The following is a 108,173-nucleotide window of genomic DNA, read 5'->3' on the forward strand; positions in this document are numbered from 1 at the left end:
AGGAGTTGCATCAGCAGCTGAAATTCCATGTGAATTTCAAGTAGCTCCTTCAGGTCTTGCCTTTTGTGATAAACTTGTTGGAACTGGTCCTCAGGCTGTTAAGGGACAGCTTATTAAGGTGCCCATTTTCTTATTTTTCACATACATGATATAAGTCACACTCTCTTCTTAATATCATTCATGTTGCCATGGTTTTGGGCTTGGTCATTTTGTGTCACTATTATGCCTTTCGGTAAAGTCCTATGTGATACCTTTTCAGGCTCATTATGTGGGGAGATTGGAGAATGGGAAAGTTTTCGACAGCAGCTACAATCGTGGCAAGCCACTTACGTTTCGCGTCGGTGTTGGAGAGGTATCATAATTGAAACAATGACAAACTGTATGTGTTTTTCTCTAATTTGTGCATTTTGGACATTATTATTTGAAAAAAGTTACGGTATGCCGTGTACAAAATTGGCTTACCCTGGATTAAAGAGTGACATTACAAACACTCGTTTATTTTGAAAAATAAAGTTAAAAAAGCTCTTTTGGGATTATAATTGGTGAAATCAGAAAAGCGTTGCTTTTTAAGAATGAATGAAAACCATAGAGTAAAATACCATGTTTGTTAAAAATTATAGAGAACCCTTCATAAGTAGCCATATTATAGAGTACCCTCCCTGCACTGCCAAGTTCAGGAATTAAAAACTATTCATGAATCAAATAGGTGATCAAAGGATGGGATGAAGGCATTTTAGGAGGTGATGGAGTTCCCCCCATGCTTGCAGGTACTTCTTTTATCATTGTAAATTCATTGTATAATGACATGCCAATAAAATTTTGTTTACTATTTTTCTGACACAGGAGGGAAACGTACACTGAAGCTTCCTCCAGAACTTGGATATGGCTCAAGAGGGGCTGGTTGTAGAGGAGGCAAGTACTCCCTTCTTTTTTGTTTTTGTGCTGCTAAGCAATACTTTTTCTCTGACATTATATAAATTTCCTGTATAATTTGTATGGAAAATAAAGACGAAATCTTGTTTGCTCTTGGTTGTTTTGCACTATGTGGAACTAGCTCTATTGAAGATTATGTTGACGTTTTATCTTTAATTGCTATTAATAGTTAAAGTACTGGTTATTATCCTAGAATCTGCTTAATTTTCAATACATAAAAGCCTAGTATAATGGTTGTGGTACTAATCAAATTTGCAGCAAGTGCATAACATTGCAGAAGTAAAAAAGATAATGGACTCAATAGGAGCTGAATTTCTGTGTATTTTTGGCCTGTTCACTTAGCAGTGTAGGAGAATAAACAAAAAAATGCAATTCATTATGAGGAAAAAGATAATTTGATAGGACTTAAGAGGCACTTAAAACTTAAAAGTTTTCCTTCTAATAATGAGCACTTTTTACATTTTTTTTTTTGCATGAATTTCTTCTTAGCCAGCAAAAATTAAGATCTAGTCATCTTTGATGCAGGTTCATGTGTCATTCCTCCTGACTCAGTACTCTTGTTCGATGTAGAGTTCGTTAGCAAAGCATGATTTACAAAGCCCTGGGGTTTTGAAGATTGGAGCTTAGATATACAGTTTTTCACTTTTGATTTACATTTTTGATGGCTATGATATTACATTTCATGCAAAGTGGAAATAATTTAAGTATTCTATCGCATCACTTGGGTTCTCATAGAGTAGAAATTTTAAAGTAAAACTTGCTTGAAAAATTAATGAGTGAGTAATTAACATGTGTGTATGTTTATCCACTTTTGATTTCACAAGCTACCTGAACTTGTAACTGATAGTTATGAGCTGCAGTTCAGCAGTATAAAACCACTCCTCCTAAGTTCAAACAAAGAAAAGGAATAATCATTAAGAAAACGGAAATAACCAAATACAGAGAACAGCAGGTAAAAGAAAAGGTGTCAAAGCATTTGCTTTTGGTAATAAGACTACCTGATAAAGATAGCTTGAATTTGTAGGTTATTAATTTAATCAATAAACTATAAATCTGTAGAACTATTTGATAAATACAGAATAAAAGAAGTTTCTGAGAGCTTGTTTGATCTAGTTTTAATTTTCATTTTTTAAAAAGTATATTTTAAAACTATTTTATAAAACTATTTTTAGAAAAAAATAAAAATAAAATCTGATTGGTAATTTAATTTTTAAAACTCTTTTTAATTAAATTTTTGTTAGTTTTAAAAGAGAATAGAGGAATAAAAACAAAACACCTACCAACCCTCTTCATCTTCCTTGCTATAAATGTTGGTAAGCATATAAAACATAGTTAACTGAATAACACTCAATGTTAGTATCATGCATATCTATAACTATGTTTTATTATATATTTATTTGTGACAATAAAAGTATGAAAGATTTAATATCATTAAATAAATAAAACAAGACAAAACAAAAATGAAAAAAAATTTATCGTTAGATCTATATTTATTGTTTTAGTCATCAAACATGCATTTATTAAACTTACCATTTCAAAATATATAATTTAATAAAAAGTAAATATAAAATAATTTGAATTGATAGTCACTCGCTGTGTCATTATTTGATATGTCAAAGCTATATATTTTGGTGTATACTTTAGATAACGTTCAACCAGAAATCATGTATTAGTCCTTTTAACTTATAAAGATCATTAAAAAATGTTTTATCGCTTTTAATAAAATATTTTTAACACACACGTTAAAGTTCTAACCCCTAATTTTTGTTAACGTATTCCAAATAGATAGATATGTATCCACTACATATCAGACTTTATTGAAATATCAAATCCACATGCAATATTACAATTCATCCAATAATATTTTTAGGAAAAAAGCCTTTCATATATTTAACATGAAACAAAATAAAATGAGTCAAAAACATAATTTTATCCACTAATATTTTAACCCATCTTGTATTTATTTTTCAGTTTGTAATAGTCCGAGTAAATTAAAATTATAATATTTTGGTAAATCATCTTGTTAATTAAATTTAAGAATTTAAAAGTAATAAGTTTTTCTTATTTTTTATTTTATCAAAGATACAGAAATTTAATGCATATTTATTATTATTGTTGTTAATTACTTGATTTAAGCATTAAAATTTAAAATTAATATTATTCTTTTTCGAAAGTAACTTCCATATTATTAATAAATTTTTATACTATTTTTTTAAATATTGCAACATAAATATTAATAAATTAGACTTTTGAATTGTCATTTTTACATTCTATCTTGGATGGATGTCCGAACTCCTCTACATATGCTTTGGGATGTAGTAATTGGGTTTACACATTTTAATTTATTATATTTTTCTTATATTCCTGGATGGAAGTAGCTCTAGGAAAATTTGATCTCTCATGGTACAGTTGAATACGTTTATGTCTATTGAATTGGTGAGTACAATATAGATGTGTTTTACCAATTAATCCAATGTCTAATTGCATTCATGAGCAGGTAGACCTATTGGTGTTCACTTGCATGGTGAGTGTCATGTCAAAATTGATTCAGCCATTCAAATGGTAATAAGTAGCGTTTTCTATAATTGTATGGATAGATGGAATAAACTAATGAAGAGATCACCATAGGTGAAAAGTTTTATGTATGAATTGTGTTGTCTACCTGGAGGACCAAGTTTGGTCATAATTTGGATTTCCATCCGTTTGAATTGCATGTTGGGAATAAGTTGAATTTGATGTTTATAATTCTTGGTGATATCTAAAGAATATTCATTCATATAGGAAATTGACTCCTTTAAGTTCAAGAACACGTTGAAATTGCCAAATTCAAACATTTATTATGAATTTTCGTTTTGTCTTTCTTTGCAAGACAATGTGAGTATGAATTTTATGAACTTTTATTATCAGAACAAAAGGCTCCCATATTCTCATTGGGGCACAAAACTGACATAAAATACTGGTTGTGGCATTTGTTTGTGTTTTGAGGTTACCAAGTAAGTTAAGAATGGGAAAAAAAAAAAGAAAAAAAGAAGCAGCAGCATACATGCAGCATGTTGTGTACAAGTTAAATTTGATGTTTTCAATTTTGAGTGAAACTTGCTATCCAAAGAATATCTGCCTGTAGTATTGACGCTTGTAGAGTAATAATGTGTTAAAATTACTAAATTCAAACGTTTGGTATAATTTTCATTCCTCTTTGTTAGCAGGACACGCACACATTAATATTTTGAAACTTATATGATAAGAACGAAAGACTCTTAGATTCTTACGAAGGCACGAGAATTGACATTAAAAGTTGGTGGTGACATTTGTTTTGAGATGTGAGGCTTTCAAGTTGATCAAAAATGAAAAAAATCCATGCATATAACGTGATAGACATAAGTTAAATTTGACGTTTTCAGTTTTAGTTGAAACTTGATATGCAAAAAATATCCATCCATTCAGACAATTTGACATCTTTGAGGTCAAGAATACTTTAAAATTGCAAAAATTCAAATGACTCATATGAGTTTTCTTTTCATTTTTGGTTGCGGGGCACACGAGCATAAAGTTTAATGACTAGAATGAATGACTTATATTTTCACTAGAGTTCGTTTTGTGTTTTAATGGACACATGCATACGTTGTAAACTTGTAATGGACATGTTAAATTTGAACGTTTTTAGTTTTGGGTAAAATTTGGTGTCCAAAGAATATCCACTCATTCGGGCAATTTTGACCTAGCCGAGGTTAAAAATGTGTTACAATTGCCAAATTCAAATGCCTGGTGTCAGTTTTCCTTTTGTCTTTGTTTGCGGGGGCATACACACATAGATTTTACAAACTTCTATGATTGAAACTGAAAATGTTAAATTTAACCTATGCCTAGCACGGTGGTGCACAATTTTTTCCATTTTTTTAACAAACTTGTAATCTTGAAAATATAAAGCAAACGTCACCACCAATTTTTTATGCCAATTCTCATGCCTAGTAAGAATAAGAGTGTTTGAGGTAAGAAAAATTTTCTAAGTTAAAAATCATGTTAAAAAAAGTTACATTTCGACAAAATTTTGAGGGTCAAGAAAGAGTCAAAAAATAGGCCTGAACATAAGAGAATAGTGAAAGATTATTCAATACCTTTAGTTTTTATTAAAAGGGAAACATTTCGTGCTATTTTAGGAGATTTTTGTCTTTTTGACTTTTCTTTTAACTCATTTCATTTTGTAGTAGGTTCCATTCTTTGAATATTTACAACAAGAAGAAAAAGGTATCAGATCACTCTAAACTAGGGTTCCACAATTTTTTTCTCTACATATTTTATTTAAGAGGAAAGGTCTATCCTTATAATTAAGCCAAGAAAGAGCCTTTATTGTGTTTAATACAAGAATAATTAATCCAATTTTTATTAAAAGGGAAACATTTCGAGCTATTTTAGGAGATTTTTGTCACATTATGGATTTTTCTCTAAACTGCTTGAAAGACAAGAAAATATTCTAAGTCCACAAAATTGAAGGTTTTTTCGAAGAGTTTTGAGGAATTTCTAAGTCACTGACATCAAAAACTGCTCGAAAAACAAGACTGACAAGAAAATATTCTAAGTCCACAAAACTGATGACTTTTCGAGGAGTTTTGAGGAGTTTTCAAGTCCTTGACACCTAAAACTGCTCAAAAAACAGGAAGTGATCAGAAAATATTTCAAGTCCACAAACCTGGTTGAGTTCCAAATTCTTTCCAGAAACGCTCGAAAAACAGGAAGTGGTCAAAAAATATTTTAAGTCCACAAACCTGGTTGAGCTCTAGAGTCCCTCCAGAATTGCTCGAAAAACAGAAATGAGTAAAGAAAATATTCTAAGTTCACAAGATCAAGACAAGTTCTCAAAATTTCAGAATTAGTCGAAAAGAGAAGTCAAAGAGAAATTATTCTAAGGCCATAACACTAAATGAGCCTCTTAGAATTCTACCAGAAATACTCGAAAGATAAAAAAATAAAAGTCTTGATAGGTCAAGTCATTGCAAAATCCAAAAGTGGTTACTAGCAGTCATCAACATTCACCACTACGCAAAGGAGATCGTGAGCGATAGCAGTTATGAAAGAAGCCTCAACCAACAGCACGATCACAAACAATCGTGGATAATGAGCATCAACAATTAAAAATAGTTACTAAGAAGTGCCTGCAAAAGAAGGAGAATGGTGGTGATTTTCCTATCTATAAATACTCCAAAGCGCCATTTTACAAATAACGACTTTTTGCATCCAGACACCGCACTTAATTTATTCTAAAACGCTGAAACCCTGCACCGCACTAGACACCAGCTACAAGGAGACCCACGGTGGCCACTGTTCACCGTTGTGAGGAGTCGTACTTAGCACTTTCCAACATATTTATATTCTTGCACATTTACCCTTCCGCATTTTAATTCCAGTTTGTTGTTTATTTCCTTTCTGTAATTTAGTTTCTTACTTAGCACTTTCCGCAAAGAACCTCTACATTGTGATTCAGTTTACACTTTTTATATTCACTATTCTGGCTAAACGACATCTGTTTTACTGTTAAACAACATACTTAAAAGAACTCAAAGAGGACCTAATCTAATCCCCAGATTGCTCTTGAATTATTTGTTTACAAATTGTCATTTTTCACCGTAAAGAAAGAGACCCTTTCATTTTGATCATAAAAGTTCATAAACTTCACACAAGCACTCTGACCTACAAATAAAGACAGAAAGAAAACTCATACCAAACGTTTGAATTTGGCAATTTCAAAGCATTTATGACTTCAAAGGGGTTGAAAGTGTCCCAATGGTTGGATATTCTTTGAATACCAAGTTTCACCCAATTCTATAAACATCAAATTTAACTTGTGTCTAACTAGCTGTATGCATGATTTTTCTTTTTTTCACTTTTAACCAGCCTCAAAACACAATGAATGCTACTACCAACGTTTTATGCTAGTTCTTATGCTCTAGTGAGAATATTATATCTTTTCGTCTTGATCATAAAAATTCATAAAATTCATGCACTTGTGCGACTTGATAATCATGATAGAAGGAAAATTTATGCTACATGATTCAATTTGGCAATTTTAACGCATTACTGACCTAAATGTATCAAAACTGTCCGAATAGAAAGATATTTTATGGATACCAAATTTCACCAAAAATTTAAAAACGTCAAATTTAACTTGTGCCCGTGTACATATTTTTTAATAAAGCTTGAAAGCATCAAAATACAAGACGAGATGAAACTATTATACTTGAATATTATTCTTTTGATAATTTTATCATAATTTCTAATATTTTGATTCATTCATCAATATTTTATTTAATTAATTATATTTTATTTTATATTTTAATATGAATAATGTTAATAATAATTTGTTTACTTATATTTAAAATAATTTGATAATAAATTGTTAAAAAATCAATTTTATTTAGTATTTTTTAAATAAAAAACATTCATTTATTACACGTAATTTAAATCATTCCATTATATGAAATTTTCCCAAACCTAAACTAATTAATATACATTATGCTAAGTAAATAAATCACTTATATATAAAGGCAAAATTTTACACCAATAGTCAAGCTTTGAGTCTTCTTAACTGTTAGATTTGATAATATTTGTGTGTGGGCGCTGTTGAATGAGATATCCATGTATGTGCCTTTGCTTTAGCATCCCCTGTTGCCCTTGCTTTTGTTATAGTCTCGGTGTTGGGTTTTCAATTGACTCCTCGCGTGGAGCTTCCCCAACTCAAAAACAGCACATTGGCCATTCAGGAAAGTGAGGGAAAAATAAATAATAATAGTAATAAAGAAAGAAAGAGAAACACATGCCCAACACAACTAGCTATAATGATTATATATGTATATATATATTAGGGACAACACACAACTCAAGCATACAGAAGCCCATAACCAAAGAGAGAGAGAGAGCGGGGCACCCACGCAGGGAACACAACTGAAGAAAAGAAGCAGGGGGTAAACAAAGAGAAACGAAACCCAGAATCTAGAGGAAAAGAGAGCAAAAAACTGTTATAGCATATGAATAGCATACCATAACAACAACATAGAAACACAGAAAGAGAAAGTACTTCCCCAAAACCATATATTATATATACATATACATAGTTTTGTGTATATCTAAGATTGTTGTTCTCTCTTTTTTGTATTATATTCATCTGAGAGAGATCTTGTCCTTCTACAATGTCTACCTTGTAGCGGACTAGGTAAACTCTTGCAATAATTTTCACTTGGACTCACTTTCACCAATCGAAATTTCACTCTTTTTTTTTTTTTTTTTCTCGTTAACGCTTCGAATCAGAGTTTCTTTTCCCCTTTTGATCGATACCCATTATTGCTTAGGTAACAAAAAGTGTTTGATTATCTTTATTCCATTCAATTTTGCTGCATTGTGCACTTTTTTTATGTTTATTCAATAAAAGTTTTCAGAACTGGGATTAGGGTTTTCTGTCCTTGTGGGTATTTTACGGATATGTGGACTCAGCTTGTTTATGTTGTGTTTTTTCCCTCTAGGGTTTCATTGGATCATAATTGGGACACTTGCTGAATTTGGAAAATTCACGATTGATTAGGGTTTCAATCAGAGGGTGTCACTGAAGGGAAGACCGTGATTGTTCCTTCTCTGTGTGGGTATGCATGCAATGGACATCGGTTCTGACCTCTTAAGTGATTCAAATTGTGGATTTAGAACTGCTACAATGGTGGAGCATTTGCTCTTGGAGATTTCTTAGAATGGTGTTCAACATTGCTTCTTTGAGCATGGAAGAAGATTGTTTATATTGTCAGTAGAGATCAAGATTTGGAGAACCCTTTTTGGACACCGTACAAAACCCTTTTGGGTCTTCATTTTTGGTGTTTTCTTCTGTGTTTTTCGTCTTTGCCTGGGGATGATTTTGGTTTTGGGCTTGGACACAACGAGAAAGCTAATGATTCTTTGTTGGCTCTCAAGAAAACAAAGAGTATCTGATTTTAGTGGTCCATTTTCGTTTCTGAAGCAGCCCTTTGAATTGACATAGTTACTCTGAGCTTAATACTGTATCATAGTGCTCGTAAACATATACTGATTGGGATTATTGTTGAATCATTTTTTGACTATAAGTAGTTAGACTGAGAGGTTGCTGTCCTGTGCATTAATTTTGAATCAATTTTCCAGTGATATCGTTTGAATATTTTAGTGAAGAGTTGTAAACACCGGTGGTTTCCACTTTCCACAATTTGTGTTTGTTATTGGAAGAGGCTTATGGAGAAATATTAAAATTGGAAATGAATGAGGTGACATGGTGCATGGACAAGAGCATAGTTGTTGGTTTGTTCCCTTTTTGGAACAGTGCTACTGGAAACTGATTGAAGCACTCTCAATTTTAGAAGGATTTTACACTAGGCATATCTGGATTTTGTGCAATGTCGCGCTGTTTTCCATTTCTACCACCAGCATATGAAAAGAAGGCTAGAGTGGATGAAGTGAACTTGTTAAAAAAGGTTAATATACTCTGTCTATATTCTGTTTGTACATATGACATAATGTTACTTGTGATGAGTTTCTAATGAATTGTACAATGTTTAATGTCCATCAATAAATTTCATTTTCTAAGTGGAATGCTAGAATGTTTCTCTAGAGTAAGTGCTTAATGCATTCTTATTCAATTTAATTGTGTATTTAGTTTTTCATCTGTTTCTTCTGAATAATGACACATTTAATTTGTTTGGAGTTCATTGTAAATTGCAAACTACAAACATTTTACATGGCCACTTTTGAAGTTCACATAATCAATAAAAGTACGAAAGATCTTGTTTGGTCAGCGTATAGGTGCAGTGGAAAATGATTAGAGGTTTATATGACTTTATCTTTTATGGCCTACATTGATCTGTAGGGCTTGTACAGTCTTCATTGATGGTTGGTTCATGTGATTTACAACTTTGCATAGGTGCACATCATATCAAATTTTGCCTTATCTGTCTTCTTATATGTTTACTAGAATCATGTTAGATTTTTCTTTTGTTGTGTCCAAAATTTTGATTTTTATACTATTGTGGTATGTAGTGCTGAAATATATAATTTTCAAGAGTATTGAACAGAGAATGTGTCATTGCTGGTGCAGATTGAAGGACATAATGATGATTTAAAGTTTATATGCTCTGCTTGTTATCACCAACTTATTGTCCTTCTACTACCTATACCTGATAATTTTATTTATTGTGTTGATCGTAAGCCATGAGAGTTCAGTTTTTAAGTGAATTTGATTTGTATTTTCATGTTAAGAGCATGAGTGTGCCATTTGCTTCAAAGCAATTTATAAAATTTTGCATGCCTGTCAAAGCAATCTATAATGTGTGATTTTGTTATAGATTTCTTCGCTTGTTTTGTAGGGGTGTGGATGTGGTTCTTCATAACATAGTCTGATTAGTATTGAATAAATAATCATCAGTAATCAATTTATTAATCCTCTTATTATATAATGAAGTTTGGACTTGATGATGTGCCTTCCATGTGGCAGCTTAGGTATTGAAGCAAAATTTATTATTGGTATTGCTCATATACATTTGGGTTATGAGCAGTATTACTGATATACGTTTGGGTTACTAGGACCTTAAGTACAGATAGCCTGGTATAAGCAGTCTTACTGATATAACTATTTGTTCTTTTATGAGCACAAAAATTAACTTTTAAGTGTTAAACATTCAGCATACAGGAGGTCGTGACTGCATTTGGTTGCAACCTGTTCCTTATTTAAATGAATAAATTGTGATAGTTTCATTTAGTTTCTCCTTTTAATCTGCTTTATAATGTATTTATTTTTAAACATTAACAGTAATTGCTAACATTCAGTTTGTCAAATCCACCATGAAGGAACTTGTAGAGCATAATAGTGTCAATGTTTTGAAAATAGAATTAGAGATTGAACCGGTGACACCTGATGTAGATCAATAAGCTTAGAGTAGTCCTTGTCCTTGTGATCAGAATACTCCTTTGAGTAGAACAACAAAGTTGGATTTAATTCCTCTGATGTGAGGTGTATAAAGTGAGAATGTAAGGGTGTATCAACCCTTATTTGAATTAAAGAATCTCATAAACTTAATCCATTTCATATCAAGGGTGGACGCACTCTTACTTTTTCACTATAGCTTCTTACTTTAGATGATTTAAATCCCATGAACTTAGAGTAGAGCAAGCTACTCTTCTAACTAGAATTTTAAATGTTCTATGAGGAAAAGGAAATTCCAATATTACAAATATGCTAAAGGTATAAATAACATAAGGCACCTAAAGGGTATTTATAACCCTAAGATATTAAAAATCGTAGATAAATTATAATTTATAACAAAATAAAAAATTATAAATAAATTTGAATCAAATATAAAATCCTAATGATATGCTTCTCCATTTTGCATCACCTCCACGTTGTGGTTTGATTAGTTAAACTGATTAAATTTGTGGTTCAATCTTGATTGAATAAGATAATGTTTGAACCAGAGACATAGCCGGTTCACTGTCAAACTGGTTCAACTGACCAGTCCATTTTATTTTTGAAGCATTTCATCCCATCACTTTGTCATGAGTGTTCAAAAACTAAATGGGGAGATTTAGTTTCACACAAGATGAAGATCCTAAAGTTTCATCTGTTTTGCATATAGGATACTTCTCTACAGGAAGGAGAATATCCTATGGGAGCTAAGTACAATAATATCTTTGGCATGGTAGTCAATATTGCGTACTGAACTCATCGAATCATGCGATTCTATGATCCTGAACCACCGTGCTGTGCTGGCTCACTAGCAATATTGGCGATTTGTAAGATCGTGTGGAATCACTTTGCAAGATCATAGAATCGGTAGGCATGCATGATTCTGCCATATCCGTTTAAACCTGTTTTTGTGTTTTGACTTCTAACCTGTTTTTTTGACCCAATTGCTTAATTGTATTCAATAGCGCGCAATAGTAGCAGTGTGTGGCAGAGCGGCCTTCGGCTGCCACAGATCTGCCATAGCAGAGTGTTTTGCCGTTGCGACTATCACAGCGGTATTCGCAGCCTTTCACAACGCAATGGCGCTGCTAGAGTAAAAATGCCAACTTTCCCTACCTACCCTCAAAACCAAGCAATTTTTTAGGGTTTCTAAGGGTATAAAAGACTTTTTACCGTTAAAAATAAGCTGAATTTTCCTTTTTGCCCTTAAATGATCCTGTTTTATGTTTTTTTAAGGGTAAAATAGTCTTACCAAATTTCAGAATACATCACATAACCCATTTTCTTTCTCCCCTTCTCTATTCTTCGCCCCCTTCTCTCATCTCAGTCTCTATTTTGAGGGTGGCTCCCTTCCCTCACCTATGTCTCTATTTTGCTTCACTCGTCTTCATATTTATACTGTTTTATATGCATACATACAATTTTGTAGGATCTTATGATCCTACGAATTACGATCTTTGACCCCTTTTTCGATCCCATTAGGCATCCTATTGTATTGGCATTGCTTCTTGTGACTGAGAAGATGAATGGGCTGTGGCTTTGTTGTTTGTCTTTGCCTTAACTTTTTGAGGCATAAAATGATCTAGGTTTCTTCTGTTCTGCATTTATCTTTAGTCAAGTATTAGAACATAGGAATGTGTTTTCCTTGGTATCTTTGAAAGCCTCCTGGTTGTTCCATCTATGGTTTATTATAACTGGGCATGTTTATCTTATTGCCGGAGTTTTGTATTGGAAATCTTTAATAAAGCATGTCAGTTGCATGTCTCCAAATACAGGTTGCATGTGAAAGATGACAATCTTGACATTATTTATGGCTGTTAACATCTAATGTCAGATGGCCAAAGCATGATACTTTTCTTTTCATTTTCAATACCAGACATAGAACTTGTTTTTAAAAATGTCAGCATATTTTAATCGTAATATGTACCAAAAGCCAAAAAGAAAGTCATGGATTGGAAAGTCCAGCTATAGCATCTAAGAATGAATCTGTTTCTGTTGGGCTTAAAGAATCTAATCATTGGAACTGCATACTTAATGAGGCTTCAAAGTAAGATATTGCAAAACTTATATTCTGACTTCAATGGAACTGTGTTCCCCCTTAGTTTGGTTTTAGTTTACTACAACATGCTTTCTGAAAATCTAGAATATTCCGTGTTGGACAATGAGAATTGAATGGAGTTTGATTTATTGTTATTGTGTGGTTTCTTCCCGTTAGGTATATGATCTGTGATGCGACAAGGACCATGTTTTTTTGCATGTTTTACCGCTGATATTACTCTCTCTCTCTGGTTGCAAAGCCATTGGTTGTTTCCTTATTTGATTATTGTTTGATATCTCTTCTCATTGTATGGTTTGCAGGAAAAGCAGAAAGGAAAAAAACATAAGAAAGATAAGAGGGAAAGCAAGGAAAAGAAAGAGAAAGAAGGAAGGGATGGAAAGAATAAGGAAAAGAAGGACAAAAGGGACAAAAAGGAAAAACACAGAGAAAAGAAAAAAGACAAGGACAAGAGCAGAGGTAGAGATAAAAGTAAAATTGGTACAGCGGATGACAAAGGATTTCCAGTACAAGCTGAGGGTCCCAATGCAGGCAAACTTCATCAAAAGGAAATTAAGCAAAGCGATAAGGGTATCTTGTTTGAGAACAAACCTGCCAAACAGTATACCAGTAACAATGGAGAGAAGGCAAGAGAGAATAATCATCTGGCAGAGGAGAACAAGGATAGGAAATTCCTGCTGGAGTTGGACAGGAGGATTAGGGATGTTAATGGAGGAGCTGGCAACCAATTGGTTCAGAAGTTTACAAATACAGACTGTAGAAAGGATGAGGGGACTGTTAGGGTGGTGGCTAAAGGTTGTGGCACCTGGCCTGACAGAAATGAAAAACTCATGGATAAGGGTCTTCATGGTAAGAAGATTAATGGTAGAGGAATGTGGGCTGAAGTCCCTCCTCTTGGAAATGCAACGGTTCAGAATCATGCTGGAAAGTTTCATCCTAGCATTGATGGAATGCCAAAACTTTTGGGGAAGTATTTTAACAAAAACTTGGAAGCAACAATTGAAGGGGAAGAAAAGGCTAAGGGAAAGACGGAAGAAGGAAAAGAAATGGCTAAGGAAAAGAAAGATGAAGGAGAAGGACAGGTTAAGGAAAAAAAAGGTGAACGAAAGGAAAAGAAGGAAGACAAACGGGGAGACAAAAGGAAAGATAAAGAGAAGGAGAAGAAAGGGCATGGGAAGGACAAAGACGGGGATAAAGAGAAGAAGGAAAACAAAGCTAAGGAGCAGCATGAACTTGAGCCCACAGAGCATAATAAATTATACGGAAGTGACATAATTGGACCTATAGATTCAAATTCTTTCACACAGGTTTCCAGGAACAACCATGAGATTGCTATTAATGGGAAAATTATCAAGAAACGGAAGGACATTGAGTCAAATGGAGTTCCATATGGTGAGTGTTATTTGTGAGTAGTCTTGTTCTCGTTGCTACTTGGTGATCCTGTTAAGTTGTATCTTTAAATACAAATAAGATGTTTCTGTTATTGGGTTTGGACTTTGGAGTAGTATATTGCTGACCTAATAAGCTAAATACTGGATACTTCATCCGGTGAGATAATGGTGGGTTTCCCATGTCACAGGCTTATATTGATATTTTATTTGTTAGTAACTTCTCAGTTGCATTGATCAGTTTTCTCTAGTTTGTGCACATTATTTTGCTGTTGGCTGACAAGTTATATTAAGTAATTTTCAAATTTTCTTACAGCTGATGACATGCGGCCCAGTAAGTTTCCAAGATTGTTTTCATCACTTCCACTCACTGAAAATGGAAGGGTATTGGAACCTTGCCAAATTTCCATTACAAATGCTTCAGATACGTCAGGAGTAGCCACCAGTGTTAAGATAGAAAATGAGGAATGCAAGATAAATGGCATCATTGAAGCTCAACCTTCTGCATTTTCTTCAAACAAGACTCACAGTGCTACTGTGCCTGCTGATCCGATAACTGAAACATCCGCAAAGCCACCCCATCCAGATAACAAGTACCTAAGCCAGGTATATTCAGTACCAAAGGTGGAGCAGTGGTCTGTTTTGGATGATCAAGAATGGTTATTTGGCAGAAGTGTTTCACAAGATAGAAAACTTGCGGAATCTTCAGAGCATGGGGAGACACTGCAGGTATGGGCAGAAGCTCTGCACATAGAGCCAGCAGATGTTTTTGCCCTGCCATATGTGATTCCATACTGATTGATTATTTAATCATCACACGATACTTCAATTATATCTGCACAAGGAACCCTCCTTTGTCACCTTGCTCACATCAGGAACTGCAACACTTGGGGGCTAGAGAATGATTCCAAATTTCTTGATGCATTCTTTTGTTACTTTCACTCTTGGAACGAGTAATGAGTGACTGATAGCCTCGATCGTCAACTGTTTGTATGGGTGGTGACTGGTGTTGGACTTATTTTTTGCTGCAGGCCAGGTTGGGGGTGCCACTTCACATCTAGTGCTTCATTTCATTGTAATTCATTTAGACAGAAAATACTTTTGTACACAGGTTGTGGAGAAGGGTAGAGGCAGAGACTTGTGCAACTTGTTTATTCTATTTTTGCTGGGAGCTCAGCAAGCAGCTCCTTCTAATTGAGAATGATAAAATGTAAGTGAAACTATATGTGGTCTTTGCAACTCCACCACAATTTTGATTTGTAACATAGGACCCTTGTTTACAAGAATATGTATAATAGAGAAGAAAAAAAAAAGTTTATCGGATTCTTTTTTTCTGGTTTCCTTTGGTTATTTTATCATTTTGCACTCTTGTAATGATGAAGGTCGAATTGATTCAAGGGATACTGCAATTAATTTTAAACATAAAAAATATTTTTATTGAAAATTTATTATATAATAAATATTCTTTAAGTAAATCATATTATTACTTTTGTTTAATATTAATGTTAAAGGTTGATACTAATACTGAAAAATATGGGCAAGTTACAGTGCATATAGGTAATATTATTGTTCCTGTGAGTCTGTCTAAAGAGAAGAAGAATTTTTTTTTTAATTTTTTTTTATATAAAAGTTTAAAGATACAAGTTTATTAATTTTTAGAGTTGATTTTCAACATAAAATTATGCGAGTTTATATTAATATTTTTTTTAGAAAAATATGGGCAAGTTAGATTGCATATATTATTATTGATCTTGTGTTTCTATCTAGAGAAAGAAGAAGAAAATATTTATTTATCTATATAAAAGTTCAAAATAATATAATTTTTTATTAATATAATTTTTTTTATTGATTTTGTTTTTATATTAACAATGTTAATACTCTTCATTAATGCTAATAATGAAATTAATTAGTTAATCATATTTCTCAACCCAGTTTTCATAACCGCACGACATCAACTCCAAGGTAGTTCCTCACTCAAATTCATTGATATCATTATCACAGTTTATCCTATTTATTAGTATAGTATTTACTCACAAGCATCTGATACAAGCAATGACAATAATTAATAAGCCAATGTTGTCGACTATATTGTCAAAGTTATCTTCATTATTGACATTGTCACTGCAATTATCTTAATTATTTGTCATATATGAATTAAATTATTTTAATTTTGTGAATTTGAATGCATTCAGTACAAATTACACGAATAACAAATCATTTTTTGTATTTTGATATATATAAAAATGTGATGTATATAACAATGTCTTACCAAATTATATATTTACATAAATAATCTTATATATATATATATATATAACATGTAACATAATAACTTAAAATACTTTGTATAATGCATAAACTCCTAACTAATTTATTACATACAAAATTTGAACTCAACCGATTCTCTCTTTAGACTAAACTAGGCAGGAATGTTATGCGCACAAAGATATTGATTTTATCTTGAGCGCACTATACAAAATTAAGAGTAGATGTCAACTATTAATCAACAGAAAAATACCAAATTTAAGACTTTTATTGTGGCATACAAATTTAATTTGATTAACACAGATTTACCAACATAGCTTGGAATGTACCATCTTCAATCCAACTACTTTGCTTGACATTATTCACTTCTATCAATGGGTTGTTGACATCTATTTAAGATGAAGGTAGATGATGATGATGATGATGAAAGCGAAGCCTGTTCAGTTTGATACTTGTATCAATGGGGACCAATGGAAATATCTCTGGCCTCAAAGAGCTTTGATATTTTGTTGGATGAAGAAGATAGTATTAATTTGTAAGAATGAGGACGTTCAAATTCTTGAATTAGCAAGGTTTTCATTATAAGCAATACTTCATTATTTACATTAGAATAATTCCTCCAAATTTCACATAGCTAATGTGTTTTGCTGAACACACAATAAAATATTAATAAATAATATTTTTACATATTAATATATTTCAATTAGTTTCTTTAACTTTGTAATATTTATAAATTAGTTAAACTTGTTCCTATATTTTTGTGAATCTATTACGAAAGTAATGAAAAAATTGTCCTTAATAATATGAAATTTATATCCATGATATAAATCTTTCATTAAATGATATAGTTATGGAATTGTATTTTCACTTAAGCAATTTTTTTTGTTTAAACAAATCAATTTTATCCAAACTGTTTTTTATAATCCATTTTTGCCTAAGCGGACTTCAACTTCGTTTAAGCAAATTTAAGGTTTTCAAAATTTTCTCTTTTCATAGTAAGTTATGTGGTAAAATGAAGTGTGTAGACATAACTCTCCAATTTATGCTCAAACTGCATGGGATTTTAGTTTACACTAATCACAAGTTAATTTAAAAGAATGATAATTTAATGTAAACAACTTTAATAACACATCAAATTCTTATTGAGGGAAAAGGACAGGAACATAAAATAGATAGAAGCTTTATCCATTTAATTTAATTTTAAAAAACATTTTTTTATAACTATTTAAGAAATTTTTTAAAATAAATGATTTTTTATTAAAAAAACTTTTTTCTAAACTTGTATTAAATTTTCATCATATATCTTATATCAATTTTAACCGATACTCACGTACAATTATAGATCTGTTAACAATAATTTATTATTTCTTATGGTAGCACAACAATACCATAACATTACACTATAATCTTTTAGAAAAGATCACAACTTTTTATGAAGAAATAGACATTACCAATATCTAACTTACCCTTGTATAATATTGATTGTATCAATTTATTCTTGACTTGAACTTGCCATAAGCTAAAATTGATTCTTTTATTAAATTTTTCTACATCACACTTCTCAACTTTTGAAAAAATTGACATTGTATTTTTTATGCATCATGTAAACCATGTATCAAAATTATATTCTTATGTGAAAGACCAAATAATATTGCAACAACCATTCTTACTAAACCAAAGGCTTTGATATTTGGAGAAAATAAACATGATTCTTAGGACATAATTTTTTAGAACAAAAAAACTAATTAAATGCCCCTTAATCATAAAAAAATTATTATTTTTGAATACTTAAACTCAATCTTAAAAATTAAGATTAATATTTTTTTTATACTTTAAAAAAAGCGAAGCAATAATAAAAGCTTCTCATCTTAAAAAAAAAATTCATAAATACCATATTCATTTACATAAGAAAAAAAATATAATTTTTAAAAAAGCACATGAAAGGATAGTTATTAAAATACTTCTTTAAAAAATTTACTCAAAATTTATTTTATTATAAAAATTATTATTTAGTAATAATTTAAATATAAATTAATTTTATTATTGAAATTTTTAAACAAAAATTAAAATGTTAATATTAATACTTTAATTTTATACTAATAATATAATGCATATTAAGTGATGAAGATATTTTTTAAGTAAAAGTGAAAGAAATAAGTATTAAGAGAATGTTTGGTTTCTATTTTTTAATTTTAATTATTTATGTATAATTATATGATTTATTTTTTTTTTTACTTTCTTGCTTTTCCTACAGTATTTTACTAAATCCTAATATATTATTTTATGAATATAATAATGTTAGTATATTTCAAATTCTTTAGTAATAATTTAATTTATGTTAGACAAAATCTATATTAACAAATGTCATCTTACACTTGATAAATTATGTGTATTAAGGAATAATAATTTTTTAATGGTTAAACACTTAATATATGTATATTGTTTTACATATGAGTAAAATTTATATGCTTATTTTAATAATGTTATTTATCAATTATAATTTTATTTTAATAAAAAATGTATTCCATATTATCTTATATTATCATAATAATTTTTTTTTTTAATAAATAGCACCAGCGACAACTAAAATACTTTTACTAATACTAGTATTTTTTTTTTCTTTATATATCTACTCACTTTAAAACACTCAGACTTAGGTAGATGATTTCAGTTTTTCTTTCCTCTATAAATTGGTCAATGTCACAACTCACCAAAAAGGCAGCTAGTATATTAATTGCCATGTGATGATGTGTGGACAATTACTTACTTAGCTGTACTGTGCCATTTCATCACATTATTGGCAAATGTGCCACAATTTAAAGGGGAATGATCGTAAAAGAGATTTTCAGGTACAACGTTATCTGCATAATATCCAACCTACTCTTTATAATATATCTTTTATTATTAGATTAATGTTTCTTTTACGTATATTTTAAATTTTTAATAAATTTTAACTAGTAATATTTTCTTTCTATATTCTGTATTCTGTCTTCAAGAGTATTAGCAGTCTAACAGGAAAATACTTTTCTTATTTATGAAAATTGACAAATTCTAATGTCTCATTAAGCACCCTAATTGAATTATTGGTGGTGAAGTATGTTGCAGAAAGGTTGGCAAGAGTTGGTTTACTGAGCAAGGAACATTCCATGTAAGGCACCTTTCCTGGTAAAAAAGATTTGGTCGTAGTTGTTTTTTAATGGAAAATATGTTGTTTGATACTTTAAATACGAAATGAGAGTCTCTAACCGTTTATTTTGTACGAACCAATGGCAATGAAACGCACAATAAGTTTCCATTAAATCTCCAACCAGGCATGCAGGGTCCCTTCATTTCACACCACTCCATCGCTCTCTCTATATATGCTTCAAGGCAAACTCCATCTTTGGTACACCCACCAAAGCCTCTTTCCCATTACCATCTTGCTTTGAATTTGCAGGGTCAAACCAACATGGTTTTGGCAAAAGAGGATGAGAGTTTGGTGTATGATGTGAGGCTATCCTCAGTTGGCCCTGGACGCTCCACCGGCTCGGATGTTTTCCACAACCCGGGTGGCATCGACTTGGCCATGAAACTTCACTACCTCAGAGTCGTTTACTTTTTCGATAGTGAGGCTGCTCAAGGCCTTACCATCATGAAAATAAAAGAGCAAATGTTCCCTTGGTTCAACCATTACTTCATCACTTGTGGCCGATTCCGGCGATCGGAACCTGGCCGGCCCTTCATCAAGTGCAATGATTGTGGATCCAGGTTCATTGAGGCTAAGTGCGACAAAACCATCCTTGAGTGGCTTGCAATCAAAGATTGGCCTTCCTACAAGTTGCTCGTTTCTCACCAAGTCATTGGCCCTGAACTATCTTTTTCTCCTCCTGTTTTGTTGCAGGTGCTTAGTTCCTCATCATCAACTGCATGCTTTCAAAAATATTCATATTATATTCATTTTTAAGTATCTAATAGTATACAGATTTTACAAAAACTGTTATCTGAATCACAGCCATAATCATAAATCATAAAAGGATTTTAATTTGTTTAATTATACTATTTAATTTTATATTTATTTTTCATTCTCTTCTTTATACCTCTATCTTAGCCTTTTTAATTTTTTTATTATATTTTTTGCATAATTTGATTTAAAAGTTGATTTAAAGTTAAATAATTCTTTCTCAAGTATCTCACTTATTAACATGTTTGGATTTCGGTTTACAGAACAGACTTTGGATGAGTTGAAGTTTTCCAATTCTTACCAAACAGACTTTGATATTAAAATTCCGTTTATAGCTAGATACCTAAAAAATTAGTGATTTGATCAAACATATTAAAAAAAATTAATTAAAATATAAAACACTCTTGATTTATAATAGTGGATAATTATATAATTAATTAAGAGATTATAATATAACAGTTTTCGTAAGATCATATTCATAAAATATACTAAATTGAAAATATTGTAAGAATAAGAAAATTTAAACTAAAAAAAGAAAATAAAAATAAAAATTCAAAAAATACTACAAGAGCAAAAAAAAAAAAAGTATGCTGTATTACTTTAATATGTTATGACTTAGAAGATTATCTACTTCCTTTGCCATGAAGATATCACTGACAGAATGGTAATCAATGCATCAATACAATGACTAGCTGGGAATTAGCCCTACTACACTGGAGAGTAAAGTTGAAAAACGTTTGACTGATTCTTAATGAACTAGCTTGACTAGATGTTATTTTATTAAAAAAGTAATATATTGATACTTAATTTTTAGATGTTAAATGAATGAAAGATGAAAAGAAAGAGAGAAAAATATATGATGGATGAAGTGATAAAAAAAAATATATAAAAATGAATACAAAAATATAAGAAATAATTTTATATTAAAGTGAGAATTAATATGTAATTCCTTTTTAACATAAAAAAAAATTAAGTATTTATATTTTTAATAAAGGTGTACGAAAATATATATAATTTAAAATTATTCTCCATTTTTTATGAACGATTTAAAATTTAAAGTGGCGACCTCTGCAGGATGTAGAATAGTACAAAAAAGAGTGCAAAAGGACCCCTACCCATCTTTTTCTTGTCCCGGTTGAAATAGTCTGAGTAGTTAATACACACCCTATCTTCATTCATTATCCTTAATTCACTTACAAAGTGGTATGGTAAGGTGGACCATTTTTCTCACAAGAGATAGGGTAGATCCTCACATGATCCCTTTTAGTGTTACTTTCGCTGCCATTAATGCTTGTCAGAGAGATAACTCCAGTTTTTCATTCAACTTTTACACCGTTGAATATATTTTAAACTTATCATAGACACTTTTACTACTCTATAAATTTCATTTCTATGAATGTGCAGGTGACACAATTTAAGTGCGGTGGAATTTCATTGGGTCTTAGCTGGGCTCATGTTTTGGGGGACCCACTTTCAGCGTCAGAATTCATCAACTTGTGGGGCCATGCAATGAATAATTTAAGCCTGAAAAAGCCGTTTAACATCCCAAGATCCGTTCCAGAACCCCGACAACCCGGACCCGATAAGGATCCAGTTTCAGCAAAACGGATAGACCCGGTGGGTGATCATTGGATCCCACCCAACAACAAAAAAATGGAGACATTTTCCTTCCACATAACCAGCTCCCAGATGAACTACTTGCAAGTACAGATTTGGGGTCCAACTGTTGACCAACAGCCTCCTTTTGAATCCCTGTGTGCGATTATTTGGCGTTGCCTGGCCCGGGTTCGGGTAGGATCCGAATCCAAAAGCGTAACCGTTTGTAGAACGGACCCGTATAATAGGGGTAATGATATCATTGGCAATAACCAAGCGATATGCAAGGTTGAGGCTGGAAGTGAATGTTCTATTGTTGACACTGATCTGAGAGTTTTGGCAACCATGCTCGCGGATCAAGGTGTGGATGAGACGAAGCAAATTGAGGAAGCAGTTGAAAAAGATCAAGGGGTGACTGATTTCTTTGTCTATGGTGCCAATTTGACATTTCTGGACTTGGAAGAAACCAATGTTTATGACTTGCGGTTGAAAGGACACAAACCATCATTTGTTTATTACACCCTTCAAGGGGTTGGAGATGAAGGCCTTGTTTTGGTTTTGCCATGCCCAAAAGGTTCTATCAAGAATAACGGTGTTGATGGCAAGTTTGTGACCATGATTTTACCTGAAGATGACATGGTGAAGCTTAAATCTGAGCTCAAGATGGATGGTATTTTGCTTCATGGTAATCAGTAATGAGATTAGATTATTAAGTATGTGTCAAAAGAATAAGTTTCCTTTTATTTGGTATGTTTGCGAGCAGGGAAAGAGTGTAGTTTGTAGTCCCCTTTTTAAGGCCATGGATTTGGGGAGCCCTTTAAGCATTCGTGTGGCATGATCTACTCGTTCTCTATGAGTTGTTATTAAATAAATTATTTTATTGCGAAAATTAGTTGTAGTAAATTATGAGAGTAGTTTATGTTTTTAATTTACTCTTTAATTACGAGGAAAATGATATATGCATGGCATTTCTGCAAATAACAAATCATTGATTGTGCTTCATTGATTGTGTTTTTGTTAAAAATCAAAATAAAGAATAATTTCCCAACTAAGAAAAAGTAATTGCAACGGAGTATATATTATAAAAAATACAAATATAAAAAGAGTATAAAACATAAGAGCTATATATAAAGTAATAGAGTGTGGATATTCATTGTTTTTTCTCCTGTCTGTCTTCACTCTTGTGCACGCTGCCTAGGAACTATCCTCAGTAGCATAACTTTCCTTGCCTCAGAAACTGGAGACGATGATTTTAGTATTCAACAAGAGTTAACGTTTGTCAATGATTTGGGGGGACAATGGGTGGGGTATAGGGGTGGACTTAATTGGCAGTGTTATTAACCACTCTGCATGCAAATAGGGTATGTGTGGTGCCCCGTGTTCTCTTATCTTCCTTGTGTCAATATCATGATTGGACGATAACCTAAAACAGAAATCACACACCAATCTTTCAGACAAAAACAATGCTAAATATATATAGTCCATGATTACTCCGGTTAACTAAATTCGTATTGTCCTATGTCAATTGAGTTTAAACCACGTGTCACATTCTGGACCTCCTCACAATATTAAATTAAACTACTTTGTGGACTCTCTTTTAAGTATTCATTTTCTAATTTATTGTGAGTAGATGTATTTAATGTTAAGGATAATTATATACAAGAAAAAGATGTGAACTTAAATCTATTGTTTGGAATAATTAATTTTATTAATTATATTCATCATAGTTGTATATATTGTATATGATGAGTAGTTGTATATATTAATATTTTATTAAAATTATAGCATTTAATAGTAATACATTGAATTGTATTAATTTTCATAATTTTTTCAAAAAAATTATTATATACAATTTTACACAAATTAATAAAATCATTGTTGATAAATTAATAATCAGCAAATATTTAATTACCTTTTGAACACCATTGCTAAACATGCTAAGATATGTTATATTTATTTTTAATCAAACCATTTTTTTTATCGAGTCATTTCTTTAAACCTGAATCTAATATTGGATTTGAAGAGATCAAACAATATATAAATCAAATTAAGTCTTGAAATTAACTAGAACATTGGATTCCAAACAAGTCTAGGTTTAGATTGACTCTAAAATAGTAACAAATTCCTTACTAAACCACTTAATCGGTATCCACCAAGGAAGACCTATTATCAACAGGACTCGTAGCTTCATGCAAATGAGTTGAGAATCAATGTGATACACATAAATAAAGAGACTAATAAATGCATTATTAGAAGAAGAAAAAATGAAAGAAAATATAACTTTGTAGATAAAATGCAATGCACGTAAAGACAAGAAAAGCGAATTGCGTACTCGGCTACTCTTGACTGAGGGGGAATGCTTTGGTTCTAAATATAAAATTAAAGTCAACTTGAAGAAAGAGTTGACCCTATGGACACTATTGAGGATTGAAATTGGAGGTATGACTACAATTATTTTTTCAACACTCACTCTGAATACCGTTATATCGGTATCCTAACAAGTTGCATAATTAAAATCTTTATTAAAAAAATGTTACCAAATACTTAGGTCTTGGTAAAATTAATCAAGTTGTACAGCAACTTAAGCTATCTGCCAGTAAATGCAATTAGTGAGAAACAAAAAAGATTAACTTTTAACTAAAATCTAAAACAAATCAAAGATAGGTTTATTTGTTTTGTCAATATTGCCTCTATTGTTAAAATCAATGTTGGTCCTCTAGGTCTATTGTGTCTTATTTATGGTTAATTATTTGCTAATTTTGTCAGTTTTGTCCTTTCTTAATACAATGGTCCTCACTCTTGTTTGCTACTTAATTTGTTAATATGTCATCTTTTCTTCATTTATTGATGTACAATATTAGTGTGATGTTACATCACAACAGAATAATTAGGTGTATAATAAATTAAAATTGACTAAATAATTGTCACATGTTAGTTCAAACGAATTGTATATTTTCTAAATCTTCCTAAGTAACAGAAGCCTTTGGATTTCATTTGAGCACATTCATTTTTGTTTCCCTATGCTTTTGCATGCCCACTGATGTAGTATTTATTCTTGATTACATTATAATTATTTTAGTTTCTGATGTAAGACATGCTTTTAGGACCTATTTATTTAATTATTTTAGAATATAATTTTAAAAAATATAAAAGAGATTTAAAAAAAAAACTTTTGTGATATGTAATATTTTTTTTAATTATAAAATTACTTTTCATTCTATAAGGTACTTATAATTTACAGTATTTTATGAAGTTACTTAAAATAACTTCTCATAAATATATATGTTAACATCATGATAATAAATAATTAAAATTAAAAATCGTAATTAAAATACATATGAATAACAATGACCACCCACACCCACTGTCTAAATGATGTATCACAAAAATAAAAAAATAAAATGAAACAAATTGAGTTGTGAAATTGATTGAGGTAAGCAGGTTCCTGTATTATTAAGTAGGATGGGTTCAGTATGAACATTCCTCACCCAGTTGATAACAGATTTTAAGATTTTATTCCGACTGAAATTGAACTAAACTCAATAAATGTTTATCTCGTAACATTTTAATGTTTATCTGACAGTGTAAATTTCTTCACAAGGTTTTTAATCCAGTTAAACTTATTTATTTTTGCATTTCTTAACTTAAAATATATATTTGGTTCACATATTTATAAATTTTTTTATATTTAAAAATTTATATTTTTTTACATTATCATGACACAAAGATTCAAAACTTAATAAAATATTAACACAGAAACTAAAATACAAGTTATTTAAATGTAAATAAATTTAAAAGGACTCAATCAACAATTAATAAAACTAAAATTTGAAATATAACTCTCACAAAATATGCTTATTATGCATGATATTATCCAACGTTTGGATAGGAGTTTAAATTCTAAGTTTTCAAAATAAAATAAAATAATAAATACAAAATTATAAAAATGAATAAACTCACTAATTGATCTTTTGCTTTTAAAAATTATTATGTTTGCCCTTCGTATATTAGACAGTGAAGATGAGTCTTACTAATTGTTACTAAGAATTTAAGATCCTTGAGTCAAGATGAGTTAAGTTATAAGACATTATTTTGAGATGTTGCTTGGGTCAAGATCATCGATGACTGTAGCAGAATTGAAATAGCAAAATGGAATTTTTCACCTTAAATATATTTTTAATTCTTATACTTTTGCAAAAAAAAAAAATTCTACTTTCAAATTTTATTACTTAATTTTTCTTTTGTCTCTAATGATAATGTCACTAACTAAAAAGTTGTTAAATGTCAAGTTTTTTGTCACATGTCGATTTTTTGTCATAATATGTGTTTATTAATGGTCAAAAGTATTAAATTTAAAAATTAGAGATTAAAATAAAAAAAACTAAAAGATAAAAAATGATAGCTCTGATCATGATCCAAATACACGACAAAATAATTCAAGTGGACATATCCACCAATGGTTTGGCCACAATTTTTGGACTAGAGTTTGAACATAACACTTGCAATAATTGGACAATAGAAAGCCAGTTCAGATAGTTCTAACTGATGGGTGATAAAGAGTGGGGACTAAGCATAGATCATTTGCTCTTTTGACTAATAGGCCAAAAGACTCAGTCATGTCCAGTTCTTGAGGGTTTGCTCCATTTGGCAGCTTCCAGTCAAAATGGTAAAGCAAATTGGCAAGTGACAGTAAAATGTTACACATGGAAAATGCAATTCCAGGACATATTCTCCTTCCAGCGCCAAATGGGATGTATTCAAAGTGTGTGCCTTTAAAGTCAATTGAGTTATCAAGAAATCTCTCCGGTAAAAATCTCTCTGCTTCACTCCAATACTTTGGATCTCTTGCAATGGCCCAAGCATTGATAATGGTTTTGCTCTTTGCAGGTATTTCATATCCATTTATTACACATGACTCACTGTTTTCTCTTGGAAGCAATAATGCTTCAGGGGGATGTAGCCTCAGTGTTTCTTTTATCACTGAATTTAAGTATTGTAATTGTTGAAGGTCTGTTTCATCTACACACCCTTTGACATTAAAAACCTTTCTTACCTCACTTTGTGCCTTCTCCATGACCTTAGGATTTTTCATCAGTTCTGACATTGCCCATACTATAACTGCTGATGGTGCCCCAGTCCCACCAACAAACATGTCCTGAAATTAACCATCATTTTCATTTTCATTTTCAACGTTCATAATACTGCCATCAAAGATATATCATTCCCTGAATCCTAAACTTTAAACTCTAAATTCTAAATCCTAAATCCTAAATGCAGCACAGTCCAAAACAAGTTTTACTCGTTGTCTCATCCTACCAAGTTTAATTATAATTATTAGCTTTTTAAACAACAAATTTAAATAATATTTACATATATTTAAATTTTAAAAATTGCTAAAAAATGTCTTTTAGACGTTCGTTAAAGAATATAAAAAATAAAAATACATTTTACTTTCAGAATTTTTAATATATCATAATGTAATTTCTATTAAAAATTTACTATTTATTGACTCCTTAATTATCGTCGTAATTTATTTTTTAGACACTTTCTAATAATTTACATTAATTAACTAATGACTTGTTATCATATAATAGTTGACTTTATAGGTTTAAATGTAATTAGTAGAAAAAGTTAAAATATTTCATTTTAATATTTAACAAATTATAAAATATTAGAAGAGTTAATGAAAAGGTCATAAATTATATCCAAAATCCCAAATAAACTCGTTTTAACGTTCCATAAATCAACATCTTAATGAGTAAAAGTTATATATAACAATTAACTCTTTTAAACACCCCATAAATCATCGTCTTAATAAGTAAATTATATAAGCTATAGTTTACATACAGTGACGTGAGTCTGATCAATTTTGACATGAGAGAGAGACTTCCAAAAAAAATTCATATAAATGATAATTCACATCTATGAAGTGGTTATTCATTTTGATAAAGAAAAATAGGGAAAAAAATGAAGTTAATGTGTTGAGTCAAGGAGATCATCAACATTTTCCTAGTAATCCTTTGTTAGTATCTCTTGTTCGAATTAATGGGATAATAATAAAAATAATAATAATAATTCAAGTAAGGTATATTGTGTGGTACCTTTAACAAATTTTCAGATACCTTACCTAAAAAAATTTAAGTAACAATATTTAGATATATGTTTAAATAATAAATTTATTTAATAATAAATTATTATATTTGTTACATTTAAACAGAGAAACAGTTAAGTCTTTCAATAAAATTAGGATCCAATCAAAATTAAATAAATTAAAATTTTAAAATAAAATAATAATATTATATTAATATTTTTTTATATTCTTAATTTTATTATTATTAATATATTATATTATAATTCTTTTTATATATAATAAATAGAAATTATATTCTATTCAAAATTAAAAATATTTATATCATATTTAAATAATAAATTTATTTAATAATAAATTATTATATTTACTACATTTAAACAAACTGAAGAAGAATTAAGTTTTTTAATAAAAGCAAGACTTAATCAAAACTAAATAAAATAAAATTTAAAAATAAAATAATAATATTATATTAATATATTTTTTAGATTTTTTATTTTTTTATTATTAATATTTAATTATTTACTTATTATATTAATATATTATGTTATTATTTTTTATTTATAATAAATAGAAATTATTTAAATATAAATTATATTTTATTCAAAACTAAAAATTTATAAAAAATATATATATATATATATAATATATATATAAATATATATAACAATAAAATCATGTCCTAAATAATATAATAATATAATTTTAAATAAATTATATATAATAATATTTTTTTAACTTGCTATATATTTCTTTTTTATTAGTATAAATTTTTTGAGTAGGGTATTCATAAAAAAATTTAGAGTACTCCAGTATACATTAAATATTTATTATTTTTAAGCAAGAAAATAATAAATATTAATTATAAAAGTTTATTTAAATAGTTAAAATTAGAAAAAGATTGTGGATTAAATCTAAGAAAATTAATTTTTAAGGGATTAATTGTAAAAACCGTGACAACCTACCAAAAATATTTAAACATTTATTAAGATGAAAAAATAAGTAGTATATATATAACGAAATAAATATGCCAATAAGCAATTTATAAACATGATCCTTACCTTTTAGAATAAAATATATAAAAGGCACACGGGAGGTCAAAGAAAATTGCATACTGACCCAAACGATTGCTTTGATGTTGTTGAGAGATAAGGGAATTTGCAAGTCATCTTTCTTTTGGGTTTGAAGAAGAATATGAATAAAATCATTCACTATCCCACCAACTGCATTAGGTTCGTTGTGATCCTTCACCATGTTGTCCAAGATCTTATCTGTCTCTCTCTGAGCCCTTTCAAGTTTAGCTTTCATTCCTGTAAGTAGAGGAAGCACTTTGATTGAAGGGTAGAAGTCAGCAACGCAGAAACCTCCCAACAGCTTTAGCATTTGCCCCGTTGCTGATATGAAAGCCTCCTGTTCTTTGCACCTTTTACCATTGGCTGCCCTTGCAAGTAGAGCAATTGTCAGCGACTCAATTTCCTTAGTAAGGTTGATAACTGATCCTTCATTTGCATGAATATTTCTAACTAGTTTTGATACCTCCTCTTCTCTTATGTGCCTTAGTGATTGAACATGCTTTGTACTTAACAACTCTGAAATGCATATTTTCTTTAGTTCCCTCCAAAATCTTCCATGAGAAGAAAAGGCTATGTCACTGTCTGCATAAACACAGAACTTGGAAGCAAGAAGATTAGGCCTATTAGCAAAGATCACATCATGCGTTTTCATAATCTCTTTTGCAATGTCTGCTGAAGAGACTATGATATGTGGCTTCTCACCAAGTTGCAGGTGCATCAAGGGTCCATATTGGCTTGCCAAGTTTCTCAAAGTTCGATGGGGAAGTGACCCAACAAATTGGTGAATGTTGCCTAGAAATGGTAGTTTCCTTGGCCCATGAGGTAAGCCTTTGAGGGACTTCTTATTGGAATTTGATCGATTCGCAGTGTTGAACAGTGCAAGGAAAATGCAGGCAAAAGTGAACAAAAGAGAGCAAGGAATAATGAGAAATTCCATCATGAGAAATGAAATGCTGTGTGCGTTAATGGAAGCCCATTTCTGCATGCATTTAAATGAGTGGTGTGTGGTCAATATCATTTTCGATGCAGATGATTTTCGTGCCGCTGATGCAACACAATCCAAATAATTTCCGCGTTTTTTTTTTGAAAAACACGGGTTGACGCCAACCTTTAAAGTTTAAAGATTAGTTGAATCTGATTGAACAATGTTTATATAAAAACAAGACAGTGCTACCCCAGTGTCTTCAATCAACATTATTTTCATGCAAGTATTATTGCGTTGTCATTTTTTAATTGAATTAATCGTTAAATAATCATGTACAATTTAAATTATTGGAATAAATCGATACTTCTAATCGCTAATTAACTTAATTCTGTTTTCTTTTATATTTCAGTCTCAAAAAAATATAATTCTCTTTAATTACATATATACATTTACAAGTTAGTTTATCTATATCACACCCCACAATTATTTATATTTAAAATTAAATATAAATAAATTATATGTATTAAATATATGTACCACATAAGACACTACTTGATCTTACCTACAGAAAAAGGGAATCGAGTACTCCATTGGGTCAAGATAAGCCGAATACCTTCTAGGTCAAGTTTAAAGGTAATTAACCCAAGTAAGGATAATAATCAAATTAATATTTACTCTAATTAAAAGGCTAAAATCAGGGTTGACTCAGCAAGCCCATTAACTCATAATATTTCCTATAAAAAGAAAGTAAGAGGTACAGATAAAATGTTGACTTTTGAATATTTAATAGCATTTACTGCTTAGAACCGAGATCTAACTTCAGCATCGGAGTGCCTTTTGCAAATACCCTCCCCACGTCAGCAACGTACGGAAGGACGTCATCCTACCCAGGCAAAGATTAGTGTTTCTCTAATAGAAACATTGTGGCGCTCACCGTGGCTCAATTGCCTCAATTTTCCAGTCATCATGATACTAACAAGAAACCAACAAAATGGACAGATTTAGCATGAAGGAACCTCTCATCAGTAAGAAGATACTACACCCAACCAGCCGATCCCTGAGGTGCTAGTAGATAGGGGGAGTGGTGAAAGCCTCTTTGCAATATTGAGGCCACTCAGAGCAGAGATGATAGAAATGAAGAAGGAGAGGGAGAAAGACGCTCTTGAGCTTTCAGCTTTGAGAAAGGAAAATGTCAACCTAAGGGAAGAGATAAGAACGCACACACTTTCTCAAACTACACCCCTGGCCCAAGAACAAGGAGAGTCCTCAGCGTTACAAGAGAAGCCAAGAGTAGTCCAACAACTTGGAACCCAAATTGATCAAGATGATGTAGTAAGCCGAAGCTCGTTTGCTCATCATATCTTGGATGCCAAGCTACCTGACAACTGGAGAGGTCTAACAATAGAAAAGTATGATGGCACATCTGACCCCGGAGAACATTTGGATATTTTCACAACCCAGGTCGGTCTGTATACAGAAAATGATGCCTTATGGTGCATATCCAGACGAAGCGTACCATCCATATCCAAACGTGGATGAGGGGATTTCTATAAGAGGATGAGGGCTCGAGCAAGAAGCTCTCTAGGAAGAGACTTCAAGTATTCCAGGGCCGACACCTCTTTAGCCGACAACATGTCCTTGGGTAAAACGTCATACCGACCAGGTACCCAAGTCCAGTGAAAGGGGGAAAGTGGCTTGTCTTCACTACCAAAAAAGTATTTTTTTACCTATAGGGTGCACGGTTACCTTGAAGTAACCAATCTTAAAACCTTTAAAAGACGAAGCATAAGGTTTGAAAAGCGGCAGTTCGGGTTGCCTAATTAAAGATACCCATCTTGCTAGGACTGAAGGATGAGTACAAAAGAAATAAAGAAACAAACCTACATTAGGCTCTATGTAATGAAATTTACAAAGAATTCTAAAGGCTTGCAATATCGTCCACCCATTCGGATGAAGTTGTGTCGGAACTACATTTAAAACCCTCAATACTCCCATTTGGAAGTCGTCAAAAGGTAACTTTATACCTAATTCCCTAAATATGTACTCATATACAAAGAAGGTGTCGGCCATTCCAACAGCTCCTAAGAACACTAGGTCAGGATCGCTGGAGCCATCCCCTCGGCAAGTGTCAATCGTTATTGGATAGGGAGTAGAAGACACCCATAATGAAATATCGCAATGATCTACAAAAGATTGAAGGTCTCAATTCCTTTGAAAGCAGGAGAAGTAGGCGGTCACTTCCCCATGAACCCACTCATAGTTAGGAACCTTACAAGGAGGGAATATTGGTCTTTCCCTAGGGGGGTTGGCATTCGGTAACGATTTGCAAGATTCAGAGTCATCGGCAACACCCGACGGTTCGGCACCATCACTGTATTCCCTAACTATTAGTTCTACCTCATCCTCCACCCCACTCGGCCTTGAAGAAACCTCACCCTCTTCGGTTCCTCTAACACTGTGAACTTCAACAGTAGTCGGCCCCGATGAATCAGACAGTGAATTCTCCCACTCTAAGGATTCGGCCATTGCAGACTAAGGAAAAGTTAAATGACTAAGCGTACCTTGTTGTAGTAGTCAGAAAGAAGAAGAAAAACTTATAAAAGTGGTGTATACCACTAGGTCTAGAGCAATGGTATGCACCCTTCAGTTTAGAGCAAAAAAGGCGTAAACAGTGGCCTGGACCACCACGTATTTATAAAACCAGAGATGCTGGGCGTACGAAGGGTCACATCACTTCCTAACCATCAGATCTTTCTCAGATCTATGGACGTGATCAAGTACCCTTTCGTTTCAGAGGCACCCAAAATGAGAAAACCCTAACAAAAAATATCTCTGACACCCTAAAGTGGCTGACATCATCATATATATTTATTTTTTTAATATTGTATTTAAATCTAAGCTGAAGACGTATCTGGTTTGTGTCTCTTCGGCTTATTTATCTCTCTATTAAACTGAATACCTCTTCAGTTTTGCCTACCTTCTCATCACAACCAAATATCCCCTCGGCACTCTTATCTCTTGGCTTAAAACTGACTACCTCCTCGATCTACTTAACTCTCCATTACAACCGAGTACCCCCTCGGTCTAACACCTTAAATTTAATTTTAATTAAATAATAATTTCACAAATTTAAATAACCAATTTTTGTAAGATATTTCAAAATAAGAGAAGGGTTACAAATTAATATCAAATAACTGTTACAGGACTAGTTTAATTACAACATTTTTCAAAATAAAATCTAGGTGTTATAGCAGTTAATCCATCCTTTCACTGAGCCCGGTGCTGATCGTCTTGATTACCTGAAAAATATATATAAGGGTAAGTACTCTACACTACTTAGTACACAACAAGCATAGAGTCTCATCGTGCATATACTTTACACAAGATAAACATAAACAACATTTTCACACAATTCAATGCAATCCATCATTGATGCACTTATGGCACCAACAGTTATACACATTCACACGCTCATGGCACGCCGCCACGCTCACTGTGATCACAGATTTTCACTATGAATGGTCGTCGGTTACTCCCGCCTCACGGATACCACGTGGGCAGTCACGGGTCGCTTAGCAAAGATAATGGTCAGAGGTCTAGTCAGGAAGAGAGTGTGTGGCCTGTGGTGCACCCGTTCCACAGTCGGTGTCACCACCACTCCCTCTTCCCCAAGGTATTTCTACCGTCCTCATCTTCCACACCCCCAATGTATCGCTGAACCATTCATAGCATATTACAACGATGCTACACGCCCCATTCACATACATTTTATTCATACACGCAATATTCATGCTGGCACACGGCACACAGCCTATATTCAATTCATATTACATGGCACATAACCCACATTTTATCCACAATATACGGCACATAGCCTTCATTTATTCACGATAACATTAATTCACTAATCAATGGCATTCCATCACACACAATCACCCTTACGGGTCCAATTATTCTATCACATATCACATTGCATATCAATTTTCATCAAAGACACAATTTTTATCTTCAATCTTAGCCACATTGCATTAATCATCAAAACACACAAGAATCACAATACATTGAGATAGGATAGAGTCCCCCCCTTACCACGAATCAAAGACACACACACTAAATCTACCAAGAAGTGCTTCTCCTCACGGATTTCGTCCTAAATACATGGTGAAATTCCATGAGAACCCAGGGAAATCACGAAAATAGAGAAAAGGGATGAAAAATTGAAACCCTAATCATTAAAACTCTCCTCCAAGCGTTCTCCACACAAATTCAACCTTCAATCAAGCTCCTGAATGGCTTTGGAGGCAATTAATCGGTGAAATAAGACTTTGGGTTGAGAGGATTGAAGAAATTTAGGAGGAAATTTGAGAAATGAATCTCAAATCCCTAAACCCCTCTAATCGCGACACTCTCGCTGTAACGAGGCATCTCTCGCTGCAGCGACGCCCTCTATCGCCACAACGAAAATCTCAGATGAAACTGCACCCTGGTTTCTGCAAAATCTCGATACAGCGAGACCCTCTCGCTACAGCCAGACTGCACCCAAAAATGTACCACAAACTGTCACTCTGTCACTACAACGAGACATCTCTCACTACAACAAGAAGGCGACAATTTCGGTCCTTTCTCCCAGAGCTCTTTCACTACAGCGAGAATTCTCTCGTTGCAGTGAGGATAAACCAGTATTACACCCTTAACCTGTTTCTAGCATCAAAAAAATCTAATTCAATCAATCATACCCCCACGTATACATATACATACATATATTCATACTCATTACACACAAAACCACCATCATTACACTTTCAATGCAAATTTACAACATCTATTTACATTTATACGCACACACATATATATATATATATATATATATATATATATATATACTTATATAAATAATAATAATTAATATCACAAAAGTCGGGGCGTTACACTCGGTACCCCTTTTGTCTGCATACCATGGGTAAGTATATTATTAAAGCCCTTGCATCATACCTCTTCGGGCTTGGGGGGCTAGTGTACCGGATAAGACACTACTTGATCTTATCTACATAAAAAGGGAACTGAGCCCCTCGGTCAAGATAAGCTGAATACCCTCTCGGTCAGATTTAAAGGTAATTAATCCAATTAAGGGTAATAATCAAATTATTATTTACTCTAATTAAAGGGCCAAAACAAGGGCTGACTCAATAAGCCCATTAGCCCATAATATTTACTATAAAAAGAAGGTAAGAGTTATAGGTAAAAAGTTGACTTTTGAATATTTAATAGCATTTACTGCTCAGGACCGAGACCTAACTTTAGCATCGAAGTGTCTTTTGCAAGTATTCTCCCCACGTCAACAACGTATGAAAAGACGTCATCCTACCTAGGCAGAGATCAAAAAATTAGTGTTTCCCTAACAAGGACAATATATATTAATAATTTGAAGAAGTATTTATAAATAATTTTTTATTATATATAACTTATTCAACCTAAATTTTCAGATTCGTCTAGTGAATAAAAAAATAAAAGATAGAAAGATAAATAAAAATATAATCAAATAATAACGAACTCTTATATTATCTTACGATTAGTGTATACCATGACAGTAAAGCAAATAATATTAGGTCGTTATCTTTAATATTTGAAATAAAAAATAATAAAAATAAAATATATTTAAATAAAAAATTTATTAAAATTAATAAATTTGAAAATTAATTTTTATTTAAATATTTTATTTTCTATATATATATATATATATATATTAAAAAATTCAATTTTTTATAATTAAAATTTTAATTTTAGGCAATAAATTATAATTAGAACAAAAATTATAAAATTATAAAACATATTTTATAAAATAATTAAAATAGTAATTTACAATTTTTTACTTACACTTTTTCTCAAAAATTTATAAATTTTAAAAATATATAATTTCTTAAAAATAATTTTCATTAAAAATGTTAATATAATTTTTGTATAAAAATAATAAAATTATATGTTTTAAAACAATATTTTTTATAAAATTTTTAAAATTATATAAAATATTAGTAAAAATATAATAAAAAGTATTATCATATTCCAGACAATTCTTAATTTATCACTCTCTTTGATATAAGAATTTAAAGTAACCTTGTTAATCAATAAATATAAAAAATAAAACAAAATAAAGTAACTTATCATATTATATTACACTCAATGCCTCAGAAATGTCCTTTATATTTCTCAAATTTCTTTTAATTATATGTTAATCACTGTACACTAAATCAGTGCGGAAGAAGACGTTATTTCTAACACAAATAAACATGGGTGGGGACAAGATTCGGGATTGCTACTCGATAGACTCGCCATGGGGACTTGCGTGTTCAACTAAGATTTGGAGCTGTCATCTTCAGTAATGTTACACGTTTTGTTCACAATAAATACTAGTACATGCACATACGCCACCTTAGGCTATCATTTATCAAGAAGGGACAACTTCTTTTCACTTTTATGTGTTTATTACTCTTTTTTTGTCAATGTTTTTTCACACAAGAATTACCATGTGTTATCAAATATTCCACTTTGTTTCACCAAAAGATTATTCGAATTTGTTGGTAATTTTAAAAAATGAAAACAAAATTACAGTGGTCTACTCTCCTCATTTTGTAGATATTTATACTATACATCCATCCCATTTCTTTTAAAAAGTTATAGTTAATTACCTTGATAAATTAATAAGACTACACTTTTATCCTTCTTAATGCAAATCTTAAGGACTTTTTTTTTTCTTTCAAACAATCAGCATCAACAATATAGCTAATTTTGAATCCCTAGCTACTATCAAATTTAGGATTTCAATACATAAAGTGAAGATTTTGAATGAAATTTGGAAATTAATAATACAGATGTTTAAAACTTCATTTTCTTCTTAAATCTTAAAATTTAATAATACAAAATTCAAACCAAAGGGAAGAAAAGATGTCCAACAAAAACTTGTTTACAATTGCTTGCCACTGCTAAGAGAGGTTGATATATATCAAAATGGATTAGAATATAGTATATTCACTAGTCAATTGAGGAGAGTATAATGAATATCTTTTCACTTGGTTGACTTGATTATAAGATGACTTCGAATCTATGATAGGTGATCTAAAATCCATAATAAAACATTGCTTAAATTAATAGTTTGTCATGACTTTTAAATGGGAAGAGTCTCCACTCACCCTTAACTTCAAGGTAGGTTATCTTGAAAGAAAGTTCTCTTTACAGGTTTGTAACTCTTTGACATTACATCTTTAGATGATAAATGCAGACTAATCATCCTCTTTCTTTCTATTTTGGTCAGGAGAAGAGTATACGGGTATGAGATAGAGAAAGGGACAAGAGTGCATAACGGGAAAACGAACTCACACCCTGTTCTAACCCCTCAAGACAATGTGATATACCATTAACAATGTCAACTTTCTGTTTGGAATTGAATCAATCAATGTTATTTATCAGGCATGAAACTAAACAATAACAACGCTCACAACTCATCGCCTAATGTAATATTTATGACCGTCAATTTATTCACAGTATCTTGAAAAATGCTTAGTTGTTCTACCATTGATTCCTCTTATTAGTATTTTGTATTTGTTAGCTTTCAAGTTATAAATGCTTTACTCTGTTATTTTGATCCTTCACCTGCCGAAATGAAAGTCCACATATTGCGAACTCTTTCTTACATGTACTTCCAACCACTGCCCAAACAAAACAACAGCTTTTCAAAGGGGGTTTAATTAATGAGGGACTTTACAATCTTCCCAATTGTAGAGTTTAATCAATCGATAATTTTAACAAATACTCAAAAACACAATGAAAACATATATAAAGTTTTTAGTTAAAAATCACAATATTAAATACATTAATAATATCAAATACTACAAATTTCAATAAAAACTTACTATTTATTAAAAAATTATCATATATTCTTAAACCCATTATATAAATATTTAATAAATTTTATTTGATCACCCTTGATTTTCCTCCGTTTAAATTCATAGATCAAAACAATAGCTCCTAATACCAATTTGTTAGGGAAAACTAAAATAATCAACTACATGCGCAGCAAAATACTTTCCTCCCACCATATACATAAATAGGCACTAAAAAAAGTCTTCTCACAGCAAAAATAGCAACCATACAGAAAACCCATAATTATATTTAAATGGCAAAGAGGCAAATTTATTTTTTTGACAAACTATATCGTTAGCACATAGGACTGATCTAGAATAGGAAGATGTACAAATCTATATATACAGTTATACACAGCGACGTCTGAGGAAAATCATAGTCATAATTAATCTGACAAGTCATCTCTATGCTGGCGCATTCGAGCGGCCCATGACATATTCGCTCCAGCAGCATCCTTGCTTTTACTTCTTCTCTTCAGTTCTGACAGTTGAGATTGCCAGCGAGTTTTCCATTCGCTTTTTTGTTCAACGACCTGATGGGAAAGCAAGATCTTTGATCAGTACTTATAACAAGAACACTGTTCTAGCTGCCATCGCCCCCACTTTCCCTTTTCCTCAATTAGAAAGGAGAGATCTCTTTGAAAATTCTAAGTAAATTGGACAACAGGACAAGCAGCAACAACCAATCCTTATCGAGTACCAATCCTTATCTCACTCGATAAGATCAGCTACATATATTACACAACTTCATTAAGCTTGATCAAAAACTACTTTTTTTAGAAATTTGGTTGATCAAAAAGTCTCTTTTAATAACTTTGGCTAAGATTTTTTTAAGTCTCTCTCAACTCACAATTCACTCTCCTTACTATCGCTTTCAAAAATCTTCTCTGCACATGACCGAATCATCTTATACAATTTTCAATCATCTTTTTCATTATAGGTAATATTTCAATATTCTTTCATATACTATAACTTTATATCTTGTCCTTTCTCAATAGTCCACTCATCCTCCTTAACATCCTTATTTTTGTCACTTCTTTTTTCTTATGTTGTTCTTCTAAGGTACAACATTCACTACCATATAAGATATATGGCCATATTGCAGTATAATAAAAAAAAAAATTCAGCTTAATGGATATTTTATAATTACAAATAATTCTTAATATTTTTCTCTACTTTAAACGCTCAGTTTGTTTTTTGTGAGTAACATCTTCACATTAAAAGGTCTTTGTCTCTTTAAAATGCATGATTCATGAAGTCCATTAGTGGGACCTACTTATTACCATGATAAAATAAAATATAGTGCTAGTATTATATGAATACAGAAATAATCAAGATTACATAGTTAATCTCAAATGAGGATACTTTTCATCGTTATTATAGTTATTATTATTTATGCCCTTTGACACTGTTAACTAGTACAAACTTTTAATGTGCAGAAGAGCAAATTACACATTTTATAAAATTATGAAACACTTATTCAGTTTTTGTAGTGGTGAGCTGGGATTGAAGTAGATATATTAAAAAGAATGGAAAAAGAACTAAGGCCAAAATAAAAATCAAGAAACAATCTATTCAAACCAGGAAAATGTCATAAGGAAGGATCTGCTATAGCCCTCATATTTTATAAAAATATAATTGATTATGGGTTGGTAGTACTAGGTACAGTGGCAAAAGTCAAATTTGTAAGTTGTAATCTCAATAGACATAGAAAATGATAATATAAGTTCACAGCAGGAAGAATCTGACATACTACCATGGAAAAGAAATATAACTTGTACTTTTGATGTACTGAAGAGCCAACTATACATTTAATATACTACTATTACATTGCACTTGTTCAAAATTTGTGGTGGTGAGCTGAGATTGAAGTTGACGTATTCAATAAAATAAAAAGGACAAAAGACAGAATAGAAATAAAAAAATGATTTATTAAAATGTCATAAGACAGAATCTGCCATAGTCCACATAATTTATAAAAACAGAGTTGATTATGGGTAGGTGCAGAGCAGAAGTTGAATAGGAGCAGTTTTAACAGACATTAAATACTAAAAAAGCTAACATCAAGAAGAATCTGTATACCATCATTAAAAAGAAATTCCAGCAGCAGCAGGGTGACCACTAGAGCTGCAAATTTTTTGAACTTAAAGAGAAGGAGATAGTGCAGAGAGGGAATCATGTTCCCATTACTATATTAAATTATAATAAGCAACCAGAAATATCAAATAACAGAAATGAAAAGTGCAGGATGAAGTAATTTCCATTCCAGGTCAAAATTGTATGATACTCAACAGTTCATTTCTTTGTTTCCTGACTGAGATAGGGTAAACAAATCAGTACTCAAACAATTTAAGAATTTATTAAATGGCAATTCAAATTTTGAATCACCAAGCTACTTTAGAATCGTGAATCCTCACTCAAATCATAAGATTTAGAAATGCAAGGAAAAATAGCCTGATGTGTATATAAGCTAAATAGTATATAGTCTTCAATGTAATAATTATAAACTAAGAATTGACAAAACAACTAAACCATTAATCTCACAAAATAAAAATCATAAGCCATGTGTCATACTACTGTTCTTATTTATCTGTGCAGAAAGAGAAGGAAATTTTAGTTCTTATTTATCTGGTCATGTAGAAGTTCAAGACAAAATGAATTACTATTCTTCCACCAATACCCTTTTATTCATTCAAAATATTTACACTATTTGAGTAGTTCAAGAGTGTAAAAAAAAATTAATATAGGGTAAATAAGTGAGTTCAGCAATTAATTCCAACAAAATGACTGGATTCCTTGGTCTGTGTTATTTCTGCACTCTCTGGACAGATAAATAGCAATGGAGGTAGTATGTCATAAGTCATAACAAAAACAAAGCAATGATGTAGCCAAATAAGTGCACATAACATGAGTGAGTGACAGTGCGAAGACTTTGTTTCCAAAAAATGAAAACATAATAACAAAAATAACGCTACTAAATGCACGCTGATATAAAACAATTAGGGTGCATTCGGTAGCACTACTTTTATTCCTTTTCATTTAACAATTTAAGTGTACTTTACTTTTCAATATCTTTGATGAGGATACCCCACCCCCAGCAAATCATTGAATTGTGCAATTCGAAAGTGCTACAAAATCACACTAATTCATGCATGTAATGAACAATCCAACACCATTTGCAATTCGTCACTTAATACGAATCACTGCTCGCTGAATCATCAAATTGAATCGCGTGATTCTAATAACAATTTCAAATACAAAGTAGTACCACCGTACCACTTTGATTTTGTGAAGCACGTTTGTATCATCCAACTAATTACCGGAACAATTAAAGCTGAACTATTTATAAATATAAGCATAAGAAATGTGAAATAGTGCAATTGCAGCAGCAATAGTGCAATTTACGCGGTCTTTGCAACCATCTCAGAGCCACAATTACGAGGAGTTATGTGATTAAAGGGAAAAAGAGAAAAGTGAAATACCAGATGGTGGTGTCTACGAGCGTTGAAGGCAAGGCGAATGCCCCTGGCCATGTCTCTATCATAGATGGCTCTGAGAGTGGGATCAGACAAGGTTTCGTAGGCCTCCTGCACCTGAATAAATCTCTTAGTGTACTCCTCGACCCGACCCGGAGGAGACACATCCGGGTGGTACTTCCGGGCGAGTTGCTTGTAGGCTTGCTTGATCTCCGTCAACGAACCAGATTCCGGTATCCCTAAAAGCTCGTAGAAGCTCGTCTCTTCCTCCACCACCAACCCATCTCTTAGGCTCGCCTTCGCCTTCGGAAAGCCCAACCCCACCACGATTGCGCTCATGGGCCTGCTGGGCCTCACAAACACCGCCCTTCCGCTTGGGACGCACAACCCACGGTCGCTTCCAGGGATCATTAAGCCATAACACCGCATTCTCTCTCTCCCTCTCACTCTCAATCTCTCTCTCTCCTCATTCAATTTTAAACGTTCCTTTTTCTAGTAACCATAATAAATGAGGCCAACCAAGGATTTTCATTGCGTCCACAAACTCGGTTCACAAACCCTGCCCCTACTTGAGGATATTAATTCACTCAAATTTTTTTTATATTTATTTGTAATTTTTTTTAACTTACGTGTTTAATATTATTAGTATATTGGATTATATAATATTTAATAAAAATTTATTATGCATAATTTTTAGGATTCAATATAAGCTTATACATCACTTCCATGTCATTTTATTTTTAAAAATATTTTAAATTTAATTATAATTTTAATCTATATGAATGTTACATATTTTGTAATAGTTTTTATAATTTTTTAAAAATTTAGTTCTTAAATATTAAAAAGTTAATATTTAATTTATATTGTTAATTTTTTTTAATGTTAAGTAATAAAAAGTCAACTAATTATTGTTATGTATTGTCACCTTATTCAATTTTTTTAATATTTTATTATTTAAAATTAATATTTATAATAAATTTATGAATATATTTTAAATATTTATAAAAAAATTTCATTGTAAAGTTCAACAAGCATCTTAACAATAGACTGAATAATCTATATTTTAATGAGAATCCTAATACAGATACATAAAATTTATCATATGAACATACAAAATCAACAGAATAAGAGTTTACTAGAAAGACTAAATTCTAACAAAAAAAACTTTATAAAGATCTATTACAAAATATGTTACATTTATAGTAACAAAAAAAAACAAGTTTAAAATATTTTAAAAATAAAATGATATAAAAAATTTGAGTTATCTCTTAAAAAAAAAGAAGTTGACAACAAAAATTAAACCTAACTTCTTAACATTTTATATACTAAATTCTAATAAAAAAATTATTATCACAAAATATGTTATATTTATAAAAAGTAAAACTATAAATAAATTTAAAATATTTTTAAAAATAAAATGACATGATAGTAATACGAGAGTCACTTTCCGTAAATCAATTTAAAATTTAATAGAAGAAAGGTTAACAATAATAATTAAATTTTAATATTTTTATATTTTAGTGACTAAATTTTTTTAAAAAATTATTATAAAATATGTTATATTTATATACTCTAATTACATATTTAAACTTAATTTTTATGATGTCATTTAAATTGTTCTTATAGACAAATTTATTTATTTTTTTTAAAAAGAAGCTAACGAGTAGCTTTAAAATACAGTTTAGGAAATAAAAAATAAAAATATTTTATTAAAAATATATAACTATTTTCAATTTCATGATTTTTAATCTAAATTAGTTTCAATTCATCCTAATATAATTTTAACATAAATTTACTATTTATTTATTCTTAATTACTTCTCTAAAGATACCCATAAAAGTGTGCAATATTCATAATTATATTTAGTTCAATTTTTAAGTAAAAAAAAATCATTTCAACAGAATATAAAAGTGATATATAATTCAGTTTTATTTAATTTAAATATAATAACAAAATAAAAATAAAATGATATTTTGTGATTCTAATTATTAATTTTTTTATTTTTATATGTTTTTATTTTTCTTCTTTCTATTTCTATATAATTTTTTAACTTTGCAATTTTTTTTGTTTTTATGAATTTATTAAGAAAGCAAAAGAACAGAGATCACACCAATTAAAGTGGTATGAATTTGTTAATAAAACGAAAGAAAATTTTATTTAATTGAGAGAAGAGAGTGAAAGTCGAGAATACATAAGAGCACAACAAATCTATGCAAGTTATAATAAATTTTAAAATATTTTTATATAAAATTCAATTTAATTCGATTTTATATGAACAATAAAAATGAAAAACTAACAAAACCACGATTAAAAAAATATAATCTTCTGGGCTTTCAATTTTTTTCAATGAAAATAATTTGCTTCAATTTTTAATACCACAGTAGCACAAACGACGAATCTCAACAGCCTCAAGTTAGGTATTCGTTTTCGAGAAGTTTATTTTTCAATGAAAAAACTATTTACTATCATAATTAAAAGTAAAAATAGCATTACTATTTTATGTACAATTCTAAAAGAAAAATAGAAAAAAATTATATTTTTTTAATCATGATTTTTTAACTTTTTATTTTTATTGTTAACTATTTAATCTGTTATTTAACTATAAATTATCATATTTATAAAAACTATTAATTTCTGTAGTAATTAATATAAAAATTATATTTATACTATATTTTAATTAATAATATAATTAAAACAAAATTCAAACAATTATAAGTAAGACCTGTCTTTTATTTGTCATTTATTATACATACTCACAGATGTGATATTGAATAGAAAATTAAAAAAAAAATATCTAAAAAATTAAAGAATGATTTTTTTTTCTTTAGTTGGTTCAATTTTACATACATAAAAAAATTGTCAAGACATAAAAAATCTATAATTAGTTGATTTATCTCTTTAGTTCCATTTTATTAGTAGTTGTTTGTCCAATTTCTTTAAAGGTAAAATACAAAATACCTCTTGTGGTTTTTATATTATTTAAATTAACTTCTTATAATTTAAAAATCTACTAATCAACTCCTTGTAGCTATCATTGAAATAACATTTATTTTAAGAGACAATTAATAGAGAACATATTACACATTTCTTAATATTTTATAAACTGAATTCACTTCTTAGAAATGAACAACAATAGGACAAATACAAACACCATTAAACAACAACAAACCAACAACTTCAAACTCTTCACCTCATGTTCCAATTTTTTCTTCCAGACATTCCATGGTTGCTTGACCTTCAACAGCTTGGTTCCCAAAACTGCTTATATAAGGTGGTGACTTTCGATTAATTTGATTACACTAACACCAAAATCTACATTCACATCATTCGCACATAAAATGCAGCATGTCTTTAGTAGGTTTGTAGGAATCAACAATTTTTACCTTAGCTTTCCTTCCACATTCACATAGCTTATAGTAACATCTCAAATCCTTACTTCCACCTCCACTTCGATAACAAGATAAAGATGCAAAAGAAGATATTGTAAAATAAAATTTCGCCAGTTACAAATTATATGCTGTTAATTTCATTTTTTTGAAGGAGTAAAGCACTAATATCTTCTATCACATAGCGGATTCACCTTTTCACGGAGGAAGAAGATAATAAGAAAAGAGAATATTCAATTCCTCATCTTAAATTACTCATAAGGGTACAATAGTAAAATATGCTAGGATAATTAGTCTTTTCTCATAAAAAAGTTAACTACATTACGTTTGCATTTTACACGCAAACAAAAAGTTAACATGTACAATTATAAACTGCAGGAAGTTTCATTGTATTTTACCCTTTTATTATTATTATTATTATTATTAAGAAACCGTAGCATACACAATTTTACCACCATAGAGGAGATGGGGCGGAAAGAATAACTAAGAACCTGCTACTTGCAGAAGCAAGCCATGCATACACCAAAATGTTGGTCTAGAAAGTAGGAAAAATAACAGAAGATGAGGAGAAAAAAACGATTATCCAAATTTATCAACAAATGGTCCGTGCAACGATAATCCGAATCGTCCAAATTTTCCAAACAAGAATCAAATCAAAATCATAAATAAATTGCAAGAAAACCAGAATCATCCATCCACAAAAGTACTCCTAAAAAACTCATGTTCTGATTGTTGTTGGCCCTCATTTTGCATATGCTATTAGTAGTTTTCATTACTAGAAAATACTCAAAAAGTTTATAGCACCAATAAACTTTAGGATAAGGTGGACTAAAAATAATTAATGAGGTTGATGGATTTTCTTACATAACTGGTATGGTGGGCTGTGTTTGATGCAATTATCATTCTGCATTAGATTAATCTGACGAATAATTTTTTGAACGCAGCTTTTCTTATGGACCAAAATTTTTCTTTGTATAACTGAACTCATAATTTAAAATCTTAAATAAGCATGCCCAAGAAAAAAAATTGAACTAAACCGAACTTCAAGAAGAGTATTCTCCTATTTCTCTAGAGAACCTTAGCGCTGCCTCTCTCTCCTTCTGTTAACTAGCAGCTCACTCTCCATTATTACAAGGTGGAAAACTCTCTTCTTTTTCCCTCCTCTTTTACCAAGGTTTTTCTTCTCTTTCTTTGTGAACTTCTTTTTAATGGATATTTCCACTCATATTTGGTGTGTGTGTTTTTTTTTTTTTTTTTAACACGAGAGTTTTTCTGTCTAAAATACTTTCTTCTTTTTAAGTTTTTCATCTTCAACCTCGTTATCTCTTCTCTCATCATTTTTCTATATTATAATTAAACTTGCTAGAACTCCACCACATCGTACCATTCTTTCAAGCTGCTTTTTTGTGATTATTTTTAGTCTTGATAGTCTAAGCTTATTTTTGAGCTTGTCCTAATCTGAAAGTAAAAAATAAAATAAAATCTTCACATCATTCAAGTTGAGTCTTTATTCAATAATTTGGCATCGATAATCTAACTTTGTTTTGGGGTGGTGCTAATCTCGAAGGAAAAAAGAAGGAAGAACGTATATTTTTTTCCTCGGGTGTAAGCCTAGTTCTTATTTTGTTACATCTTTAAGAATGTTAAATTAGTGTAGTTATGAGTCGGCTTCATTGTAGTTTTTTTCTCTTTTATTTGATTTTTTTATTTTAGTCTTTCTATTTTTAATTACACAATTTTAATCTCTCTTTTTTTTTATTAAGCAAATACATTAAGTGCAATCCAATTTTAACAATTGATAGTATGGCCTTCTTCCTCTCCTCCCCACTACCCAACCTTTGCCACAAGAAGTTCAAAAGCCCAAAAGATTCTTCCTTCCTTCAACAATCTCACCAAAGAAATCATCCTCCTCCTTATTTGTCATCACCTGCTTATACCATTAACTTGGAAGAGCGGAGGAGCACTGTTAAAAATTAGATGACAATTTAACGAATAAATAAATTTATTAATTAAAAATAGAAAAACTAAAATCACGTAATTAAACATTAAAGACTATAATTAAACAAACACAGAATTGGAAGACCAAAAGTACAATTAAACCTATTTTTTTATGTATATATTGTATATTGTTGCAATGCTCTTTTTGTTCAACATTCTTAATTGTAAGTGTCATTAGGTATTTTATCTATGAAATTTAACTTTAAAAAAAAAAAACTGACTTCAAACATAAGTAAAAGCACGGTTAAACTCAGCTAATCGAACAGGCCTAGACTTTGATAGAATCACATAAAGTCGAGTTTGCACGTTTACTTAGGGAGCGGGGAAAAAATATCCAGGAAGACCAAAAATAGAATGTTTCATTAGGGCTGGTGGGTTTTCTTTTTTTTATTACGTGTCTGTCATGCTGCAGCTTATTTGCACCTTAAATTTAATCAAGTCAGTGATAGGTGACAGAAGTTAATTGCAACGCTAGATGTGAATTTGACTGTGTCATGATAATTAATCTCCTATTTTATTTGTGCACAATTATTAAGTTGAAATGCTTTATATTTATTATTTTACAAACATTATGATCAGTTTTTTTTAATATTATCTTAGCATTAAGAGAGGTCTTCCGAATTTACAATTCAATTTTACAAATTGAGTCTACAAACCCTCCATAGGTCTACGTAATCTGCGACAAGCTTGATAAAGAGCCTCTTAAGAGGAAGAAACTGGCTAATAAAAGAAACTACGCAACTGTCCTACTAAAGAAAAAACCTTTTAACTAACGAGCCATAGCAAAAAGAGAGCAAATACGCCCACCACACTACGGGAAAAAAAAAATCTAGGGTTGGAATTAACTAGATTGCACGTACTTCGCATTTGCCACTTACATTTCAAACTCAATACATCGACAGACATATTTTCCTTTTTTATGAATGGGTTAGTCTTGCAACTATGATATTAGGATTCTTTTCGGGGAAAGAAGACATATATTCGAGAAAATACCCCCAAATGCCAAAATCAACATGCAACCTTTATTTTGTGGCATATTCTTCAAAGATTTAGTAAATCAAATCTGAGTATTACAGTTTTGAATGCTCTCAGGAATGATTCCACCATCTTAACATGTTATGCTACTACCCTCAATTCTCCATATTCGCCAACACAAATTATAACTGAACCACTAGTGATTTGTATGTGTTTAAAGGGCACGCATCAGAAGGTTGAGAGCTCGACAAACGGATTATAACCTAGAAAGGTAATGCCCATTTCTTTTATTACTAAGAACACTTTCCGTTAAAGTCTAGACGCCAACTTGCAAAGGCATAAAATTGACAAATTGCCATCGATGACAAAACCAGTTGATGCGGATAGAACAAATGATACGGAAATCTAACCCAAAGGAAAAAGAAAACTAAAACACCAAGAGAACTTCCAAGAACAAACTTCACAATCATCTGGTGATGAGAATTTGCTGCTGCCCACAAGATCATCATATCCAATGCTTTAACCTAACCAGAAAAAGGAAAAACGGGAAAAGAAAAGGGTTGGCAGGAAGGGAGAGAAAGTGGGAGGGGGGAAAGATGAAGAAAAGAGTGAAAAAGAGGGGGAAAACTTTCAGTTTTGATCCACCAAAAAATAAATATCCCATATGTCCTCAAAAGAACAGAAAAAACCCATTAGTTCTCCAGAGTCTCTCAGCAAGAAGTTCATTCATGAAACCCGAAGTTTAAGTTGATACCACGTCATATCAACACAACAAATTAGATGTGATCCACCAAAAAAGTAAATGTCCTCAAAAGAAAAGGAAAAAGCCAAAAGTTCTTTAGCACCTCAGCAACAAGCTCGTATTTTTCAAAACCAAAAATTAAGTTGCGACACCATACCAGATCAACACAAAAAATTAGATCTCGTCCACAGAAAATATCCCTAATGTCCTCAAAAGAAAGGAAAAACCCAAAAGTTCTCCAGCACCTCTCAGCAACAAGCTCATATTTTTCAAAACCACAATTTAAGTTGTGACACCATATCAAATCAACACAACAAAGACTCATAACACAATCATTGAGATGACACTGAAAACCAGTCAATCAGCAAATTATTGTAATGAGGTAAAGTGTAGAATCATCAATGTGAACAGGACAACATAAAGAACTAAATGAAGAATGACATGACTGACAATTAAATCGAACATCCTACACAAATAGTGGAACCGCCCAATAGTTTCATGGGGAATTACCTGTTGAAATCATTTGCATTTCAGCATTTACTTAAGTAAAAACTGTAACTCATCCAATTTGCGCAAATTCAACATGATGTAACTCATTGCAGCAACATCCAGGTTCAGTTGACCTTTATATAGAAGCGTTACCTAACCATGACAATTTCTTGGGGAAAAAAGGAAAAAGGAAAGAAAAAAGAAAAGGGAAAGAAAAACAAAAGAAACGAAAAAAAAAATGCAGGACAATATAAGACACCAGATGATGGTAAAAAAATATAGGTAAACAGTACTTAGAGCAAATGCATTCATACATAATACAAAAGCTAAGCAGCCCCCATTGCTCTCATAACACTAAATGGAAGAAAAACAGATATGCTCTAAACCATAGAGCATCAGAATCTGACAGCATACCTTTGTTCACATAAGAGAAAATCAACCCAGCATAAGTGTATCTCAAAGCTCCAACAGATTTCAATGAGAATAACCTGCATTTGTTTTGGATATAACATGCCCACCATACCACAAAACATGAGTAAATGAAACGGAACCTATGGTTGGCCACATCAAATAATGATGCTTGCCATAAACTAAAAAATCACTGTAGAAGGTTCAGTTTAATATATTATTGCTATCCTCAGCCCAAAAAAGTTTTAGTTGCATATAATCGGACACTGGCTAAAAGGGTTTCTCCCTCCACACTGTCATTAATTCTGATGAACTATAAACCAAAAGTATTCAGATTCCATCAAATTAAAAAATATATCAAGACTCAAACATGGCAAAAATTACCTTTAATAAAAAGAATAGTATACTTAACATTCCAACATACATCAATCAAGCAGTAAAAGAAGCATGATATAAGCGCTGCATGGGTGATCATGTCAAAAGCAGGACATTTCTTGAAACCTTAAACCATATCAACAGCTGTGGGATTCCACACCCGATCTTTTCCAACCCAACCTGCAAAAAGAAATAAACAATGGAAGATGTTCATAAGCCAAATAATTTAGGCATCATCCTCTGAGAATTGCAGTCCTCCTAAGAAGAAACAGTATATTCCTTGGAAAGAACTTGTTCAGGAAACTTAAATGAGAATATGCTCTTATCCCATAACCATTGACAGGAGCAGAAATCTTCAATCACAGACAAAACCATGATCAGTGCTTTCAAAATAAGATTATACTCTAGTGACAAGAAATCATATCAGCCTCTAGTGACCCGCTTCTCCGATCAGCATTTATAAGCAGGGATCTTCAATTATCCTTTTAAATGCTTCCGATTCAAGATGAAATAAAAGAAATCTATACTCATAGCTATATTGTTAGCATTATCAAAAGCCAGCTAGAATCTTTGATGTCAATTAGATCCACCACTCCTGAAAGCACAGAACAGAACCAAGCTTTAATAATCACGCAAGTGCAAAGTCAAATTTATTCTATATTTAAGTTCATAGTCGTTACCAAGCAAATTGGCTTAATGTTTTTCACTTCCCACTTCTTCTGCACATATCCATCCTGTATCAAAGAGGATTCTCAAATTTGCAACACATAACATAAACATCAATGTTTAACAATAGGCTTTTCCATACCTGGTCTATCATCAGCTCTTGCATTTTCATTTGACCCTTCTGACTTGTAGTTATCATTCACTGAAATCAGCATCCCATTATCATTCCGATCTGTTGAGTCCCTCACATTTATAATTGGTTCCTGCAAGGCATCTCCAAAGAGTTTTGAATTTTCTTTTCTAGTTGCATTTTCTCCATCATTCAAGCGATGCTTAACTTCTGCAGATCCTGAATGAGATTGTGTTTTTCCTTTCGATTTTGATTTTGATTTAGATGGGGTCTTCTCTTGATGCTCTGATTTTCCACTTCTATTTCCATATTTATCACTGGAGTGATGCTTGGCCTCAGGGGACTTTGACCTGGATTGTCTCAGTTCAAAACTGCTATGGTCCAAATTTTTGTGGGGTGAAGTGCCTCCTTTGTCATGCTTACCTTCTATTGATATTGACCTTGAACGCCTTCTATCACAATGCTTTGATTTCTTATCTCTACTTTCACTCAATTTATCTTTAGAACGATGCTTCCCTTCAACAGATTTTGAACTGGTCCTTTTAGTATCATGATATTTTGACTTTTCATTTTTGCTTTCATCCTCTCTGACGTCAGTTTGATCCCTATTTTCTGTAGATCTTGATCTGGAGTTCCTCTTATCATTATGCCTTGATCTTCTATTTCTGTTTTCATCCAATCTCTCAGGTGAATGGTGCTTATCATCCACAGATCTAGACCTTGACCGCTTTTTGTGCCTAGATCTATATTCATCCACTTGTCTTGGGGATGATCGGCTCCTTCTGTGAGGCTTCTCATCCACTGATGCTGACCTGGATCGCCTTCGCTCTCTCTGTTTAAACTTTCCATTCAATAATTCATCATTTTTGCTTGAGGAGTGAAGCCTATCATCTGAAGATCCTGATCTATTTCTCAGTTTTTTCTCATCAATCTTTGGAGAAGACCTGCTTCCTCTGCGATGACTTGGAGAGCCAGAATCAGCACGTGACTGTTTCCTTCCTCTATAGGGTGAACTTTCTCTATGATGTTTTGGAGAAACAGAAGATTTCCGGGTATAAGGACTCACACTCCTACTTCTGTTTCTTCTTGAGTAAGATGAACGATGATCAAGAGATCTATCCAAATCTCGTCTTCTGTATCTATCACCATGTTCCCTATTATCTCTATAGAACCTCCTTTCCCTTTCATAACTTGAATGATGATGAGATCTCAATGGTGATCTTGACCGACGATCCTTAGAATGATGAGCAGGAGAGTAAGAGCGAGACCTCCTCCTTCTCCGGTAATTGATAGGAGATCTTGACTTCGATTGTGATCTTCCACGAGGGGGAGAAGGTGATCTGCCAATGAAAACAAAATTTTAAATGTAATGTGGACAGAGAACCTTGTAAAGAAAAGCAGAAACTGATAAGACTGATATAAATATAAAATAAAATAAAATTGATACACTAGAACAATTTCTTTTCACCACAATCTATTTCAAAATAGCCAAGAATCCATGATCTATGATAGACTAGCCAATTGTAAGGCCACCAACAATATGTTTCTTTTTGCCACAGAAGACACCAGTTGATTCTAAATACAAATAATTCATCCAGCCCAATTATCTAGGAAGTAGAAACTTTTATGTTGAAACCTATAATAATCCAGGACATTGTGTTGGTCTAAGGACAGTATCCTGTCAGTCATTATTCATTAAGTCATGAGCTCAATTATGTACGTCAATTGAAATTCATATCCAACAGAATCTACGCAAACAAGGAATGCAGACCAAGCAACATGAATTTCTCCCATGTCAATTCATCCTTTAATATTGCTGTTCGACCTGAATGACCTCCAATAATGCAGGAAGCCAGGAAGGCACATGACCCTATAACTTAGCATCTTTGCAATGCAGGAGTAAGTGGGGAAGTGGCTTGTGTACCATATACCTACTATTCCTGATGTACAAACTACAAAGAGCATCAAATAAACAATTTCCAACAACATCCCTTCTCAAACCATGAACCATAAGTATATAATCTGAATTCTGAAACTGCAAATGAAAGATCCAAGACAAGAGTTGCTTTTCCATTCTAAGTCCCTGGGAAAATAATCTGGAATTCCTTACCTAGCCCCTTAGAAAATATCTTGATTGAAAGCATGCCTTTCCTACATATATTACAATTTACTTTATTATCTTCAGGAACATTAATGTCCTATATACAATTCAGATTTTGGACACAAATCTTAATACAGCAGAGAAACTCAATTTCTATTTAGTTACAATAATTTCTAAACACTAATCACAAGGGTTGGAAATACACTTCTGATACGTTAAGAGTAAAATACTGCACTACTTAACCTCATGCTTTGACACATTAAAACTACAGGCTTCTATGTAATAGGCAAAGGTAGGGTAGCTCCCATAAATAAATAATATTTAAAAGCAAACCCAGTACTAGATTTGTGTTATGCAAAGCCTAGTAAAGCAAAACAGATGTGAACTTCACAGCCTTTAACACATACATTTCTGACCTCTTTACTCAATTTGTGACATCATAGGTTATTCCAAGCATTACAATATATGAGCTCATGATTCTTAAATTTCCCATGTAAGACGTACTAACTAACAAAAATAATCAAAGAGTTGCAGCAAGTAAAATTGTGAAATAAAATAAGACAAGAAGCACCCATAGAATATATATTATCCTCAAAACAATTGACAAAGTAATCAAACCTGGATTTCTGCTTAGTCTCTTTCTCTTCACTTTCAAGTCCAACAGGTTTCAATTTCTTACTTATTTCTGCGGCTCGGGCTGCAGCTAACTCTGTGGCAGATTTCATAGTTGCAGCTCGGTTAGCAGCCTGCTGTGCAGTCATAGTTTGTTGCATGAGCAGTGCCTGCTGGAATTGCATCTGTTGCATTGCAACAGCTTGCTGCATCATCAAAGGAAGAGAGGATGAAGCAAGTGAAGAATTCACAAGAGACGGTTTCTGCGGAAGTGATTTTGCCATTTCAACATTCAGAGGGCGTCCCCCAACATCTATGTTGTTTAATGCTAGAGCAGCAGTCGCCTCCTCAGGCTTTGAGTATTCTATATAAGCAAAATGCTTTGAATCAGTGATTGTACATTCAACAACAGTGCCACAGAAGCCAAAGAGTTGTTTTAGCTGTTCCACTGTGAGAAGAGGGCTAAGATTGCTAACTTGAAGGGTTTTCTTCAATGCATCATCCTTACTAGATTTTTCAGGTGAACCTGATTGTGGTAGCAAAAGCATTTATAAGAAAAAATCAGGAAACAGTAAAAACGCAACAGCAGAAAAGAATGTTAAAGAAAGGCACAACCAATCATAGTGCAAAATCAAGGAGAAAGAACATTCATCATGTTAGAGCTGTGAAATGAAGAACATGCCACCAATACAAAACAAAATTAATATAACAACAGCATACCAGTGGAATCTTTTGCTGACTGAGCTTGCACCTGAGCTGCATGTGCTTGAAGAGCTTGGGCAGCAACTATGGCCTGAGCTGCAGCCATTGCAGCAGCAGAAGGCGCCATAGGAGCTTGGCTAAGTGTTCCCATTGAGGTTGTCGCAGCTAAGGCAGTCATTAGCAAATTATGAGGTGGGTGATTCAACTTACAATCAACTTTTGCACAGCGCCCATTAAGGTAATCACGACAAACTTCCCCAAGTGAGGCCCCAATTCCTGGCAAAATAGCACCCCCAGAAGCCCCAGCAACAACCCCCGGAATCATTCCTAACAATCCTGGGAATGCGCCCGAAACTGATCCAGAGTAATTTGGCATGTTAGGCATAGTTTGATTAACCAGATTTGGAAATGTTGATGCAGGAGCTAAACCCAGCAGCCCTCCACTACTATTACCTGCAACAAAACAAATCAAAGGACTGAAAATTGACCACCATGAAGATTATTACAAGCCAAAAAAAAAAAAACAGTTATATGTGCAGCCACAACCAAGGGTGTATACAGCACAACACAATTTCAAAATGAAAATGCTGAACCTTAGCAACAAATCTTGTTATTTATCACAAATCGAGTGGAACTTTCTTTTCAACTCGGATATGATACACAGGAAAACAAATCATAGACATAATGAACAACTTAAAAGAAGCACATGTGAGCAGTAGATAGAGAAAAAGAAGTAAACACAAAAGCAGAGGGTTTGGCCATGTAGTACCTGCTGCACTGAAAAACACAGGAAACGGACTTCCCATGATAGGCTTCCCATTACATTCAACATTGACCATATAATTCCCTCTCTTAGGCACCACATAAGTAACAGTATAAGTTCCATCACCCATATCCTTCACAATCCCTTCTTGGTCAGACCCCCCAACCCCCAACCCTGGCGTCACTTTCACCTTGATCTGCGCACCCCCAGAGGAAACCTTCCTCTCGTCAGCATCCTTAGTCACCACCAAAAATGATGACGGAGCACACGCCGTTCCGCCCGCAATCCCGGTCCCCGCTGCGGTGCACTTGGCCGGATCCACAGGCCCAACGGGCTTCTGGGCCAAATCCTCATATTCATCAGATTCACTGTCCGATTGAACTGTCCCCCTTTCGCGACTCTTCTCCAAATCCTTGAATGTGGCCTCAAACGCAGCTTTGGCTGCCGCAGCTTTCTCGGCCTCGCTCTTCAGCTTCGCCTCCTCCGCTTGCTTCATCCAAATCGGTTTCGCAACGGCCGAACCCCGATCAGCCATCAACCCTAGCTTTGAAACAAAAAAAAATGTCACCAAATTCGGTGATTGAAATCTTCGATAAAAACTGTTTACACTAGAATTAAGGATGAGGCCAAATACGAAACAAGAAACCCTCGAACTAGTGGGGGGAAAGCCCTATTCGAAAAGCAAAAGAAAAAACTATTTGAATCTAAACGCAAGATATTTTTAAAATAAAAATAATTTCCCAGATTTGGAAAAAAAATATATGAAAATGATTGTTATGGGTTGAGAGAAGATCGGAGAGAATGAGGGTAGAATGGGAAAAGAGTAAGATGGGGGAGAGTTCAAACTTGAAATCGTACCGGTTCGTTCTGACGGCTAAGTTTGGTGTTGCGTTGGAGCTTTTGGCTTTGGTTTCTTTTTTCTGACGATGGGAGAACGAATCAGAGTTAGCAACAGGGTTATAATGAATGAGTCACCTTTTCGTTTTTTTTTTTTTAAATAAATAAACATTCTGCAAAACTATTAAATCAAATAATGGTGAAATACAATTCATCTTGATGTCATTTGAAATTATATGTTTGATGTAAATTTTAATATTATTTTTATATTAAGTATTTTTAGTTAAATTTTAATTTCTTTTATAATTTATGCCAAATAGATTGAATATTTTAATCAAAATGCATTAACAATTTTTTTTAATATTTCAAATCTTAATGTGTTACAAAGATTTATTAATGAAACCCCCTACGAAACATGACCACTAGATTTCTTCTCTCTTAAATCAATCAAGATTTTATGGACATGCCAATTTTAGCTTTGGTGGGTCGGAATAATCGAATTTGATTTGACATCCTATGCACCTTCAAATTGGAGGTGAAGGAATGGGGTTTAAAGGCATGCTTGCAATATTAAGTAGTTAGACAAGTAGGAGTGAATATTGATTAGATTTATATAAAATTCATCTAAATCTATTTTAAATTTAATTATGTAAATTGAATTTTAAATTAATTTATATTATTTTTTTAAAATTTAGATTAAAATTAATTTTAAAATTTAAATTTAGTTTAAAATTAGTTTTAATAATATATTTTCTCAGTATAGCAAGATTTATATATATATATATTCATAATATTTTATATTTTTATTTTATTTAATATAAATTAAATTATATAATATTATTTTTTGTAATAATTAAAAATATTATTATAAGATATAAAATTTACTTACCATAAAATAATTAAAATTTATTTTTTAAAATACATTTAATATAAAATATTATATATATATATATATATATATATATAAGTAATACGATAGATACTACAAGAAACAAAATTTATCAAACTGAAAAGCGTATATTTGGTCACATAAGGCTTGTAAAGGGACTTGGAGTGAACTACTACTGAAAATGAAAAGCCTATGTTTGGATGCAGGCTTGCATAAGGGTGCTGAGCAAACCACCAATAGATTAGATGTCTAAATAAAAATAAAAAAAATCAGATTTTTAAATCTAATTTATTGTAGTTATAAATTAGATCGTTAAATCTGGGTTTTTTTAAATATTCCTACAGCAGTACCAAGTCTCAATTTACCCTTACTATCTAAACGGTCTCTAGTTCCATTGAAGCCAAAAGATGGGCTAATTGATAAAAGCTTGATGTCCTAAAAAATCTTACACTTGGTGTTAGTTTTGATAGTGTATATATTACTTGGTACCATTTTGATTTATTTTTTCAGCTAATTTCCACTGCAAGTTGGTTTTGTGGACAATTTTTACCACCCTCAATCTTATGTCATCATAAAAATTAGTTAGTTGTTAGTTGTTATCTGTTATATACATTAGTTATTTTAGTTTTATTAGTTATTATCTCAAGTTGTTTTTATATCTCACTTTTTCGCCTATCAAATATGTGTTCTTATCTTGAATAATAGATTTACATATTATGCATTTTTGCTCTTTGTCATCCTCCCTCTCTGTCTATCTTCTTTCTTGACTCTTGACACACACAAAAAAAATTAGAACTCTTATCATTAAGGATTAATACCAACATGCAAACTGTAATAAAATTGTAATTTACAATCAAGTGTTTATTGAAAACCTCCCCATAATTTTTCATATATTCCATTTTTATCCATAACTTTATTAATAAAGGTAGACAATTTGTATTCTTATGTGTAACAAAAAATACACATATTATATACAATAAAGTTACTCAGATAAATTATTCACAAAAATTATAAATTAATAAAAAATTAATTTATTAAAATTTTTAGGTTTTAAACCACATATATATATATATATATATGCCACATATAAAATACATATTAAAGAATATTGAATATATTTTAAATTATTTTATAAAATAAATAATGGATGATATTTTAAAATACAATAATTGTAACTACATAAATGCTAGACAACATCTTTAAAACACTGCTTAGGGAAACAAAATTGAAAAAAAAAATATTACGAGTATATTAGAAATAAAAATAATTTAATATTTATTTTTTAATTAATTTAAAGTATTTGTTAACATATATTACTATTAATTATTTTTTAATAAAATTCCTTATTCGCCTGCTTTTAGCTCGTAGTTTCACTCTTACTTTGCCACTTATGTCTTCAGCTGCTTGGATGAGAGAGGACTCAGAGCAGAGACAAGCACCCCATATATGTCAGTCAGACTCCTTGTCAGAAGAGTTATCAAGCGCAAGCATTTGTTTATAGAATGGTGGAAGGAGGAAGAGATAGCAATACATTCCGCCTAAGCTTGATCACTGCATGACTAAAACTCCCTTTCGAGCTACCTGCATTAGGTATTCTTATTCTAGCAGGGCCTATTCCTTCAACACCAGCTACGGCATTGATCCCTAGAAATTCCGTAAGAGAAGGAGTCTTATACAGCACTGCTGCCATTTCCTTTTCTCTTTTTCTTGAAAGAAAGGTCGATGCCATAGATAAAATATGCTTTATTCCCTCCTAAAATCCCATAATATGTGCAATAAGTTCCTTCACACCAGTCGTAAGGTGGCAAAAAGTATGTTTTCAAGGGTAGCAGGTAAGCAGGACTAGGTCTAATCTCGGATCTTGCTGGTTTAAGCACGCTAATTAGAAGGTCCTTTGCTATAAAAAAAAGAAGGAAAAGTGGGATACGATATTACTAGTGTTAACTGGAACAGAATGACATGCTTCTCAAAGCCTTTATTCAATGGAAAGGATTCCTTCGCCTATTATTCTACCCAATGAGCTCTGGGTATAGTAATACAATCTATTGGGTCTAGTCATACTAAAAGAGTAGGTGTAACAATTATTTTCAGAGAGAATAATCTTATAGCCTTTGCCACATGAACACTTGAAATGAATGCTTAGGCAGGGGAGAAGGAGCCAGTGAGTCCTCAGAACATTTATTATTGACAAAGTTAATGTTTTGTCCTTTAACTTAATGGTCAAATTTAATTTTTCCTTCACTTTTATCCTGGTTCTCTAACTTTTACAAATATTTTAAATAAGTTATTTTTCATTTAAAAAATTAATTCTATAAATGTTTTTTTTGTCTATTTTTATTATGTGTACTATTTTTTTCCTCAAATATATGATTTTGTTTTGATTTGTGAAATGTAATCAAAAATCTTGACAACAGCTATAAGGTAGGTAGAATGTGTGCTTGCATGGCAACTTTTGCATTTTGTTATTTAAAACTAAATTCTCCTTACAAATTGCACATTCTACATCTTTCTCTAAATTAGCTAGGATTTTTTTATGACAGTAATGGCAAGTTTGGTCACAATTTTTTTATTAGCAGGAGGGACTCTTAGAACTACATGACCTTCATCTACTATCTAACTAAAAAAGAAAGTTCAAATTATAACAAATGCTCCTAATTAAACAGTGCAAATTGTAATGATATAATATCATATTGAACTTTCAAGTGTTTTATTTACTTTAACATAACTAGAAGAAAATCTTGTTCAATTGAAGATTTTAGATAAATACTAAGGCACAAATTGGGCACAACCTTAAAAAAAAGATAATGAATAATGTAAAACAATACACACGGTAGAAAAAGATAAAAAAATATTAACAAAATTAATGTTTTTAACAAAAATTAATTTATTTAAAATATTTATAATAATTAAAAGATCTAAATAAAGTTGAAGGATATAATTGAAAGATGAAAAAACTAATAATTACGCCTTCATTATTATCATATAACTTACAAAAGAAGATACACAACACATAATATATTATAATAAAATTTAATTAAAATATATTGTAAATATTTTTTGTACTATCATTTAATAATAAATTATTAATTATATTAATGATAATAATTAAATTTTATGATAATTAATTTAGAAGTTTTAACTATTATGTATTTTAATTGAATAATAATATAATTTTTTTTATATCAATAGTGTATCAAAATTAAACACTTATGATAAATATAATTATTTTCATCACGAAAGACATTGGAAAATACACAAAAAATCTTAATTTGAAGTAATTATTTTTGCAGCACGCGTGACATGTACATGGTTCTCTTCATTTCATTCCACGGTCTCTTCTTCTTGCACCTTAATCACTTTCAATTTTCACGCATAACCAAAGTTTTTCTTTATTCTGATGATCCATGGCTTTCTAACTTCAAAGTTCGCAAGGTTCCAACAAAATATGTAACATACCTTTCACACATATATAATATATATTACATCACAATTTCTCTCTTTCTTTTTATATGTGTATGTGTATTGGATCAATGAGTTACATTGTGTAACTCATATTTATACATGTATTTTTGCTGTATAATTCATCTCATTTCCCGTTTTAATGCATGCACGTTGAATCAATGGCTTATAGGGTCAGGGCAATGGATCATACATTTTGGCCCTGCAATTACTTCGTTCATTTTATCAGAAATTTCTTTTATATGATTTGCATTCTCATGATATATGGGGATATCTTCTGATAACATAACTGGACTTTATTCTCGCTATCTCTTCAAGCATTTTCATTGGCTCTAGCTTTATAATAAAAAAGATGGAGCTAAAAAAAGCAGGCACTACAGGAAAAAGTGCAGGTTCATAACCTTTCTTATGTATACCTTTTTTTCCTACTAACCATTGAATTATCATTTCTCCAATCTTTACATTTATTTTACTTTAATTTCATCAGCCTTTGGAGGACATGCATACTATATGAACCATGGTGGTGGCTTGGAAAGATTTCCAGTAAGTATCGTTTAGTTTTTTAAATTTATTTTAGTGCTCCATTCACTAAATTCTACTATATACCATGTACCATTTTTCCATGTAATCTCTTTTAATGATAAATATAGTATATAATTAAGTTGCTAATTATTTATAGGATTTCTTGTAACCAATTTTGTTGCATGTTAGATATAATTCATCTTTAAACGAGAGGTTGATTTGTCTTTATTTACACATTACACTTCTGATTTTATTTATTCTTGAAATTTCTTTAATTGTGTATCTGTGTTTGGTGTTGTATCATGATAAATTTTATGTTTTCTTACCGCATGGAATTTGATTATTTCAAATGATTTGCAAAACTCGTGTTCAAGCATCTTCTAAATCACTTCTATATTTAGGTTTTGAAATTATTTGATAACATATCACCACTATTATTGAATTTTCAAGTTAAAGTTGTCCTTTAGCTTAAGTGAATAGCATGCCTAAATTTTTTCTAATTTTTCACATAAAGAATGTCACATTTGTTCTCTTTATCTATGTTATTTAGGATGATTAGACATTTTCCTTATTTTTAAGTTTTAATACACAAAGTTTGTTTTCTAACAATATATTTTTTTTAGTCAAATTTATTTAACTTCTAATAGTGTTTTAGGTTTATATATCCAAAAACATATTTTTCAAGTGATAAACATAACTAACTCAACACTAAAAATCCACACAAAATAATTTTACATATGTGATTAAATAGCTTAATTGTTTCTATTATCATCAATGTTAGAAAATTTCAATCAATTGTTATATATATATATATATATATATATATATATATATATAATATGTATGTGTGAGGAATAATTTTTTTACACTAATATAAGTTCTAAATTTATATTTAATGATTAGTAAAGTAATAAATTATAATTCGTTAGATGTAAATTAAATAAAAGGTCCAAATCAAGTGTAATAATTTTTATATTTATACCAGTGTAACAAAATTCTACCCCTATATATATAGAGAAATAACTAATTTACGGCTCATGCATTTGCGCTTCCACTTCTTATAATTCTTTTGGAAGAGCTTTAAGTATCATTTTCAGCTAAGAAACATATGGGCTTCCCTAAACCACTTATTCTTAAGATACTTATGTTTCTTTTAGCATGTGTATGGATGGATATCTTTATCGATAAAATTTAAATTTTTATCTTGGACGAGAAATTGCACATCCTTAGCTTGATTGGATGTGTTCTTTGTATAGTGGGATCTACAAGTATTGTCTTACAAGCTCTCCATGAAAGGGATATTCATTCCGTTAGTGTGGCATATTGCTATATAACCAGGTAATTTTAATCCTTGATAGCTTAGTTAAACAAAAGTGAAAGCAAAATTAAATGATCCATGAGGAGTGAGATGCATTATGCTCTTAATGGATATAAACATATTCATCTATGGTTAATTATGCTAACATTGAGCTCTCTTTGATCTCATCAACATGCTTTCTTATCTATAGCCGTGTAGTTATAGTTTTAGTTGTCCTGATTTTCTATTATATGTGTTCCACGATATGGGCAAACAATTCTAATTGTATAGGTTGAAACATGTTCTCTCACAGGATCAATTTCGGTAATAATTATATCTTTAATCTTCATGTGTGTCTTGATTAACCATAATAAGTTTCTCTTATATAAACTTAATATTGTTCCTTATGCATAGATTATGTGTGTGAAAGCAGTATCAATAACTTTTAAACTTACGTTTGAAGGCAAAAATCGATTCACTTACTTTCAAAAACATGGTTCTTTACAATTAATTGTAATAGGATGTTGACATTTGCAAATTAACAACTTGAACAAGGTAAGTTCTAGCTTATAGTTATTAGTATGGATGATTATTGTCATTATACTATATCTTGCAAATTATAACTTTAAACAACTATATAAAATAAATAATTTTTTAAACCTTTTAATTAGTGATTATCTACTTTAAGTTAAAGAAAATGTTTCTTAAATTGTCTTCGTGTAATTTTGCATTTTGTTCCCAAAAGCATATTTTGTTCTTTCTTACATATATACTAATTAATTGAAAGTTCTAAATATGTAAAATTTATTTTGTTTGTTAGTTGTTTTATTTTATTATTTTAAGCATAAAATATTTATTTTAAATAAACATATAAAATAAAATTTTAGCCATACCGAATGTATTTGTATGACATAACATATTCAACAATCATGAGAATCACTTCCAAATTCACAACTTTTGATAAACTATTTTTTTTTAGAAATGTATGAATGATAATACGATAAGGACAAAACTAATAAATATATTTTATAGATGAACAAATTTTGTTTCTTCTCATTGCTTTTAATTAGCTATAGATATTCGACCAAGAAAGAAAACCTACTAGAGAAATAATAAAAATAAAAGAATCTAAGATAATCTTTCTCTTTTTATTTTTTTTCCTTCCCAATTTTTTAGTTTTTTTTTCTTTTTTATGTGAAATTGTGAATGGCCAATAGCCTAAAGGTAACCTTCTTTAGTATAACATTACGATCCTTTAAACCATTTATAGGTCCAATTACAGTCTTCACATACTTCAATGTTCTCCTTATTCATGAGTAAACAAATATCTAGTATTCATATTTGACTAAGTGTACATGTGTATTAAGATCAACAAGGATAAAATCACCTTTTTATGCACTTTTTTTTTTTGTTTAGCTAGATGAATTATAGTTTTGATTAGTCTTTTAGTTAAAATTCAAGCATAATCAAGAGAGTGCAGCACATATTTGTAACCATGAATTTCTATAAAGTGGTCCTTACAACAATCCTTTGTTGATAGCTATTAGATATATTTTTTTAAATATTACATCATTATATCCAACATCTATCAATAGATGATTAAGGACCATTTTATACAAACTTCTTGTCAAAAAATAAAAATAATTTGTATTCTTAAAAGGATGTTTAATGAGAATAACACAAAATACTTTACTTCAAGCTTAAGTTTAATTAAAATTAATTTTACAAAATTACATTTGTAAATATTTATCTAAACGCATTATAACTTGGCATGTTCTCAGGTTAAGATTACATTTGTTTTTCTGGTTTATTCAAAAACTAACTTAAGTTGTGAGACAAGTGTGTTTAATTTAACAATTAAGAAAAAAAATACATAAATAATATGTATTTTACTACTAAAACATTTTACTGACAGACTTCTAACACACTTGTTATTATGCTAATATTACATTTTTTTTTAAAAAAATTAACTTAAGTGGTAAGACAAGTATTAATGATGTATTTACTTTAACAACTTGAAAAAAAAAAAGCTAAAATAACCAAGACATAAATAATATATTATTACCAATTCATTTTAGTTCAGATTTGTAACATACTTTTGAATTAGACAACAGTAGAGCTTTCATTTCAATATTTATTGAATTATTAAAAAGTTTATCCTAACTATAATATATAATGCATATTAATATTATTTTTCTATCCAATTAATAAGAGAAAAAGAAGTGAGAGTAATGCACTAAACAAAGTGGCACTTATATATATATATATAATACTTAAATTCTTTAAACTTCTTTTTATCAGCATCCATACCGATTTTAAATATTTATTATATTTTTAATATTATAAAAAATAATAAAATTTATCACTTTTAATTATTTTATATAAATTTAAAAATAGATACTTATGTTTTTTTGTTTTTAATATTTTGTTGAACCTTACTAGAATATTTATTTGAAATCAAAATTATTGCTTGAACCAAATTCATGCAAAAGAAAATATCTATTTTTGACCAAACTGATATGTGCATTTAAATCGAATATAATTATGAATGCAAAAATAAAATTAAAATAATATTGAGAAGTCATTTCCTAAACTAGCTATAAACACAAGATATCTTGTTGCAAAGTACTCAAATTAATTCTTGAAAAAATGTCGAAGACACATGATTCTTTAAAAAAATGTTTTTTTAAATTAAAAATTATGAGAAAAAATAATTTTTATTTTTATTTTTATGTTCAATAAATAAAAGGACTAAACTATATTTTGTATTCAAACCCATAAAATATATACATATATATGTCAGAAAAACATATGCTAAACAAATAGCGTGAGCAGCAGGATTCGAACCTGCGCGAGCAAAGCTCACATGATTTCTAGTCATGCCCGATAACCACTCCGGCATGCCCACCGGAACGCTAGGTTCATTTCATATTATTTTATTTATAAGAGCTTTAAAAGCCCAGCAAATGAAGTGTAAAATTAGATATTATTTAAACTTGGGAGTTCAAAATTGGGCCAAAAATTGTTCTGGAAAATAAAATTGGCCGGGAGATTTTCGTTCTCAGCTTTGGAATATAGCTTTTCGTCATTTCATTCCTCAGTGAGTAATCATTTCTATATTTTTTGGAGAAAATATAACTGTCCAGGAAAATCACGCCGAAGCTCCTCTCGCTCGTTCTCTTTTAATTCCAATCCCGAAATCTGTCAAGGTAAGCAAGTACCATCCTTCTTTTCTCTTATTTTTATAGATTTTTGGAGAGAATCCATCAATTAACCATTCGTTAGGTTAAACTTTCGGATTGAAAAAGAGAGGAATAAACATTGAAACGGCTTGTACGATCTTCGAGTTCTCGATGCAATCAGAATCGATATCGGAAAAGGTTTTGGTGCTTGAAGAAGAGGAGGAGGAGGAAGAAGAAGATAGTGAAATCGTTACGGTTGGGATTGGTTTCCGATGATTCCTCCGAGAAGGAAGAAATGGACCGAGGCGGAGGAGAAAACCCTAATCGACAAGTACGGCGAGATGGTCGCGGACGGTTCGCTGGCGAAGATGAGAACTCGCGAGAAGAAGTTCAAACCGATCGCTTATCACGTGAATTCTGTGCACCACCTTCGCGATCCCGTGGCGTACCCTTGGCAGTGGAGTTGGAAGGACGTTTCGACGAAGGTGCAGAACATGAGGCACCAGTATCTGCTGGTGAAGCAGAAGATCAAGAAGCCAGAGTTTTCGGCAGGGGATTGCGATGGGAGTGAGTTTGATTGGGTAGAAGGACTCACTCATTGGTCTAACTTTCTTAGGTACAAGGATGTGTTTGGGGATGTTGCACTCGTTGGTGGTAGTCATGGTGGTAATGAGTTCATGGTAATTGCGGATGGGGATGGGGACCATGGAGATGGGTTTCTTGCTGCTGGTAGCGGCGGCGGGAGTGGCAGTGGTGGTGGTGGGGGAATGGATATGGTTGAATTTGGTCAGATGGGTCATTCCGGGGATGGAGATGGGGATGCAGACGGCGATTTTGTGGCTGCTATGGATGGGGTTGACAATGAGGTGATGGGTTTGGGGTTTGAGTATGATGCTGAAGAAGGGGAGGTGAATTATAATGGGAGCGGTCAGGTGAGAGAGGATGCGGAGAATGGTTTTGTTTATGAGGAAGGGGAAATGGCGGGGTCGAACTTGAAGAAGAAGAGGAAAGTGGTGAAGGGGATGGAAAAGAAGGCGTGGAGGGTTCTTGCTAACCAGCTAGGGCAGTTGAGGGATATGGAGGCTCGGTTTGAGCAACGTGAGGTGGAGAGGGAGCGAGAGAGACAGCGGAGGGAAAACTTACGAGTGGAGCTTGATAAGCAATGGGAAAAGAAACTGGAGGAAAGGGAAAAGGAGAGGGAGGAGAGAGAGAAGGACAGAGACAAGCTGAGGAGGCAGAAAATGGTTGAGTGGGAAGCTATAGAGAAGGAGAATGAAGAGATGGAAAGGAAAAGGAGAGAGGAAGAATTAGTTCATGAGAGGGAATGGGAAGAGGGAATGAATTGCAGGAGGCTAGAATGGAAGAAAAGGTTTGACGAGATGCTGAGCCAGCACCGAGCAGAAATGGGCCAGATGCAGACTCGGATTCTTCATGAGCAACAAAATCTCACTAGCCAATTACTTGGTATATTCTCGCAGTGGACTGCCCAACCTGCTGGCTTATCTGATCATACTAGTGCTAGCAACCATTATCTTTCACAAATGATGCAAAATTTGCATCATGTAAATGGTATTGTTCATGGTGACACTAGGGTTGAGGGAGATAATCAAGAAGATCAATTCATTGTTGATGGATGATACATCTCTGCCATTTTGTTTATGTGTGCTGGGGAGTCCTGGAACATTTCTGTTACAAGAGATGGTGTAAAGTGCACATAACTGTTGAATGCATTTTTAATTGTACTTTATTCGATTAGGTATGATTTGTATACTGCCTCTAGTTTATAATATTTTAGTGTAACTAATTGATATAAATAATGCTTTTTGTTTCTTGTTTTCATCTGTATTGCACTATGAGACTGCGAGTGTAAAGGTCACATTTTTTGTCCTATACATCTTTTAATGCTTCTATTGAAACAATCTATTATTTGAATCTTCTAATATGTACTACAATCTAGGAGTAATTTTCTGTTACTTCTTTAATGTTGTAATGCTAATGAAACAGGAGATCTAGACTCTGGAGTGGTATATTCATCCTTTGTTATTTTTTCCTGCCATACTTTAACTAATTTCATATCCTATATATATACATTCTTTCTATGTATTCAGTATAAGTTAATTCTGGCCTTGTTTTCAGCTTTATGCACAGGTCAGATGTGTTACTATGTGTTTGGTACAGTGAAAATTTAAAGGTTCTACATGCAGGAAAGAAATTGAGAGATGTATTTTGACTTGTCGTATTTTTAATTCTACATTTTCTTTCTTACACTTTTACAGAGTTCACCTGTACTACTCTTGCATGTAATCCTTGAATCTGCTGTGTAATCTTATGTTACTGTATCTTCATATATTGATTGTATAGACACATCTCGTGCCTTGACAGAAAATATTCTTTTTATACCCACCTGTCGCAGTATGCTTAAAACGGTCTAGTTATATCTTGCAAATGTTAGCATAGCATTGACAAGCTCTAAAATGATAGGGACAATGAGCAACTATGAAGAAAGTACAGCCACCTCCAAATAAAGACAACTGTTTTTCTGCGGCGGAGTTGTGTAAGATTCAAATTTCATACATGCTCCCAAGTGCATGCCGAACTTCTCACGAGCCACGCATAGAAAACAAGAATCTTTGCGTGCTTCACTGGAAGAGTCCTGTGAATCCGTTTTGAGATAAACCTGGAAATTTGAAATATTTACTGTGTTGGAGTGTCTTACTGATTTAATGTAAAGTCCAACGTGTTTGAGTTGAAACTAGAGGGTCTGTGAGTGACTTATGAACAAGGTTGTTGAAGCAACTTATGAATATAATGGAGAAATAGCCTTTTTTTTAGAAGCAATATTTGTCTACTTTACTCATACCTTACAAGTTTCTAACAAATAACCCGAATAAGAAAACAAAAAATCGATATTGGGGTAAGCTTGGATTTTAGGGTCTATGAATGGAAAATGAGCAAAAATTCATTTCTAACTAATCCGTCAATTCTAAAGTGATAGTCTTTGTACATTACATGATGTTTTGAGAAAGAGAAATATTAGTGACAAACTTTCTAACACACTCAATTTAACATATTTTTAGTAATTAATTCAAATTTATTAAAATTATGTTATTCTTATTTGTAATTTAATCTAATGATTATTACCTTTAATTTAATGATTATTTTTCATGTTTATATGATTTTAAAAAAATTAGTTAATAACTATAAGTATGATAAAAAAGAATGCATTATAGAGTATATAGTTTGACAAAATAGATTTAACTCTACAAATTAACTCGTTTAACCCCAATTTTTTATGAGACGAGATGAAAATTTTATATTCATTTATTTGTTTAATGAGTTTTACTTAAAATTAAATTACGAGTTAGATGAGTGTGAGGTGAATTAATTTATAAGGTCAATTTTTTTTTAAAATATGATAAATATTAAATTAAATTTTAATATCAATAAATTATTTATTTATTTAAGTTAAATTTTAATTATATATTTTTTTAATTTATATTTTTTATTTTTAAATAGGTCAATCCATTTACTTATTATAGAAATGATGTTAGTAATTTTAGGTCGTACATGCATGCATATATATATATAGTACATAATTAAATGTGTTAGGGCCATTATTTTATTAGTCAAAATATTAAAGTGGTCTAATTAATATAAAGTTTATGGCTAAGGGCATATATGTCATGAAAGGTTAATTGTGTAGATATCATTGGTGATATTATAATTTGATGATGGGCCAAATTATAATTATCAATTTTGGGGTAACTGATGGCAGTTACTAATATAAGGGTTATGGTCCCCCATTTGTAGAGCAAGTAACAACACGTACAATTAAAGTTCTTTCTCTTTTTATCCCCATCAGAAGAGAAACCCAAAAAGAAAATCTAAGGTGCTCTATATTTGGAAGATCAAATACCCGCTGTCAATCTCATAACCTTCATCATTCCTAATGGCAAATTCAGGTACGCTTTCGCATTTTATTTTCATCATGAATTAGGGTATGGGTTTATAAGAAAATATATGATTGTGCTGTAATTTTTATTCTATATGGATAATAACATGTGATTAGATACAATTATTATTTGATAGAAAGCCAACAATTGGTATCAGAGCCCTCCATACTTAATTCATGTATGATTTTGAAAATTTTGAAATTAGAGTTTCAAAATTGAGATTTAATTTGGGTTGCGCTATTGAATTTGCATCGCAATTTTGCCTATCATATTTTTGTATGACATTATGAATTGCGATGCATGACATTACATATTGATTTCCGTTTCGATTTCTATTTCTCTCTCTTTTGTTTCCTTTTTGTGGCAGAGGGTTCTCAAATAGTTCCAATAATTGATAGTCTTCAACATTGCTAATATTTTATTAGTTAAATCTGAAACTTTATTGTTATTCTGCATCGTAAATTTGCCTTCTGAATGGTTTAAAAACTTTGATCTATACATTTGGATCATTATGTCAATTTGTTTTTTTTAGCTATTGCTTCTATATCTGCTAATCTGAATTCAATTTCGATTCTTAATGGTAAAAATTTTAAGGACTGGAAAGAGAACATGGAAATTATTCTTGGCTGCATGGATCTAGACCTTGCATTAAGGATTGAGAAACCATCTTCTCTTACGGATTCTAGTACCTCTGAATAGAGGAAACTTCATGAGAAGTGAGATCACTCAAATCGCATGAGTCTTAGATCATTAAGCGCGATATTCCTGAGGTCTTTAAGGGTACTGTTTCAGATGATATAACAAGTGCCAAAGAATTCCTTGTTGAAATTGAAAAGCGCTTTGCAAAAGCGATAAGGCGGTAACAAGTACTCTTCTTCAGAACTTGATTTCCATGAAGTATCAAGGCAAAGGAAATATAAGGGAATACATTATGGGAATGTCAAATATTGCTGCAAAATTAAGGGCATTAAAGCTTGAGCTGTCAGAAGACTTGCTTATTTATTTAGTTCTGATTTCTTTACCTTCACAATTTAGTCAGTTTAAGATCTCTTATAACTGTCATAAGGAGAAATGGTCTCTTAATGAGCTCATTTCATACTGTGTGCAAGAAGAGGAAAGAATGATGTAAGAAAGGACTAAAAGTGCCCACTTTGGGAGTGCCTCTAAAGACAAGGGCAAAAGAAAGATGACTCGAGACTTTAAAAATGAAGTTGTTAAGGGTCCAACACAAAAGAAACAAAATCAGGGTGATAATTGTTTCTTTTGGAGTAAGTCTAGACATGTAAAGAAGAAATGTACCAAATATCATGCTTGGCATGCAAGGAAATGTATGTTTTTTACTTTGGTCTGTTCTGAGGTCAATTTAATTTCAGTACCTAGAAACACTTGGTGGTTAGATTCAGGTGCCACACTGCAAGATTGCCTAAGCTATCGAAAGCCAATTGATTCTAAAAGATGGATATATGTTGGAGATGGCAAATCAGTGGAAGTGGAAGCTATAGGGCATTTTAGATTATTATATGTACTGGATTTTATTTGGATTTAAAAGACAGTTTTGTTGTACCGTCATTTAGACGAAATTTGGTTTTAGTTTCTTATTTAAACAAGTTAGGTTATTTGTGTTCATTTGGAAACAATATGTTTAGTTTGTCTTTTAATTCAAATATTATTGGAACTGGTTCACTTTTGGCTTATGATAATCTATATTTACTTGACACTGTAGCTACCTACAGTGAATCCTTAACTGTGGAATCACATGGTATTAAGCATAAAATTGACAATATTAACTCAGGAGCATTATGGCACAGGCGCCTAGGTCACATCTCTAAAAATAGAGTTTAACGACCTGTATCAAATAGGATCTTGGATTCCATTGACTTCACAAACTTTGATGTTTGTGTTGAATGCGCTAAAGGTAAACAGACCAAAACAAAGAAATTAAGTGTGTATAGAATTACAAACGTTTTAGAGTTGATACATACAGACATTTGTGGGTCATTTCCTACACCTTCTTGGAATGGTCAGCAATATTTTATATCGTTCATAGACGATTACTCTAGATATGCATACCTATTTCTTATACATGAAAAGTCACAATCTCTAGATGTGTTCAAAACATTTAAAGTTAAAGTTGAGAATCAACTCAACAAAAGAATTAAGAGTGTTAGATCTGATTATGGTGGTGAATACTATGGCAGATTTGACGGTTCAAGTGAACAACGTCCAGGGCCTTTTGCCAAGTACCTAGAGGAATGTGGAATCGTCCCACAGTACACCATGCCGGGCTCACATAGCATGAATAGTGTGACTGAAAGACGAAACATGACTCTTAAGGATATGATAAGGAGCATGATATGTCATTCTACCTTGCTAGAGTCACTCTGGAGAGAGGCTCTAAAGACTGCAGCTTACATTCTAAATACAGTGCCAACAAAGCAGCTGCCAAAATGCCTTATGAGCTTTGGACTGGGCGAAAGCCTACTCTTAAACATTTTCATATGTGGGGATGTCCAGCTGAGACAAGGCCTTATAGGTCGAATGAAAAGAAATTAGACTCCCGAACAGTTAGCAACTACTTTATTGGTTATTCTGAAAGATTCAAGGGCTATAAATTTTATGATCTCATACTAAAGACAATTTTTGAGACGGAAACTGCCACGTGCTTTGAGGATATTGAGTTTGGGGGGAAGAATAAGGTTAGGGACTTTGTCTTAGAGGAAGAATCGGTAACAATTCTAGAACCGATTCAAACAGTTGCTTTTGATAAAGAAAGTTTGGAACCTCCATAAGACATTGTTATTGAGCCCCTTACTCAAGATGATTTTGTTAAGAATATGGTAAGGAGCATGATCTGTCATTCTACCTTGCCAGAGTCACTCTGGAGAGAGGCTCTAAAGACTGCAGCTTACATTCTAAATACAGTGCCAACAAAGTAGCTGCCAAAACGCCTTATGAGCTTTGGACTGGGCGAAAGCCTAGTCTTAAACATTTTCATGTGTGGGGATGTCCAGTTGAGACAAGGCCTTATAGGTCGAATGAAAAGAAATTAGACTCCCGAACAGTTAGCAACTACTTTATTGGTTATTCTGAAAGATTCAAGGGCTATAAATTTTATGATCTCATACTAAAGACAATTTTTGAGACGGAAACTGCCACGTGCTTTGAGGATATTGAGTTTGGGGGGAAGAATAAGGTTAGGGACTTTGTCTTAGAGGAAGAATTGGTAACAATTCTAGAACTGATTCAAACAGTTGCTTTTGATAAAGAAAGTTTGGAACCTCCATAGGACATTGTTATTGAGCCCCTTACTCAAGATGATTTTGTTAAGAATATGGTAAGGAGCATGATCTGTCATTCTACCTTGCCAGAGTCACTCTGGGGAGAGGTTCTAAAGACTGCAACTTACATTCTAAATACAGTGCCAACAAAGCAGCTGCCAAAACGCCTTATGAGCTTTGGACTGGGCGAAAGCCTAGGCTAAAACATTTTCATGTGTAGGGATGTCTAGCTGAGGTAAGGCCTTATAGGCCGAATGAAAAGAAATTGGACTCCCAAATAGTGAGCAACTACTTTATTAGTTATTCTGAAGGATCCAAGGACTATAAATTTTATGATCCAACACTAAAGACAATTTTTGAGACAGAAACTGCCACGTTCTTTGAGGATATTGAGTTTGGGGGGAAGAATAAGGTTAAGAGCTTTGTCTTAGAATCAGTAACAATTTCAGAACCGATTCAAATAATTGCTTTTGATAAAGCAAGTTCGGAACCTCCACAAGACATTGTTATTAAACCCCTTACTCAAGATGATTTGGTTGTTCATGAAAAATAAACTCAAAATCCTCAAGAACGTGTTAATCATAAGCCAATACCTTTGCAGAGATCCACTAGAGAAAGAAGAAATGCTATTCCGGATAATTACATAGTATTTCTTCAGGAACATGAGGAAAATAATGATATGATAAAAGATGATCCAATCAACTTTCGTCAAGCCATGCGTGATTCCAATTCAGAAAAATAGATTAAGTAATGAATGAAGAGTATAAGTTCATGCAAGATAATAAAGTTTTGGGGTAACTGATGACAGTTACCAATACAAGAGTTATGGTCTCCATTTGTAAAACAAGTAACAACACGTAGAGTTCTTTCTCTATTTATCCTCATAAGAAGAGAAACCTAAAAAGGAAATCTAAGGTGCTCTATATTTGGAAGATCAAATACTCACTGTCAATCTCATAACCTTCATAATTCCTAATGACAAATTCAGGTTCCGCATTCTATTTTCATCATAAATTGGAGTATGGGTTCAATAAAAAATCTATTATTATACTATAATTTTATTCTATATAGATAATAACATGTGATTAGGCATAATTATTGTTTGATAGAAAGCTCAATAAATGAAATATGTTGTTATTTTTGACTCATCTTAAAATATAAGATAGGTTAAACTCAACTTAATTTTTTTTTAAATTAAAAATGAGATAAATCAATTAATTTAACTCATTTTACTTTGTGAAGAGTATGTTTCTAATACTCTTCTATTATATCTTTATAAAATATTATTTTTATTATAACTGTGCTTTAAATAAATAATGTATAATAATATTTTTATTTTTATTTTTGTATGAGTTAATTTTCAGCAAGCAAATAAGATAAATAATAAATCTGCGTAATGGAAAAGGTAAAAAAAAAAAACGTCAATCAATTTGAAAAGTGAACCAAGTTTTGTTGTTTAAACCGTGTATTATCCAAACAGATATTTAAACGGTAAGCACATATAAGTAACACTAGGAAGGTTGACTGGTGCTACTAAGAAGAGGAAGGAGGGGGAATTATCTGTTTTCAATGTTGTTTGGATTGCGAACATGGCTTTGGCGTAGATTCCAAGATCACTGATCACTCTATAAGTAGTTTTCTAAATTATTTGGTTGAAATAATTCGAAGATGATGAAAGGAAGGCTTGGATCAGGAAAGAATTGTATTGATTACAGAATGGTAGTGGCAGCGGTGTGGTTATGTGTTTGCATAGCAGCAATTGAGTGCGGGGTAAGAGTGACAGAGGCAGAGGACCCTCGGTATTTCAAACCCTTCAACGTGACCTACGATCACAGAGCTCTCATCCTCGACGGGAAGCGTCGCATCCTCATCTCCGCCGGAATCCACTATCCACGCGCCACTCCCGAGATGTGGCCTGATCTTATTGCCAAGACCAAAGAAGGTGGGGCAGATGTAATTGAATCTTATGTTTTCTGGAATGGCCATGAGCCTGCCAGAGGACAGGTACCTACCTTCCCCGTCTCTTCTTTCTTCAACTCTGTATTTATTAATATTCAATTATTAATTTCTTTTTCCCACTTCCACTTGTGCAGTATCATTTTGAAGGGAGATACGATCTTGTCAAGTTTGTGAAGCTAGTTGCATCCAGTGGACTCTATTTCTTTCTCCGTATAGGCCCTTATGCGTGTGCAGAGTGGAACTTTGGGTCTCTGCCTTTTCTCGTATTATATCATCTCAGTATTTTTCGTTTTTTAAGTTTTAATTTTCCATTTAGGTAAACCACTTCGAAAGGAGAACATGCATTCTTTTCTGGCCAAACAAGTCCCATATTCTATTTAGATTAACTTGATGATAGTTAATTACTCTCACTTCTAATATCTAATTGAAAGTCATTATTCTGATGTAAGAGATGCACATTGCCCAATGCATTTTTGATATAAATACAGTCTCAAGTCCAAATCCCATATGAAAGACTAACACTCTTCCTGTGATGTAGAACTTGGACCGAGCCTGTTCGCAAAAGTCAGCATAGTATCATTGCCCGTAGAGCCTCATGGCTCATTGATGATCCAAAAATCTGTGGCCTAAGACTAGTCTAATGCAAAAAAAAAAGGGAAAAAAAAAACTTGATTAAAAAATTGAATTAAAAAAGAAGAAAAGAGGGCTCAAATGTTCAATGAGAAAGAAACAGTGGCCTAAGACCTAAGAAAAATAAAGAGCTCATTGAAGAACACCCAGCGACCCATGACTTAAAACAAAGAACTAGCAGTAAAAATTTAGTGGCCTAAGACCTGAAGTCTAATGAAAAAAAGGAAAAAAGGGCTCAATGAAGAAGACTGAGGCTTATTACAATTGGACTAAAGAGGGGGAGTGTTAAAAATACAAGAAGTTGTCAGAGAGAGTTGGTTTAGGATTGAGTGACGTGTTTGTTTATAAAGACTTCACTATTTAGACTCATGACCCTCTTGTTTATATATCCTTTTAACTTTTAGCGCAGTTGTGACTTGTGTTTAACCTTTAGATTAGGTTCTGATAGACTGATACAATTTTAGAATTTTGAGTGAGTTCAATCCAAGAGTATGAAAGAGAGTGAACTTAAGTTTGAGTGATCTGTCTAAAAGCCTCGACTATTTATCATATAACTTTTTTGTTTATAATATATATCCTTTAACTTGTTAATATACCAATGTGAGACTTTGTTATTTAACATTTTTGGATATTACCCTATTTTATAGCATCATCATCTTGATGATATTTATTTGTTATTTGTTGAAGTCTGTATATAGTTAGAAAAATATGCATTGGGATTTCAGATTTGGTATTCCTGCTGCACCCTTAGTTTCATCTATTTATCTTGTTCTATTTGTGTTTAAGTTGTTTAGTTATTTCTGCTCTCAAGTATTTTATACTCACCCATGGTTTATTTATTTCTTTTTAGTAGTGCTCATTTTTCTTTTTTAAAAAATAGATAAATATCTGATAGCTTGTTCCTTGATTTTTGGGCTATGTTTGCAGCGGTTTCCCAGTGTGGTTGCGTGATATCCCTGGTATTGAATTCCGGACAAACAATGCACCTTTCAAGGTAGAGAATACTTTGTTAGATTTGGTTGGCATTAATTATTTTTTTTGGGTTTCTTTAACATATCTGTAACCTTTGTTTCTGCTTCTCCTTTTGTATTTGTGATTATTCTATTTATTCAGTTTATTTAGCATTCTCAGTTTTGGACTACAATTAACTTGACAAATAGTTTTTCTGGTTTGCACTTAGCACTTGTGCAGCCTTGCAGGAATTCATGTCAAATATCATTTTTATTTTATTTTGTTTTATTTTTTTGGCTACTGCACCTCAATGTTTATGCTGGTACGGGTAGGATTTCTTGTGAACTCTCCTAAAATCCCCGAATAAATGATAGTGTTTTTTTGATATCTTAATTTTATATTAACTTCTGTTATTAGATTTGGAAAAGATTGTCTTAATATGCTTTTGATCAACCTTTTTTTCTTAAAACACAGGGGGAGATGAAGAGGTTTGTCTCGAAGGTCGTGAACCTGATGAGAGAGGAAATGCTGTTTTCTTGGCAAGGTGGACCTATAATTTTGTTGCAGGTTGGAAGAAAGTGTGGAGTTTGGACTTTATTTGCATTAGTTGATTTTATGTTTCGTAATTTGAAGCATATTCAAAGTCCTGCTGGGGTATCCAAAATTGACACTGAAAATTACAGTTGTCGCTACATTATCGTTTTTCCTTATTGCACTTGTGCTTCTTTACTTAGTTAAGTTTTATTTTGGTAGTGTTAAACTACTTTTACCAGATTGTGGATATGTCACTTTCTCTGGATTTGTCTCTTATAATTTCTTCAATTTCTATTGGAGTCGCCTAAATAGGTTATTTTAAATAATGTGTGACATACTGCATGGTTGATAAAGGCAGGTAATAGTTCCCAGATATTTGATATATTAATAGAAATTGTAAGTGAGATTTTAATTGTTGATTGACTTGATTCTTGTTAAATGCTTCATTTCAGTATTGATGTATTTAGATTATAAGTTCCATTTTCAAATTACTTAGTTTTCAAATTAAGCTTTAGATAATTGTGACTATGCTTTATCTTGTTGTCTTGGCATTAGCACATGCAACTGTCAAATTTGATGCTTCCCTTTGAAGAATGCAATGTTTAACTTAGCATCTGACTGGTTTTTATCAGATTGAGAATGAATATGGGAACATTGAGAGCTCCTATGGCAAGGCAGGTAAAGAGTATATTAAATGGGCAGCTAGGATGGCTCTAAGTCTTGGTGCTGGTGTCCCATGGGTCATGTGCAGACAACAGGATGCTCCATATGATATTGTAAAATATATCCTTTTCCACAATTGAAAAGAGCTGCTATTGGTGTTTACCTATACTTACTAAAATAACATTAAGTGTTCAGGACTTTCTAATAGATTATTGAAAAATAACAAAAGGAAAACATAGTTAACATTTTTATTGTTTAAAAAAATTAATGACTCAAGTAGTTAATTAAATCAATTTTGTTTTCCACAGATTGATACATGCAATGCATACTACTGTGATGGATTTAAACCAAACTCTCGTAACAAGCCAACAATGTGGACAGAGAACTGGGATGGATGGTATGAACAACCATATCCTTCAAGGGATTACCTTTTAATGAGCAATAATGGTTGTAGAAGCTGCTATCGCGGCTTAGCAAAGCGCATAGTATATACCTATGTGAGCAATGGTATTCAACAGAGAGAGAATAGTAGCTACTATGATATGGAGGCTATTGGTGGCCTATAGCCTCCATAACATAGTAGCCGCTATTCAACAATAGCCTCCATAACATAGTAGCTGCTATTCTCTCTCTCTTGGAACCCTACCTTCAATCATATCTATTGGCTCTCTACTGAATTAGACCTCTTTGATGTTGCCCACAAGTAGTGGCCTTTGGCAGCAACTCATGGCGTGGTTCTCTCTTCTCTTTCGTCACCAGCAGCAACATATTTAATTATTTATTTGCCTCTCTGTACTCTATCTATGTGTGCATGCTTCTTATATATATGTCTATGTGACTTGGGAGGCAGACAGAGGGAATTCTAATTCTATATATTATATCTTTGATATGTCATTTGCTTCTTATTTCAGATCGTCCCATGGTTTTCTTCCTATTTTCTAAGCAGAATTGTGAACTCCCTTGTTTGTTTTCTTTGCTTTTGTGGCTGGTCCCTGATTTTCCATGGTATCATATTTAGGGGGTGCTGCTCTGTGCCACATTCTACCATTACTTTGCTTTTTATATATGTTACACTGACTTGTTCAGTAATTTATGAAATTATCATGTGGTTAGTTAGGAAAATATCATGATAGTAGGTGTTGAAGTCCCATATCAACTGTAGATATAGCTAAATAAAGGCTTATAAAAGCTAAAGGCAATTCTCACCATATGAGCTGGCTTTTGGAGTTGAGTTAAGCTTAAAGCTCAAATTCAACACTAGGAATGTAGTTACTTGTTGGCTCACCCAAAGTAAGGGACTAAATGGTATATTCATGATTATATAGTTCATGACAATATAAATACAAGTTTAGGAGTCAATATGATAATCTTTCAGGTAAGCCAATATATTTGTGTTCCATGCTTCTGTGTGTGTGAGCATGGGCATGCATATATGTGCAGTTGCATGCATCTAAGTGTGTTGAACTGTTGATAAAGAAATGGAAGTTAAAAGAAATAATCTGTTGATAGCTGATTTGGTATTTGTTGTGAAAAATATTTTTATTGCTTTCAAATGACTTTTAAAGGTATACACAGTGGGGTGGAAGATTGCCTCATAGACCTGTTGAAGACCTTGCATTTGCAGTTGCACGGTTTGTCCAACGTGGAGGGAGCTTTCAGAATTATTACATGGTATCATAATTGAAGAAATTTTTATTTAGACTAGCAGTTCCATTTTGGCTTCTTTTCTATTCTAAGCTAATGGTTATCTCATGGAGGATTATTGTCTAATGTTTGTAGTGGAGGGCTTTATTACATTTCTGTTCTTTAACCACATTTTGTTCTGTATGTTTCATGCTTCTGCTTTCCCGTTCTCTATCTCCTATTCATATTTTTTATTTTATTTTGAAATATCAAATTGAAACTCTATTGTAAGTTGTGAATGGCCATTACCAGATTACAGGCATAAAAATCTTCTGTCTTGAAACTGAAAATGCAGAATAAAATCCAATTAAAAGTTGAAGGAGTAGAAAAGAGTAAAAATTTGGATAGGTATAAACAAGTAGAGGACTCAGCGAAGGGATGCTGTGGAGAGGTAATATACAACAGCTGAGTATCCTCGTAGAATAGAACAATGGAAGTAGTTTGATATTAGCTGTTGTTTAGAATTATATTTTGAATTGCTAATGTAACCATGAAGAGATGTAGCATGTCAACAAGTGAAAGAGTCGTATCATGTCAAAAAGAGGTGCAGCATGATTTTAGCTATTTTTGGTACTAAAAATATGATTAGAGGCACTTGTATGAAGAAACCATTGTGGGTTAGAAAGTGAAAGGATTTACTGAAAAAAAATCCACCAATGGCATCAAGACTTGAGTCCATACATACTCTTCAAGCAAGGGAACAGATAAAGGTGGTTGTATGCTTGTGAAAAATGAAGGTTTCAGGTGTTGGTATTTTTAAATTTAGAAACCATTTATATGGGACTGGTGAAAAGGGAGAAAAATTATAAGGTGACAGAAGGCCTCTTGAAAAGAAGAATCCCCCATGTACATTCCTTTCAAAATCTGTTTCAAGAACCACTACCCACTTTTAAAGTGACCAAGAAAGAAAAGGAATTTAACATTGATGTAGGTCTTTATTTTGTCAATGCATTAAGTGTCTTATTTTGCTTTTGCACTCTATGGGATGCCTTATCCTTTTTTTAGTACTCCATTGATTTGTTTATGATTTATTTTCAATAAAAAATAAACTTAAAACTCAGTGTGATTGTTTCTTTTAATCACCTTATATTTATGAATTTGAGATTTAGTTATGATGAATATATTACATATTATACTCTACATCTGATATATGTTATGGTTTCTGCATCTTGACAAGCCTTTTTATGTTACAGTATTTTGGTGGAACAAATTTTGGTCGCACTGCAGGGGGACCTTTGCAAATTACAAGTTATGATTATGATGCTCCAATTGATGAGTATGGTATGTAGAAGAAAAGCACAAGACTTTGTGTTCTTTAGATGGTTGCCTGTGGGATTCATATAGGCTGTGGCTGTTGACACAGTTGATGACACTCAATCATCGATCCTGGTTTTTGTAGGTCTGCTGAGTGAGCCCAAATGGGGTCACTTGAAAGATTTACATGCTGCTTTAAAGCTTTGTGAGCCTGCCCTGGTGGCCACTGATTCGCCAACATATATAAAACTGGGCCCAAAACAGGAGGTTTGAGCCTAGCCTGAAACAATCACTTCATAAAAATTTCAAGCATTATGGTTACCTGAAATTTGTAAAAACTGAATATTTTTTTCTTAATAATGAGTACAAGGTGATTAGAGATATATATAGGGAGACTAATAAAATATTTATGGGATATAGTCTTGCTGTCATAATTATAGGTAAATAAAGAAAACTAAGTTACAAGGAAATTGTTAGAAATAATGTAATTGTAGTAATAGGACAGATCATAAGCTTTCTCAAATCTACCTTAAAAGCCAAATTGCTTCTTCCAAACTTCCAGCATCATGTACTACCTTGTTAGTGTCATCAAGAATTTGTCTACTTCTAACAAAAGCACACTGATTCTCAGAAACGGTGCCTGAAAGGCCAACTGGGAAGCAATAATTTTTTTATCTTAAAAGCACTAGAAACTGGTTTAATGTGGAAAAAATCTTTAACTTTGACCAACCTGTCCCCTTTAGGAGCAAGAGTAGAATTCATACAAGCTCGTTATATTTGGGTTCTGAGAGTTCATAAAAGAATGAATGCATCTTATTTTTACAAGAACAGTAGTTAGTAATAAAACTATTTTCTGTGATCCTAGTAATCCAATTCTATTGTTACCTTACAACCATTATTTCCAAAACGACATTAATTATTGTTATCATTCCTAACAACTATATTTAATCTCTTTCTACTGAAATAGACATTTATAATTAACTTTTAATCTGTTTTTTACACAGTGATAATGCCTGTGGAATTATGAATATTTATCTACATTGTAAATTACACATAGGTCTTAACAAGTGCATGTAGTTAATCCCACCTAGTGGGATAAGGTTTTGTCATTGTATGGAAATTATATGAGCGGTATTTCTTTTTGTCCAAAATCTTTTTGTTCATCAATTTCAGGCACATGTGTACCAAGCAAATGTTCACCCTGAAGGATTAAACTTGTCTCTGTCTGAATTTCCTAGCATATGCTCAGCATTTCTTGCCAACATCGATGAGCGGAAAGCAGCAACTGTGACCTTCCGTGGTAAAAAATACACTATACCTCCATGGTCTGTCAGTGTTTTGCCAGATTGCAGAAATACAGCTTTCAATACTGCCAAGGTTGGTTTATGCAGGGTGTTTTGGGGTTCAAAAAATTTGCAAGACATGAATTTGTGACTAACCCACTGGCACCAAGGCAGATCAAATTTAATATTTTGTCAATGAATAATTGTTTTACATGATGGATTTTTCCCAATATCCAACCTAGGATTGAAAGTTTGTATAGATCTCAAAATTTTTTAGTCCAATATCTTTTGTTTTTGTACTACTTCGAAAATTGTCTTAAAATTAGTGTATAATAGATTTTTGAAAGAAACTGAAATATCAACTGCTTGATTATATAAATATACTTACACAAGTTTTGTAAAATTTGACATGCTAGATCTACATAATAATTAATTAGTATTGTAATGGTTAGATAATTAAAATAATTTTCTGTAAGAAGAAATTCTATAAAATGATGACAAAAGTTACAAAGAGAAAGGAGGATAAGGAATCCTCTACAACAAAGTTCTTGAATTTGAACTTGGAGCATAACTTAATCCTAAAAACTAGCTCGTATAGTGAGAACTATGTTAACCTTTATAAACTCTACTTTGGTCATATCTATAATTGATTTGAAATCTCAACCCACACCACTCACACAGGATTGAACATTTATAGCACAAAAATTGTAGGATTGACTTTTTTTGTTTGCACTACAAAAGTTGTGAAACCACATACATTGTATTAGAAAATCCATGGGAGTAGGTTAATAGCACTTGGAAAATCTGTTGGTCCAAGTTGATATCTTTTATAGTTGATGGTGACCCCATATCAGTTTTACAATTGACCTTGATACCATCTTGAATTTAGGATTGAGTCTAACTAAACCCCAAAAGTTGCTTATAAGGTGAGGATTATTTAACTTTTATAAATTTTATTTTGACCTTATCTGTAGTCTGTGTGAATCCTCAACAAAAAGATTAGAAAAGAAAAAAATCAATACACCAAAATTGCCTAATCCCTCAACATATCTCAACATAAACAATACACCAAGATGATTGTTTTTAAAATTATTATTTTAAAGGAAGGTGACACTTTAACAAATTTCAACTAAACCATTGATATGGCAACATAACAACTTGCATTTTATAATTTCTATATTATAAATAGATGTTTGAAAATGTCTTTTGAAAGGTTAATGGTCCTTTTATAGAACACTTGAATGAACTATAATTCTTAATTTTTCAGCCAGAAGCTGCCTCTTGTTGAATTGCATTTCCTCAAGTCAGACAACATCGGTGACTTAAGTAAGACTGCAATTGCATTTTTTGCTATAACAGTTTCAGAGCTTCTTGTTTTCTGGCTCATATCAGACCTATCAATGATGATTTCAGACAAACTGTTATCTCCGTCACCTAACAAATCTCCATGATTGCTCTTTTCTATAATAGTTGAAGAAAATACAACACACTTAGAAGTCATGCTAGATTTATGCCCCCAAACAGTATCCAGCAGATCCTCAAGAGACCCATTTTCCACAACTTCAAAACTAATTGAAGGGAACTGCCTCATAAGCAGCGTGGATATCATCTGCTTGGTTACTGTTTCATTCTCCCACAAACTACTAAGAGCCTGAGATATTAGAACATTCAATTGATAAGAGGATATGCAGGCCTTAAAAGAGGAATTTTCACACGTGCTACCAACCAACAATTTCAGCAGTTCATGAGGCAACTGGTTAACACACTTCTCAATGAATGACGAGAAATCCCCATAACCAAGAGAATCAAAGTTTTTCTTACCAAACTGCTCAGCCACCCAAGTTTCACAGTTGCAAAACTTCCTCAAAAACATAAGTCTATCTTGCACCAATGAATTACTGCTTCTATATATTTCATTATCAAGGTCAAAATAGGTTCCAATCTTTCTGATGACATCAGAAGAAGAAATACCTGTGAAATCCAATGAAGGCTGCAACATCAGCCGATAGAAAAGATGGCAAATATAATATGGAAAACCAAGAAGAAATAAATTACACAAATAATGCTCATATCCTAGGGTTAAAAAGGAATTTCTTAAGTACTCATCAAATAAACTTTAAATCATGAACACAAAACCATGACAATAAATATAGGTATATAAATCTACCCATAGGATTGAGCTGTATTACGTTCCAATTGCAATTTATTGCCATATTTGTGGAACGGCTTGACTAGTTAAAATTCTTTAAAATGGAAACTAATGTATAAAAGAAAAAATATCACCAATATTAGAAGATAACTAGAAATTAAGTCAGCCAAAGCTTGATTTATAGGCAAATAAACTCACACTTTGTATTCTCTGCGTTATCCTTTGTTATGTTTGGTACATTTTCCAAGTTAGGTCCAACATCTATAATCTTATATTCAGAACTCTTAGTTGGTGAGTGAGTTAATTCAGTGTTGTTGATAGCTTGGAAGGTATCATAGATGCTGTTCCACATTCCAGATTTGATAGATGACACCTAAAACAATGAAAAATGAGAATTTTTCAATAGATGATAATTTCCAAAGAGATTTTCAACCATCAATTCCAACAACCTGTGAAATTCTAAAAACAAAAAAAGCTTACAGCCAAGAACACAACAATGACTAAGGCGTTTAGATGAGCTTATAGAGAGCTCACTTGACATTATGAAAATAGATTATGATTCTCATAAGCATTTTTTAGTTTTGTTAGAATGTAAATAGCTTTAGCCGTTACAGATTATTAGAATGTAAATAGTCTTAGCCGTTACAGATTTTATTCCTAATTATTAGGTAAAATTAATTGTATTTGATTCTGTAAATGAATATAAATATATACTGTGTGATCTGTGTTAGACACACAACATATTCATCAAACACAATCTTCTATAAGTTTATTTCAAGAAGCTTCATAGTGTAACTTATCAAAATAAGCTCTTTTTAGATTTTTCCAATAAGTCCTTGTTTTATCCATGTAGCCAACCCAATCTAATGAGGAATGGCCTTGTTGTTGGACACTGATTGAGCAATGCTCAATAATTGTCATATGGGTGTTGAAGGAGTGCAAGTGTCCAACACATGCTTGACACCCCCAACACCGCAAGAAACAGTGATGTCAGTGTCCATAAATACTAATTTAAGCACTCAAATGTTTATGATATCCTCTATTTCCCTCCCTTAAAGGCCCAAACTGTCATTCAACCCAAAAATAATATTGGCTCTTCGGAAAAGTAATAGATAACAAATAAGGTAATTCCCTTTCCGTTCAATATATAATGGATATATCAAGTGAGAAGGTCTTTTTTATATGAGAATGAGGGGAAAATATTGACTATTAGATCTTACCATAATTGGTCAATATTAAAACACAAAAATCATGTAACTTATTTAAATTGTCATGCAGTTTTAAGTAGCCTTTAATCATCACCATTTATGCATGATTATATGATTAAAATCTTCTCTCACTACCATATAAAAGTAGTCCTTAATCTTCACCATCTATTCATGATTATATGATTAAAATCTTCTCCTCTCACTACCAAATAAAAGTAGTCCTTTCACTAGATACAAGGGTTTGCTAATGTACTCACACTAGTTTTTTAGAAACATGTTAGCAAGTTATAACATAAATTTGGTTAATAGTCCCAAATATATAATTATGTAATATCATAATCGGTCTAGAAAACAAGTTAGAGTATTTAGCAGCCATGCATCCATGTTGGTGTGTGGCAGGTAGGGAACTTTATCCTGCATAGTTGCTACAATTCCAAAATGTGTACAGTTTTATTTTCTAGCCAAGTCAGAATTAAGGAGAAAGTAAAAATAATACAACTAAATAAACTACAGGAAAAAAGTAAGGGGTAAAAATAGCATTAGCTGGGCCTGGGTGTGAAACAAGTTAATATTGGCCCACTGACAAATAAAAAATGGGGCTAAATCAACAAACAAAAATTAGTGCTAAATTTAAAATGTTAATCACACTATAAAATTAACTAATATGCCATCAAAGAATTAATACTACACTACATGTGTAAAGGTAATACAAAATTGATAAAAAGGAGCTTACAGCAGCATTCAGTAACCCAATGAAAGGATATGATGAGAGCATCATTCTGACTTTCCTCTGTCGCCGGGGTTTTACTTCATAGAATTGAAGCATCCTCTCCAAAACCTACATATTAATAGTGATTTATGTGTTTGCACATCTAAAACAAGTACACAAGAAGAGCTTCAAGACTATTCATAACTGAAGATGTAGATGAATAAAAATTCATAGAAGAGTATCTTTCTTCCTAAAGGAAATTTATTAAACAAGAGAAAGTAGGGAGTACATGAGAAAGGATAAGCCATCCAACAAGAGAAGGAGGAAAATAAGAGAGAAGGGAAAAATGAATCGTTCAAGAAAAGCACATCAAAGACACAGAATATAAAATAAATTCTTAAAATATGCATAACTCATGCACCACAAAGGATAGAATGCAAGGACATTACTGCATTCCAAATAAGTGATGAACGCTAATAATAAGAAATTTATTCTGGCATTTCTCTCCTTCAGAAGCCACCAAATCACTCCACACATAGAAAACCAAGAATAAAAAAGCATTCATTAATCCTCCAAACACACCTAAGATACCATGATAAATTGCTTCAAACTCTCTAGACAAATCCAGTTCTCCCCAGAAATAATAAATAGTCTATCCAATTTGTTTGCATGGTCAACCATGAGCAAAACACCAAATAAAAGCTAAAAACTTAATTCCATTTCCACCCCATAACAAAATTAAGCCAACCGTAACAAAATTAAGCCAAAGAGACACCGTCAGAAATAAGTACAGCCTGCTTCAACCAAATGCACCATAGAATTGCATAAGATGTATTTTACTATTAAGAAACTTCTAAAGCTAAGAGGTCTTAGCACAAGGTTCATTAACCTAAGGAGAATTTAATGTATTTTACTATAAAAAAACATACAGCGATCAACAGAAAACCAATCAACTGCTTCACCTGCTGCATACCATAGGAAAGAACTAAAATGAAAATGCTTTTATTAAAAGCAGCAACAAAGAAACATTTGAAAAAAAAAAAAAGTCAGTGCATAACTAATTTTAACATTCATTTTTTAATCTTTACTCCTCATCCTTTTTTAGGAAAGACACACTACCCTTATCAACATTTAAAATGAAGCTTATATCCTTGGATACTTAATAGAAATACAATGGAACTTCTGAATTCCACCCACAAGCTCAAAAATGCAATGGCACATTCATTCATGTTTCAGCTTAACATGATTTTGGGAAAAATAAAAAGATTCAATCAAGCCTAACTAATTATATTTTTGCAAATCTCCATATTGCTAGTGGCGATTGATACTCAAACACACAAGACACAACAATAATTCACAACAAAATGAAAAAGAAGAGAAATACTCAAAGCAATGGAGCATTATGTAAAATCATATAATTTTATCCCAAACAGAGAAAATGAGCCTAGCTCTGGGAAGAGGTGTGGAAGACTTTATTACAATAAAAATTAAAAAGTACATTATTGTCATCTGATTTTAGTGATCTTAAACACCTACCTCATCAACCTTGTACTCCGAACATGCCTCCTTCCAGGTTGTGACAAACATCTGCAAAGACTCGTTAGTAATGGAAAGATCTTCGCACATATTGATTGATACCTTGGATGTGTTACCATTCTCCTTTGGGGCAGCAACAACTTGAAATTTGTTTTTCTTAAGCAATTTAGAAGGAGCAGATTTTGTAGAAGTTACATTTTCAGATTTTCTTTTTTTCCTAGGTGGCTCATTAAATTCTTTTTTAAGGTTCCTAAGTGAGTTTCCTTGCATATCACCCCTAACCCCGAGTCGTGCCATCTCTTCAGTTGCAGATGGGTAAGGACAGCTACTCACTCGTTCTGAACTTTTGGCAAATTGTGATGATGGATTTGACCAGCTGCCCATAACAATGTTATTATTTTCATCATCTGTAGAATTATCACTATCTTCATCTTCTGAACTTGATGATATAAATCTTATATGTTGTCCGCAAAATGACTTTTTTACTGGAGAAAAAGACTCAACACGCTGAGTAATGGCATTAAAACGTTCATCTAACTGCTTTTTTTGCGAGTAAGAAATGGGACACTTCCTGAATTTCTCATTTTTCATTTTTAATGTCTTCAAGCACTTCTCTAATGTTGATTGCTCTAAATTTCTAGCTTCTCGTATGGCAGATATGTACATTCTGCAATGGTAAAATCAGTAATTTGAACAAGAAAGCCTATTCAAGTCCAAACAGAAAACAGATAACAAACTCCCTGACAAATATAATTTGACAAAAACATGAAAAGGGCAGAAAGAAGCAATGCGACTTCTAGACAAATACGGTTCTAATTCTGCGTATGCACAGTACACAGCATTTCAACAAATCGTAGGAGGAAAAAGACAAAACATACCCCAAGTTCTGTATTCGAATCCCGAGCCACTCCTTGCATTTAACCGACCGGTTCTTGGCAACAAAATCCAAAAAGTGTTCAACCTTGATGACTTCATTAATCTTAGAAGCATCTAAAAAGTGGCTTAATAACTGAATGATCTCCTCACTGGTTATCTTAAACACTTGGGGTACATCGGAGCGAAGGGAAAAGTAATGAATAACCAAAGGGTGTCGCAACAGAGGTCCCAATCCGAGCTCTTCAAAGCTATCAATACCCTCATTCTTGCAGATAGCCACTTCCAAATCATATACGGAAGTGATCCTCCGAACCCCAACAAAACAATGGACAAAAGCATTCACCTGCACACCAAAGTCGAATTAATCAATCAACTTAATCACTAAATTAATTTTGAAACAAAATACCCAAATGAGTGATGAGTGATGAGTGATGGCATATTAGACCTTCCCTTCGGTGATCATCAGGCGGTGAAGTGATGGAACTTGCTGCATTTTGATGCCCAAAGAGTTCCATGAATCAACCTGCAGCGTTAAAAGAGCGTTCTGGGAGACCTTCCATGCGGACACGGATTCGCCGGCTGCGAGAAGGTCGTGGCAGGCGTTAGCGGCGGCACGGTCAGCTCTGTCGATTGCGAGTTTAGGGTTTGGGGAGTGATGCTGCTGCTGAGGAGGCCAATTTGGAGGTTGAAAGTTTTGGGGAGAGAAAGAGTGCGGTGGTTGAAATAAGTATATGTTAGGGTTTGGGACATTAGAGGGATGCGGCGGCGCTTGCCGAGGGCCGCCGCCAAAGCGCGGTTGAAGGCCGTACATTCGCGGGAAAATACGAAGCGAGAGTGAGAGTACACACAGCAGCTGTGAAATCGAAACACAGCTAATTGCTATGATTATTATTTATTAGTACAGTTGTTTTGTTATGGCGGTGGAGTGTAGTGGAACCTTGCTTCGCTAATGGACTATCCATTTGCCCGGCCCAAAAGGAATCAATACTTTTTATTTATTTTCTTTTTACACTTCTTTTAAGAATTTTTTAACTTCTCTCAAAAAATAATTACAATTCTGAAAATTAAATTCAAAAAATTTAAAAAATAAATAAATAAAAATTAAAAAATTATAATATATTTATAACTGAGAGAATTTATATTCTTTTTTATATGTAAAATAATTATGACTATTAATTTTAAATTGATAGATAATGTAATTAATAATTTAGTTAACATTTTTTTATTTTTAAGATATTAAAAAAATCATAATTATTAATTAAAAAATATAAAATATTCTTTATAATTTATATATATTAAGTTATATTTATATATGTAATAATTTAAAAATAAAATTATAAATTTTAATAAAAACTTATTTTATTTTTTAAAAATATAATTAAATTGTTAGTAATTAAACTACTAAACACGTGAATAAGTTGATAGAAGTTGTATGGTTTAACTTATCTTTCAATCCAACATTTATATTTAGTAGTTAGTTAATAGATAAATATATTTTAATTATTAAGATCGACATGTATAAAAGTTGTCAACAAATCTATGGCTATAAAAATATTAACCTATTAAGTAAACTTATTTTATCATTTATGGAAATAATAGTGTTCAAGAACTAACGTAAATGATTTTAAATCTCTAAGAAAATTAAAAATTTATTCTAACAAATAATGTTTTAATTGTTAACTTTTAATGAGATTGACATTGAAAATGAAAATAAATATAAATTAAAAAAGTTTAAGTATTAAATGACAATAAAAAGTAGATAAATAAAATATTTTTTTAATTTTTGAATCTAAAATGGTAAGAAAAATCATAAATTTAATTAAAATAATATAATATAATTAATATATATATATAAATACTAATATTTTTAACTCATGTTTTATACAAAAGTATTTTATTAAAAATATAAATTTAAAAAAAATTAATGAATTAAATATTTATAATGTATATAATTTATAAATGAATAAATTTAAATAAAAGATAAATAGTCACAGTAAAATTTTACAATAAATAAATATATGTGTATATAAAAAAATTATACTTTTTTATCTGAAGAAAAAATTAACAAATAATAATTAATAATTTTTTTTATATTTTACATCTTTTTAAAAACTTATTTAAACGTAAATAAATAGTAAGAATAATATTATTTTGATTTAATAAATTATAGTTGTGCTTGTAATGCACATGTTGCATAGAAAAATATTATTTAAAATTAAAATATTATTAACAAATAATAAGCTTGCAATAATAGTTAGTTATTGTAAAATTTATAAAATATTTACAATATATTTATTATTTATCATTCACTTTATGATTTAAATATCAATATGAAACTATTAACAAAAATGTTTATGTGAAAAATATATTATATATGTGTCATATATAAATAATATTATTAAAAAAAGTCAATCTCATATAACTGTGTAATAATTAAATTGAATTAGCCTATTTAAACCTTATAAAATAGTAAATAAATTTTTCTATTAAAAATATAAATCAGAGTAAATATTTTGGTTTACCTTTATTATTAAATATATTTTTATATTAATTTTACATAACTTCACTTAAATAGTATAATAATACAAAAATTTAATACATAGTTGTAGAACAAAGTTTAAGTATATATATATATATATATATATATATATATATATATATATATATATATATATATATGTGTGTGTGAATATGAAGCAGCCTATCCCATTAAAATTTGTAAGTATTTATCTATATCCATACTCGTACTTATCTGAACGATATGATAATTCAATCTCATTAGAAAAAGGATAGCGAAGACCAGGAGTCCAAAGAAGAAGCCCAAAGACCTCGAAAGTTGCAGATAGCAACTCCGAGCCGTTCAAATGACGATTGGTCAGGCATGTACGCGATGAAAGCTTCAAGCTCATGGTGTAACATTGCGAATGGGGATCCCTTCTGATCCTTCAAGAACTTACTTTTCGAAGGAGAAGCACATAAACCATAGGGAGGGTAATCACTCAATTCCCTGTTTAAGGGGGATTTCAGTGATATGATATACCTAGTCATTATATCCTCATGTAACAAGTAATATTCTACTCATTGTATGTAAATTTTATTGGTATTCCATTGAATACTTTACCTATTGTCATCTCTACCCTTTTCTCTCCTCTAAAATTTATATTTTCAAATAACCTCTTATATTCTTAAAAAGAACCTTAGTTTATTTTAGCTTCTATTAGTAGTTTAGAATTACATTTTATAAAAAAAAAATTAATTATTTTAATATTTTTTTCATTTTTTTTATAATTTTTATTTTATTTGATAAATGTAATCTTTCAAATAAAAAAATTGCCATTAAAAAAGTCATATGTTGGTATGGGATTCAATTTATACTCTAATTAATCAAATCTATTTGTTTGCTCATAAAAAATTGATATATTATCTAAAAAAAAAAAAAACTAAACTAATTGAATACAATTGATAAAATCTAAAATAAACCACAAATTTAGTTATAACCAGTTCACATGATATTTAACATTAAATCAATTTAATTTAAACTGTAAACACTCCGACTCACGATGAGCCATGATAACACAAAATAAAAGTGCCAGTGAATGATTTTTCAACTAATTTAATTATTTTTTCTCTTTATATTTTAACTTATGTGTGATTTAATTTTTTCTAATTTTAATTACTTAATTTAATCTCTCTAGTTTTAAAATTACTTAAATAATTCTCTTTTTTCAATATTTCATTCAATTATAATAAAAGTGTGACCTGTTATTAATTTATATAATTTAGTAACCAAAAACTAATAAAATACTAAATAAAATATAGTAAAAGCCTTTTGTATTCTTTTTTATAAATTAATGATATATTATATATTTTTGATGTTATTGTTAATTATTGAATAACAATTTAGAATAAAATTAAATAATTAAAAAATAAAAAACTAAATATGAATAACTATAATTAAAGAGAATAATATAAAAATATTTTAAAATATTAAAATCACTTATAAATGTGAAGAGTAAAATTGTAATAGTATCAATATTGTGAAGGTGGTAGAGGCTTTAAGGGAATAATTTATTTTTTTCGAAAGCATGTGCTTTATTTATGTTTTTCAAGATAATGCGTTTCTAACTTGTGTTTCATTTATTTGCTTCAAATACACCAGTTTATGTAAACAAACAACAACAATAACTTAGATTCAGAAAGAGGGGGAAAAAAAAGAAGGAAAAATTAAGCTAATAATTTACTCTAACCCACTATAAGCTAGCCCATATTGGCCGGCTAAGTTTAAATTTAAGTTAAATTAAAATAAAGTTAAAATTCTTCATATTTAGCCTACACTTTTTAGAGCCTTTTATGGATCAAGTCAAAAGGTATTTCACCATAGCTTTCAATGTTCATCAACAATATTTGAGGCCAAAAGAAGATTGGCATTATGTAAGACATCTTTTTATATTAGTTTTACATCATCTTTATCCCTAAAAACTTCTTACTCGACAAACAATATTTCCTGTAATTATAAATATTTATATTTAAAAAAAACTGATGCTTAGTTTTTGATCATTTTTCTTTATTATTATTACTAACATGCCCTTTAATTTTAAAATTGCTCTTATATTATTTTTATCTACATATTATACTCTTAAAATTACATTTTCCCATAACATTGAATATCTCTTAACATTTTCAGAAATTAATACTGATGTTTATTTTAACAATGTTTACTAAAACAAGGATCCAAAGGAAAAGAAATGTGCAAACTTAACATACATGTTTGTCATATTTTTCTTTATTCCCCCTCCATCTTATATAAATATTTCTTATGCACTTTTTTATTTGTTTTAAATTAATGTTCACATTAAAATATAAAAATTATATTAATTATTTTTCAATAATACTTTTACTTATTAATAATAATTTTTGCTAGCTAATTACTATAATATTACTCTAAAAGTAATTATTATCAACAAACCATTGTATTAAATTTAACAATTTTAAAAGGATTATTTTAGTAAAATTAGTTTATTTTACCACAATAATTGATAAAACTAATAATTTTCTTAAAACGTGTATATCAGCAGTAAGTGAAAGACATGACATCTAAAAGGAGACAAAAGCAGCATATTGTACTAAAGCCTACAAAATTTATTCTGCACTGCTGATAAATATAATAAGAACACAAACCACTGGCTTAAGGGGCCAAGCACTTCAAAAATGAAGTGAAACTAGATCTGCAATAGTACAATTTACACGGATTCGGTAGTTCTAGTTAGTATAAAGCATCAGATAAATTGCTTCAGAAACTCTGTAGCTACGAGCCTCCCCCGTGTGTTGACCGACATTTTGAGCTCGCTTATCTCCTTATCAATATCCTGTAATTTGAGGGCCATTAGTATACTACAAAATTGCCAACAATTCAACAAGGTTAAAATAGAAGAGAGAAAATTTTCAAGATTAACAGTATACAATATATAGTACAACAGACCAATGAAATTAGGCACTTTAAGGTCGGGAAGGTTATAGAAAAAGTAAACCAGAACATCATCTTGCTCTGATCCATATTATCAGTCCCAAGTACCAACCACAAGTACCAGTACTTGGTCAAGAAAAGCTGCAAGCAAGCCACTAATACACCTTATCACATTTGAAAATTGACACACGTGGTATATTATCTAATAAAGAACATCAAAATATTGTTCTGCTTTATTTTATTTTTTATGTTATGCTATTCTTTGCACCAATTACCCTGGGAGAATCATGTTCCACAGAACCTTGTGCCAATGTTTTCTTAATGGTAGAAAGTCCAATCTATAGCATCCAGGTAAATGACATTTCAAAGTCTCCATAGTCACTCGACAGGTCATACAATATCCACTAATTTATATAATTACTACAAGCCACAAAGTAAAATGCGTTATAGGGTCAACATAATTCTTGCCTCCATAAATTGCACAATAAAATCTATGAGTTTGTGCTTCTGCATCTCCTCACAGTGGTAATTTGTTATAAGGAAGCTAATGTCATATCCCTGCCCAAGAGAAGCAACAAAAAATATGACATTAATGGTCACTGAGAAGTTAACAAGAGAAATGAAAGTACTTGAATTAAGAAATTCTGTCTTCTACCAAGTGAATGGAAAAAATATCAAGACTCATAAACAGCATGCACAGAATAAACTGCATTGCTGTGATTCTCAGTAATATGTTGCCCCACGCACTTACATTAATGCAGCACAAAATTTTAAAAATGGCTTATAATAAAAAAAATTAAAAACTATGCAGTATATTCTGAATATAAATGAGTGCCAAAGTGTAAGGGAAAAAAAGGAATAAAATAAAATAAAATTAAAGGCTAGGATTATTTGCAAGTCCCTATTTTATCACCTGCCAAGTGAATTGTGTGAAGAGGATTTCTTTCACCTTATAATCCAAGCTCTACCTAGGAAATGAATAACAACAGTCCTCAATGTATGTTCTATGCTTATTTGTTTTTGTCTAGCTTATGTAAAAATGACAAGGCATCAACTGAAGCACAACCTCAGAAACATGCAACACACATCTAGGAAGCAACCTCAACAAATACTTTTATGGTAAAAACATTTCAAAGAAATATCATGCAAATTTATCACTCTTTCCTGCAGCTATGTACCTTCCCGACAGATGTCCAATATCCACAGTTAAATATTGCATTATTTAATAAGAAAAATTATCACCAGACACCATTGTCAAGCTGAAAAAATAAACTAGTTTAATGCAAATAGTTTTAAACCTGCACAGGCTTTCTCCTCAGTACTTGGAAAGCCTCAGCTCTCATTGACAGAAATCTTAGAAATTTTTTTGTAAGTATGTTTTCAAGTTCATCAGCCTGCTTCACCTGTACAGGATTAAAAAAATAATTACAACAAGGAAATAGAGACAAATAATAATGAACATTGGTATATTTCACATTGAATCTGATGCTTAAAGCAAAATCTCATTCAAAGATTAGTTTGATAATATGCTGATAAAAGTAAATTGTGAAAACAATTTACCAATTACCACCGTCAGACAATTGAAGTCAAATGGAAAGACATGTTAGAGCTACTTTGAACACATTCAAGAAGCTTTGGTTTAAGATGAGAATGCAAGAAAGTTCAACTAAACAGAATGAATGGATTATTTAATATTAAATAAATTACACACATTCAATAAAAAAATATTATCCTACAAACTCTTATTAGAGCACATTTGACCCTAGTATTTTCATTGAACCATGCATGAACTTCTCCCCTTTCTAGTTAAATGAACAGTCCCGTTGGTGAACATTTAACATATTTTTAACTTCCAAATTCTCATATCCGCATTTAATTAACTAAAGGAGAAAATTTGATATTTTTTTCTCATATTTTTAATTAACTAATGAACATTCTCATATTTTTAACATATTTTTTTCTCTTACTTTTGTCAAATTTTACTCTCTCTCTACCTACCAATTCTCCGTGTAGCTATTCCAAACTTCCAACGCACAAACTAGAACATGTTATAATACTCATGAGACGTAGAGACTACATCAATCTGAAGTTCTACAACTTGTTAATTAGAGAATGTCAATAGAAAACTGTAAAAAGGAAAGTTTAATCATAAATTCATAAAAAATATTCTGAGCCTGAATGAACAATTCATGTCTTAAAGAAACGCCACAAATTTAATAGCTTACAATTCATACCTTGAGACTTATCCGCAATGAATTGATGGATGTTTCTATTAAGCATTTTTCAGCCTCATTTCGGCATATCAAAACCTGTAACAACAATTGCACACATTCTTTAAGTATATATCACTTGGAAGGCAGAGTAAAAGAAGAAATGAAGGCACAACGGGGACGATAAGAGTAAACTTAATCCCAATGAAAAGAAACAGTTAGCAATTAATGGTGCAGAAGAGCACGATCCGAGAAATCTTGATGAGTGGAGCACAAAACATATTTTGATGCTCATCCTAATCAATAAGTAAAAACTTGAAATCGAAAATGGAAATTGAAATGCAGTGTATGATGATAATGGATCTTACAGGATTGAGGAGGAGTTCGGGGCTGGTCCTGCAAAGTGTTAGGAATAATGAATTAGATGGATGGTTTCGCAATATGAATACGAATCAGATTCTGAAAAGAAATAAGGAACATACTTGAGTTCGACCTCAGGTTTGTTATGCCTTTCAACTTCTTGACAGGGGAAGTTCTGAAGGCACATTGCAGCCTCCAGCGTGTTACGAATACAGGTCAAATATAATCGCAACGTGCTCGCCTGAAATTTTTCAACACAAACAATTAGAGACACTCTCTTCCATTACGATTCATCAATCAGAGACACTGTTTACCATTAGGATTCACTTGTCGATCACAATACACCTTCTTCGTTACTGATCCAAATCCAATAAGTAGAGTAATCGTAGTGTGTAAGCCACGCCCTAACCTCACCCCTTTCCATCTTTCTTTCAAAACCTCGTTTTTACATTTATTTTATTTTCTCCGTTTCCCTTCCTTCTGCGTCTTCATTTCTTTTCAGGTTAAATTTAAATCATTTTCACTTAACCAATATAATTCAAATATGTCTTCGATTTGATTTTAATTACAATTTTATAACAAATGTGTTTTTATTAAAAAGTATAGGTTAATTTTCTAATAATAAAATAAACAAAAATTTCAATTTTATTTACTTGCTTTATTATTTCATCAACATAAATTATTAGAATTATTTATAATAGTTATAATTCTTTTCATTCTAATCATTATGGGGGATAAATGGGGAGAGAGACAAGGGCTTTATCCTCTACGGTTAAAATTCATCCGGTCATTCCTACATTCATTATCTTATAGCTCAACTTTACATATATATATATATATATATATATATATATATATAAAATAAATGTAATTAAATTTTAAAAATAAAATGAAGGACAGAGATTTATCTTCTTTTCTTTGTCTCACTGCAAAGGAACCATATTCAGAGAGACACAACAGTTATTTTATTTTATCTTTCTATTAATTATTTTCAAAATAATATATTTATTATTTAATTCCAAAATTATTATTTATTGATTCATTAACAAGATAACACTCTAATATACTATTACTCTATTATTAAATAAGCTGGCATTTGATTATATTTAAAATCTTTATTTATTATTAGAATTTAGTTTAGCTGTAACATTCGTTATAACAAATTAAACTGGATCTTTCATTACCAATAAATACACAAGTCACCACCCAATGTTTTGGTTATGACGTGATTTAATTCGATAAAAATCAATAAAAATAGATCAAATCACTTATCAAAAGCTTATGACCTTACTCACATTAAACGATGGTTAATTATTAAACAACTGCATGATTGTTTTAAATCCCACACGGTGTCCTTAAAAGACTCATTGCTGGTCCAAAATGTTGTATTAATATTTTCCTATAATATCTATTAATTAATCTATTAAAAGTTTCAACACATTTTACCTACATATAAACTTAAGCCAATTAGCATGTTAAAGCATTAATCAATTTATTCAAAAAGTTCTATTACATACAAAACAAGCTCATATGTTATACTTTGTTTTGGAAATGTTAAATCATTGCTTCATTGATAACAAACTTAATTGTTTTTATCATCCACCTTTAATTCTTGTTGTACACACGCTTTAATACTTGCTCAATATCAAAGGAACAACAAAATTTTGACCCATTTCTAAAGTACAAATAATAGTGTAAAAAAATAGATTAAAATTTTAAATAAATTAACAGTTGACTCTGACCAAATTAATTTATAAGCGTATTCCCCCGAGCAAAAATTGACTAAACCAGAAAAAAAATACACTAGAATATTAAATTAAAAGATGAATAAATACAGTTACTGCTCTGAGCCTGACATTTAGAGTCATTTACAAGCATTGGAATTTGAGAGAGATACAAACGCAAAATGCTAAAAATCAGGGGCAAGAACCATTACGCTACTGTACACGAAATTTATTGGCAACATAGAGCAAATGACTGATGTTTGTAGTGGGATAATTTTGTAGCAACTTGAGAGTAGAAGTGAAATCACCCGCCAGGAGGCGCTTACGAATGAGAATTATCATTGCACAGCATATCCGGAGGAGAGTCCCCTGCACAGGACTGTGTTAGTTTTCCTATATTTCCTTTGTATAAAAAACTTTTGAAGTGCTTTAAGGCAAAAATAAACAGATTACCCCAACTCATTGATCTGATATATCATCATCGGTTACATATAGAGTTTGAGAAGCAACAAGGAATTTAAAGTAGCAAGTAACAATCACAGAACGCAAGCGACTTGTAAAACACTTGAGCACTGTCGAGTTCAAAGCCTAATTGGAGGAACTTTGGTATGTTCTAAACCATCTGCAAGGGTGAATCTCCATCTTTTCTTTATGATTAGGATCCTCTCAAGTGGAAAGTGCATTTTACGTAAATTGCAAAGTGGATCACTATTATTATGAAAAAGCCAACTTAGGATTTTAATAGTACAAGGCTACAAGCAGTCTGCTAGCAAAATAAAGTTGTTAAAATTTTTAAAACTACCTTGATTTTCTTATTAATGGTTGCTCACTTGCACTTCAATTGTCTAGAGCCAAATCCTTTCACTTATTTTAGCAAAGTAATTTCACATTTTCTTTAAAAAACGTAACTTCAAATTTCCAAATCCAATATCACCTCATATAACAACGTCATCAAATAAGTGGTACCGAGTCATGAGGTTAAATGATAGTCCATTATAGGACAAGGTAAATAGGAACAATATGGTACCTGTCGACCCTCTGGATCACTTAAAATAGTATCCCAAATGTGAATGCTGTCTGCCAAATTGAACTCATGAGTCAACAGGAGAGTAATCCACCTAAATGCATAGAATTGGGGATTGACCTGAAATTCAGAACCAGAAAAAAATGAGCCATTTCTGATAAACCATTCCATAGCCAAAAACAAATGCATGGTTGAATCATCTGACAAGTATGCACTCAAAAGAGTATAAACATTAATCAAAGATCTTGTTACTTAACTGGTAGAGCAACAAAAACAGTATACAAAAACAACCAAGCTGATTCCACTAGGTGAGAGGAACATAAAACAGCATAAACAGAAAATTTAACGGGCAAAATAACAATTCTAACAAGGTCATATCACTACAACAAATCACAAAAGAGCCACAGTTACTTGTCGATAAATTATTTAGTTTATTTAACAACTTTAATATAACAGAGCAGTATACAGTGTCCTAAACAATTATGTAACAGTAGACATTGCAAATTTGCAATTGTGCAAATGAATAATTGATAGCTAAACTACAATATTATCAACATTTAAAATTAGACTGTCTAACAACAATGCCTAGCCTACCACAATATTTCCAAATTTAAACTACAAGGAAATTTGTGAGAAGATAGTATACACATTAAAAACTGTCTTACTTTAGAAGTGACTTCAAGATGATGCCACAGCTCTTCATCCTTTTCTCTTAAAAGCTGAGACAATTTTGTAATAGTTGAACGGATTCCCACTACACTATTGTCCAGTTGTTGAACAAAGTTATCTCGGAACCCACTAAATAGCTCAACAAAACAAAAGAATGAGTCCGCTTCAGCAAAGGCCTGTGTATTGTGATAAGGAACTGTTAACCACAGTTAACCAATGACATTATTATAGAGCAAGTGTGTGATATGAATCTACATCACTCCATCACTGCAGTCTAAGAAATTTTGGCAACAAAATCAACATTCCCATGGTCATATTAATTATTTCACATATTTCTTATATTATATACAGGGAAATGCCATATTGCATTTGCTAACATTTCTAGTTTTAATTCTCCTAAGTAAGAAATGATTGCTTTTCACTGGTCATGCCTGAACTGTGACCTTCTATTAAAGCATGCACTTGGAAATATCAGCCAGTTGAATGACGAAACATAAACCTTTTTTAATGTATAAGTAGAAAAGGTAAAGTGTAGCAGGGTTGCAACAGGACAGGACATCTGATGAGAAGAATAAGAAAGGAACAGCGATCAGGAAGCACTTCAGAGAACAGAATTTGCAAATCAAAATTAAAAAGAGAACAGTTCTTAGGGGAAATATGAAATATGAAATTGAAATAATTAGTCTTTAAAAAAAAATATAATTAAATAAATGTATTACAGCGCCTACATAAGTTAGCAGAACATTGATTACAAACAAGGACAAAACAAGGAATCAGGGGTTTGATAATGCAATTCCATGATAGATTATATAATAGAAAATTAAAATATTAAAAGAATGTATCATATACGCACCGCATTTTCCTCATCAGGGTCATTTTTGAACACATAGAATAAAGGAGCCAATATATCATTCATCCCCTGAACATATTTCACACCTGGATTTAACTTTGCAAAAATAATCAATATGTTCTTTAAAGCTTCCTGAAAATGGCCGCCAAAAATAGTAACAATAAATCAAAAGGTTTGTGCCAGAAAATACTTGAATAGAGTTTGTATGAATCGAGACAAATAAAGGAAATACCTGGTTAAGATTTGCAGACTCACAATCGCCAGAGAAAAAGTGCAAATCAGGATGAGTGCGCTTTACATCTCGGTCAATCTGATCTATGATCTCTGTGTCCTACAAATTGCAAAGAGGAACATTTACTTCACAAAAGCCTTTGCATAAGAAAGTATTATAATACATTAGCATGAGATTTATATAACTGTGATATTGTGATGAACATTAGAGTTCATTCAAGATTAAATTATTGACAGCAGAAAGGTCTTTAGTTGTAGGCATAATAAGCTCATGAACATGTGCTGTTATTGGAACAAATACATCATGAGGTACTCACATACGATTTAAAAATTTAGTGAAGTGTATAATAGGCCATTGCAAATAAACAATTGTGTATTATCAATCCACCTTTTTTTGGCAATAGAAACTTCAAATAGAATGATTCTCAGTTGTCACCCACTAAAGTAAAATGATAAGCATAATAAAGTGATGACTTGTGAGATGAGATTGATGGAAACATAGTTCATGGAGAATCAGATAATTCACAAATGAGAGCATATGCAATGTAATTTTGCATAGTTTTAAGCTGAAATAATGATTTCCCCTTTAAATGGTATGTAGCAAAGCACTTTGCACTGTACCTGGAAGAACTGATTCCATACACTAGTCTTCCCAAGACTCAAAGGATGCTCCCCATGAGTGATTTCGGATCTAGAGAGCAATGCCCTTTCACATTCGGAATCACCAGCATCACAACTTGCGGAGCTGTACATCCTCCTTGTGATTTCTGACTAGCTAGCCACAGAAACATTCAGAGAGCCAAATAGATAAAGCAAATAGAAAATGTATTAAAACTCTCTAATTCACCATATCAATGTAACAGAAAGAACCACGTAAAATAGAATTAAATTAAAGAGTTATTTCTCTTCTACTAGCCACAGTTTGATGTAAGAATCAATATGATGACGTGAAATTAAGTGTCATTCGGTTCTACGTTTTCAGCTATTGATCTTACCACAGCTAAGGCGCCCAAGCAAAATAAAAAACAATGAGATGATAACAGAAAGGCAAAAGACTGAAAGAGCTCCCTAAGCAACTAACTTACAGGATTCATAAGAAACTCTTCTTTAAATTGTTTGTACTCAGACCTCTTCTTTGCTAATTCAGATGACCAAAGCCCTCGATCTGGCGGAAGATATTCCAGCAAAAGCTGCAAATATCAATCAATAAGCATCTAAAATGCAATGCTATCAATCAACAGAAAAAGAAAATACTATAATTTATAAATTTTAAAAAAATGGAACGAAAAAGAATGCGCACCTTCCACACCGTAGCACGGATTCCAGCAGCATCGGGTATACCTTGACATGCGAGGCTCCTCAACTCATTCATATCTATCACCTTCCTCGACAACTGAACCAAACAATCACAAAATGAAGAGTCTTAAAAGCAGTAATACATTGTCGTTTTACAAAGCGAAGGAGGTGGAAACCTCAGCCAGCAACTGAGCCTGGTGAGAGACATCGTTGGCAGAAGGAAAGTCGTCGCTGTGATCTTCGGTTGGCGAATCTTCGATTCTCTGAGTGGGTGGAGGATCTTCGATGATGGGAGGGGACGGGGGACGTGGCGGGGGCTCCGACGGGGGACGAGGCGGTGGCTCCGACGGGGTCACGACGGCGGCGGCGGCGGAGGGTGGAGGAGACGAAGGCGATGACCAGAGAGAGCTGTTGAGCCAATCGGGGACCTTCTTCATCACCATTTTCGATCGCTGCTAAGTTGGGTTAGGGTTTGTTCAATTGATTTCTCAATCGGAAGAGATAATGGAGGCAACGCATTGCATTTCACCGTGGAATGGAATGAAAACAGTGAATCAGTAATACAAAGAAAGAACTATTCAATTGTATTGTAACTGTATAATAATAATGCACAACAGTTGGGCTCCACTTGTACCTTCTTTCTTGTTTCTATGGACTTCGTAATAACAATAAATGCGATTATTGCACCTTTTTTTATTACGTCAAATTCTTTTTATAAAATATTCATTTTTATTTGCTAAAATTTTAAATATTATTGTATAACTTTTAGTTGTTTTATATCATCAATCATAACAATGATTAATTATACACATAATCCTTTATTAAAATGATATATTTTGTTTGACTTTTTTTGGTAATTTTGTATGACTTGTTTTAACACACACTCAATTCCTAAATTTAACTATTTCATAAAAAAATTAGTATTGTATTAAGTTGTTTTTTTAGGGGCAGAAGTTGTAACAAAAAGTTTTTATAAATTCTTTATAAAAAAATTATAAAAAATTAAGAATTAACTCGATTTATTTTTAAAAAAAGTTGATTTTATCTTAAATAAAGACATATACACTCACCTCTATTAATTTGCCATAATTAAGTTCAATATTTCAGTTTATTATATATAATTCAAAATTCATTTAAAAGAGCTTATTAACAATTTATGATTTATTTTTAATTTATTTTAATAAGTTGTCAAGTATAATTCATGAAAAATATTTTAAATTGATTTAAATAAATTTTATTATTAAATTTGCGATATAATTATTATTTAAAAAGAGTTTCTTAAATAAACATTAAAATAAGTTGTATTTATAAATGTGTATTACTAAATTTTTTATTCGATCTTTATCGAGCTAATGTCAATATGTCATTTCACATATTTTTTCTAAATTTGAAGTTAGTCCCGTAACTAAATGGTTCGATAATAAATTTTATATTTTTATTTAAGCAAAAATATAAAATTTTACTTCATTTAATCGTTCAGTTCCTGCAAAAATATGACTGAATCTCAATTTATTTTTCTATTACAACACTTGGTCTAAGTTATACGACAGTGTCAAAATACAAGTAAAAAATAAAATTTTAAAAAATAACATTATTATTATTATTATTATTAACAAAATAGTAATAAAACTACATATCTAAATAAAAAGATATTCATGTTTAATAATTGAAATTCCATTTTATTATATAAAAAAATTATAGCAATAAGAGCTTTGAAATACAAGCAAAATCATGAAACAAGTTATAAAAAAAAAAATTATGTCTATTTATTTCATCACGACATGACTAAATTTAAAATTTAAATTGAGCTAAATTAAATTTAAGTAATGACATTCAAAAGACAACAATTTAAAAATATAAATCGTGATATGCATGTCCTAAAAGAGTCACAACTTGTCGAAACAAATAAATAAAATAGTCTCCTTAATACTAAATTTTTTTCAGTACATTGGTTAGTATTCAAGTTTAACACAAGTTTGATTTAGAAAATGTTGAAATGCCTACTTTTTTGTGATCATGTACCGTCACATAACAATTAAGCAAAGAAACTCCCAAAGTTAAGTGCTGCAACACCACCTCCAATTTGGTGTCTCGCCGCAAGGATCTCAGCACCATCTTCCATGTTAAGCTGAATTCATTAATATATATCAAAAACATAAATTACAAGTTAGCTTAAACATTACCTCAATCTATACAAGAGTAGAGATTAAAGTTGCATAGTAACAAAGGCAAATAAAGCACTATGCATCCATTTAGGAATCACTGTTGTGCATCGATCATATCTAATGCACACCAAATCAGAGAAGTTTAAATTTTGGTATTAAGAGAGACAAAGGAGAGAGTAGAGACTTTGAATGATGGACTTATAATGTGATGATATTGATTGCAAAAATCAAAGTATAATCTTAAGTAAAATCATGAGAAATTAGGTGATATGAAAACTGAGAAAATAAAAATTATAATCTCATGAGAATTGAATAAAATTTTCTAGAAATGCAATAAAAAAATATATTACCTCTAGATATTCCTCTTCTAACAAAAATCAAACATGGCACAAGACAATTGAAAAGTGGGAATGAAATATTTAGATAATATTATGAAAGAAACTAACCGTATTTGGAGTTTGACGTCCATTAAGGTAAGAACCTTCAAAGAGGAAATGCATGGTCTCGTATTCGAAGTTTCTTCGTTCACAGAATTCTCTGAAAACCTTAATTAACTCAGTGTCTCTGTTCACCCTGAAGAACAATTGACGCCCATCCTGTGTTTCAAAGAACAAGGTGAGAATTCAAACGTTGTATTCAGTTCTTCCAAACAAATATACATATGGACACCCTTCTTCTGTATTTGGCATTTGCAACACAGATCTCAATTAGAACATTAAATCTGATACAAAATACTATCAAATCCAATATCCTAGGACATGCTTTCAGTTTGACTTCATTTTGTCATCAATTTAACGCTTATTTGTTTTACATTAAGAATTAGTTCTCCATACCATGCACACATGTCAACGTAAAACCTGTGGTTAATGTCTATATGTTTTGAGCAAAAATGCATTTGTTTGACTTTCTTTTTTATTCATACGCGTAGACATTAAACACTAGACAATAATAACCCAATTAATGCTAGACTAGCACAGTCATTTTCTCTGCATTCTTATAATGTTGAGATATAAAATTTAAGGCAACAAGTAACAACGATAATTCTTGCTTATTCAAATTGCAGTGTGTGCTTTTTCTTAAGAAGAATTTTGCATCATGCATTTTTTGTCACACCCAAAAACACTTATGATGAGATTTTGCTAGAGAGGAATCAACTCCCTTTGTCTTAGCATGTGATAGCTTTTACTTTTCACTGTTCATAATGCTAACAAGTCCACCAAATAAATGTAGTTGCTGAATTTAATTTGTGACAAGCCCTCTTTTGTTTCATTTTCTTATTTCGTTTTTCTTTTTCGGTAAATTCACTTTTACATTTTGTTGAATAATAAAAAAAGAAATCATAAAAAAGTTTAAAAAACTAGAGATTACATAGTTTATTTTTTAAAAAGGAGAATATCATTTTTTTTCTTTCTTGCTTCATTAAGTGAAAAAAGAATAATATATATAAAAGAAAAATGTATCCTTTTATTTAACAAAAGAAAAACATTATATTTTAAAGACTGAAGCTAATTTAAAATTTTAATATTATTTTTTAATGTTGAACAAAACATAGTAAACTTTTCAACGTTAAAACTCAACGAATAAATATCTAAAAAAAAAAAAAAACAATGTCGGGTATTGTGTCTTAACATGTGAAACTATTCACAGATACCATACACTACTGGGTCAAAAAGTTTCAAAAGAGAGTGACATATAACCACGATAAATAAGGTTAATAATTAATAAGGAAAGTTCCACTTTAGTTTTTCTATTTTAAAATGAATCGTTACACTTGAAGGAATTAGATAATACAAGTAATATCAGGAATGATTAGAAAAGTCCTTCATAAAATACAAAAAAATGCTTAGTATTTAGATTACCTCTGTTGGAATAATATTTATGTAATGTAAACATTTGATGCACAAATAATGTATATTAATTATTTATGCCAATATACTTATTTATTAGCATGGATGCAGACTTATAATGTTTAAACTACTAGTTTAATTTTTATTAGATAAAAATTATATTAATAAAGATTAATACAATATCAAATCATTATTATCTTCTGATATATATATATATATATATATATATATATGTGTGTGTGTGTGTAATATTATAATTTTATTAGATATGAGTTTCACTTTTTTATTTTACTTTTATACTTTGTTGAATAGAAAAAAATCATAACAAAAGAAAGATTACATTGCTTATTTTTTAATTTTTTTTCTTTCTTTCTTGAGTGTGTGAAAAAGTAAAAAACATATATTTCTATTTAAAAAATTATATTCTAAAAGTTAAAACTAATTTAAAATGTTGATATTATTTTTTAATGTTAAATAGAACTAATAAACTTGTGAATGTGAATTTTTTTTAGAAAGATCATGCACAGGAACACAACAAATGAATATCTAAATAGAAATTCAATGTCTGTATTCACAGATACAGATACATGACATACAAAATATTTGATAAGTTTAAACTTTATGTCGAGAGAAGTTACATTACATTTCTGCTTGATATAAATGCTGGAAAATCAAATATAAATAATGAGCAATGACAAAAAAAAAAAGGAGAGAATATAGGTATCATCCAGGAAATAAAGACACTAGTTGATGGCCATTCTGCAACTTCATATCCACAGTTAAGCAGTTTTATTCATAAAGTCATCAAAGAAATGATGAAACAGAAAAAGAGGCACAAAAACAAAACCAAAACAGAAAAAGAAAAGGATAATGATGAAACAGAACCGTGCATACACCTGAGCTCTGATTGATAAGGTGATATGGATAACCTCAGTAGGCACTTCGTCTGGGGACTTTCTCTTGCTACTAGATCGACCATAGGTAGCCATACTCTTCTGCACACACACGAGCAGAGCTATAGCTAATTAGCTGTTAACCAACAAACCAGCAAAAACAAAGTTAAAAAATGCATGAAACTTTTGAGAGGGGTAGAAAAGAACCTTTTTTTTTTTTTTTTTTGCTCTTTCTTTGCAAATCTCCAAACGGAGACCACACAATGTTGAAGAGGGGTAGAAGCAATTTGTTTTTTGTGGGACTGAAAAATGGGGATGATAGAAAAAAAGACCGTATTTGATTGAGTTTCCTTAAAAGTGTAAATGACAAGAAGAGTGTAAATGAGTTGTTGGGTTCAGCTTGGAACATTGTACTGTGTAGCAATGGGCAATGGGAAAATAATGGTATTGGTCACGTCAAAAGTATGCTCTGTATATATATATATATATATATATATATATATATATATATGCGTGCAGGATTCAACAATCTCATCTGCTGTTTTTACTTTTCCTAATGTGATTACTGACAAATATTGTTGGGTTCAGGTTCCGCTTTCAATGGGCAATGGGAAACAGTGCTATTGGTCACGTCAAAAGTATGATATATAATATATATATATATATATATATATATATATATATATAATGACAAGAAAATTGCATGCAAACTAAATAGAATGTTCCATTATGCTCGTATAAAACAGTGAAAATATAGAAATCCATGTTTTCTTGTTCCCATTTTATTTTTATTTAATTTCGACTGTTTCAAATGAATGATTACACTTTATTTTATTGTATGAAAAAAAAATGATAAAATTAATAAACTGATTTTTTTAATTTTATTTTTGTTTTTATCTTCTAATTTTTCATTATTATTTAATTTTCCAATTAATTATAATTAATAGAATTACAAAATGCAGTAGACTTGCTGAAGATTGTAAAGTTATAAAATTAAATTTTAAAAATAGAATATCAGAGAAAATATAACAAGAATATCAATCCATATACTTGTCATTTTTAATATCAATCCATATACCAGAACTCTATTTTAGTTTCTCGATACAAAAAGTTTACATTTTTAATTTTTACGCATTGCATTTCATTATTTTTATTTGATAAAATACACTGATATTGTTATAATTATAATAAGTAGTAGAGACCAACTTATAATCTTTTTCTTATAAGAACCAAAATATCAATATTTTTATTTATAAGAACTAAAATAAAAGCAAGTAAAATAAAAGATTAAAATTATCAATATTATTAACCCTAACTCTTACAATTGAGTTTAAGCATCTAAATATATTAAATTTTTGTTAAAAAAATATGTTTCATTAAAAATATAAAAACATAAAAGAAAATATATTATTTTATGCTCAAGCTAACCTTTATGAAATTAAGATGAATAATTAATTTGGTTCTAACATTACCAAATCAGTCATCTTAGTTCTTAATTTGGACAATTATCAATTTTATCCCTAATTCAACAATCATTACCCAAATTTGGACACTAAAATTAGGACTGAATTGAATTAAATATACACCATAAAATTATAGACCAAAATAATTATAATTGTCATAATTA

General features: G+C 31.3%; 11 protein-coding genes and 1 non-coding gene across 28 annotated transcripts in view; 5 read left to right on the forward strand and 7 right to left on the reverse strand.

The window, feature by feature from the left end:
• LOC113858427 (peptidyl-prolyl cis-trans isomerase FKBP13, chloroplastic) overlaps positions 1-1,691 on the forward strand; it is a 2,062-nt gene extending 371 nt beyond the window's left edge. Inside the window, exons 1-5 of the mRNA XM_027491090.1 lie at positions 1-118; positions 260-352; positions 707-767; positions 844-912; positions 1,459-1,691. The exon at positions 1-118 is cut by the window's left edge and continues 371 nt beyond it. Coding sequence (XP_027346891.1) covers positions 1-118; positions 260-352; positions 707-767; positions 844-912; positions 1,459-1,523 — 406 coding nt within the window. The 3' untranslated portion in view covers positions 1,524-1,691. The remainder of the gene's footprint in view (positions 119-259; positions 353-706; positions 768-843; positions 913-1,458) is intronic.
• A 6,115-nt stretch (positions 1,692-7,806) lies between these two features.
• On the forward strand, positions 7,807-15,662 carry LOC113858455 (glutamic acid-rich protein-like). Of its 2 annotated transcripts, none has more exons than XM_027491118.1 (4): positions 7,807-7,998; positions 8,445-9,410; positions 13,253-14,342; positions 14,655-15,662. In XM_027491118.1, exons 2-4 carry the CDS (start codon positions 9,333-9,335, stop codon positions 15,134-15,136), a joined length of 1,650 nt encoding a protein of 549 aa, XP_027346919.1. In that variant the 5' UTR covers positions 7,807-7,998; positions 8,445-9,332; the 3' UTR covers positions 15,137-15,662. The 2 variants fall into 2 exon arrangements, with proteins under 2 accessions (XP_027346919.1, XP_027346918.1); XM_027491117.1 differs by having other exon boundaries at positions 7,811-8,137.
• Positions 15,663-19,936: 4,274 nt separating this feature from the next.
• Positions 19,937-23,022, forward strand: LOC113858408 (protein ECERIFERUM 26-like). The gene is made up of 2 exons (XM_027491063.1): positions 19,937-20,483; positions 21,948-23,022. Exons 1-2 carry the CDS (start codon positions 20,052-20,054, stop codon positions 22,833-22,835), a joined length of 1,320 nt encoding a protein of 439 aa, XP_027346864.1. The 5' UTR covers positions 19,937-20,051; the 3' UTR covers positions 22,836-23,022.
• Positions 23,023-26,667: 3,645 nt separating this feature from the next.
• LOC113859984 (cytochrome P450 71D10-like) lies at positions 26,668-30,237 on the reverse strand. Its single transcript, XM_027492625.1, has 2 exons — positions 29,347-30,237; positions 26,668-27,294 (listed from the first exon to the last, which is right to left on the reverse strand). The coding sequence occupies exons 1-2, from the start codon at positions 30,235-30,237 to the stop codon at positions 26,668-26,670; spliced, it is 1,518 nt and encodes a 505-aa protein (XP_027348426.1).
• Positions 30,238-38,314: 8,077 nt separating this feature from the next.
• On the reverse strand, positions 38,315-42,111 carry LOC113858598 (chaperone protein dnaJ 20, chloroplastic-like). Its single transcript, XM_027491300.1, has 2 exons — positions 41,621-42,111; positions 38,315-38,671 (listed from the first exon to the last, which is right to left on the reverse strand). The coding sequence occupies exons 1-2, from the start codon at positions 42,041-42,043 to the stop codon at positions 38,525-38,527; spliced, it is 570 nt and encodes a 189-aa protein (XP_027347101.1). The 5' UTR covers positions 42,044-42,111; the 3' UTR covers positions 38,315-38,524.
• Positions 42,112-46,259: 4,148 nt separating this feature from the next.
• Positions 46,260-55,934, reverse strand: LOC113860252 (serine/arginine repetitive matrix protein 2). 13 transcript variants are annotated; one of them, XM_027492968.1, is made up of 10 exons: positions 55,820-55,929; positions 54,968-55,505; positions 54,217-54,651; positions 53,503-54,022; positions 50,796-52,123; positions 50,668-50,721; positions 50,037-50,582; positions 49,619-49,692; positions 49,226-49,373; positions 46,260-46,963 (listed from the first exon to the last, which is right to left on the reverse strand). In XM_027492968.1, the coding sequence occupies exons 2-6, from the start codon at positions 55,494-55,496 to the stop codon at positions 50,681-50,683; spliced, it is 2,853 nt and encodes a 950-aa protein (XP_027348769.1). In that variant the 5' UTR covers positions 55,497-55,505; positions 55,820-55,929; the 3' UTR covers positions 46,260-46,963; positions 49,226-49,373; positions 49,619-49,692; positions 50,037-50,582; positions 50,668-50,680. The 13 variants fall into 13 exon arrangements, with proteins under 13 accessions (XP_027348769.1, XP_027348767.1, XP_027348771.1 ...); XM_027492966.1 differs by having other exon boundaries at positions 46,728-46,963; positions 49,997-50,582; XM_027492970.1 differs by having other exon boundaries at positions 46,732-46,963; positions 54,968-55,501; positions 55,820-55,889.
• Positions 55,935-64,791: 8,857 nt separating this feature from the next.
• Positions 64,792-64,873, reverse strand: TRNAS-AGA. The gene has a single exon. It is a non-coding gene; the product is annotated as a tRNA-Ser (tRNA).
• A 146-nt stretch (positions 64,874-65,019) lies between these two features.
• Positions 65,020-67,898, forward strand: LOC113858013 (keratin, type II cytoskeletal 1-like). Of its 4 annotated transcripts, none has more exons than XR_003503324.1 (2): positions 65,020-66,903; positions 67,629-67,898. XR_003503324.1 is itself a non-coding variant. In XM_027490408.1 (2 exons), exon 2 carries the CDS (start codon positions 65,420-65,422, stop codon positions 66,782-66,784), a length of 1,365 nt encoding a protein of 454 aa, XP_027346209.1. In that variant the 5' UTR covers positions 65,073-65,174; positions 65,274-65,419; the 3' UTR covers positions 66,785-67,898. The 4 variants fall into 4 exon arrangements, 2 of the variants coding, with proteins under 2 accessions (XP_027346209.1, XP_027346208.1); XR_003503323.1 differs by having other exon boundaries at positions 65,020-66,845; XM_027490408.1 differs by having other exon boundaries at positions 65,073-65,174; positions 65,274-67,898.
• Positions 67,899-73,897: 5,999 nt separating this feature from the next.
• LOC113859986 (beta-galactosidase 9-like) lies at positions 73,898-81,486 on the forward strand. Its single transcript, XM_027492626.1, has 10 exons — positions 73,898-74,382; positions 74,472-74,584; positions 75,895-75,961; positions 76,393-76,485; positions 77,085-77,228; positions 77,424-77,512; positions 78,681-78,786; positions 79,992-80,079; positions 80,198-80,319; positions 81,226-81,486. The coding sequence occupies exons 1-10, from the start codon at positions 74,047-74,049 to the stop codon at positions 81,484-81,486; spliced, it is 1,419 nt and encodes a 472-aa protein (XP_027348427.1). The 5' UTR covers positions 73,898-74,046.
• Positions 81,487-82,590: 1,104 nt separating this feature from the next.
• On the reverse strand, positions 82,591-88,690 carry LOC113859987. Its single transcript, XM_027492627.1, has 6 exons — positions 88,259-88,690; positions 87,816-88,156; positions 86,938-87,604; positions 85,426-85,530; positions 83,683-83,857; positions 82,591-83,306 (listed from the first exon to the last, which is right to left on the reverse strand). Exons 1-6 carry the CDS (start codon positions 88,622-88,624, stop codon positions 82,591-82,593), a joined length of 2,370 nt encoding a protein of 789 aa, XP_027348428.1. The 5' UTR covers positions 88,625-88,690.
• Positions 88,691-92,965: 4,275 nt separating this feature from the next.
• LOC113857833 (actin-related protein 2/3 complex subunit 4) lies at positions 92,966-96,330 on the reverse strand. Its single transcript, XM_027490064.1, has 7 exons — positions 96,162-96,330; positions 95,970-96,088; positions 95,856-95,883; positions 95,512-95,586; positions 94,576-94,680; positions 93,746-93,835; positions 92,966-93,179 (listed from the first exon to the last, which is right to left on the reverse strand). Exons 1-7 carry the CDS (start codon positions 96,162-96,164, stop codon positions 93,090-93,092), a joined length of 510 nt encoding a protein of 169 aa, XP_027345865.1. The 5' UTR covers positions 96,165-96,330; the 3' UTR covers positions 92,966-93,089.
• Positions 96,331-97,617: 1,287 nt separating this feature from the next.
• On the reverse strand, positions 97,618-102,261 carry LOC113857832 (TBC1 domain family member 13-like). The gene is made up of 9 exons (XM_027490063.1): positions 101,818-102,261; positions 101,646-101,738; positions 101,431-101,535; positions 100,967-101,116; positions 100,347-100,445; positions 100,118-100,246; positions 99,261-99,440; positions 98,599-98,715; positions 97,618-97,940 (listed from the first exon to the last, which is right to left on the reverse strand). The coding sequence occupies exons 1-9, from the start codon at positions 102,082-102,084 to the stop codon at positions 97,785-97,787; spliced, it is 1,296 nt and encodes a 431-aa protein (XP_027345864.1). The 5' UTR covers positions 102,085-102,261; the 3' UTR covers positions 97,618-97,784.
• Positions 102,262-108,173: the final 5,912 nt, after the last annotated feature.

This window comes from Abrus precatorius, unplaced genomic scaffold, assembly GCF_003935025.1.
Source record: "Abrus precatorius isolate BTA unplaced genomic scaffold, Abrus_2018 Scaffold2, whole genome shotgun sequence".
In the NCBI taxonomy this organism is placed as follows: domain Eukaryota; kingdom Viridiplantae; phylum Streptophyta; class Magnoliopsida; order Fabales; family Fabaceae; genus Abrus; species Abrus precatorius.

Excerpts from the sequence above, each read along its gene's own strand:
- LOC113859984 (XM_027492625.1), bottom strand. The coding sequence starts at position 30,237 with ATGGAATTTCTCATTATTCCTTGCTCTCTTTTGTTCACTTTTGCCTGC. Across the intron at positions 27,295-29,346 it reads ACATCAAAGCAATCGTTTGG|GACATGTTTGTTGGTGGGAC; the intron begins GTCAGTATGCAA and ends GGTTAATTTCAG.
- LOC113858598 (XM_027491300.1), bottom strand. The coding sequence starts at position 42,043 with ATGCGGTGTTATGGCTTAATGATCCCTGGAAGCGACCGTGGGTTGTGC. Across the intron at positions 38,672-41,620 it reads CTCGTAGACACCACCATCTG|GTCGTTGAACAAAAAAGCGA; the intron begins GTATTTCACTTT and ends CTTTCCCATCAG.
- LOC113857833 (XM_027490064.1), bottom strand. Across the intron at positions 95,884-95,969 it reads AAACCTGAGGTCGAACTCAA|GACCAGCCCCGAACTCCTCC; the intron begins GTATGTTCCTTA and ends AACACTTTGCAG. Across the intron at positions 95,587-95,855 it reads CCGAACTCCTCCTCAATCCT|GTTTTGATATGCCGAAATGA; the intron begins GTAAGATCCATT and ends TTGTTGTTACAG.
- LOC113858455 (XM_027491118.1), top strand. The coding sequence starts at position 9,333 with ATGTCGCGCTGTTTTCCATTTCTACCACCAGCATATGAAAAGAAGGCT. Across the intron at positions 9,411-13,252 it reads AAGTGAACTTGTTAAAAAAG|GAAAAGCAGAAAGGAAAAAA; the intron begins GTTAATATACTC and ends TATGGTTTGCAG. Across the intron at positions 14,343-14,654 it reads GTCAAATGGAGTTCCATATG|CTGATGACATGCGGCCCAGT; the intron begins GTGAGTGTTATT and ends ATTTTCTTACAG.
- LOC113857832 (XM_027490063.1), bottom strand. The coding sequence starts at position 102,084 with ATGGTGATGAAGAAGGTCCCCGATTGGCTCAACAGCTCTCTCTGGTCA. Across the intron at positions 101,536-101,645 it reads TCCGTGCTACGGTGTGGAAG|CTTTTGCTGGAATATCTTCC; the intron begins GTGCGCATTCTT and ends TGATATTTGCAG. Across the intron at positions 98,716-99,260 it reads ATCTTGAAGTCACTTCTAAA|GTCAATCCCCAATTCTATGC; the intron begins GTAAGACAGTTT and ends TCTGAATTTCAG.
- LOC113858408 (XM_027491063.1), top strand. The coding sequence starts at position 20,052 with ATGGTTTTGGCAAAAGAGGATGAGAGTTTGGTGTATGATGTGAGGCTA. Across the intron at positions 20,484-21,947 it reads CTCCTCCTGTTTTGTTGCAG|GTGACACAATTTAAGTGCGG; the intron begins GTGCTTAGTTCC and ends ATGAATGTGCAG.
- LOC113858013 (XM_027490408.1), top strand. The coding sequence starts at position 65,420 with ATGATTCCTCCGAGAAGGAAGAAATGGACCGAGGCGGAGGAGAAAACC.
- LOC113860252 (XM_027492968.1), bottom strand. The coding sequence starts at position 55,496 with ATGGCTGATCGGGGTTCGGCCGTTGCGAAACCGATTTGGATGAAGCAA. Across the intron at positions 54,023-54,216 it reads GTCAGCAAAAGATTCCACTG|GTTCACCTGAAAAATCTAGT; the intron begins GTATGCTGTTGT and ends TACCACAATCAG. Across the intron at positions 50,722-50,795 it reads AAGAGCTGATGATAGACCAG|GATGGATATGTGCAGAAGAA; the intron begins GTATGGAAAAGC and ends TCTTTGATACAG.
- LOC113859986 (XM_027492626.1), top strand. The coding sequence starts at position 74,047 with ATGATGAAAGGAAGGCTTGGATCAGGAAAGAATTGTATTGATTACAGA. Across the intron at positions 74,585-75,894 it reads TGTGCAGAGTGGAACTTTGG|CGGTTTCCCAGTGTGGTTGC; the intron begins GTCTCTGCCTTT and ends CTATGTTTGCAG. Across the intron at positions 78,787-79,991 it reads GCTTTCAGAATTATTACATG|TATTTTGGTGGAACAAATTT; the intron begins GTATCATAATTG and ends TTTATGTTACAG.
- LOC113859987 (XM_027492627.1), bottom strand. The coding sequence starts at position 88,624 with ATGTACGGCCTTCAACCGCGCTTTGGCGGCGGCCCTCGGCAAGCGCCG. Across the intron at positions 88,157-88,258 it reads TGATGATCACCGAAGGGAAG|GTGAATGCTTTTGTCCATTG; the intron begins GTCTAATATGCC and ends TTTGGTGTGCAG. Across the intron at positions 85,531-86,937 it reads CGGAGTACAAGGTTGATGAG|GTTTTGGAGAGGATGCTTCA; the intron begins GTAGGTGTTTAA and ends ATTAATATGTAG.